The sequence below is a fragment of the Lagopus muta genome, chromosome 4 (genome assembly GCF_023343835.1).
Source record: "Lagopus muta isolate bLagMut1 chromosome 4, bLagMut1 primary, whole genome shotgun sequence".
NCBI lineage: Eukaryota > Metazoa > Chordata > Aves > Galliformes > Phasianidae > Lagopus > Lagopus muta.
The window spans coordinates 25,182,190-25,311,207 of record NC_064436.1 but is presented as its reverse complement, the minus strand read 5'-3'; the positions used below and the strand labels follow the sequence as shown (position 1 = coordinate 25,311,207).

At 43.8% G+C, this 129,018-nt stretch overlaps 4 protein-coding genes across 10 annotated transcripts; all 4 read right to left on the bottom strand.

The window, feature by feature from the left end:
* Nucleotides 1-32,995: 32,995 nt before the first annotated feature.
* AREG (amphiregulin) lies at nt 32,996-39,724 on the bottom strand. The gene is made up of 6 exons (XM_048941824.1): nt 39,623-39,724; nt 39,378-39,536; nt 37,055-37,238; nt 36,456-36,614; nt 34,723-34,825; nt 32,996-34,250 (listed from the first exon to the last, which is right to left on the bottom strand). Exons 1-5 carry the CDS (start codon nt 39,663-39,665, stop codon nt 34,738-34,740), a joined length of 633 nt encoding a protein of 210 aa, XP_048797781.1. The 5' UTR covers nt 39,666-39,724; the 3' UTR covers nt 32,996-34,250; nt 34,723-34,737.
* Nucleotides 39,725-49,806: 10,082 nt separating this feature from the next.
* EREG (epiregulin) lies at nt 49,807-58,025 on the bottom strand. Its single transcript, XM_048943032.1, has 5 exons — nt 57,791-58,025; nt 52,659-52,742; nt 52,093-52,216; nt 51,407-51,553; nt 49,807-50,208 (listed from the first exon to the last, which is right to left on the bottom strand). The coding sequence occupies exons 1-5, from the start codon at nt 57,834-57,836 to the stop codon at nt 50,148-50,150; spliced, it is 462 nt and encodes a 153-aa protein (XP_048798989.1). The 5' UTR covers nt 57,837-58,025; the 3' UTR covers nt 49,807-50,147.
* An 11,689-nt stretch (nt 58,026-69,714) lies between these two features.
* On the bottom strand, nt 69,715-82,181 carry EPGN (epithelial mitogen). Of its 6 annotated transcripts, none has more exons than XM_048941965.1 (6): nt 80,120-82,181; nt 79,526-79,615; nt 79,082-79,141; nt 74,457-74,577; nt 73,659-73,811; nt 69,715-73,367 (listed from the first exon to the last, which is right to left on the bottom strand). In XM_048941965.1, exons 1-6 carry the CDS (start codon nt 80,154-80,156, stop codon nt 73,313-73,315), a joined length of 516 nt encoding a protein of 171 aa, XP_048797922.1. In that variant the 5' UTR covers nt 80,157-82,181; the 3' UTR covers nt 69,715-73,312. The 6 variants fall into 6 exon arrangements, with proteins under 6 accessions (XP_048797922.1, XP_048797924.1, XP_048797925.1 ...); XM_048941967.1 differs by having other exon boundaries at nt 74,457-74,574; XM_048941968.1 differs by having other exon boundaries at nt 69,716-73,367; nt 80,556-82,181.
* A 1,148-nt stretch (nt 82,182-83,329) lies between these two features.
* MTHFD2L (methylenetetrahydrofolate dehydrogenase (NADP+ dependent) 2 like) lies at nt 83,330-107,223 on the bottom strand. Of its 2 annotated transcripts, XM_048941963.1 has the most exons (8): nt 106,892-107,080; nt 102,619-102,803; nt 101,546-101,668; nt 98,115-98,267; nt 97,255-97,362; nt 93,783-93,875; nt 90,448-90,573; nt 83,330-83,790 (listed from the first exon to the last, which is right to left on the bottom strand). In XM_048941963.1, the coding sequence occupies exons 1-8, from the start codon at nt 107,020-107,022 to the stop codon at nt 83,678-83,680; spliced, it is 1,032 nt and encodes a 343-aa protein (XP_048797920.1). In that variant the 5' UTR covers nt 107,023-107,080; the 3' UTR covers nt 83,330-83,677. The 2 variants fall into 2 exon arrangements, with proteins under 2 accessions (XP_048797920.1, XP_048797921.1); XM_048941964.1 differs by lacking the exon at nt 90,448-90,573 and having other exon boundaries at nt 106,892-107,223.
* Nucleotides 107,224-129,018: the final 21,795 nt, after the last annotated feature.

Sequence of the window (129,018 nt, the reverse complement as noted above, 5' to 3'; positions counted from 1 at the left end):
GCCTTACTTAAGTCCAGGTAGAACTGTATTTTTATAGCAAAGGGCTGCAGTGTGGGCTGTGTCCTGGAGATGCACTTACGACATTTATGGGATGTGACTAAAACACTGCACCTCAGAGATGATTTTGTGTGTGTGTGGATACATATATCCATGACTGCACCTTTAATCTGTCTCTAATTAACATTTATTGCTGTGGCTTCAGGTCAAAGAAAACACCTCCACGGTACTTCCATGCTAAGGAAATGTGCTCACAGTGCACAAGGGATTGCCAGGAACAAACCCAATGTTGCAGCAGGAGGCTGGAGCAGCAGCCACCAGGCAGAGGCTGGAGGAGAGCGACCAGGAGCAGTGCCATGAGTCTGCTCTGTATCCTGCAGCACTGCTGTGTGCCACTTCTCCACATGGGTGCCACGTGCTTCAGAGCTGACCCAGGTCTGAAGAGCATAATTAACTGAAACAAAGGGCTGTCATCAGATGAAGGTGCTCAGCTATACCCAAGGTTTTTCCCATGGCCCAGTATTGGGTTGAGGGCACATTTAGTGTAACTGTGCACCTGGTGTCATTACAGAAATATTAATCTTTGGAAAACATAATTGACACTTTGGAGCTGATGCACCGTGAAGGTGAAATTAAGGAGGGGAATAACACACTGGAAATGTTTGGGCAACTTCCTTCTGGCAGAGAACCGCATGTTTTGTGACCTAAAAGCAATGTTCCCAATAGCCCTGCATAGGGCTGTGGACCACTTACATTATTGATAGATACTTTGATGCTATTATCTTCTTTCACCTCCGTTGTGTGGGGACTTGTCCGGATGCTGGCACAGAATCTTATTTCCAGGCATGGGAGTTCTCAGATGCTGCTTCCATCCAGAAGGGATCTGCACCGTCATTGAGATGGACCTGGATGATCCATACTCACAGCAGTCACTTTGAGTGTCTGTAAAGCGAAGGGTCATCAGTGACCTACAGCATCTGTCAAGGTTGAGCAGGAGTAGAATGCCAAATGAGCCCTTTCCCTTTCCTTTTTCCACTAGCACAAAGGAGAGGAGTAGCATCGAGGTCAGACAGGACCAAGGTAACTTCTTACTCTGCTGGAACTGTACTGTGCAGTGGCCTTTTAGGAGCAGTCCCTGTGCTTGCATGTCCCGACAGCAGCACAGAACATCAACCATCCATCAGTAATTACAGCAACAGAGGGCTTGAGATCAAAGGATGTTTGGGAATGATGTGGCACAGCAAACGTATGGAAATCAGGTTTTATCTCTGAATCTGTCTGTAAAGCTGACTGCTCTCCGACTGTAACTTGCCCTGGGAAAGCAACTCTGCCTCATCGCCACTGGTTGTTGCTTCTAGGGTATGTTCCAGCCTCCACCTGTCAGTATTCTCCTATCGGAGAATATCATGGGTTTATCTTGCATTTTTTCATTAGTTAATCACTTTACCCATGGTGCCAAACTCAGCCACGTGCACTCTGTGCCATCACTCCATAGGTTTTCTGTGGCAGTGTCTCCTCTCTGTACATCCTGTCATGGAGAGCACCACTCATGGCCAAGGAGATCCCTCCAAGCCCTAACTTGCACTGATTCTCCTCCAGCTTATTGGTCTGGAGGGTTGCCCAGGGCGGTTGTGGATGCCCCATCCCTGGAGGCATTCAAGGCCAGGCTGGATGTGGCTCTGGGCAGCCTGGAATAGTGGTTGGTGACGCTGCCCATGGCTAGGGGGTTGAAACTAGATGATCATTCTGGTCCTTTTCAACCCAGGCCATTCTATGATTCTGTGATTCTTAGCAGCTTTGCAGCCTTGCTTTCAGTTCCACTTCATCCTTTCAGTTCTACTTCATCTGCACCATGGCAATAAAATACCTTTTTTGCCATTGGCCTTGATGAGATGATTGTTGCCCACTGAGCACAAGGAAAAGAACCCTCGGTGCTTGTTAGCCTTGAACACAATATAGACAAAACCCCACTGAAGGAGCTTCTTCAGTGTTGAATGCTGCCCATGGGATCACATCTTTCCAATGCAGAACAATGAAAGCATCCTGCAGTGAAACACAGGGTTATTGTTTATGAAACTTGTGCTGCTCCAGACCTTTAATTAAGTGCTGAAATATTTGCCTGACTTACAGCATATGAGCACTCACCTTCATGCCACAGCACCCACCAATGATCTCCTTACAGTGCCGAGAAGCATTAAGAAACACATTAAGAACGTTTGATCCTTTACTATCCTTGGTTCCTCACATGTCCATGTCCAAGTGCCTCATCACAAAGCACTCACCACTCCCTTGAAACTGTGCAGATCTTCTCTAATTGCCTCTTTCTTTCCCATAGTCTTGCTGGCAGCAATGTCTGAATGTTGCCAATACAATAACCATTCATTGGGATTTGTTTGCCTTTAAGCCATGTTGAGTTGGATCTGTCACATCTGGAACAATTTATAGAGCAGAGAGGGCTGAGGGTGAGCTCTAATCCTTCCTCATACTGTGCTGATCTTTGAGGCATTTTTGCTGTGAGCATTTCTTGTAGGTATAAGCCTGGTACAGGAGCAGCATGAAGAGCTTGGTTTGAGTTTCTGGTAATGGGGAATGTCAGATTTTACAGCTGTGTCCTGACTGCTACGTTCAGATTCATCACATTCTGTGGAAAAAAGAAAAAAGTTAATTCTATGCCCACCTAATGAAGAGTTTTTGAGTCCATAATAAGCACAGAGGGATGGATGTAAAATGTGTGCCAAATGCCAAACTTGTACCTAAAAGCAGTAGAACAGAAAGTCGAAAGTGTGCAGACACAGCAGGGATGCATTGCTGATGTTCTACTGTGGCCTTTCAGTAAGCAGAGCTGGGCCAGGACACCCAGCTATGCCATGTTCTCCTGTATGCTCATCTGCTTCGTGTGTCCATTAAGGCAGTAGAGCTCTTGCGTTGCAGTTTGTTTGCAGGCGTTTGCTCCAACAAGATCTTTAGTTTAGCCATTTCCTCACTAGATACTTTGGGCAGTTCTCCAAGAAAGTGGCTGCTCCAAATACAGAAAGGCACCAGGAGAGTTGAGCAATGTGCCCTATAGACCGGTGTGCCCTTTTATCACGAGGCTGTGCGTATGACTTCATCCAGGTACCGCATAGCATCCTGCTATATGTGTGGCACTTTGGACTGATGGTCCAGTCCAGTCCTGGAAAAGTACTGTGAGCAGAGCTGTGGTACAGACCATGGTCCAGGGTGGAGACTTTTCTCCCAGAGCAGATGCAGTTTGTTGTGTAATGATGCCTGTAAGGTTGTGCAACTCCCTCACATCCTGGGAGGACTTGCTTGATGGCCAGGGTCATTTCACTTTCTCACATCTACCAGAAATTCCAGGCCAGGGCTCTAACAAGCAGCAAGTGATCTGGGATCTCGTGGCTGCTGAACACCAAAATATCTCAGCAGGAGGCCACAGTCCTCCTCCTCAGAACAGTATTGGAACCATGGATTGCTCTAGAAGCATGAGATTGTGACCTGAAGCCCATACTTGCCCAACATAAGTCACAAGATCTTCTGAAAACATCAGCTCTAGCCCCCAGGTGACGTCCCTGCCCTGGACTTCAGGGAACACACTCAACATTCCTTCAGCAATGAGGCATGGGCACAAGGGGCACTGCATCCTCCTTGCGTGGGACCACTGAGGGCCACTGCATGCATTCAGTCACAGGTGGCTCCTCCAGGGAAACAGCTGTGTAGCTCCAGAACCACTTCATGGTGGTGATGGGCCAATGGTTGGACTTGATGATCTTAGTGGTCTTTTCCAACCTTAATGATTCTCTCTTTCTGTGATTCAGCAGAACTGACCTTGTTTGGATGATGTTGCTGGGTGAAATGAACACAGGAGAGCCTGGTGACTGTATCTTATAGGTACGATTCTGTATTTAAGCTATAAAACAGCATCTCACCTTCCCTGAACCCATCCTCACCTCTGCCCTACACTGATCCCCAACAAAATGGTACCTGCACCAGTGCCACCCAAGCCTACAATCTATAGTGACTCATTGTCATCTAATCTTATTTAAGCACTTATTGACCAGATAACTCTCCATTAGACTAATGAGTCATTCCTTTACGCCCACCAAATGCATAGCTGGGATGCTGCTGCTTTCTGCTATTTATAAATTAAGGGGAGAAGGAGAACAGCATCAATCCAGAAAATATTTCCTCTGCAGAAGCATCGGGGTTCTGTCATTCCCTACAGATGTCTGTGACCACCACAAGGAGCAGAGCCCTTGCCATCCCCTCCTCCTCTGCATCAATGGGAAATTCCCAGCTGAGCTCTGTGTGGCTGGTTGCTGTTTGTGGTGGCAGCTCCATGTTCCACATTCAGGAATTGGGGTTTCTGTGTGTTATATGGAAAAGCAGAGTCTCCAATGACTGCTGCAGAGTTGGTACCACAATGTGGTATGTTTCTGCAGACCAACAGAAAAATGCTTGGTGTAATGCAGCTATATGTGTGCAAAATCCATGCAAGCATCTCTGACATAGGAGATGGGGCACTCTTGGTTCTTGCTGGCTTGGAAATGCTTTGAGTGCTCCTCAGCATCCCAGAAGATGAGGATTTCTGACCGAGGCATGAATCTGTTTTTTCCTTCATACAATTTTCACTTCCTTAGGGCTGAGAGCAAAAACTTTAAGAAATCAGTTGTCAATACAAAAGTGTCTCTAAGATATAATTTGCTGAGAAAAAAAGAATGCAGTTTCTCACCTGAGACCCAGATGTTCTGCTTTTTATATGCTCGACGTGGTCTACAACGTGTGGCTGTAGCTGAACAATTCTGACCTCTTCCAGTCATGCTCTGTTGTCAGGGAGAAGCAAACGACCAGTACCCTGGTGACAGAAAGAAAAGTGATGGGAGAATTTCTGCTGACCTTCTCTGGTGCGTGCTGCTGATGGGTCCAGAGTGTTACACCAGAGCACAGTTTCACACTGACCATAACTTCACACAGAGCACTGTGCACAGCAGCTGCTTCCCACAGACGGGCAGCCCAAGGCTCCTGGGATTGGTGCAGCTCCTGGAGCTGCAGCCTCTGGGCTCGTTGGGATGATGCTGCATTGCTGTACTGCATGTGGGCCCTCAGGGGGTGCTGTTCTTTCTTTAGTAAGAAGCAAGATTCTAGTAAATCCAACCTCTAGATCATGTGAGACCCTGCAGCTGCTAAATCTCTGCTGCTATATACATTTGGTTTATCCACTGTGGTCTTCGGTGGACTCTGAAGTACTGAGCTATCTATAGAGATGGACTCCAAAGTGTCCTACGCTCCTGTATGGAGCAGATGGTTCTGCTTATATTTCCTGTTTCGGACAGTGGAGAAGGCATCTCCATAGAGATATTCATTTAAAAGGAGATTTCTGAACTAATTCAAATGAATCCAGCCCTGGGGATGCTGCTTGTTCTTCCTACTGGCTGTGAAGAATGGCAGGCAGAAGTACTGTGCTTTGAGTGTTTGTGCTTTGTGCTGTGCCACTGCATCTCTCTTCCCACAGCTTTGAGAGCTCCAGGCGCTGTCAGTGTGAATTTTTTGTGAACTGTTCACCTGGAAATGAGAGGAGGAGCCATTGCTCATGGGAGAAACCACCCCAGGTGCTGCAACGCCCACCCCACTGCTGGGCACAGTGCCTGCCCTTCTCTCTGCCCTCCAACAAGCTTGGACAAATACCAGACATATTTTCTCCTCCTATTGAGGGAGCACGCACAGCATCAATTAGGATAGGGCTTCCCCATGTGTCTGACACACTAATCCCCCTTTGAGAGCTGCACCAGCGGCTTTGCTTCCTGCACAGTACAGCTCCTCCAACACTTCCACTGCCTCCAAAACAAACAAGGAACCTACACAGCTGTGCCCAGTGATTGACATCGAAGAGAAGACACAAGAGACACAGCAGAGGAATGTGCTGCATGCAAACCTGGAAAAGTGAGTCCGTGACCAAATGCATAGGTCTTCAAACACCTTCAGTCCAACATCACAGCCAACTGCTCAGTCATCTGGAGTGTCACTGCCTTTGTCTCTATGGCAGCTGTGTGCTGTGGGAGGAAGAAGCCATACTTAAATGCAAAAATCACAGCTAATCCCCAAATCTTCATAGAATCAGAATCATTTGAGTTGGAAGGGACCCTTAAAGGCCACCCGGTCCAACTTCCCTGCAGTGAACAGGGACACCTATAGCGACATTAGGTGCTCAGAACTCCTCCAGCCTGACCTTGAATGTCTCCAGGGACAGGGCATTCACCACCTCTCTGGGCAGCCTGTGGCAGTGCCTCACCACTTGTGTTGTAAAAAAACTCTTCCCTGTGTCTAGTGTAAATCTCTTAGTTTGGAACCATTCCCCCTTTTCCTATCATAACAGATCCTACTAAAGAGTCTGTCCCCATTAAAATATTGAAATGTCACTCTCAGGTTTCCCCTGAGCCTTCTCTTTTCCAGGTTGGAACAGCCCCAGCTCTCTCGGCCTGTGCCCTTCTTCAGTGACTGCGACTGCAGACCCAAGCAGCTGCTGTTGCAAAGCTCAGATATTGCTATGCTCACCTGCTGCCCTTGGACATGCACACACCACAGTCTCCATGTGCTGATCTGAATAGCACTCAGATTGGCTGCGTGGATACCAGCACCCAATTTGCTGTGATGGGAGCGGGTAGAAATGGCAGTGATTTGCCAGAGGAGATTCAGGTTGGATGTTAAGAAATACTTCTCCGAGAGAGTGGTCAGGTGCAGGAATGGGCTGCCCAGGAAGGTGGTAGAGTCATTGTCCCTGGAAGTGTTCAAGAAACATTTAGATGTTGTGTTGAGGGTGGTGGTTTAGGGGGAAATATTGGTGATAGACAGATGGTTGGACTGGATGATCTTAGAGCTCTTTTCCAACCTTGGTGATTCTATGATTCTGTGATGCACACAGAAGGCCCCTATGTGTGCTTAATGCGAGTTGGATCCTTGAGCCAGGATCCCCATTACATGTGCAAGCTTAGATACACTCACAGCACTACAGTACCAAGGCAGGATGGCACACAAACCTGCCATGGTGGCTTTAGGAGAGTTGGGCAGTGCTGAGATGAAAGACTGCCACAGTAATGCACTTCTGACTACACAGGACCAAATTTGGGCTGCCTGATGCCCTTGGGCTCTGTTCATGCACTCATTGCTCACGAGAGTTGAAGGAGAAAATGGAATGCAACCCCCCTGACCTTCTAACTCTTGCAGAGGCAGAGCTGTGCAGAGACATCTGGATGTGCTCCTGCAGCTCAGCCATGGAAAGCAGTACTGCTCAGGCTTGCAAAGCAGTGTGAGAGTGTGTACGTGCAGTCTGCAGCCTTCTTCCTCATTCCCAGTTTCCTCCGGTGCAATGCTTTGCTATAGCTGACCTCTTCCTGCTCCATACCTGCAGATCACCCCTGCCCTGCTGCGAGACACTGATGCCAATCGGTGCCTTTGATCCATTCCCCTTTCAACTCACACTGCCATCTTCTCCCTTGTCTTCCTGCAGGCTCTGCTCCAAGCAGAGACCATACAGCTGCCACATCGCTCATTAGTGCTAATGGCCATTGCACAATGCCCAGCTGCAGTGTGGCTGTACAGTGTGCTAGGAGTATATCTCACCTGTATAGTGCAGGATTGCCAGCCAATGCGTTTAAATGAGGGGCATCCCTTGTTGCAGCTGAATTCATCATTCACGGAAGCCTTGAGAAGTCAAAGTAGGAAAAAGCCTTCGTGGTGTCTCTCTATTTACATCTGAGCTGTATCTGTATCCCCTCTTGCATGAGGCTTTGCTGCCCCACAGCCAACTGTTGCTGCACTGCAGTAAGGGTGGAGCTGGTGTGCAGCAGTTCACACTGTTGAGGGCACATCGCAGAATGTGTCCTGAATGCGGCTGAGTGAAACGAGTGCTGGGGCTGAGTGATGAAGGCACAGGGCTGTGGGAGTCTGATGAATGCTACCGTGACTTGGAAACAATGGAAAGTGTTAAATAAGCCCTAATTCCCCGCTGGCACATGGACACACTATAAATAAACATTGCAGGCACGCAAATAGCGCACAGCTCCCAGGAGCTGGATCACCCTGCTGAAATAGCAGAGGTGTCTGCTGCTCGACAATGGAGGGATTATGTAGGGCCAAATGATGCAATTCATTTAAATGCACACTGTACGGCAACATAATTGTTGGAAACCATAGTGTTTGCCCCTTCACAGCGATTCCCAGAAGTAATTCCTGCAAGGAGCACACACCCAAGGCAGTCAGAAGTTCTGGAATGGCATTCTTGTTGCTCAACACCTGGTTATGCAGATAGAGGAGAAAACAGAGTGACACCTCAGCCCATAGAGCAGATAAGGGTGTGAGAATCCACTCGCTGGCTAGCACATGAAAGCATGATGACCTCGCCCCACGTCGAGGATTGCTCAAGCCAAAAGAGATGGCAGTATTGATACACACATCTTCGTTTATAGTCAGAGGGTAACACTCTTTCCAGTGTATGCTGCTGCCCTCAGACCTTAAGCCTCGAATGGAGAGAAGGTGCAATGTCTGTTGAGCAAAGCACTTGCCAACTTGTTCACAGCTGCCTGCAGAGTGGGGTCACCAGAGTTCTGTCTTTCATTATTCCATCCAATGGAAGACTTTCAGATAAACCCACACGTAATTAGAAGAGGTTGAAGTAACAGGTTCTTAGTTTTCTTCAGACTGAGATTGGTGGCTCTGCTGTATTATTCTCCCACAGGGTGAGAGGGTGATCATCCCCGCATTATGTAGAAAGGAGATCCTCTGGGTCATAGAATCATTGCATGTATTCAGGGTCTTCCTAATAAAGTAAAGCTTGAATCAAACAGAATTTTGTGTGTGCCCTCAGTATTTTCCAGGAATGGTTCCTGGAGTTCTTATTTTGGTCCACAACTTGAAGAAATACCAGTGGGTTAGTTTATTGACCAGCAGATGTTGACATCTGTGGCTCAGGAGTTGGAAAGAGGACAAGGGAGATGGCACAGTGTTCCTTCCTCCTTGTCCTAGCCGAGGTACAGAGATCATCTTGAAAATGTGAGATGCGAAAAAATAGGTGGAGGATAGAACCTGGGACAGAAGCGACACCCAAACCCTTGCGCCAGCGAAACACAGGGAGGTGTTGGAGCTGATACCAACTCAAGAGTCCCCCAGGAAGATGCTTGCAACAGATGCTGATACATGTCCCAAAGCACTGAGGAGTCCCTGGGCTGTAGGCTGGCCTGCAGCTCCAGGTTTTCTACACTTCCCTAGCAATGAATCAAATCCTTCGTTCCCAATCCTGGCACAGGTTTTTCAAGTTACTTGAACGTGCTCTGAGGAAGAGACAGTAAAGGTGATGAATGAAGAAAGCAAAAGGGAAAACTGATTTTTCCCTTTCTGATCGTTTTTAGTCATTTTAAAAGCTGCACTTTAACTGACCAACAGAAAGTTATACAGGGGTCTCCTGTTGGTTATAATGTGAGGTTATAGCAGAACACTGCTGCATGTTTCCAAACTGTGGGAGATGGACTGGACCCCTAGTTATAATGAGGTTCTTGATGCCTGCTGGAAGAAAAGGATCTTTGGGTATCTGGACCTGGCTGTCTGATGTCTTCATTTCAAATGTATTAACAAGTTGAGTCAGTGGCCACATCAGATCATGTCCAGACTTTTCTATCACGGATTTGCTTCAAATCAAATCAATGGCACTATCTGGTAAGCAGATATTCTTTGTTGATGTGCACAGAAGTGTTCAGTGAGAGGGCACTTCAGTGTGCAAGCATGTGTGCATTGGTGGGCGTAAGCAGCACTGGGTTCATTCAGAATGTTACCTATCCATTAGCCAAGATAATGAGAGAGTAAAGGAATTATTTAAGACATCATGACAATATGGAGGAAGCTGTTCATTGCAAGCTGGCTGAAGTATGGACAGAAATCCCTGACTTACCCACTTGGAGACACTCTCAGTGTAGTGGATCCAACAAGCAGGTTCTCCCTTGGTGTTAGAAGTGGATGCCACTAGAGCACAGTCTGGGCAGCAGTGATTCAAGAAGTTTGTTTCAGGACAAACACTGCTCCTACTTCAAACAGCTGCAGATGGTTGCATGGTTATTCAGACCAAGCAGCCAGGGGCTGTTGACAGCCAGCTCCTGTTCAGGGCAAAAAAATCCCATCCATGGCTTTTTAATGCTTATTGGCTAGCTCTCACTCAAAAGGCAGAGCATGGCAGAAGTGCTCAAGGGTATTCATTTCATCAGAAAAATCTGTTTCAGTGAGAATATAGATTTTAAATAGTCCTTTGATTTTAAATTTAATAAAATGAATCAGTGGGAATGTGTGGGTTTACCCCCAAAATGCTGCTCTGCTTGTTAACTGGATGAAGGTACGAGGGAGGCTCCACCCTGGTATTGCTTTGGTTGTAGATGCTCTCTGTGCTCTCTGGAAACAGCAGAGGTTTCTAGAGCCATTAAATATTTCCGTGCGTGACTGAGGTGCACTTTCTTCTGCTTACCTGCACTGCTAACGCACTTTCCCCAGGAGATGGAATGTTTGCTGTACCAAAATAGCAACAGGATGAATGAAAGTTCAGGCAAGGCTATATATAGAAAGGGCACCGGGTTTCACCGTGCGTACATGAGCTGCCTCACACCCACTTCCTCATCTGCCATTAACCTGGGGAGCTGAATGAAATCACCTTTCTGCACTTCAGGAGAACAAATATCAGGACAATAAAGAGACCAAATTGCTACAGAAAGTCACTGAATTTCTGTATAGGGAGGATGGAGAGATGATTACAGATATATAGAATGCTGTGCCCCAAAACCGGGGCTGCCAAATGGTATAAACATCAGCAATGCTCACATGGGAATCTAAGGATGGAAGAATGAAAATGCCTCGGGCAGTTTTTCACCTTCCCCATTCCTCTTGAGCAGTCCCTCTGGTGCATGCTGTGGGGCAGAGCCGGCTGCAGCCAACCTCTGCTGCATGGTGCAACCGTCACCATAAAGGCTCATAAACCCTTTGACGACAACACACTTCCTGGTGTTTCCTCCAGACTGGCACCGTCCAGGAGATCTCTCGTGGAAGGATGTCAATAGTCAATAGCTGACATCAAGATAAAAAAGAAATAAAGCTGAAGAATGTGGCTGAGTCAGGCCAGATGAGATGAGGTGGAATTTACTACTTTTAGTCTTGCTTGTTGGAAATGGAAACCAGACAAAATCTCACTGAGAAGAAACTCCTGCCCAAAATGCAGGCTTATAAAAATGTAATGACGAGCCAAGGGGCTGGGTTTGTTATTGTCTCTGCATGTGGCCTGACATCTGCATATGCAATGGGATGTCCTTTTCTCTCTTTATTGAGGTTGTTTGAAGGCTGGCATGTGTAACACTTGGCCCTGTGGTAGTTTCGTGCTGTTTCCAGGTGCAAATGTGATAATGAGTAACAGAAGGCAGCACCACGACATGTCTCAATGCGTCTCGTCTGCCGATGGGAACCACACACCACTTGTGCATGGCTGTCTGAGCGAAGCTCCCTCTGATCCTTATCATCTCACTCCCAGCAATGGAAGTGGCTGTACGTAGAGAAATTTTGACTTGAATAATGTTGAGGAAACCAACTGGAAATGCTGACAAAACAGCTTCCTGCCTCCTCTCTGAGCCGTGAGCACGCTGGGTATTTTCTCAGCCTCCTTTCCATCTGTGTGCTTGGCGCTGGGGCTGGGTGGAGGTGTGCTGCTGCACCACTCCTTGTTACCTTGGGATTGCATGTGCCAGGTCAGAGGGTCACTGCTAGTCTCTTCTCTCCCTCCTCTATCCCAAAACATTGCCACAGGAAAACTGTCAGAGCGAGAAAAGAACTGTCACAGCATTTATAAAAGTGCTGCAATATGAAGCTGTTTATCCAGGGCTTGCACTGCTGTACACAGTGTGAGCAAGGAAATAATCTGTCTGGGAAGGTGCTGCTGTACATGAAAGCATCTGCCTGCAGCTAGATCCATCAAAGAGGAGATCTGCGGATTGATCTTCCCAGTAGGACATCTCCCATCTGCAGAGCATTCCAAAGTTCTTTGATTGGCCCCGCTGTTGAGCATGACTCCAGCAACATGATGAAACAGTGTATCACAAGGCACAGCTCCACCAGCACTGCCCCATAAGCAGTGCAGAATGTCCTGTGGTGAGGTGGTAGCAGAAGTAGAGCCCTGGTAACAGGGACAAGGGAGGAGCACATGGAATGCTATGAGCACAGGCAACGTGTGTGGTGACATTGAGCACTGGAAGCAGCATTTCCCACTTTAATGCTTCATGGAAGCCCACCTATCTGTCAGAGACAAAGGCCAGGAGTCAGCCTGTGCCTGCACAGCAAACACAAATATTGTGACTTATTGTGACTTCTGCCAGTGGAAATGTGAACTCTTATTTATCATTTCTACCTCTCCATTCTGGTTCTCTGCATGCATGGGCACCTTCCTGCACATTTTTCTTGCATTTGCAGTGATGTCGTGGACAACCTTTTTCTAACTTATGACCCACAATAAGCTGAGTTCCGCTGGCTCATAAAACAATGGAGATGGAAGTCGGTAAGGATGTAGGAATAAGGTTAGTTGAATGAACTCAGCAAGCAAAAGGACAGTGGTGACATGTTTGATTCAAGTTGGATATTAGGAAAAATTTCTTCTCAGAAGGAGTAGTGAGGCACTGACGCAGCCTGCCCAGGGAGGTGGTGGAGTCACCATCCCTGGAGGTGCTCAAGAAAAGAGTAGGCGTAGCGCTGAGGGACGTGGTTAGTGGGCACGGTGATGGGGTCCCATGGGGATGGGCTGGGGGTTGGACTGATCTTAGAGGTTTTTTCCAACCTTAATGATTCTGTGTGATTTCCACAGTGACCTGCCACGACTATGTCAGTAGTCAATGGATAGTAGAGGCTGTCACAGATATGGACACTGCAAAACACATTCCCTAGGGCTGAGTCTCTGAAGCTTGAACAGCCACATCAAGCAATTCGGAACACGGTATGCAGCATGTCAATTTGCTGGGGACTGGGCTTTGCCACAGGACATGCCAACACCATACTGGAGATCTGAAAACCCTTGGAGCAACCACACCAATTTGCATGTTCTCCTCCAGGAAAGGATTTTATTTGGTGGCTTGGGACATTTATTTAGCACCAGTATACTCAACCTTTCAGTAAGCTCAGTCATTATGCTGTCACAATATGGTCTCTTGTGTCATAGTGAAGATACACTTAGCCGTTCCCTGTGTCTTTAATTTATGGGAGGGAACACGTTGTTCCCCAAGAGCATTTCCTACTGATCCACTTCTCCTTATCACCCGGTTTCCTTACAGGTCTGATCTTGACTGCTAACCACACCCAGGTTCCCATTGACTTCAAGGAGCAGGATGCTGTGGGGGCAGCGTGGAAGTCACCCAATAGAGGTCTCAAAGAGGAAACTGCTGAATTCAGCAGCAGCAGCATTTACATAGATCCCAAAGATGCTAACAGGTTTGCTATGGCAAACACAGCATGCTGCACCAATAGTGCTACGACCAAAGGAAGAAGGACCATTCATTCATTCCAGAGGAGTCCTGGGCAGGCAGACAGTGCCCTGTCCATTGGCTGAAGGCTTGTACAGCCATAATGACAGCAGTCATAACCTTTCTTAAAGCAGCTCAATTGTTGGATTTCCCTGAAGGTGAATGCTGGGCTGGGTGCAGCGCTATTCAGGAAACAACCCACAGTACCACCAGCTGTGATGGCAGCACTCCTCAGCTCACAGTAATCCTTCCCTTCTACAGCTGCAACTCCTGCATGTATGCAAGAATCTCATCTCATCTTTTTTTTTTAATGAAAAAAAAAAAAAGGAAAAAGAAGCATTTTTACACCCCATAGTCTTGCAAAAGATATTACAAAATGGTTTGCTTCAAGGCCTCCAGTCTCTGGAGCCATCAATCTTTTTCATCTTTCTCGTGCATCATTTACGTGTGGAACTCATTGCCACTGCCCATATTGAAAGTCCAAAGTGTGAACTGCTCCAGAAATGACCTATAAAGATCCAAAGCACATGCACCCAGGGATCATAATGGTGTGAGTGTTATGTTACTGTCTTTAATTTCTTTTTTCTTTTTTCAAAGTGTATATCCCACAGGCAAAGTGTATGTTATCAGTGTTACTTCTGGTCTTGAGAAGATGTTGCTGCACTTATCCATAGCAGGAATAGGGGTTGGGGTGGAGAAAGACCTTCCAGGCCCACATCGCATGCAAGGACCACTGCGATGCATGTACTGATTTGATGGAGGGGCAAGCCTTCACCTGTGTATGCAGTACCAGGCTTCTGTGCCAGGAACTGCACATTTCTTTCCAGCAGAAATCCTAATGGTCCTGGCACCATTGTCCTCAAGAGCCCTGAGACAGAGCTCAGAATTCATTCTTTGATGCCAAGGTCCAGCCCTGTGCTCTGCTGGGGGACAGCGTGACTATGGTGAATGCTATGTGAGTACCCACAGAGAAACCACTTAGTGGGCTTCTGCATGGCTGTGAATTCTGATTCATCCTAAGGCACATGGAGGGTCCTGAAGAGTTCCTTTCCATCAGAGTCCCAAAGATAAATGTACTGAGGTGGTATAATGCACAAGGGAATGTAGAGAGGTGACTGTGAGACCAATAAAACTGAAAAATCCATCCCAGGCAATGGTTTTTGGACAGGCCAAGCACATAGAGGCTATTTCCTAACACCAATCCCCAGGTCTTGACTTCCTGCTCTCTATCAGGAAGGCTATCTAGACATTACTCTGTGACAAAATGATGTGCAGCAAATAATGACATAGGGTCATTCGGTGCAACTTATGCAATTCTGGCTTGCAGAACGTTTGCATGACAATGAAATCCTTTCAATGGATTGCAAGGCATTTTCAGGGGCAATAGAGAAAAACTGATCCTTGAGGTATGCCTGCGCTGCAAGTGCAGATCTCCACCAGCCTTGTCTCATTCCAGCTTCTAACATCGTTCATCCACAACTGTGCCTGGGTCAAAAGAGAACCTTCTCTCTATTCCACCCAGAGTAACAGGCTCCTGCTGTGGAGCTTGCTGCTTGCTGAGGCAGCAGAGCTGGTGTTGTTCTCACAGCTGGCTTGCCCTTCTGCATTCCTTTTGGCCCAAAAGCCTTTTGGCCCAATGCATTTTGCCTCTTTTGCTACAGTGGAGAGAAAGATGGTATCGCTGTGCCAAAGAGAAGAGTTGCAGGTGGGAGGGAGGAAGGGGGATCACGACCAGGAGGTCAGCAGCTCCATCACTCAGAGACAGCTCTGAGACAGGAATCACTGAAACCAGCAGAGCAAGCCTGGAAGCAGTGCTTTATCTCAGGCAGGTACCCAGACTGACCGGCTGCAGGTTGGAGCACTTTGCTCTCTGTCTATCTTCATTAATATAAAGAATTTGAGCTGGGGGTAAGAATTCTGATGTGTGTAGCCTGGGTTTGAGATATTGTCATAGGGGGTGACCCTAAGCATCACTCAGATCTCACAGAGCTGGCAAAACCAATGTGGAAGTATGGAGAAAAGGAAGAATAGGAGATGCAGAAGGCTTAATAATCTACTGACAAATGTATTCTCAGAGCGCATCTAATTTGCAGCACAAATTTAGGCCACAGGTGCTCTTCCAGTTGCTGGGAATGCTGAGAAGACTGAAGGCAGACCAGTATAACTGTCCTCACCCACTATGCTCACTGCCATGCTGCACAGACAGCCAGGTGGTGGAGTTCACCCAGAGCTGGTTGGATCACACGTTTCTTCAAATAGAGCCACTGTGAAGGAAGTGGGATACTTCCTGTATTTGGGTACCTTTGGAAGTAGCATGTCTGTACAGCACTCATTTGGCTGCCTTATGTGTATGCCTGATGACAGAGCCCCATTACACACACAGGCAACATTTTATTTCTGCCTCCTTTCCTATACAGGACAGGGCCTGCTCTAAGGATGAATCAGAGGACCATTGTCTAGAGCATCCCCTCTTCCACATCTGGGTTGGAGTACCCCTCTTGCACTGCAGCTTCCTCCCTCCTGCTGGTGAATGTTTCCAGGATCTGGCAGAGGGTATAAAGAAGACCCACACTGTAACCTGGCTTTTTTCCATCAGGAGAGCTCAAAGCTGGAGGTCCTTTCGCTGATCTGGAAACTGGGGCACAGAGAGGTGAAAGTCAACCAATGCACAATTGGCATCCAGTACATCAGGATGTCATGGTCATACTGCGGCCACAGCTTGCCAATGTCTCCTTCTCTCAGGGGCAACTGCAGGACTCCAGATGGTCTCTCTGGACAGAGATGGGGCTGAGCTTGAATCTGCTGCACAATCCCTTTGATCTCTGAGCCTCAGAAGGTTGGCTGCAGCCCTGCAGGTGCTCAGAAGAGCTGGAACCATCCCCAGTGTGGGTCACCACAGCAGCTGAGGGAGTGTTTTGTTTCACTGTAACTATGGTTGCAGCAGCCCATAAATGTGCACATTTCCGTTCTGGAGCACCCATGGAGTGATACAGATGTCCCTGGTGCCTCAGGGCTGGTACCATGCAGCACAGTTATTTGGTACAGCAGTGACACACCACTGCTGGGCATGCCAGGCTGTGTGTGCAAAGTGAGGAGTCACCCAAGGTTTATGAGAGGAAGGAGTGTTCTCACCTACTCAGGAAAGGAATTAGGTGAAAGGTGGAAGTTCCTCCATTTTCTCAGCACCAGCCCTACATCCTCAGTGCACAGAAACCTGGGGTTTGTGCTGGGGTGAACTGTGAAATTCAGAGTGAAGGATTCCATGATTTATCTCATTAATGATACATCCAGGCAATGGGCTCAATATGTATTTTTCAGCATCTGTAAAGGAGGACTCCTGTACCAGGAGTAAGAGTGTAAGTGCGTCCTTTGCCCACCAACGTTAGTGAGAGCACATGAGCCTTTGGAGCAGCTTCGATGTGGCAGTGCTCCTCTGCTCTCCTGGTTGACAGGAACCAGAGCTGCAGAGGTGACACTGACACAGTGGCAGATGGCAGAGCTTCCTGGCTGACCCTGGCTGGGAGGAGATCCTATCTCCTGACAAGTTTGTCTAGCCGGATAATGACGGTAATTAGCCAGGAGGCAAGGGGGCGGATCGGAGTGTTCTGCATGAGTAAGAGGGATGTTTTATGGCATGGAATTAGGAGGAGGATGGAAACTGTTAATATCCTCAAGAAAAGCGCTGGAATAGCACAGAGGACTGACCCTGGCAGGAGATCCCCCATTCCGTAAAGTGGACAGCTTGGAAAGAAAAGTAATGTTGTTCAGAATAAGCCCATACTAAGCCAGTACCAGCACTGAGCAGCAGCATGGTGACCCTTATCAGTACCTCTGCAGTTACAGAACTGCTCGGTGGAGCATGCCTCCCACTGCGCCAGTAGATCATCACCTATCCTTATCTCATGTCGTTTCCAGTCAAATATTTGCAAAGTGCTCAAATACCGGGCAGATAACAGCCCACAGACACGGAGAAAAGAGAATGTTTAATTCAAAAGGGCACGGCTTCTCTTCCTGCAGAAAAATGCCTTTCTTTATAAAGCAAAGGTGAGACATTCTTTGCAAACAGGTAGCCCTGGTGGCACAAGGCGATGCAGTTTTGTCTTCTTGGGGTGCTGCCAGACACCCTGAAATGATAGTGTGGAAAGGAGGAATGTGAGATTTCCCCTTTCATCATAATGGTTGCTTTGAAGCCTAATTATAGCCATTTGAACACCAACCCATTCTCCATGCTGCTGCTGATCACTGGGCTGAAATGTACAGCCAGACAGGGTAGTCCTCAGCTGGAACTGGTGTTGTGGCTCACGGATTACACAGGAGTTTGGAAAGGGCATGGAGCAGTGGAGGACTGGGCCCAACTTCCCCACTGTGCTGAGATGCACCATGGGTCATGTGGCAGTGTGGCCGCTGCATGGTGGTGCTTGGCATGCAGGCTCTTGTTCATCACTGGCAAAAATGCACAGCTGACGGTGGTGACTATGTTGAAAAATAGTGTTTCGTAGCTGAAAATTTGCTCTATCAAATAGTGTTATTGTGGTCTTTGTATCTGTTGTATTTTCCATGGAAATAAATGGAAAGCATTACTTTCGAGCAACCTATGTTTTCTCTATGAGCCCCAAGACTATTCCACTGTGACCTAAGCAAGCCAAAAGGTTGGACATTCATGCACATGGTCACACTGTAACATATCTGAAGGCATCATGGGTTTACTTCCTCAGGTTATTTGGATATAACACAGCACAGTATAGCAATGCTGCCTTGGGACGAGGTGGTGTCCTCTGAGGGCTGAAGCAGGAACAACAACCGCTGTCCCAACGTGTTCCCACTGCTGAGAACCAAAGCCCTTACTGAGATCGTGTCCTGTCCAGACACGTCTGATGTTTGTTCTTGCAGACATAACATGCAGGCAGGGATCCATCCTTTCTCAAGTGCATCTTTATTTCTCTTCTGCAATGGGAGAGGAGCACAAACTGAGACGTGCGCTTGCTGAAAGGTTGGGAACAGGAAGTGCTGATTAATTTGCACAGTCACTGGTTTTGATGAAAAGTAGGAAATGTGAATAACAGCCTTTTACTGCAATTTTGGCATTAAAAAATGCCTTCAGGGTAATGCCCGACTTCATGCTGCGTGGAATTAAGCCAATGGCGTTCAGTGGAAAGTACAAGACAAAGGCTTGGTTCTGGGAGTGCTTTACTTTGTTACATTCCCCATTCAAAACTAAGCTTTGAGAAACCACAGAAAGAGCAGCACCATCAATTTGCTACTAGTGGCTATTAATATTTTCACATCACTTTTACCTTTAAAAGGCATCTTCCCTCTTCCTGCCTGACAACTTCTCAGTGCTTAGGAAAAGCCCTTAATTAAAAAATTTTGAGGAATAAAATCAAGATTATCTTTCCAACCATAGTTTTCTTCTCTTCTGATTTCCTACTCTTATTTCGTAGAATCATATACTCATGGAATCTTTAAGGTTGGAAGAGACCTCTAAGATCATTCACTCCAACCTACCACCATTATTGCCCACATATGCCTTAGTGCCTCTACCTTTCCTTTTCTGCCCTTTCCCTGAACACTGCAGGGATGGTGACTCCATCACCTCCCTGAGCAGCCTATTCCAGTGCCTCACCACCCCTTCTGAGAAGAAATTTTTCCTAATAGGCACCCAGTTCTATTGGCCTTGTTTTCTGTCTTCTCTAATCTTCTACTTCTTCCGTGGAGGAATGTGTCTGGTTGTACCGAAACTCTGAAAGCGACACCTGACTTTTAGATTGCAGATGAGTGGCTGAACACAGAAGCACCTGAGCATAAGTGAATCTGCACTTTGCATAGTGCACTGCTCATGCCACCTGAAGTTCAGTCTTGGCTTTAACCCCTGTGGATTACAGACCCAACACCTATGTAATGACACTGAGCGATTGGGGCTGATGTATAGATGTGATGGTATGACCCCAAACATGCTACCCTAGCACTGAAAAGTAAGGACAAATTTCTCTTTGTTTTCACTTCAAACAACAAGTCTATGTTGTGTGTTTGAGAATCTGTGTGTTGCAGAAAGGGGAAAAAAGCTAGAGACCTGATAGCCCACTGTCATGGCAATGGCCATGCATGACCTCGGGGCTGTGAGATACTGAAGTGTTCCAAATGAGCTGTCCTTTGAGCAGTTGAATTAATAAATCCCAGTTCTGTGGGTCCCTCTACTCCATCCAAGGGATGGAACACCTACCCTATGAGGACAGGCTGAAAGAGCTGCAGTTCTTCAGCCTAGTGAAGAGAAGGCTCCAGGGAGATTAGGCCTTTCCTTATCTAATGGGGGGCTATAGGAAAAGAAGGGGACAGATTCTTTGGTAGGGTCTGTTGCGACAGGACAAGGGAAAAGGGTTTCAAGCTAAAAGAGGTGAAATTTAGATTAGATATAAGGAAGAAGTTATTTACAGCGGGGGTGGAGGGCACTGGCACAGGCTGCCCAGAGAGCCCCATCCTATGGAGGAATTCAAGGTCAGGCTGGTTGGGGCTCTGAGCACTCTTACGTAGCTGTAGGTATCCCTGTACACTGTAAAGGAGTTGGACTGGATGGCCTTTAAGGGTCCCTTCCAATTCAGGTGAATCTATGGTTCTATGATTCTATGATTCTGTCCTTAGTTCTCCCACCACCACAAAACCTCTACTGCTGTGTAAAACTGAGATGAAATTAGTCAATGTATTCAGCAGTTATGATGAGGAGACTGACAAAGGATGAGATGTAATGTACTTGTAGTAGGCTGAGCTTCTTTGGAATCTGAGTTGAGAATGACCCAGACAGCCTCTGCCCAGCCCAGCAATTATCACTTCCAGCAGTAAATAGAAACACAATATAAACAACTTGAGTTCATCTCCATGCAAATATTACATTGGTATTCCATGCATGGGTGTAATGAGTGTTATTGGGGATATACAGTTCTGAGATGGATTTTATTAACCATTCCTGTGAGTGATAAGGAATCTATCGATACCAGCGTTGTTAAATACAATAAAGATGTACAGAGTGGAAATAGTGGCACGGGTTTCAGAATCACAAGGGAGAGATCTTGCGTCATGCCTAAACGCATCTGAAGAAGCTTGCCCTCACAGTGATGCCACCTCCTGAATAGGACCATGCTTTGTGTGTCTTTTCTCATGGTGGTTGTTCTGAGAGCTTGGTTCTAAAGTCCCATGTACTAATATTCTGCCATTTTTACATGTATCTGTTCATTCTTAAGAACATATCACTATGGAATTGGTACAGAAAGAGAAGAGTAACTTCAAGAAAGGAGTAAGTGTGAGCAGATGGCCATCACTGCATGTCCATAATCATTATTCAAAAAAATTTCTAAGACTTTTGGTATGGTTTGGGACCTCAGGCCTGAGTTTCCATAGCTGATGTTGCTGAATGGTGCACTCCTGCTCTTAGCTCCGCAGCTGCAGAAAATATTCCCCTGAAGCATTCAGTTCACAGAAGGACCTCAGGCTTTTTTTCTGCAGGGCTCTACCACCAAGTCTGGCATTGCTGAGCACCTCCCTGCTGCTCACATCAGCAGATGCTTCTGCCTACACTTAAGTACAGGCAAATCTGGGGGCTATGAGGTTGGTTTAAGTGCTGTATTTCTGTATCACCTGTGGAAGCTTTGAATCTGATGGCTTACACAGAGGTATGCCAGAATAAAGGGGCTGCTTACATGAGCAGCGCTGTTCCTCTGTATGGTGCAGCATGGGAACATGATTTGGGTAGAATCATAGAATCATTAAGATTGAAAAAGACTAAACCTCCTCTGGTGCAACTCAAGGACATTTCCTCTCATCCTATGACTGATGTGGCCACATGGTGTGGTGCAGAGAGATAACAAGGAGGTAAGCAACTCTCATAAAGTGATGTGCTGGGGTGGGAAAACCTGCCTTAATGATTTGTGCTGAAGTATTTCAGGTTGGTATAACCAAGATGGGACAGTCCAAGTCGCATTCCCACATCCTTCCTGAGGTGTATGTATTTTGTTGGAAATTTCTGTTCAGTGAAAAAAGGGCAGCTATTGGACTTGGGGTGGGACAAGGAAAGTGCCATGATTTTTGGAGGAAGAAAGACCTACTAACCCCGCTGTTACATCTGCAGAGGCTCAGGAGGACCAGAACAGCCACACCAGTCTTCTTCAACTCAGGACATAGTTTGGGATCTCTGGAAGCCAATGTTGAATGTCAATGCCTGGGCTGCTCAAGGCATTGATGTCCAATTCCACAATTTTTTTCCCGTTCAAGGAGCCCAGCACCAGTGTTTCTGCTGGTCTTCTGTGTTAATGCACCTGGCCTGCTGAGCTGTCTGAAGGTACTAGCTGCAGGTTGTGTCTTGCTGGCATCATACTGTAGGAATGTGAGAGCTGATAAAAAAAAAAAAAATTAGAATGGAAAAATAGGATTTCTGCAGGCTGAATGGGAGAGAACTCACTCTCATCTTTGCTGTGCAAACAGTGTGGATCTGTGCCTTGCAGCATGTCCCCACTGCGTGGCCACCAAGAAGCTCCACAGCATGTTCAACCAGCTCTTCCACTGTGCCTCTAGGCTGCAGCACGCTGTCATTATATCATGCGTGCCTGAAACATCTCAGCAGAATTGGAAGCTTGGAACAAAAAGACATGTTGCTGACTTTGCTCCCACCAACAAGCAGCAGAACTGTGTGGTTCCTGGGTGGCTTTTCGAATGGGTGAGGAGAGTCAGACTGAGACCTCAGGAGCACCTGAATCTTCCTGCAGTACTTCTCCCTGAGTTCTCTTCTGGAGAACTGAGCTATCCCAAGAAAGTGTGCGCCTTGTTATTGTGCATACAAAGTCTTTCATTAATTGAGTTCAGCCTGTGCCACAGACGAGCTTTGTCTGCAGTATGTGTGTGGGAGAGCACATGCATGCACACTGAGGTACACTTGTATCATTGTTGAATTCTCTTCTGGGTAGACTTCAGATTCAGAAGGAAAAAGGAAAAAAAAAAGAAGCCTGGACAAATGCAGTTATAAACACAGCATATTCTCCCAAGATCCACACAGCCACCTTCATGGGAGAGCAGGAGTTTGTCTACAGGATGGGCCCTGTCATTTCTATCAGGAGATAATTTCTTGTGCTTTCCTCATTCCTTTCTCCTGAGTAATACCTTCTCCTGTAAATAGAGGAGAGAGGGAGGGAAAAGGAAACCAAGCAACTTCTTCACTGACTCACTAAACACGAATATCCCCAGAATATTTGTTTGGGCAAATAAAAAGGATTCACTGGACCAGGATCAAAGCCTATTGGTCCCCTGTTTGCAGGTCACCCAGCTCACCTGTAGCTAGCTGGCTTTGGCATCAGGAGGAAAATGGCCTATAGACCAGAGAAAGGCCAGGAGGCACAGCGTCAGCCCTGCCATATCTATATGAATCCAGCAGAAACTGAATGCTTTGGCATTTCCAAGTGGAAATCACTGGTGCTGAAAGTTCTGTTCTTCTCCTTTCTCCAGGTCAAAGTCAATGCCAAAGAAGAACTTATAGGATAAGATAAGACTAGAGGGAATGGCCTCAAGTTGTGCCAGGGGAGGTTGCATTTGGATATTAGGAAAAATTTATTCTCAGAAAACATGGTTGGGCACTGGAATGGGCTTGGGAGTTGGTGGAGTCATTATCTCTGAAGGTGTTCGAGAGCCTTGGAGATGTGGCACTGAGGGACATGACTTAGTGGGCAGTATTAATGGTGGATGTGTGTTTGGGCTTTATGATCTTAGAGGTCTTTTTCAACTTTAATGATTCCATGATTCTATGACTTCTATCAGCACCAGAGCAACACTGCACGGATGTGCATAGGGATTGTTTCTGGGCTGCCCATCTCTTGAGTGTCTTATCATCAAGCTAGTTCAGAGCTTTGCCAAGGTTCCCTCCATACCCAGACCCACAGTAGTTCTTTATCATCTCCTGCTGAAATCAAGAACCAACTGGTATCCTGCTGGTGTCCTTCCAGTAGGTCCTGCTCTTCATACCCACTCCATTCCTGGAGTGCATCCTAACAGAGAACCCTAGGGATCTGCATACAGACACAGTCATGGGTGAAGCAACAACAGAACAAAACAACGCAGCCCAGTGCAGTGCAAACCTGGGTAAACTCTCACATTAAAAACTGAGGCTGGAGATGAGTAGAGCTGTCAGACCTCACTGCTTCTCACAGCGGTGACACATTTCTGACTGTGCCAGAGGTGAGAGGATTGCATCACAACTGCTGAGAGTTTTCAGAAATCTTCAGCACGGCCTCCAGCTTTGGCCCTGTTGGGATCAGTGGGAAAATGCTGCAATGCAATGCTGCAACCTTAGGGTGTGCTCCAGGCTTCTGAAAACTGAGCAAGTATTTCAGTAGGACATCTGCTGTCATCTGTGAGACTTGTACCAAATGATGTTATTTTTGGAATAAATAAAAAACGTTTGGTTTGAAAAAGCTGAAATCAGATGTTTCTACATTTCTTTATTCCTGGGCCAATTTCACAGATCTCCATAGATCTCTTCATAGAGGTGTTCTGAGCAGAAGAGAGAAAAGTAGCCTGCTCCCTGTGATGCCTCAGTCAAGGATGAATAGCAAACACTTTACGAGCAATCCTGACTGCTGATCCTAGGACAGATTTCCTCCTGCACAACCCCCCATTTTGCAAACTCCTAATGAGGAACCTTCACCCTGAGAAGTGCCCCAGTCCAAGGACAGAGGTCAGCTGAAATGGAATGGCAATGACAACTCAGAGGCTATGCCAAAAGGGCAAGTTCCTGCTCACACCGACTCAAATTGTGATTCCTCACTGTCCAGCTAGAAGCTGATAAATTCCACATCAGACTTCACTTCCCACTGTCTAACTTACATCCCTCTATCTTCAGTGTCTGGATAGCTGTTCCTATAACAAATCCCATTCAAAGGTGTACAGATTTCAGACATTGTGATATGACAAAGGAGAGAGGTCCCACAAAGCGTGTGGGTTTCCCTAATTTTTTCTTGTTTTCTGCTGGGACCATACACCTCTGGGTCTCGGAGAGAGTAGGACCTGGTTTATTTATGTGGCTCTCGTCTGTGCACTAAGCTCTTTAAATAAGGCAGACTGCTCTGCCATGTGGGCGCACAGTGGGACCCCAGTGAAGAGAAGGATTTTGCTTTTCCTTTAGGCAGTTCTCCTTCCACTGGCTCTTTAATTTGCATTCATATTCCAAGCCAATCTGAACTAAAAATAGGATTCCTTACTCAGAATGGCAGTGGCATGGCTCACCTGCTGCTGCATTCCCATCTCACACTGCATCCTCACACCTCCGGCTAGAGGAGTGTGCTGCAGCAATCATTCACAACTATGTGCTCTGTGAGCAGGTTTTGAAGCTCTGCCACCCCTTGGAAGCTCCCACTACTTTTTCTTTCATGTGCTAATGCAGTTTGCTGTCTTATCTCCTCTCACATCCTTGGGGCACTCCTCATTGCAAGGCTGTACACCAGCAACCCAACTAAGTGGGAAAAACACACAGAGATTCAACTGTCCTCCCGCTTCACCCGTACACTTTGGGGCAACCTGCAGCTCTCAACTGAAGAGTGTGCTGTTTTCACTTGCATTCAGGAAGAAACAATTTGCTGCTGGAAGGTGCATCCTTTGGCTTCCACCAGCAGCCACTCCTCCTCAATGCCTCACAAAATGTACAGGTGTGGGAGGCAGACAGACCTCCCGCCAGCTCTAGTTCAATGAATCCTACATGAGGTCTTGTTTTCTTTTTCAGTGCTCTTTTGCATTTTTGCACACCACTTTCTAATGCAGCGATGTGTTTCCTCCTGCTGTCCATGTGTTGCAGCTGACTGTCATTTATTTGCTCTGATAAGGGGTTAAATATGCACAGGTACACTTGGGCGTGTGTTTGTGATGCAGGTGGCAGAGATACTTTAAAGGAAGAACCTTCCTTTGTTCCCTTAATGATTCATTCATTGGGAGTGTGGGAATTAACCTATATAAATTTTTGCTAGTAGGTAGATACACCTAGATCCTGAAATAGCGGATGGGTGAGAACCAGGTACAGAGACTGTGCATTGCCCTGGTAGCAGTGAAGGAAACAAACTCATGTGGCAGGCTGGGAAGCAATGACTGCTCAGTATTTCTCACGGTGTGGTCTCATTACCTTGTTTTCCGGTGACTCACCAAATATCCTAAAGGGCTGTGAGAGATCCTCTGAGAAAGATCTGGCTTTGCACGAGATCTTCAGGCCCTCGTCTGGGGGCTGAACTCTGGTAGCTGGAACTGCTCAAGGAGTAACTGAAAGAACTCAGGCTCAGCAGTGAGCATGGCAACTGTGCTTCGGCTGCACAGCACTGGGAGATGGGGTTGAGATTGCAGCAGAAGCCCAAATGAGAAAAGGATGGGCTAGCCCTGGTATACTCACTGGAAATCTGAGCATCTGAGGAGCTGGGCAGGCTGACAGAAACACAAGGCACTGGCTAAGAGTTGAGGCTCCTGGGGAATGCATTGCAACTGGCAGATCAGGAGGGCATGTGTAGGAGACAGAACACACACAGGACAGAAACTACAGCGAGGAAGAATCATAGAATCATTACATCTGGAAAAGATCTCTAAGATCACCAAATACAGCCCCAACCCATCCTCACCATGCCCACTAACCATGTCCCCGAGTGCTACATCCGCATGGCTCTTGAAGACCTCCAGGGACAGTGACTTCACCACCTCCTTGGGCAGCCTGTGCCACTGCATCACCACTTTCTGAGAAGAAATTGTTCCTAATATCTAACCTGAACCTCCCCTGGTTGAGGCTATTCCCACATATTCTATCACTGTTACTTGGGAGAAGAGGCTGATCCCCCCCACCTTCTCACAATCTCCTTTTGGGGAGTTTAAGAGAGCCATAAGGTCTCGCCAAGCTTCTTCTCAGGCTGAACAGCCCCGGCTCCCTCAGCCATTCCCCATAAGACTTGTGCTCCAGACTCATCACAGCTCTGTTGCCCTTCTCTGGACATGTTCCAGGACCTCGGTGTCTTTCTTGTAGTAAGAGGCTGAAGAAGTAATAGAATGCCAGGGATGAACCCTTCCTGGCAGACGGCTGCCAAGAAACAAATGCTTCCAGTGTCTCTGCTCCCATGGCCCTGTATTTGTGCTCAGCCGCCCCAACCACACCAACTAGGCCTCAGAGCTGCCATCGGCCACATGCAACCAAGCAGCGTACTTGTGGGCTGCAGGCGCCCTTTGGAACACATCAGGTCATGGCAGGAGGCGTGTGGGCACAGCAAGCCAATGCAAAGCATTCTCCTTCATCCTGCTTCACTCCAAGACACGTACGAGGTCACCGTCTGCTCAACAGTGTGCATGGATGATACCATCTGCTTAAGCAATGCTCTCCTCGCTGTGAAGCCAGCCCAGGTGCTTTGCATTGGAGACAGTTTTTCCAACAGTAATTAGCAGGGTGAAGGAGGAAGCAATTGTCAGGCATCTTTTTGCATGGGTCGTGGCATTGGCAGCAAGTAGCCCCATCCCTGCTTCCTCCTCCCCCAACAGCTGTGGGCTTCCCCACACCTCACTTTGGTGGCTGCTGCACAGGGCCACGTCACTAACAGGACCTAGGTTCAATCTGCTGCCTTCTCTCCTTCCCATCAGAGGAAGGATCTCCAAGGACCAGATTGGAGAGACTGCTCACTGTGATACTCCTCAGAACCAGGCCAGAGATACTTAGATCTGATGCACATGCATACAAAGAACTGGCATCTTCAGGGTTCCCTAAAGCTTCATGCTGAAACATATCTACAGTGATTTCCTCCCCACTGCTCCAGCTGTGATGGGAAGGCTCACAGCACAGAGATGAGTGTGATAACCTTGCAGCCAATCTGACACAGCCACTCTGAAGGAAGGGCTGCAGTGCCTCCTGTTGCGTTATCGGTGCCACCAGCACAAAGCAGCTGAGTTTAGCTCTCACGAAACAAGAGCCTAGCTTGTCTGTGTTTTGGCAGATGTTGGCCATGATAATTCTGCAGCTGTGATGGTGACAAGATAGCAACTGGAAGAACTATCATTAGTGTTCCACTGATATCTCCCTTTGTCCTGCTGCAGCCAGTGAAGGGCTGACCCCTCGCTGGGTCCCCAGGGAGCCGCTGTTCTATCTCAGGACCCATGGATCACCCAGTGCCATGCTTCTGATGCGGGAAGTGGCTTCCTGCAGGAGCTGTGCGGGAGGAGCTGTGGGAAGAGCAGCCAGAACTGGTCCCACCAGCCCTGGAGCATTCCTGCCCTGTGCTGATGCAACTTGATCCCATCTGGCAGAACAGCAGTGCTTTCCAAAGAGCTCCCTCCACCTGGAGCTGAACCTGGAGATGGCAGTTAAATGTGGGCCAAGGGACGGAAGGCCCTCACCCACTGATGGACACAGTGCTTGCTATCAAATTGGCTGCTCCCAGAACTTAGTTTTGCTTTATATTCACTATTCAATGCATGCAGCTTCTCTCCAGTGAGACCATGGGTGTTGAATCACAGTGTAGAACTGTACGCAACCACTTGGGACACATCCCACAGAAGTGAGAATTGTTGGAGAGTGTTGTGCAACACAGAAGTGAGACAGGAAAGCACTAAGCTATTTCAGTGGCAATGCTCAACCCACTCCCACTCAGGATTTAGTGCATGGCAGCTTTACACGACATGTTCTGCAACTGAGGATGGCCTTAAATGCGTCCTGAAGATGAAGCAGCTGAACTGTGAGCATTGCTTATGTGTGCTTCAATACCAGGCAAAGAGAGAATGCGATCAGATGGTGTGGATGGCTGAAAGCTCCTTCCATCACTCCCCACCACCCGTCCCTCTTGTGCTGTCTTTGTTAACAGACACACACCATCAAACCTTGTGCTATGTGCTCCTTAGTGTTGTAGTGACTTCTCATGTAAATTGTACCAGCCCACAGTAAAACCAGTTCAGTTGCAGTCTGCACTGCTGGGATGGACACAGAACAGAGAAGAAGAACCAAGATGCTAGTGATGGTTTTTTTCTTTAAAAACATGAAAACCGAAGACCCTGTGCAATGAAATACTGCAAGACATATCCCCAGCAAGCAGAATCACCTTTCTATCTGCAGAGACCTCTCCAAATGCCAAATTCCAAAGGCTACCTGTTTGCAAGTGCCGTCATCCAACTTGTACACACAACAGCACCTAATTAGAGGTTTGAAACTGAAGAGTAATTTTATCTGTGGATCTCATAACTCTCAAATCTCTCTTTGAAAAGCATGGTTATGTAGCTGATGGTAACACTGCTTTTCCATGAAGAATCTCATAAACAAAAAGACTGCAAACATGATTAAGAAACATAAGCAAGGAGCCATTGTTTAAAGCCAAAGGGACATTATCACATCTCATGGCAGGAGTATTTGTTGGAGAATCAAAATGCAAAATCCTGTACTTCTGGCCTGCTTTGCCTAGGTCTAGCACTCTGTTTCTCATCTCACCCCTTTCCAGCTGACATCCCAGGTGCTGCTGCTTTGTTCAGGCAATGTGTGAGTGCCTGCACAGGACATCCCAGCAGGATTAAACACACAGCTACTGTTCTTGAAAAGCTTTCATCACAAATGAGAGGGACTGGGCCCTGGGAGGACACTGTTGCCCTGAGCCCTGCTGTGGTTTTACTTCGTTCCGCTCCACCCAGGAGCTGTCTGCCTTTCATCCCCAACAATAATCATCTCTGGGCGTAAGACAGGAAAGTGCCTTTTGGCTGGGAGAGCAGCCAGATCCACAGCAGGCAGATCCTGCATGAAAGCAACACAGACAGATAGCAGCAGGAGCCACACTAACTCTGCGCCTATGGAAATCACATCTGAAAGTTGCATTTGCAACTCTTTCTTTGCATTTTCCATGTGTGCCTTTAATCATTTCAGAACATAAATCATGCTACTTAGAGATGCAAGGGCAGGGGATGCACAAGGAAGGGCAGTCTTGTGACTGAGATGTGGGAGAGCTGCCAGGTGCATTTCAGGTTCGCCCATCACCACTCTATCTTATCATCCCAGTGGTGAAACAGGGAGTGCAAGGCAGATCTGGCAACACTTTGTACAGTTTGGGATGGTTTAGAAGTGCTCAGACCATATGCCGATCAGAGCTGTGTAATTGGATAATCTAACAGAACACTTCAAATTGCATTAATTGCTTTAGACACCTCAAAAATCACAAATCTGCTGTTTGTAACACACTACCCTGCAGTACTGGAGTGATCCCTGTGGTGGATTATGAGGGGTCTGGAGCACAAGACTTAAGGGGAGCAGCTGAAAGAGCTTGGGTAGTTCAGTCTAAGAAGAGGTTCAGATGAGACCTTATAGCTCTCTACAACTCCTCAAAAGGAAGTTGGGGTGAAGTGAAGGTCAGCCTCTTCTCCCAGGTAACAATGATAGAATGAATGAGAAGGGCCTCAAGTTGTGCCAGGGAAGGCTCAAATTGGATATTAGGAACAATTTCTCCTCAGAAAGAACAGTGAGGCATCAGCACAGGCTGCTCAGAGAAGTGGTGCAGTCACCATTCCTGGAGGTGTTCAAGAACCACGGAGACGTGGCACTGGGGTACATGGTGGTGGGCAGTATTGGTGATAGGTGGACAGTTGGACTAGATGGCTTTGGAGTCTTTCCCAGTCATAATGCTTCTATGATCTCATTTCCTAAGCAGGAAGAACCTGATACCAAACACATCCTTGCTGAGCTCTTACAAACAGGAGGCTTGCCCATGAACCAATTGAATCTGTGAGTGACTGCACTCTGATATCCTGATAGAAACCAACCACCAGCTATGTAAGAAAAACTACACCAAGAGAAAGAAGCTGTACTTCAAGGTCTTCACCAAAGCATCCATAGGCAGGAACCCACCAGCAGATAGAGGTAATGACAGCATTACCTGGCTCTGCATGCCCAGAAAGAGGGCTCAACACTTACATTGATTACACAAACCCTGCTTTTTGGCATTAGCCCAGAGTACAGCAAGCCAACAAGAGCTGCTCCCTCTGACACTCACAGGCACAGCTGCCTCAGCTGAGCTACCTCCCCAGTCCTAGGCAAAGCCAGACCTGCAGTGAATGGGGATTACTCACTGGAGGAAGGTGTAACCAGCAGAGGAACGATAGGTATGCGGAGCTTTATTTGCAAAATGAGAAGGAATCACACTTTGCTTATTAAAGGATGTCTGACCCTTCTGTCACTGATTTATCTCATGTGAAGGGCCTCTACCAGGCACAGTGCCCTTACACCAAAAGCATGCTCAATTACTGCACTTGTCCGTAGGAGCTCAAAGCAGAGCAGAAGATGGAACTGCTGGAAGGAAGGCTACAGAGCTCATGAATAGGCAGGAAGCAGTTCAGCTCATAGACAGCTGCAAAGCATGAAAGAACTCCCCAAATGCTCACCAGGGAAAAAACAGTGTGAGGAACTACTCAGTTTCCTAAAAGATCACAGAGAACACAACACATAGGAGAGGAGAAGGTAGTGTGCAAGAATAGATGGCCCTCACTGTACCATAGTTCTAGGATGCTGAGCTAGGTACCAAAAATGCTTTGCAGAAGCAGCCACGTGCACAGGAAATTGTGCAAGAAACATCAGGTGGGCACTTCATGCCTCACAGGGGGCAGCTGCAAAAATGGGTGTTCAAGGCTAGGTTGGATAGGGCTCTAGGCAGCCTGACAGCTGGTTGGCACCCAGCCCACAGCAATGGGTCTGAACCACACCATCTTTAAGGCCCCCTCCAACCTAAGCCATTCAGTTATTTTACAACACGGTCATAGATGCTCTCCAGGCAGAATAACATCATCACTAGAAGGCCAAAAAAAAGTGCAGGGGCAAAACCTTCTGATAAAATGTGGGACCAACAACCCATGCTTACTGCAACAAAAGCAACTGCAAGGTGAGAGAAGCAGGTTAGGAGCCAAATGGCACCTATCCTGAAGAGCAGACCTGGTTGGGCAGAAGCATGGAACACAGAGACTCAACTTGAACAGCAGTAGTACATGGACAGCTCTGCTCCCATATAAGTGCCTCAACAGTGCTGGATGGGACTGACTCACAGCAAAAGGCTTCTCTCAGATGCAGCAGCCCAACTTTCAGAGAATCAGAGTGTAGCCTGAATCCTGAGAAAAGAACAGGAAATTCACAAGATGCACTGCAGTAGCTACACTGGTGTTAAGCTTTAGAGTTGGGGAGGGAAAAAGGAAAATACATCTTGTGACAGCAGTGATTTCACTTGTAAAGTAGCTTCGCTTATAAAGTAACAAACCTGGTATTTACACTAGAAAGAAAACAAAAGGTAGAAATGACTGAGGAAGAGCAGCCTCATGGCTTTCAGGTGAGAGGTGTAATCCATTCCCAGGCTCACGGTGCTATTGCTCAGCCACCACCGAGATTAGGCTTGTTTACAGAAAGCAAGAAGCTTGGCACGACTTATAGCAACAGATTTCCTTGCCAGAGCCCTAATACCAAATGTCTGTGCAAAAGCCGTTTGGAGAAGTGCTATTTACTTTGGTAATGAGGTGAGTTCCCTGGAATGTAGCATTGCAGTGTTCCCAGAAGATGTTGCAATCCACTTACCTGTGTCTCAGCTACGTACCATACCACACAGGCACTCAGAGCCTGAGAACTGCTCAGCTGAGCCAGGAGACAAAGGACTGAAGCTCAGATCTTCCTTACAGCAACGTACCTCACTCCCACAACAAGCACACAACCTGGGTCTCCACTGAAAATTTGCTTGGGGTTTGGTTTCTTTATAAAGTTTTCCAAGCTGCCACAAGCTAAGACATAGAAATTAACTCCAATAAGGGACCCCTTATGGGAGACAGACCCCACAAGAAGGTCCTCATAAATCACAAAACCCATAAGTGTTATGAACTTGTCCTGTAGTACCTCTTTTTGGGCAGCACTGACCTCAGACCCCAGCTCTCTCCTGGTAGCACCTAACAGGAATACCAGCATGCAGTTGGACTAATGATTACCTGCAGGAAAAAGAGAAATTAAAGGTAGACTTTAGAGGCCAAGGCTCCCTTGCCTCTCCGAGTCATGGGCCTGGGGCTACTCCACTCTTTCTCATTTAGGATGGAATCCCAAGCCACTGCTCCAATCCTTTGACCACACAGATGAAAGACTCTCCTACTTAAAATCCCAGCTCTCCACTTATTTGCTGAAACTTCCATTTGAAATTTTGCTCCCAATAAGGTAGTTCACCAAACCCCTCCCTGGAGTCCAGTACCTGGAGGATTCCTTTGTTGTTGAATTAAATGGACTTCCTACTGAAACAAGTACTGGCATCTGCAGATTTTGTTTACAAACAACTTGCATTCCTATGAGAGCACTGAGCTCTACTTTGCACAGTGCTGTAGTTCTTCATAACCCTGTTTCATGCTCTTAGAAGTGTTGAAACTCACACTTAGAGGAGAAACCAAGCTCTAATTAGAAGTGTTTACATGTACTCCTGAGAGCAAGAACAAACTCTTACCATGGTTAGATTATGTAAAAAGTTTAATTATAAAATAAATAAGTTTGTTATGGAAGCATTAAATATTAAATACAATAATAAATATTTACACATTTACAGATATGTCTTGACAATTAATGGTGTTGCTCTGCTACCAGAAGAATTCTGCTCTGTTTATACAGAACACATTCGCTCTTCAAAGAAGAAACTGAACTCAACTACTACAGCGTGCACAAAATTTCACGGACATCAAGAAACTGAGGATAGCTAGGTCAGAAAGGTTTGAGGTAAGTCACGTTCTTCACATCGTAATGAAGAGCATAGGAGACCACTGCATGCTGAGTAACAATGCTTGAATTTAGTTCTTCAAAAAAAAAAACAAAAAACAAAAAAACAAAAAACTGGTTTTTGGTCAAGTTCTCATATTGCCAGATCTGATTAAACTGCTCAAAACAGCACTAACCATCTGGATTACAGAAGCACTGTGTTTCAGCCAATGGATAGATGCTGCAACATCACTGTCCAGACTTATCAGCTTGTTTGATCACATGTATTCCTTCAGTGACAGAGCTTCAGATCTCACATCTGTTGTCTCAGCATCTTGAGATGAGTCTTAACTCTGCATCACACACACACACACAAATTGATAGCTCCACTCACACAGTCCTATTGGGTTCAGAGGGAATACCTTCCACATGTACAGTAACAGAACCCAGGTGTGGTTGACAGACCTGTCACCAACACCCTGCAAGTCAGAATTAGAGATGAAGAGATGAAATTCTTTGAAGCAGATACCGGCAGGGAGCACAGCAACAGCAGAATTTGGTTTTGTCCACTGAGGTCCAGTGAGATGAGCTCTTCCCTTTTCTACCTTTGAGGAGAGGTATCTCCTCCCCTCCATCTTGCTCTCCTGGGAGCCACAGCTTCTGCCCCTCGGAGCTAGAGCTGCCAAAGGAGACTTGCTAGCAGAAGAAAGTCCATCCACATACGAGCAGAGTCTGGAGGTCCAGCACCAATAGAGAAAGCTCAGGAGTAGTCTCCAGCAGGTCTTGATAGCAGCCCTCTACCTTTATAGTGGCAGCTCCTTCCACATTGTTGTACCAAGTTGTAGCAGTTAACTGTCCTCCCCAGCAAGTGATTCAGCAGCAAATGGCACATTGGGCATCTCCCTGCAGCAGCCTGTCTTGATGAATCAGGGCTTAGTGGCAACAGCTCCAGCCCAGTGTCCAGGTAGATGTGTCAGGTAGCCAGAGGTCCCCTGCAGCTTGGTAGAGGCCACAGAGTTGTTCTGTAGAGGGAAGACCAGGCACATTAACTATCACTCAAAACATGAGCACTCCACACTAGAACCAGAGCAAGCCTACATCCAAGGCAGGCAGCTTTGCCTTTGTCTACAGTCTGTTAGCACCAGGAACTCCCTAATGCCTTGAGGAGATGTGGAAATGCTCATTCTTGCCTAGATTAGTTTTTATTCCCCAAAAGGGAATTTCAAATAGAGCTTTCCGTTAGAGGAATGGATTACTTCCCCTTTGGTTTTTAGCTGTCTTTAAAAGTGCTGTTGAATTCACATGCATAAAATCCAGTGGTTTTAGAAAACCAGTGAGCTGGGCCATACACATGTAATCTACATGTTTCAAGGCACATTGAGCGCTAAACAAAACATGAAAGGTAATGCTAGCTTTGCTAAACATGCATGCAACTCCTGCATAGGCAGCTCCAGCTTGGAAAAACTAAGACAAGTTGAAAGTTGGCTCACATACCTGCTTTCTCCTCATTTACACACCAACATGGCCATTTCTGTTCTCTTGTCGAAGTTTTTTCCTTTCTTCTTTCTCTTCATACTGAGGACACTTTTTCCTGACCCTGTGGAATTGGAGGGCATAAGATATCATTTTAAAGCCTGGCATCCATCCATCCCATGCTCTGTAGCTATGCTCTTTGGATCCTCAAGCAGCTCCTAGGCACCAGAAAGCACTGAGCACATCAATGTGAGTGTTTAACTATTTAGCTATGAGATGTTATCAAGCTATTGGATACATCAAGGAGCCTTGGGTTAAGCAAGGAGCTTTGCCACACATATCTGGGGCCTCCTGATGCAAGCACCATCAGGTAGCAAGAGGCTGGGAGCATGCAGAGCACAGGGGGCCAGATTTTCTGGAGGCTATAGCAAACAGCTGCAATGTGCAGAGCCCCGGGAACTTCAAAGAATTCAAGTGCATGTGTCCCATGAATACATCAAAAGCCAGCTGCTAACAGCACTTCTCATTGTTAGGTCTTCACTAGTGTTCCCAATAGACCACCCAGCTTCTCTAGAGGAAGGTACAGTAACATCCATCTCACTGTTTAAGCCTGTGAGGGTTTAGATCGTGAAGAGCTAGAACAACCGTCCTACTGCATGGCTTGCTTCAGAAGCAAGCAATGCTCATTCTCACTACAGAACTGGTTCTTTCTCATAGCAGAGTGGAACAAAAGTGTTCCTCCCAGCGTGCCTCAAGTTTAGATCTAAATATGAAACAGCAAAACAAATGCACACCTTGTTTCCTGAAATGCATGGAAGAGTACAGCATGTACCAAATTATGTTGGTGTACTTTGAGATCTAAAATTAGACTGCACTTCTGAGTTCCACCTGCACTACCCAAGCCCTGCTGCAGTGCCAGACCTGGAGGACTGCTTCTGCATTCAGAAACACCAGAGCCAGGTTCCCAGTGCAACTACTTGAACTCAACACAAGTCCTGGAGAACCAACTGACAAGATGCAGAGGCACAGGCGATCAGAAGCTGCTGGATACTGCTTGTCAGCAGGTAGAAGATTGATGGAATGCTTGAAGCATGCACTCAGTATTTTTTTTTTTCCACTTGATTCACAGCAGGACCTCAGGTTATCTACCACACTACAGCTGTTAATCACAGAACAATTGCTTCCTTTCTTAGCAGCAAGCAGTACAGCACTTCAAACTGACAGCACTTACTCTCCCATTTGATACCCCTGCAGTGCTAGTATTTAAATCCAGCAGCCTCCATTAATTAATGGTCAGCTGGAGCACTCATTCCTCCCAGCTGTGCAGCCAGCTGTTGGATCACAGCTACACACTGAGCAGCTATACTGCAGGCAGGCCTCTTCTACACAAGGATTGGGAAATGCACTGCTGCATCAGCATGAATGCTCCTCCTCCACCTCCTGCTGATGCTCTGCAGCACTAAGTGCTTTGGTTGTAGTGGGAGCAGGAAGACTTGTTTTAGAACTCCACATTCATAGGTTGGCCATAGGAAAAAAAAAAAAAAAAAGGGGGGGAGGGGAAATGAACAGTCAGTAGCTTAGAGACTTCTCAGACCTTCTGCTCTTAAGACACATGCAAGCCAGAATAAGAACTTGTGCTTCTGGAGATCTTCCACACACAGGTAATTCAGATAAGCCATGCATATTTTGCAACTACTGGTCACAAGTCCTGCTCACACTTGAGCCAGACGTACACTAAAGAGCATAATACTTACTGCACTATCACAATGATAAGTACAGCAACAAAGCTGATGCTGGAGAGCAGGACAGCTACCACAACCAACACAGTCTTTGAGTAGTCTGCCACATCATTCTTCCTTTGAGTCTTCATGAACTGTTCACCACAGCGCTCACCAAAATAATCCTGATAACACCTGCAACAAACATCAATACAAGTTCTTATCAGCTCCCATGCTGTCTGGAGCCAAGGATGCCCACACATAGTCAAGGCTGACTTTGACATCCTTAGAGTTGCACATGAATCTCAAGATGCTCACTTGGAGCATGCTCATAGAACAGTCACTGCTCTAGCAGAAGATTTGTCAGTATTTCAACAAGTTGAGATTAGTTTGGGCGTGATATCCCAGCAGGACACACCTTTCCATTCTTTAGGTTCAAGTTTATGACCAACCGATGAGTTCAGTGGCTTGTTATGCATCTCAGATTCCATCAGCACTTAATTTACATGGCAGAAAGATTCTCAGTCAAAATACTGTAGATGTATCTAGGCCAAGCTGACACCAATTTTTCCCTCTAAGCCCTTCTATGCCACCAGCACATGCAAACCACACCTCACTCACTGCACAGAACTTACTTGCAGGTTGCCATCTGAAGATGCTGTAAGTACACGCATTCACCATGGATGCAGAAGTTTTTGTACTCCATTTCACAAGGAGTCCCTTTCTTTTTGTTCTTCCCTTTATTCTTTCTCCTCCTTGGTTTGCCAGCATTCTTCTCGTTCCCCCTCTTCACTGGCTTGGGTTTAACCACAGGCTCCACTGGAAACAACAAAGTCACTCAGTCTAGCATTGCAGAAAAGCTAGATGCTGTGAAATGCTATTACAGGGTTTGGGAATTATTGCAGGAGAACCACTGAGCAGGAAGCATGGGATGCAAGTCAACAAAAGCTGAGTGCTTTATATCCAGCACAGAGACAGCAGGCTTCAAGGCTCATGGAGTTCAACTCTGCCACCACACGCTGAGCAACACAGAGTGGTGTGAGAAGATGAGCTGTGAAGGCCACCAGAGATGGAGATAGAGTGAAACCGTATAGGTTCAAGCAAGGACCTGTGCTGAATATTATGAGGTTGCACTGAGCCAAACCATCCCTTCGTTTTATATCGACTCAGACACAAAACTAACCAACTCCATTGCTCTAAACTCTCTATTTGCATCAGTGATGAAAGGCATTGTGAACTGCTAGATAGTCCCAGGCGCTTGTAGAGGCACGACAGCCTGCTATCCCACTTATCAGACTTGTTTCTCCCAAATAACCTGCAGTGCTATCCTCAGCAGAAGAGATGCTTCATTTCCAGTTCTCCTACTTTGAGAGAGATGCCAAGCGCACCAAAGGGTGAAAGCAGGATCATCCACAAGAGACAGGTTATTTGTTCTGCCACTTGCTGTTGCCCCTCATTATCTCAATTAAATCTCCAGAAGAGTGTGGTTTAAAGGCTGGTGGTGACTTAGTAGTCTGTGGCTTTAAGGAAGGGCAATAGTCTTCCTTGCACTGGGAAAACAAGGCAGAGGAGTACCAACACCAGAGGAGTACAGTACTCCTCACCAACAGAGGAGTACAAGCTACATGCAACAAAGCTCTGCAGCATTCTTACGGAGCAGTTCAGTCCAACTCTGGCTCTCCAAACAAGTCATCTCTTTACCACTAGCCATAAGAGAAGTTCTCCCAGAGGGATGCCACACTATTTGAGAACGGCAGTCAACCAGGTAAGTTTCAACAGGTCTCAAAATAGCAGACAGCTGCAGCAGTCTTCCCAGCTGCTTATTTCTCCATTGTGCTACAGAGATAAGTATAATGGTTTCTAACTACTTCATAGCCCTATGTGTCTGGTGACAAGCAGAGATCCTGCAGAAAGAAACAAGGTGTAGCTCACTATTGTCTAGACAGAAAGCATTTTAAGTTCTAGAGCAACAAGCTTGGCTTGAAGTCACTTAAAAGCAGAATTGCCTTTAGCAACCAGAAGTCTGATTCAAATGGTATAAGCTATATTAATATGCAAAACCAGGAGCACTGCCCCTGCAGCAAGGTTTCCTATCCCTACGATTGTGAATTCACAGCAGAGTCCTCTCTCCTGTCCTGTTCGACCTGATGCTGAGGTTCACACTTGGATAATTGAGGCTGTTCCCATTCCCCTCTTCAAGGCTGAGGTTGTCAGTTTGATCTATGCCCTGTATGTAAGCTGCAAAGCCAAGAAAGCCATCCACAGTTGAATCATGACTTGAAGGATGTACAGATAAACCTTTTGGCAAGTAGAAGAGCTGGTCTACAAACCAACCACCTCGGTAGCAAGTCTGGTTTCTGTGCAGTTATACAACACCAGTCACCGCACCAGTAGTTCTGCTGGCCAAACTGCTCTCTAATCTGATATTCCTGCTCCCCATGGAGGCTTCACACTCCCAGAAAACTGGAGTGAGCATCCATTATTCCAAGTCAGCATATGGAGTAGAGTCCCTCTGGTCTTATCCACATCTCAGGGTGTTCCCTCCAACAGTGGAGCCCACCCTGGAGGGTAGCAGCACCCATCTACAGAGTTCTGTAGAGGAGCAAATCCCTTGGAGGCTGAGGCTCAAGAAGTACCTCCATGGCTCACTTTACAGCCACATGACCAACCCAACGATCCTACCCCTGCCATATCACTGCTTGGGGGACTGTTCAGGTGTCCTCGTGGTTCACAGGCAGCTTTACAACACATGCACACAATTTAGCATGGCCTAAAGGGCGCTTAATGAGCTCATTTAAACGCCAACTTCGGGGCCGAGCAACACGCTGAGCTCTTGCTGCTGCTTCCAGCCACGCTGTCCCCTCATCACAGCCCGGCTGGCAGGATTAGCGCAGAGCAGCGGCACGCTCAGCCCACCCGCAACCCTCACGCACCTCCACGCCCCTTCCCGACGCTCACCTCTGACCAGGTCCCCCACCAGGTACTGGTGCGCGAGCGGTGCCTCCTCGTACTCCTCCTCCTCGTAGTCGGAGCCCGGCGCGGGCTCAGGCTCCTTTGGGCTGCCGCGCCGCTCAGGCTCGGTGCCGTTGGGCTCAGATGCAGCAGCGGTTCGGCAGGCTGCGGGGACACAGACAGCGCGGTGAGCGCTCCGCAAACACATCGACATCCCCCCTTCCTCCTCCTCCCCGCCCTCAGCCACGCACCTGCGAGCACGGCCAGCGCGGCCAGCAGCGCCGCGGCGCGCATTGGGGCGACGGAGACGCGGAGAGGACGCGGGCGGAGCAGATACCCGGCGGTGCGCAGCGCTCCATAGGGGCCGCCCGCCGCCGCCAACCGCTTTATAGGCGGCGGGGCCGCGTCACGGGGCGGAGCGGGCAGGTGAGGGCGGGGCGGGGCGCAGGTGAGGGTGGGTAAGCAGAGATGATGGAGTGTGTCTTTCCAAAGGCAGAGATATGGGCCTGGGGTTTTCTCTGCCCACAGTTGGGGTTTGCTCTGTGGATACGGCCAAATAACAGTCCGTGTACTGAGACTTTTCCCCACGATGTGCTCCCAGGATGGGGGGATGCAGCCTCCCCAGTCAGTCTTCTGATTTCCCATCCTTTGATCAGAAGGAGATTGACCAGAAAAAGACACTTTAACAGGGTCTGTTGTGATAGGATAAGGGAAACGGTTCCGAACTAAAAGAGGGGAGATTTAGATTGGGCATAAGGAAGAAGCTTTTTATGATAAGGGTGGTGAGGCACTGGCACAGGCTGCCCAGAGAGGTGATGGAAGCCCTGTCCATGGAGATGTTCAAGGTCAGGCTGGAGATGCTCTGAGCACCTGATGTAGTTGTAGGCGTCCCTGTTCATTGAAGGGAATTTAGCTAGGTGGCCTTTAAGGGTCCCTTCCAACTGAAATGATTCTGGATATATATGGATATATGCTGGATATATGAATTTCACATAATTTCTTCCAGATCAACATGAGAAGCACTGAAGGTTTCAGCCCAGCACTGTGCTTGATATGCTGCTAAGCAATGGAAAATAGCGCCCAAAGGGGAGGAAAGGTTGAGTGACCCAAGTGCAAGTGGCCGTTAGCTGCAGTGTTTGGAGAGCAAACACAGCACATCCCGTGCCTGACTCATTCCTCTCTCCTCCAATCTCCAACCAATAGCTCTGCTCTGCTGGCTGGCAGTGGCAAGGAGTTTGGCTCAGCATGCTCTGAATTTCTCCAGCATTTTCTCTACTTCCTCTTACAGCCTACACACTGCAGCCCCTCCTTAGAGAGGACACTCTGTGGAGGTCACCTCTTCTGGGGACATGCAAGGTCCCTCAGAGCCCCAGTGCTTTGCCGTACATTGCCCACACCATTTCCATTGACTGTAGAGGGAGCCAAAGGAATAGGAAGATTTTGGAAACTGCATTGGGTTTTGCCCCCGGCTGAGCTGCTGGAGGACTACCCCAGGGGTGTGGAAGGAGAAGAAGCCATGAAGGAATGTAGGACTCTCCCCACGGACCATCCTGCTGTGGTGGTGCAAGGCTTGCCTTCAGAAAGATGCTCCTTCCCTGTGGGTGCAGAGTGCCACCTACTGAGCCACCACTTGAGATGATCCAAGTGAAACTACGTGCCCAGGGTGTGAAGTTATGCATGTTCAGCCTTCAAACAGGTAGAATACATAGATGACATTTCCCCTGACCTGACCCCGCTATAGGGGGAGCCACCTTGCTCCCACCCTGCTCTGCCCCTGTCCCTCAGCACCATGCAGCAGCCCTTGAGGTGTGGGCAGGACTTGCCCAGTGACACCAATCCTGATGGCTCAGCCCCTATGGGGCATCACGTCCTCCAGAAGTGTCCATGTGCCAACTGCAATCTCATTATTCACTTTCTTTACTTTTGATAAATCCCCAGAGAAATGCGTGAAGGGAAAGGAAGTTGCTGCAATTGCTGCCCATTAATTTTCTCTACTGACATCAAATGTTTGTTCTGTAGGGGCGGGCGCAGCTGAGCTCGGTGTTTGAGCATGAGTTATCCTTTCCCATGCATCCAGGTGAGAACAGGTGGAAGGGGGATGACTCAAGCAGTGTCTGTCTGGGCAGCTCATGACTTTCTCTCTACTTCTGATCTGCAGATGCCATATCTTCTGCTATCAGAAGCCACCTCACAGGCTGGGAGAGGGCTTTGAAGTGTGGTGTGCGTGACTCCAGTTCCTGCTGATGCAAGCCAGGAGTGCCATAATAAAGGGGACGTGGAAGCCCAGCCTACATGCTGGGGAGGAGGGAAGGGGAAGGGCCCGGATGCTGCATCTCTGGAAATCAGCGCAGATCATGCTCCTCTTTGCAACACGCAGGCATTCAGATTCCTGCTCTGAAAATCTTCAACAGCAATGTTGCTCCTGAGATGGCGACAGTTCCACAGTGCACCCTTCTTTTCTCAGACACCTATGCTGGAGCAGGGCTTGAATGGGTAAAACCAGTTCAGAAAGGGAATAATGTTATAACTCAGGTGAGACAGAAGTTCTGCCCAGTGCTGGGAGGATGTTTGGAAGCTGCCTGCTGTGAGCACTGCTGTGAGCACCAGCTCTGACTGCTCCATTTTTCATCAAGCATGCACCCAGCATGTCTCATCTGACCCAACACATCCTCCAGTGCTTGCCCACTCGTTTGTGTGCAGTAACTCAGCAAATCCTTTGGGCAGATTCTGACCCCAGTGGTCATTGTAAGGTACTGAAGCAGCGAGCTGGGTGAAGCAGCGTGTAATTACACCAGGACAGCTAGCCATCCTATCGGGGGAGCACTAGGACTCGCTGTCAATTCCTCCATCTCCTCGGGTGATCCACTCACTGGAATCTTCCCTAGCAATCTCAGGCTGTGTCCAGCCCACATCCTCCAGGAGGCAGCTCTCCATGATACCACAGCACAACGCCACTTCCTGACCATGATGCTCCAGGGGTGACACAACAAGGGGTAAAGGTATTAGACAGGAAACCCTAAAGAAACTGGGACCTCAGTATTGTCATCAGTGTGAGCTGATGCACCAATGTCTCTCTGGCCCTTCACTTTGCACATCAGTGTTTCACCTGCATCCTGCACACAGTTTGATAGGACATGAGGTAATGGCTTCAGGTTGTGCCAGGAGAGGTTCAGGTTGCATACTAGGAAACATTTATCCTCAGAAAGAGTGGTGATGCAGTGGCACAAGCTGCCCAGGGAGGTAGTGCAGTCATTGTTCTTGGAGGTGTTCAAGAACAATGGAGATGTGACACTGAGGGACGTGGTAGGCAATATTGCTGGTAGGTGGACAGCTGGACTGTTTGATCTTAGAGATCTTTTCCAACCTTAGTGATTCTATGATTCTATGATTTGATATTACATATTGAGAACACCGTGTCACCAGTAAATGAGCATCCAATCTCAGCTCGGACAATGTGTGTAACTACGTGTGCACTGAGGCTGTTGAAGACTTAATGTCTATTGTTGGGAAAACATAGGCTTTTTCTTTCTCCGGTGTCTTACAGATTGAGTTGGAAAAGACCAGAGCACAAAACATCAGATTTTAAGAGCCCCACCACAAACATGCAAACAAACAAACAAAACCCCAAAGTCCTGTAACACTGCATTTTTAAATGTAAAATACAGTTGCCTCTAATACTTGCAATATTAGTTACATATCTTCTGGTTTCTTTATCCCGTGCAACTTTTGCACAATAACCCTTTTTTGCACACTGTGACAAAGTGACTTTCTGTCAGCAAAAGCCCTTAGGTGGTTGTTAATTATCTCATGTTGAGTGCAGCCCCGCCTTTGTAAGGAGTACTGTGTGGCACAATCAGAACCAAACACAGCTGCTGGTTTTCACAGCAGAGGGGCAATCTCTCGTAGCCGCAGTACAAGGCAAAGTTCCTTGGAGTGGCCTTGCACAGATAGACCAGCCATCACTTGGAATAGGTGTCAGGCTGCCCCTGAAGGACCTTGACTGTGGAAATGAATCCCAGATGGAGCACACTGGTGCCAAAGGAAGCTGCAAGGGATGGATTGGATAACTGAGTCTCTTAATGGGGTGAATACCACATCACATTTCTCACTTCAGTGACTTGAGCATAAAGTCACCACGGGGATGTGTTATCAGCCCCTTTGAAAGCACACAGCATGTGAGTGAATGACACAGTGCTAAGCATTTTGGGAGACTCCCACCTCACATGAGGACTGGGAGTGTGTGACCAAAACAGCTGATGTTTTCCTTCCATGTCATGGGTTATTTCCATTATGGAAGTGAAGTACATGTGAGAATCATTTGGGAATTCTCTCTTGGAGGTGCAGCAGAACTTTCAGCTTTTTACTTGAATCACCTGAATTACCAGGATGGGGTTGGCATCGGTAGCGTCATGCCACAGCTGAGTGTTTCCCACTGCCCTCCCACTGGTGCATCAGTGGTGAATTTTCTTTACCTACATGAAGTCATTTTGTGTGAAAAAACAATGAATCACAAAGAGAAGCCCAAAGCAATTAGAAATTCCTTTCCTCTCACCTTTGCCAAAGCAGGATTTTTTCCCCAGAACAAAGTCTGGGCAAGCCTCCTTACGCACAGCAATGATTACGTAGGTTGCTCTGGATTTTGGTTTTTTTGTTTTGTTTTGGTTTGGTTTGGTTTGGGTTTGTTTTTTTTTTGGTTTTTTTTGGTTTTTTTTTTTTTTTTTTTTTTTTTTTTCCACAGACCATGAGTAAGCAAAGAAGCTCAGGAGAACACTCTACTTTATGAGCAGTTTGTTACGCTTCCTTGGAAATCCCATTGTGCTGGCAGTGCCTGAATTGGCTGCAGCTCCCATGCCCCGTGATGCTGGCTGCCTCCAGCCACACACATCCATCAGTCAGCAGTGCTTCTCATGTCCCCTCTTCCTTCGCATTTCCATCTGTCCCCAGCAGGCTGGAGCATGGAGCCAGTGCCTTCCCAGCAGAGGACTGCTGAGACACCTCGTGAGTAAGGCCTTGTTTGCATAAAGATGGCACAATCACACATGAAGGTGGCTTCCAAAGCACAGTCTCATTTCCTTCTGCTTTTGCTTAGGAAAAGTCCATATTCTTGAAACTTCTTGTACTTGTTGGCACTGATGTGCTACAGAGGTGTCCTCTAATGTAAGAGCTTTGGTGAAAGGTTTTCCCCCCACCCTGAATAGTGTCTTCTGACAACTTCTTTCAAGATGTATCTGTTTCAATGGTAGTGAAGAGTCTCTTCCATTCTTAACACCAAAAAGTTATTTCCATGCTCGCTAAAGTTGCCTGGAATTAACATATTTCTATAGAAAAAGAGGGAATTTAATAAAATTGGTCTAAATTTAAAATATTTTAGAATTTAAATATTTAGACTCACTGAGCAATAGAATCACAGAATCACTAGTGTTGGAGGAGATCCTTAAAGGTCACTTAGTCCAACTCCCCTGCAATGAGCAGAGACACCTACAGCTACAACAGGTGCTCAGAGCCGCACCCAGCTTGGCCTTGAATGTCTCCAGGGATGGTATTTCCATCACCTCTCTGGACAACCCATTCCAGTGCCTCAACATCCGTACTGAAAAATACATCTTCCTTGCATCTAATCCGAACCCACCCTCTTTTAGTTTGAAACAGGTTCCCTTGTCCTATGAGGATTTAACAATCCTCATTTAACAATCCTATTAGGAATTAACAATAGACTCTGCAGAGCACTACAGCCAGAAAGACATTTCCGCTCAAATCAGTGGAATGCTGGAAAATAAAATTAAAAACACTTAAAAGAATGGGCTGAACTTGAAAACATGCACAGGGCTTTGTATGGAAACTCAGGAATAGCCAGATGGTTTCCATTAGAGAGTCGTGTTTCAGTAAACAGACCCACATGAGTGCCAAGTGCTGCAGGGGTTATGTATCGCACACTGTGTGCCATGGTAAGCAAACACATTAAGAGTGTTGGAGGGAATTGAATGGACTTGAATACAGGCACTCCGGGGTCTTATAGGACTGCAGTCACAGCGACTTGCACTGAATGTTAAAAACGCCTCCATGGATGCTATCTGCACATAAGCTCCACCCCATTCCTGCTGCTAAATGGGAGGTCCACATTTTCCTAACATGTCCCCACAGATGCCGACCTGGAGTGCTGTGCCATCAGCCACGCTGGGTGATTGCTCTCACCCCCTGGTCCAGGCTAGATCTGCATGGGAGGCATCGCTGCATCAATGCAGAGAGGAGACTCAATGCTGTCACTATTCAAGTACCACCGATGGGCCAAGCAACTCCTGTCTGAGCTCATTGCCAAAGCCTGGAAGGACACAATGACTCCCACATTCTCAGACTGTGAGCTCAAGTGGTTCGTTTTGAAGTGGATGAATTTGCAGGAAGGGTGTCTGTGGGGTGTCTAAAATCTATCATTCCATTTGGTATCGCTGTTAGGCTCTGCTGAGGATGAGCTGAGTTTCAGGACACCTGCAACCTTGAGGAACAAGACTTCTGTGGCTGCAGAGATCTGCTGCCAGGCCCAGGCTTGGGAAGATGAGACTTATCTGGGAGAGAGATGTCAATAACCTGATCCCTTGGCTGCTCCAGGGACAGAGCACATGGGGGACAGGGAGGCCATTGGAGATGCATGTCGGATCAGGATGGACTGCAGCCACATATCTGTGCCTATGGGATAGTCTGACTTCCCAACTTCAATTTCCATTTTGTGTTACACTGAAATTTCAGAATTATTTTTTCCATGTGGAGTTGGCAACACTACAAATTTTGACATAATGCTAGAACTGATTTTCTTGGTGCACACAAAAGTATCCTTTATTCGGTGAGCTCAGAATGTTCTCTGCTGTTTTCTACACTCCTTTCCTACAAGAGATTTCTGCATGTTGCTCCTTTCTGCCATCTGGCTCCTGATGAAAGGATGAGCACACAGCACGATGCTCCACATCAAGAGATGAGGATCTGCAGTGAGATGGCAGTCTGCGATGTGACCACTAGGTGGGAACAGAACCAGCGGCAGAAGATTCATGGGTCGTAGCTGTACAGAAATACTGATTAAGGAAAACTTCTTTCTGTCCGATTTGAGATCACTAGAACCTTTCTAGCCTTCCAGCTGCTGAGGGTCTGAAATACCCTTGTTTGCAGGGTTCTCTTCCCATTCCAAAACATGTTACGAGGGAGAATGCTCTTGGAGCTGGTGCAGGAAGGGTTTGTGAGCATCTCTCTCAGCACTGCCTGGAAAATGATGGCTTGCATTCCCTCTGCCCAGATTTCTCTACTGGTGTAAATTGGTCAGATCTTCCAGCATTTGACCTTGCTCACAAAAGTGCTCTTGTCTTCCTGGCAATCTTCCTACAAGGGCTGAAACTTGCTGCCTCTTCCACCACTGTTTTAAAGATGCTTGCTGTTGGTATTGATGGGCTGGCTGGATTGGGAAGGCCAAAGATGCATCAATTTTGAGAGGCACTGAGTCCTCCCATTTGCTGTTCACTTTATTATGGTGTTCTTTTGACAATAAGATATCTCACCGACTTTTCTAGCCTTTATTTAAACCCTATCATTGCCTGATTTTCTGATAACTTGTTATAACTCTTTGGACTGGTTTTCACTGTCTCCTTCTCAGAAGCAAGTTGTTAGTATACTCGCTTCTTGTTTCATGCATCCCAATGGAGATCCATCTACCATTAGCTAGCTTATCTGCTAAAATAAGCCCTGTTTCCCTGTCCTCTGCTGCCTAAATGACAGTAGTTCTGGAAGAAGCAGTTAAACTGGCTTTTCTTCCTCATTCATATGTGGCTTATACAACTACCTCAATTTTCCGTTATAATAAAGAGCATTGATCATCAGCCTGAAAAACCAGAACAAAAAAAGCCACCATCATAGGACCACTAGCAAATATCTACAGACAAACAGTGGCTCCATGTTGAAGCTGCTGCTGGATCATTATTGCATCCTAAATTCTTGCTGCTTTTCATACCAACATCTTGATTCCCTCTGCTATCTGAATCTGAAGGATCAGACCAGCAGCCACCAGGGTGAGGCAAAGAGATTTCTCAATATTTTTTGGCCAATTGTTTTAATCTCCCAGTTTGCTGGGAAAGCTTTTAATCACACTGGATGGAATTATGTAATGGGATTGTTAGAGTAATGTAGGTTTGGCACCAGCTTTATTAAAAGAATAATGACTATTTTTGCAAGGCCAAACTTACACACTTTCCTTCCTTCCTTCCTTCCTCCCTTCCTCCCTTCCTCCCTTCCTCCCTTCCTCCCTTCCTCCCTTCCTCCCACGCATCCATCCATCCATCTCTCCATCCATCCATCCATCCATCCATCTATCCATCCATCTATCCATCCATCCATCCATCCATCCATCCATCCATCCATCCATCCATCCATCCATCCATCCATCCATCCATCCATCCATCCCTCCCTCTCTCCTTTCCTTCCTCCCTCCTTCCCTCCCTCCTTCCCTCCCTCCCTCCCTCCTTCCTTCCAACCATCTCTCCCTCCCTCCCTCCATTCATCCACCCACCCATCCTTCCATCCATCCTTTCTTCATCACAAACAAAGATGATTGCAGCTGACCCAGCCCAGATGTGCAATGAGTGCGTGACCTGTAAGCCTTTCCAGCCCATTTCAGCTCCCCTCCTCCCTGTGCCCCAAATCTGCCCTTCTCACGAGCAGTACTGAGGTGAGGCACTCTGTGCAATCAGACTTGCCTCTGTGCAGCTGACAACCAGCCCTCCAAACATCCTCCGGCGCTGTGACGTAAGCCAGGATCACCAGTGAGTCTTCCTCTGGCTCTCGGCACACTGGTGGCATCGTTGGCTGACACACTGCAAGGAAACCCGCTGGGGGGACACATGACTCACAGAGACTTCAGACTGCCGAAGCACCGCCAGTGACATTACCATGCAGTACGCAAGGCAGGAGAGCCTCCGGCCAGAGAGAGCTCGGCCTCCCGAGTTGCATGCCTGCACCGGAGAGATGGAGGTGGTGCCAGCAGAAACCATGGGAGGAATGAGGGAGGTTCACTCTCAGAGAGAAATTACACGGGTGTGTCAGAGGACCAGCCACGCGGTTGCGGGGCTGGTAGCCACAGTCCGGCTGGCACGCTGTGAGCTGGCAACCCGGTATGCAACCTTGAGCTCACCGCTTGCTCAATCGTATGCAGGAGGGAAGAAAATACAGGATTTGAAGGGCTGCTATGGGCTGGGATTGAGATGAGCAACAGGTAGGTGGGGAAAGCCCAAGCCAAACTAAGGCAGTCAGCTCAAAGTTAGATGTAAAAAAATAGTTCCCACCAGGGAAGCCTGTGCAAGCATGGGGCTGTGGCTGCCATCAGTTGTCACCCGCAGAACAGGTTCCTCTGTGACATTACAAGAAAAGGAGAGAGGAAGTGAAAAGCTGAGGAGCATATAATGAGGGCCTGTGACACATCACCCAATTAGCAGGGATTGACCTGCAGTGCTCTTCTAACTGGGTACCGGGGAGATTTGTACTGCCTCAACGCAGAGGCTCCAGGAGTTGGTGGTACCTCTGCTAGAGGGACCATGAGTGCTGGAAGGTGAACAAAGCACACACAAGAAGTGCCTCGGTGCTAGGCACAGCCCTGGAGGCCATCAGGGCTCTCCTGCTATGCACTGCCAAAGAGATCCGCTATGAGTAATGTCGGACTGTGCTCAGATTGCATCTTTGTGTTGGTTAGCAGACCTCTTTCCTCCTTACTGCTGCATGCACTGTCCACTGAGGCACCTGGGGAGGAGAAGCACAACAAAAGCAGGCAGAACCTGGGCAGAGCTGTTCCACTGCAGCCTGGTTCTGCCCAACCACACCTTTGCTTTGGTGCTTGTCAGTGGGAAGGTAACAGAGAAAGTAAGGCAAGGTCAGGAAGTGAGTACTGAGCTGAGAAGCAGCAGAGCTGTCATTTCAGTGACTCATCTTTTCCGAAGGAAAGGGCTGGCCACGTGTCAGGGCACTGGGAAAACCCATCCCACCTCACCTCCCAACTTCCTTGGGTCCTTGGACCACTTGAACAAGAGCTCAAAGCCTTGACACAACTGCCCTTCTGTTGGTTTGTTGAGTGTAAAAGAGCTCATGTGTCCCTTTGATGACAGTCAAGGATAGGCTGACACAGAAATAGGATGGTACAAGACAGGCCTAAGTCCTGCTGCCTTCAAGTTCACATAGAACTGTTTTTTGTGATGTCGTTCAGTAACAAGGACAGGCACCTTTTCCATTTGCTTGACATCAAGAGAATTTAAGACAGGACAGCATTTCAGTTGATGGAAAAAAAGGCAACTCTGTGATCTGCTGAGCATCAGCTCTCCCTACAGGTATGGCACCTTCTGCAGTAGCATTCTTGCTTTACAACATCTCAACCAAGCTTAGCTTCACTTTGATCAAAAACACACAGACATTCTGACATTGTTGAGAACTTTTATTTACAGGTGCAAAATTGTTCTGAGCATATTCACAAGAATAAATATAAAATTACTCTTCAGAGTAAGACGACAACTTTTTACAAAAATATATCTCTTTCGCACAGAACCACTGACGTGGGGTTCTCAAGAAATATTATTTAATAAAAAAATAAAACACTGCAAACAAAATACTTGACCTATACTGATTGGATCACCAAACAATTGAAATTTGTAAAAGGATATAAATATTGTAAATATCGTTAATAAAAATAACATTTAAATACATGGGGAGCCATAAAGTCCGTCCGGATGAACAGAATGCTGCTGGAAGTCACATTTTCTTCTACAGGGCACCAACCTCCTTGTACTCACTAGTGTTGGTGTGTCTCTTCTTGTTTCGGTACCTGAAAACAGAGAGAAGTGTCATTTCTGGAAAGCCAGTCATCCCAAGGGGCTTTTTAAGGAACAAATAGAGGGAAGGAGGAAGACAGAGAACTCAACATGACCTCTTTGTGTTTGTTCCAACTCTAGCAGCTGGGCTCTGCTTGTGCTTATGACTGGGTCTGAGATAACTTGCATGCAGAGCCTCATGTCTAAGCTTAGCCCTGAGGATTTCACACCTGCATTGAAATCTTGCTGCTGGTAGCAGGCTGTGAAATCCTGCTGCAGCTTTGACTGCAATGGGGCTGAGTGCTCCAACCAATGATGTCATCTTCTCTGAGATGAGATGTGCCATGGAGACTTCAGGCAAGGAGGATGAATTTAGGCAGCTACCACCTACCTATCAGATCCGTGAGGCTCAGATCTCCCTCTAGAGCCGTTCTGCCTACTTGGCTCTCTGTCTGCACCTTGCAATTAGTTATTAGCACAAAGAACAATTCTTGATGCCCTTGTGTCTGTTGGTGGAACAATTGCTGTCCCATGTGCTCCACAGCTGGCAAAACAATGCTTGCCATATGGCACAGTCACCACAGCACAGCAGATAGCATTAGCTATGGTAGGACAAGAGGGAATGGCTTCAAGTTGAACCAGGGGAGGTTCAGGATGGATATTAAGAATAATCTCTTAGAGAAAGTGGTGAGGCATTGGAACGGGGCTGCCCAGGGAGGTGGTGGTGTCACCATCCCTGGAAGTGTTTAATGGAAGGATAGATGTAGTACTTAGGGACTTGATTTAGTAGGCAGTACTGATGGTAGGTGGATGGTTGGGCTGTATGATCTTAGAGTACTTTTCCAACCTTAAAGATTCCACGATTCTATCCAGTTGATCTACAGATCCCGATGACCAAGGAAATGGCATTACCAAGAGAAGAAACTAGTGCTTTCCCACTCCCTGCCTGCTCTTTCATCTACTCCAACACATTCTCTTTGACAAGAGAACCAACCTGCTCAGTGATCCAACAGGGTCAGAGAGCATCTGCAGGTACTTGTGCCTGACCTAGCCTTCCATTTAGGTTATACAGTCAATACATGTTTTTTTTTTGCATCATGCCAGCAGGTTTCCTCATACTCACTTGATTGCATGGAGATAGTTTAAGTACCTCTGTCCAACTGGACATCTTACTATATGCACACTGCTGAACCACGATGGAAATGCTCTTACCTCTTGCAGATGTAATAGCCTGCGATAGAGATGGCGATGAGGAAAAGCAGAACAAGGATGACTGTCAGTGCCACATACTCCGTGCTGAGGGGCTGTCGGACGAGTTCTGAATGCACACATCTGACACCGGAGAAGCCTACATCACACCTGAGGATAAGAGAGACATAATTGGAGAAATTGCCACACGGTTACATTTCAGCACTCTGCAAAGCATGCTATACTGCTGGCTGTTTCCTTAGAGAGAAGCAAGTCCAACTTCTACAGTCAAACCCCTTGTGGGTCTTGGAATTCAAATCAATCAAGTAAGTGAGGAATACCCTTAAAGTGTCCAGAGGGTCTTTTTCAGAAGAGACCTCACTGCCTTGCCTGCAATCTGGACCTCTTGCTATTGTACATGAAAATGAACGATGAGAGTAACATCACAATGAGTGTGCTGTGCCTATGGTAGGTTGGTGACTAACCTCACTTGTCTTAGACTTTCACTTGGGTTTCACTGCAGCCAGCTCATATGCTTCATACTTGCTTAAATCCAGCCGAGGTCTGTTACAGATACACTGCTTCTCTTTATGTTCTTGTGAGTATTTAAACACTTTGCTGGGTCGGTGGTCCCCTAAGCGTCACCAAGATCAGTTAATCCAAAAGACCACATCAGGGAGGCTGCAGGGTACACTGTGCTCGGTCCTTACCTGCAATAGTGCTCATCCAGATCCACTATGTACACACACTGTCCATGGAAGCAGTAGTCTTTCATTTCAGGTTTGCATCTGGTTATCCCAACTTGAGCCACACGAGGACTGTTCTCTGTCTGGACTGCAGAGAGATTTAGTTAGCATCTCATCAGTTTCATTTTCCCTTTCCCAAACAATGCGCAAGCATTACATGTCCAACAAGCCTGGCTATTAACAGAGCTGCAATGCAGTGGGCACTGCAGCAGGTGAGCCTTTTGGATAGAGTTGGACTTACACTGACTCTTCCCTTACAAATCCCACATCACGTATTTCTGCTTTCACAGCAGTTCTCATCGTAAGACACAGATACTATGCTGAAAAGTGATACTAAATAGAACACAGCCTTAAGAAGGTTCATGTTCAACATTAGCAAACTCTCTGTGGGATGATGGGAATGTGGTTCAGCAGTAACCTATGGGTAGAGTTGAAGTGTTTTCCAGAGGCAACTCTGTGAGGCCACCAGCTTGAGGAAGATGGCAATCAAAGACTTGCTATTTGCAAAGAGAGCTGTGGAGTACACTTACCTAATGCTGTTGTGCAGTTTTCCATTTCACCAGGTGCACATAATGGGATCACTGTTGTGCCCATGACCGCTTGCAATAGGTAACCTATGAGAGAATGAAGTCAGAATAAGGTTGCTGTTGAGTACGGTTATGCATTGGCATGACAAACCGGTATTCATCGCAGGAAGTGATCAACATGGAGAACTCCTGGGGTCATGGCTGTCCCTGGACAGAGAACTTCCCAGGACCCAGCAGTCAGCATGGCAGTGCTGCAGCATGCTGTGAGGGTCTGTACTCAGCCAGGCTCAGTGCCCATCACATTCTGTCCAAAGGAAGATCAAAACAAAGCTGCTCTTCTGCAGGAGACAGCTCCCTCAGGCTTGCTGCACTCTGCCTGAAATGCTGACCAGTTCCTGCACTCACTCCTCTCCACTATTCAAATCAAAGCCCACTTGAAAAGAGCTAACATGAGACACCAAACTTTCTCTGCTCACTGGATTCAAGAGATGTCAACCCACTCACAGGTCATGGGCCAGTGTCACTCATCTGGGGAGGGCCTTGGGAGGAAATGAGGACACTGCTGCCCTTCCTCCACCACCCACACTACAGCAAGAAGAGGATGAGAGGCAACGGCCTGAGGTTCAGGCTGGATGTTAGGAAACATTTCTTCTCAAGAAGAGCGGTGAGGCAATGGAATGGGCTGCCCAGGGAGTTGGTGGAGTCACTGCCCCTGAAGGTGCTCAAGAACCTGAGATGTCGCACTGAGGAACGTGGTTAGTGGGCATAGTGGGGATGGGCTGCAGCTGTACTTGGTGATCTTAAAGGTCTTTTCCAATCGTTACAGTTCTGTGATTCTAAGAACTGCAGTTCAGCAGGCCTGGTGTGGGTACCCACCACACGGGAAGGGACTGCAGCATGCAGGCAGAGGAATCCGGCTGCATTTCCCTGGGGAGCAGGGGCCCTCCTTCCCTTCTCCCACAGATGCAGCCAATCATGTGTTTTGACATCTTTCGGGGTGTCCTGTGATGCTGCACAGGACAAGCATTCCAGTACTTGAATGAACATTTCCAAGAAGGATCTAAAGGCTCCACAACTAGCCTACAAGAAGCAATGAAGGCTCATCCCAGCTGAGCATGAATCCACTTTGGGATGATCCCTGCTGTGGTCACAATCTAACCTGTTCAGCTACCAGCCCCACACCACGGCAACCTGCAGTTGGTGTCTTTGGGCTTTTTGCCTCCATTAACTCATCAGCTCCTGCATGGCTAATAGATGGAATGTGCCTTCATAGTTTCTTGATCACTCCAACTCCAGTTGTTAGAAATCTTCATTACCCCTCGTTGCTAAATGTACAGCAACTCAGGAATTCTACGCAGCTCATCCATTTCTGGTGATCAGCAGGACATCCCTTAAGATGCTATTCAGTCAGATGCTAGAAAGGCAGAACATCTGCCTCAGATGGACAGAGCTTTTTTTTTTTTTTTTTTTTTTTTGTCCTAAATACATTTCCTGCACAGCCAGGTTACTACAGGGCTTTAGAGAAAGGACACAGACTGGGTGCACCCCACCAGAGCCACAGGAACAGAGTAGTGACATGAGGGACCATAGAAGAGCGTGCCAGAGACCTGAACAGAGCTCCTGTTGCATGACTCAGCAGGAGCTACCTCGCACTCTGACAAGGCAGGACCTGAAAGTTTACTTTCAGGGTGGGATTTTTATTATTATTATTATTTTAATTTTTATTTAATTTTTACAGCACTTTGTGCTCAGTACAGATTTCATGAGGAGCAGCTGCTGGCTGGGTAGATGAGTTTTAGGCCAGCAGAAGGTCTCTGTTCAGCCTACACACTTCTGCTTTGGCTTGCATGCTTCCTCCACCTAAGTGTGATCTGAGCAGTTCCTTTTTAGTCCAAAGCTCTCTGTTGGACAGATAACAGAACACAGCTGAGAAACCCCAACCAAGGCTGACTAGAAGTACAACTGAGAGGCAAGTCAGCCCTTCTCTGTGCTCGGAGCACCAATGGAGACAAAATACTAGACACTGTAATTGACAGACACACAAAGCAGAGCAAAGCCTGCCCCATCCCAGCAGCCAATAACCTTCACCTGACTGCAGGCACAGACCAGAGCACAGGTGTGGTATTTGCTGACACCCAGCAGTATTTTCGGCATTTGGGCAAAGTCCTTCCTGCTCTGCACCATTACATTTTGCCCTTTCCCCCATACACATATTTTTCCTCTGACATCAGTGGGAGGGGGAATCCTGCTGGAGGATTAGGGATCCACATGCTGCAGCAGCAGAGAAAAACCTTTCCCAGAATAGTTATCAAGTGATGTATATCAAACGTAGGACCTGGGAGAGGTATTTATATTTTTATTCCTTTGCTGTTCACTAAGTAAATACTGCACAGGGTACAAGATAACAGAAATGAGGTTGTCAGTATTTATTAATGCCTCTCAGGAATGCCAGTGTTATGCCGCCAGCACGCAATGCCTGGTAAGGTCCTGTGGATATCACTCTACGATTAACTCTGTTTCTGGAATGGGGATATTGCTGCAGTTTGCTGGGCTCTTCATGAAGGATGAACAAGAGACAGAACAGCTCCTCAGATTCCTGCAGCCTTTGCCAGAGGTGATGTGCTATGGTAATTATCAGATCAGCCACTATGGCTTCCAGCTGCAGGATGAGGGACATACAGGACATATGGAACCAAGAACTAGTCTCTCTGCAAGATTCACACCACTTTAATGGGGAATTGTTAGGTTTCTTAGAGGTGCTAGGTCCCCATCATCACTTGATTTGGTTTCACTCATCCCTGAGATCACTGGCCATTTACTGATTCACTTATAGAAAGCTCCTTAATGCTATTTAACATTTGGCACCTCGGTGCTCCCCCCATATGTTTGTCACTTGGGTTTCACTATCAAAGAAGTGCCAAACACAGTGGTACCCAGGTGACATCTCCCCGGTGGGCCTCAGTCCATTTAACTTGGGGGATGGATCCAGCTGGATCCCCACTATCTGGTTTCATACACTCAGAGCCCACCTGACTACCTAAGGCCTTCTTTGTGCAGAGGGAGCAGGGAACACAGGTCAGCCTGTCCCACAGGCTCTGTGCACACCACTACTACTACCATCCAAATTCAGTGCATCACCTTCTGTCTCCTTCCGCAGTGAACCACTCTGCCCTACCACACACCTCTTCAGGCCATGTAGACCAAGCAAGCCCTATTGGCAGTAAAGGCCAGGTGGGGTGCCTATGCTCCAGGCGGGGATCACAGAACCATAGGGTTGACCATGAAAGCCTTGCTAATGGCTTGCCCTACTTCAGCAAGTGGCTGTGCAACTCTGCCCTCACACCAGCACCTCTGGAGTTTGGGTTATCCATGTACGCTAAACACATGCCCTGGGAAATGGGATGCAGTCATTTGAGACAATTTTAACCACTGCAGAGAGAGCACGCCTCCCCATCCTCATGCTTGGGATATAACACCTTGCTTCTGCTTAGCGCACCAGGTGGGATGTACCTGTGCAGGCTGTTTGGCCATGCCCAGCAAACACATGCCTAACACTCCTCCTCTTCCTGGGATGAGACATGCCAGCGACACAGGCTACTCTTCCCATTCTGTAAAGGAGATGTTGTCAGCCCTCTATGCCCCCAGCTCTGTACTCTGTGTACATGGTGGTAAGGAGAGAGACTCAAATAAATTTCCCCCCCCCCCCCCCCCCCCCCAGGGCAATGAGCTGAAGCATCTGTACATGTTTCTGGGAAGCAGTGTCTACACTTCATCATGTTGTGTATTGCATCCATGACTTCAGAACTGCAGACTCAGAAACACAGATGCCCTAAAGCAGCCCTGCAGACAGCGGCCTGCATGAGATGACCATCACTCCAGCAGTGCCCACATGATCCCCTTGAACTCTGGGCCAGGACTTACCCTTAAGAAGAGATTATTCAGATAATTACTTATTATGTGCACTGGTCATTTCTGCACTACTTCCACCCCCCTGCAGACCTGCACACCAATGACTGCATTCACACACCACCCTTCCTTTCAGCACGGGACAGAGGGCTCTACACTGCATGGGAAGGAGAAATCCATTACTGCTTCCAGCCAGACACACCACCTGATGGTGTCTTCTGTATGTTTAGGTTCAGAGACCTCTGCAGTCAGCTCAGACACGACACAGGAAACCACAAAGTTCCCCTGAGCCAGTGACAGCCTGGATACAGAGCTGATGATGGCCACTGGAGTTAAGTCCTGCCTTGGGGCAGTGAAGCTCTGGAGCTTGGCACTACAGCAGCCATCAGCTGCTGTAGAGACAGATTTCCCAGCTGCACTATGGATTTCTGCTTGAACTGCTGACCTGGGATAGAAAGGCAGCAAAGTGCTCCCAGCACTTGCTATGAGGCCACCTCATTGTGACTAATCTGTCCCCTACCATTAGATTCTGTGCCTGCCCCGGAAATACATCAATCTGTCCACAAATCCATGAAGACATACCAGTTCCTTCCAGTGTCAGCTGTGTGCAAAGCACAGCTGAGTCACAGGCTAAAAGACGTTTAACCTGCTGTCAGTGCAGCAGCTGAGCCACGAGCCCTATGGAAAACCTGGTCAAGGGGAAAGACAGAAACTCCTGCTGCAATTGGTCTTAGGGTTGGCCTTGGGACTGACTGCCCCATTGCCTCAGAGCCTGAGCCCAGCACTGCAGGCATGAGAATGCACTCTGTGATGAGGACAGAGTGAGTGCTGCAGGTCTCAGCCCTGCCTCAAGTCTTGCTGCACACAGTGTGCATCGCCCCAAAGGGTCACTGCCTCACAGCCCCAGTGGAGCTGTAGGATAGTGATCAGCTGTGTGCTCCGGGACTCTGGGTGCTATAAAGATGCGCTGTTTGGTGCCAGCCGTCAGGAGCACATGCAACGCGAGAGATGCTCACTCCGGATAAGCCGGGGAGAAGTGGAAACGCCAACGGGCTGCTCTGCGGTAAGCAGAGGCCCCTCTATTTGGCTTCAGCACTGAACTCACCCAGAGCAGTAGGACAGGATGAGAGGACAGAGCAGCTCCTGCTACCGGGGAGGGAAAAGGGAAAGAGCGCACACCTTCCCCCATCACATCGCACCCCTGCACATCCAACATGCCAGGCACTCACCGAGAAAGAGCAGCAGGCTGCGGGTCCGCGGGCCGCCGGCGTCCATCGCTATCGGGTTGCTGATAGAGAGGAAGAAGAGGAGGAGAAGGAGGAAGACAACGACGGAGCTGCGGAGCGCTGTGAGGCGGCCGCGCCGTCCCGGTCTTTATGTGCGGCGGAGAGGCGGGGCGGTGCGGTGATGAAACCCGGCCGGGCTCGGAACAGGTGCCCGTCCCCGCCGCTTCCTCCCGCAGCGCATTCCGCCTCCTCCCGCCCCCCCGTGCCCAGAGGCAATGCCCCGAGGTGTACGGGGGCACCCTCGGCCCGGACTCCGCCTCCCGGTGCACGTGCTGCCATTATCTTTCTTTCAGCAAACATTGCTGCGTGGCACTCCTGGCTGTAAAAAGGGCTGCCAAGCGGGCCCGGGGACTCGTGGCCACGGTTGAGCGCAGCATTGTTGGGGTTGGGTGTAATGGCAAGGGGTTAGGCCAGTGCAAATGGGTGCAGAACTACTAGGATGGGGCCTGGGGACGCAGCATAGCCCAGCGCTGCCAAACGTTGACCAACAACGTGGGGCAGGCAGCCACAAACTTGCTGCCCTCCCCAGTCTCCTACCTGCTGGCATTTCCCATCACCCCTCAGCCCACGCGTGCCTTGAGCCTGGGCACTAGGTGCAGAAACGGTCCATTAGGTTCCAACACAGTCCGCAGGAATGTGGCACCTCACCTCCACCTGCTGGGATGGCTGAAGGGCAGAGTGCCCCTCCAGCGTTTGGCAGCGTGGGCAGCTGCTGTACCAACCGACCAGCACTTGGCTGGGTTTAGTCCTTCCTGCATTCTGCTGAAGGCCGTTGCTGCACTCCATTGCTAGGTGAAGCATGACCTCGTTGCCCACGCCGTCAGAGTTGGGGGATACGCCACCTCACATCTCTCTATACGCGTTTGTGACAGATTGAATGGCTTTTGCCTGAACTGCTCAGCAGTGGGAGCTGTTTCTTTTCCTTTTAAAGCAACACCATTACCTTCTTCATCAAAAATGGTAAGGTTATATCCTATTTATTACGGAACTGATAAGCCTACCTCATAGTGCAAGGAATGTGACTGTTGATATCGAGGTGCAGTTAAATAGTTGATAACTCCCATATTCATAGTTTCTCTACTACACAAGTGTTATTAATACAACAGAGTTCACTACAGAGGATACTGGAGAACATGACAAAGCATGTCTCCATGCTCAGGTTCCAGTTCTAAGTAATAAACACATGAATTTGGGGAGTTTGGGAACAGATCTGGTGCTTACAAGTCACTCTTTTGCTTTTTTTGGGAACGCTTTCTTAGATCCACAGAAGCGTGGAGATGCTGAAAGTAAAAAGCTCAGTGTGTTACTACTGCGTTACGTCAGCATAGCCTGTTAACTATGCAAACATAACAGTTGGCAAGATTGGGCACCAAAATAGCTGCATGCAACCGAAGTTCACTTCGTGAGGAAGTAGAACATAATGTAACCTGAATCTTTTCCCAAGTTCATTTTTGTCCCTGCAGCACTATGGCCCCAATATGATCACTTCATTGCATTAAGGTGAGCAGGTGGTAGCTTTTCTGATGCCACATGACTGCTTTTGTTGCTTCTTTAATTGGGGCTGATCCCTTTTATTAAGGACTTTATTGTCTGCTCTTTTGGGGCTCACAGTGAGTAAAGGAAGTAATTGCAATCATAGGAAAACGTTTCTGCGTGTGGGCATTTTCCAGGATGCCTTAAAAGTAACATCATTGCAGAACTTCCACTTTATAATTAATTTCACCCTTAAATTCCTGTGTGATTTATCCTCTGAAAAGAGAGCATTTAATTATAGTTCTGTACCGGTATCCAGATACCAGGTAACACTGACACCATTGAAGCCATTCATTGGAATTTCCTCTTTCAGATTTGAATCTGTGGGCAAGAAGTACCACATACAGATCTTTGCTTCACCTTTCTGTAATTTTCTCTGTCTTGTGGTGTATATTTCCACATCAGCCATCTCCACTTTCACGTTTCACCATCCTCTTCCACTACGTGGAGGTGCCTGTTCGGATACTGCCTGTACACACTCTAAGAGTTAATGTTCCAGTTGCTACTCTTCACACTGGGTAGCACCTTCCTGCACCAATGGATCCAATGTAAGGCAGATTCATTACATCCCATGAATCCAAGGGGAAAAGCAGAAGTTTGATGTACATTTTCCTTTGCTTGAGACTGCATTTCTTCATGGCGATTGGCTGTAGAAGAATACAGGTGCATTCCTAATAGTGAACTGTCACTTTATGTATGTGTTCTTGCATAACCAAATCCATACATGACAGATGACTCCTACTTTCTGTAAAACCCACATCCAGTTTTACACACTGCCATTGTAGCTACTGATCTGCATTGCTTTTTGTTTGTTGAGAATACCACCTATTTCCAAAAGCAACATATTTTTGTTAGAAAGTGTTTTTGAAAAGAGAAGAAAATCACAACCTTGCCTTGAAGCACTGGATAACTTTACACGAGAAATAAAAAGGTGAAAACCATGACCACAGATACTGTAAGAAGGGATATACCTAATTGGGATCCATACTTGAGATAGACTGCAGGAAATGGAGTAAGGAAAAAGCCTTGAGCCAGACTTACTCTATAGAAAGGTCAGACTCAAATCTACTACGTCTGTGATGAATCATTTAGGGCCAGTGTACTTAAACAACCACGCTCTCCTATAAATGATGAGAGTTCAAAACACTAACCCAAGGCTGAAAGTGGCTCTTCCTGGAAATGTGGGGTGAGGTCAAAGCTCCTGTTTAAAATAAGAATCACCTCAAATTCAGCAGGTTCTTGGGCAACTTCTTGGGCCAGCATTAAGCAGAAATTGAAATAAAAACAGAAACAATGAACAAAAGAACTCTAAGTCCCATCTATCTTGATGCATCTCAGAAGATGGAAAGGTAAGGGCAAAGGCAGGTTTTCATTCTGCTGGCATATAGGAAATTTCCATTCCTCTGAGCAGCTCCTGAGTGTCCCAACACATGCCGCCGGCAGGAAGAGCTCCTTAGTGCTCATCTGCTGTTTTCCCTTTCCTAATGATAGCTCTCTGCAAAGTGGTTCCTTCACCTCCAAGGAGGTGGCAGCTTCTTTCATTTACAGGATCTTTTCATGGCTTCTGTCTTGATGTGCTGCTAAGCAAACCTGTATTTGTACCCATGTGAAGGATGCACTGAACCAGGTTCCATCCATGAATTTAGTCAGTTTGGATTCTTTGCACCTAATTATTTGTTAAGACTGTGAGCAGGACCAAGGTGGAAGTGGAGTGATTTCCCCTCAGTGGGTGGCAAGAACTAAGCTACAAGCCATTCTGCCTTCCCCCTCTTTACCTGGTCTCACAACTGATACTTTCGTGCGTGCATACAGCAAAGGCTTAGAGAAGCATGATGCCACATTTTTGAATTGCCTTCCTCGTGATCTAAATGCATTTTATTGTTAGCAAACAGCAAGCATACCAAGACATGACAGTGTGTTGCTGGCAGCCAAGCTCGTGGCACTTCTGCTCAATGGCTCTGAGCACAGCAAGCCTCTGGGGACAGAGAAATGGCAGAGAGAGCCACTGCTGCGAGGTGGTGTGACTCAGCTGCACTCACTGCCTCCCGTTGGCTTTCTCCACAGCACTTAGCCCCAGCTGTGGGCTCTGCACCACTGCCCTTCTCTCCTCTCCTGCATCCTTGCTGTGGACAGCCTAGGGAAGGCGGAGGGCAAGGAAGATGCTCTGAGTGCAACCATCAGAGGGAAGGAGACAGCTTGCTGTGGCCTCCGCATTTTGTCTGTGACTCAGTGGTGAGTGCCACTCGCACGCTTGGCCATGTGCACAGAGATGGGCACTCTCAGCATGAGGTGTGGTGCTGGGGATGATGAAGTAAACAGCAATTCACTGGAACTAGATCAGCCAGCACACATTCCCAACGCAGAACCTAGGAAAGAGGCACAGGTCCGCGGTGTATTTGTTTGGCCCAGTGATGGCTGCTAGGCACGAGAGCAGATGCACTTAGTGGAATTCCCCCATCCACTGGCATTATGGGACACTCCTATTACTGTTCTTATAATTACTGTTAATCATTACTATTACTGCAGTGACCAAAAAGAAAGCAGTCGGGATCAGGCCATCATTGGAGCAGTGTTGTCATGGAGGGATGATGAGACAGCCCGCCCCAGGGAACCCATAAATGTGGTGCCCAATTCATCACCACAGTCACATTGCAAAGTAGGACACTGTAGTGCCCAATGAAGCTCCCCTACAACCTGAGCAAAAACAAATCACAGCATTCCCTTGGGCTGAGCTAGAGCAGCCTTGTTTGTGTCTGCTTGGAGCCAGGATGCTGGCATCACGCTCTGTGCAAGTGTGGCTGGAGGGTGAGGAGCTGGCCAGGATCATCTTGGGATCTAAGCACTCAACAGGATGTTTCCCTTCTGTATTTTCACTCTGCTAGTGCAACCTGCAATAGAACCCCATATTCTTTGGTCTTTGTGAATTTCACATCACCGGCTCCAAGAGCCAGCGGTGAGTCACATGCTATGTGGAAAAGTCCAGAGTTTGGGTGGGAATGACCAAGAGTAACCGAAATCATCTTTCAGTCACCTTCCCCTCCCATCCACAGTCTGAACACATCCCTGAAGATGATCTCTAGGTGATGGACAGAAGGAAGGGATGAGAAAGCTGGGTCATGGGTTGGGTACCAATGGGGAGCTGCAGGGAGAAGCTGCTGGCCTCTGTACAGCTGAGAAGGGTGGAGCCCTTCATCCCACACAGGGCCTCTTTGCTCCAACACTGATTTCCTTCCACCTCATTCCATTCCAGTGTGAGCTGAAGCTAAGGATGAAATCCTGGGTGAGGAAGAATGCACTCTGGGAAACACTGGACAAAGCTACAGAACACAGTTTTCTGAATCCAGTTCAATTCCTCAGCAACAATGGTCCCTCTGAAAGATATTCAGAGAAAGCAGGCATCACACAAAGAACATTTTGTCTTTTATTTTTAATTTCTTTTAATTTTTGTAAGATTCCAAATAGAGGCTGTGCACTGGATGCTCGGGATTTTCAGCCACCAACTTTCAGCATGCCTACAGCTGCGGTCACCCCTTCATACATAACACATGTTCCAGCTCCACACCCAGATTAATCCACCCTGCCCAACCAGGTGTACAGGCAGCCTGACATCAATCACAGCACAGAGCATTAAGCTAGCACCAGAGATGGCCTGTGCTCAGGTGGAACATGCCAGGCAGCAGAGCTCATGCAGAAAACAACCCAACTTTTTGCTCCATCCACACCTCCCAGCCCTCCCTGCTTTGTTCTCGTAACATTCCCCTGCGTGGACCAAGGAGAGCAATTTCCAGGAAGGACTACTGCATGCAAAGCTAATTGCCTGTCTTTCCAAATCAACTCCTTCAAAGGGCACGTGGGTTAGCTACATCAGAAAAGAGGTCTCTGCGCAATTCTCTCTCTCCTCTCTCATAGAGCACTCTTACACAATGCACTGCACACGGTGGCATGCATCTGATTACACTGGAGCAACTCTGATGACCGTGTGCAGTAACCATGTGACATGCCAGCATCGCTGACTGCATTGCAAATGTGGGAATTGTCCTTTACGTAGATCTAAATAAGGTTGGAGCCTCCAGGCAATGGCCTTCGATTGTTTACAGTTTTCATAAACAGGATGCTAAGAATTTGTAAATATCCATTGGAAATCCATCAGCTGTGGATTTCCAAGTTCACGATAGACCAGTTTAGTATATGCTCATCTGCAATGTCTTTCTCTTACTAAAACTTCAGTGTTAACATTGCATGACCATTTCTGACCACAAGGACATGTTAGAGTACGTCCAGAGGAGGACCACTAAAACGACCTCAGGGATGGAACATGGAACGCCTTTCCTACGAGAACAGGCAGAGAGAGCTGGGGCTGTTCAGCCTGGAGATGAGAAGGCTCTGGGGAGACTTGAGAGCAGCATTTCAGTATGTAATGACAGATAATAGGAAAGAAGGGGACAGACTCTTTAGCAGGGTCTGCTGTGAGACGACACAGGGAAATTGTTTCAAACTAAAAGAGATTGAGATTGGATGTAAGGAAGAAGTTTTTTTACAGTGAGGGTGGAGAGGCACTGGCACATGTTGCCCAGAGGGGTAATGGATGCCCCATCTCTGGAGACATTCAGGGTTAGGCTGGACGGGATCTGAGCACCCCATCTACTTGTAGGTGTCCTGTTCATTGCAGGGGAGTTGACTGGATGACCCTGGAAGGGTCCCTTCCAACTGAAACGATTCTATGATTCTAATTGCATGCACCAGTGATTGTACTTCCTAGCTTCCACACACTGATTCTGGAGTTGGTACATCTTCAGATTGTTTCCTGGAGAACAAGTAATCAAAGAAATAAAGCACTATTTTTGTCATCATTTTCCATGTTCAGCGATAGCAAGGGAATTACACAGCTCTAAATTCCCATTGCTATGCCTTACCCAGAGGGTTTGTTTGTTGCATTACCTTTTGTTCTTCACAGAAACTTCCCTTCAGCTAAACAGAGAAGGGGACATGTGAGTGTCCAGACTAGCACATACATGTGGAAAAAGTCTCTCTCTCTAAAATTTTCTTGGGACTTCCTTGAGTGTTGCAGAAGAGGACATTTTGGTGGTCAATGAGTAAGGATCTGCCTGTAAACTGCCATTTCTAGCACAAGCATGAACAGCCCACTGCTGGGTTTGCATTGATACAGAGCAGTCTGACAGCACATCCCCAGCTCCAACACTAGTGCCTTAAGGAACTGTAGCTCCAGACAACAGCTGTGATCGGTTAAGGTCAGGTAACAGCAAAGCATTCAAGAAGTAATAATTGATCTAACATTCAATGTTACTCGAGCACATGAGCAAGTCCTAAGAATATCACAGAATACTATGATACAGTATATTATTGTGAAGCCCTGATGACACTTGTTCTGTGTATTGCACTATGAACTCAGCTACACTTCAGATAGCTTTGCAGATAAATCAGGAGGAAACTAACTTACACCCACTGTGAGTGTATCTCTAGCTAAGAAATGATTTAATTCAATGCCCTTGAAGAGATATGAGAAGTATTTAAAGCATTAAAATTGCTCACCTTTTCCTTACCTGGCAAATTGATAAACAGAAACAGTACTACTCAATAGTGCCTAAAAGTCTGACGTAAGCCTTCAAAAGCAAAGGAGACTGGGAGTTGGAGGCAACCATGGTGGGAGTATGCACAGTCCCAGTAACAACAAAACATTCCAAATCGGCAGCCACCAGGTGCTAACATAACACAGTGCATTTGATGAAAACTGCAGAGGGGCAAAGCATTCCTAAAACCATTTGGTTTAAATCACTAATACCTGAAACTGCCCCTTGGCTGTCTGGGGGTGGGAGAGCTAAAGGAGGCAGGCAGCAAAGCAAAGGCAGATGGTGTGGTGTATGTGGGGGTTCAATTTGTAGCCACCACTCTGTCACTTGGATACACTCACTGCCAGCTGGGAGATTTCATGGTGCTCTCAGAGAAGAACCAAGCTTTGCTTTCTTCCTATGCCTGCCTCCTCCCCCTTAGCACATGCAGGTAAGCCTGCAGTTCATGCCTTGAACCTTGAACCCTGGCAGCCTGTTGCCTTACAAGAAGTGGGAGAGCTGGGAGGTCTACATGAGGTAGACCTGTGTTGAAGCTACTACCCAAATCTTCATGAGATGTGAAAACCCTTGTCTGGATCTTCATATATATATATATATATATATATATATATATATATATATATATATAATATGGAATTGTAGTTCTGCCTTATTTGTGTGACAGTATCATTTTGCATAAGGCTATAATCCTCTGCGGAGTTTAATTTGTGGGGTCAAGATTTTGTGTAGGGCATGAAAAAGCTCCATGTGTCATTGACTTCTGCTCTGGCTGAAAACAGAGGATCTACCTCTGCATGTAGCAGTCAGCAGTCATTAATTAGGAGGCATTTGGAGCTCTGTGCTGCATCCTTTGCTACAGCTGTTACACAGGTGCAGAACTTTGCACACCGGTCTGACCCATTGCTGGCAGCCAAGGGCAGGAACCAGAACAAAGCATGTATGAGGTTCTCAGGACCATGGTTTCCGTAGAGGTGTTCCATACATAATTCTTTTGAGGATAATGCTACGCTCTCTGCAGAGCTTTTTTCACATCTGTGTGATACCAAGCTCTATATGAACAGATATTTTTGCAAGAAACTAAAGACAAACTTGCTATTCAGTATTATCAGAATCCTTGGGATGTTAGTCAGCACCTTAGCTTTGAACCAGCACAGGCTATATATGGGCATTAAAATTGGAATTGCTCTATCTTACATATGGATAGAACATTAGACTTCTTGAATATTGGACTGTATGTTTCCATGTCAATTTGTAGGAATAGGAGAGGCGGAAACAGCACACACACAGCAGATGCTCCTGGATTCTCCAGCGTTATAGCCACCACTCGCCTGTTCCAAAGCCTAGTGAAGCTGGTAGGAAAACGAGCAGCATTTTGGCAGGCTCTTTCCAAACTATCCTCATATTTAGAAAAATACTTCCGTCCTTTACCTGGGGTTTCTAACCTTCCAAGAATATGGAGAACACACTTCCACCTCTGAATTACTGCACCTCTTATCATGCTCCTCCTACGTCCCATGGTGCTTCATAATTAAAAAAAAGGAAAAAGAAAAACATACACCTTAAGAATCCCATAGCACTCAAAAGACAGAAATGACTGAACACCCAAGGATGCAGACAATGCAGGTAGCCCAGGACCACATCCATTTAAGTCAGTGGAGGTTTGCTGCAGCAGAGCTGGGAGTCAGGCTAGAGCTACCAGGGGAATCCCAGATGCCCACCTTAAGATAATTTCTCTTAAGAGACTTCCAATGGAGACATTCAATTTCTACACTTCACAGACACTTAATAGTTCAAAAAGCAACCAAACTAACCCTAAATGGTGCCTGAATAACTCTTTCAGGACTTTCCATGCTGTAGTTTGAAAATGGCACCTGAATTACAAGAGTGCACCTGAGCAGTTTATAGCTGTTTCCCACACTGGTGTATCTTTCCTCTGCCTCAGTGAACTGAGAGGTCAACCCAGCACAAACTGCCCTGGGTAACACCCAGGGCCACACAGCCCAGTCCAGCTACCCCTAGACTCTGTATGTTTTTGCTGAGCTCATGGGCACTTCTGTGCCCATTCCAGAGCACATGCATATATGTGCGCAAGGTCATCTCCCCAGCCTGCGTCACTGCCCATTCTTATTTGGAACAATCAGGAAGAAACTCCTGGTGTTTCTTGGCTCCTGCACATATTTTTCATGCACAGGGGAGCACCCAGCCCATATAGAACATTTTTTGCTGCTGTAATCTTGATGGAAAAAGCAGTTGGTGATGGAGGAAGGCATTCAGATGGCTGAGAAGTGCCTGAGGGAAGAGAACATTCAAACATATTTGCACATGAGAAATCACGAACGTGCCACCAAAAAAGTCAGAAGAAGCATTAACAAGGCAAGGGGAAAGGGCAGGAGAATTTCCAGTCCTACAGCTCCTTGGGAGTCTGCTGCGTTGTAACATACAGTCCAGTTTCTCCTGATTTGTTTTACAGGATCAGTTGGGAAGTTACAAATCTCACAGGTCCATTAAGCTCAGTGCCTTTTGCCAGGCTCAGCTCACATTTAACATCATATTCATGCTTATCTTGAAGTTCACAGTTTTGCCCCTTGCCATGAGAAATGTGCAAGAGAAATTGATAGAAATTCCTACCTGGAGATTTCCACAGCCACCACTCCACCTATCACAGCCATCACTGGTCTTGCTTCTGTGTATAGACCCGGATCTGAATTGAAGTTAGGCAAAAGGATTGAATGCCATGGCACAGCTACCAGGCACTCAGCTGGGAACTGTGCCTGCAGTTATTTTCCTTACCGGAAGAAAAAAACAGCATTAAAGCAGGCTGGATATTCTTCTAGATCTGTGTTATTCAGCATAAGGGCATGCAGATCAACACCAACACTGCATCAGGTGCTGTGCCAGAACTGCAGCGACTGCACCCGACAAACCAACATGTGAGATGCTGAGGATTTCCAAAAAGACCCGATGCAGATAAGGTCACGTGGCACCTTCTTCATGTTTTGCTCGCTGAACATCATCCTTCAGACAAACATTCCTTCAGCCTTCTCAGGTTGGATGTTAGGAAACATTTCCTCTCTGAAAGAGTGGTGAGGCTGCCCAGAAAGATGGTGGAGTCACTGTCCCTGGGGGAGTGTTCAAGATCCACAGAGACGTGGCTCTGAGTGACATGGTCAATGGCTATAGAGAGGATAGGTTGCTGGTTGTATCTGGTGATCGTAGAGGTCTTTTCCAACTTGAATGATACTGTAGTTTTATGATTTCATGACACGAGCACGTGATGCCATAGTCTCGAAGAGGGGAAAAAGGCACAAGAACTGTTAGCCAAAAACAGCATGATCTGGCTGTTTGCAGATTAGCAAACCAGGGATGCCCTGAACACACCAGGTCCTCCCTGTTATGCAAAGACACCACAGCAACCTGCTCAGCCTATGGGTTGGCACATAGCCTTCCAAATTGAGATTAGTATTTATTGGACAGCTTCCTGGAGCAGTGCTCATTCACATCTGCCACTGAGCTCTGTCAAACAGCTGGCAGAAGTCAATGACATGTGGTTCACCATGGGATTTTTCATAACAATGAGACACAAACAAACTTAGCGTTATGTACAGAGATGATGTCAAACAAATTAGCTTTGCCTGAGTTAGTCAGATGCTCTCGCAAAGCATGGTGCTGTCTGCTCATGTCACAGCCTTGGCTATGCTGTTTCTCAGAAGGAGCTACAGAGAGGCATCTGCACAGCAGCACTGAGCAGAGCAGAAAATCCCAGAGCTCTGAGTCAATTGCAGAGGTGGCCTTATTGTCACAGTGGGGTAAAAAAAAAAATAATGGAAAACTCCCAAAAGATGGAACTCCAGAGCTGAACTGTATAGTGAGCATTTAAAACTGCTTTTGCCCTGGTTTGTGAAATTCTCTGGCAAATTTTTGATTTCCTTTCTTCCTTAAATTGAAATGTTAATTTGTCTGAATCAATCCAGACAGAAATCTTTTGGGACTGGCTACACAACAGCCTCAGGGTGGCTGAGGGAACTGCTGCTCCTGTGCAGATGTAACAGCCAGACACAGACCATAACCAACATTTACAAATGAGCTGCAAGGAAAACTCCATGACAAGGGGTATTACACTCACATTTTTTTCTGTGTTCCTGCCTACATTTTGACTTCCTTTTCTATGAGAGCATTTATCCAACTAAATAAGGAAGACAAAAGATCTAGATTTTTGGCTATGGAAAAGTGACCAAAAGTGCTAACAGATTTCCATCCTTTCACTAGTGAGAAACCCAGCAGATGGCAGCCCTGCCCCAGGGGGGCTTCTTTTGGTCTCTTTCAGGTCCTACGCCTCTGCTGTTTCCCTTACAACCACCTGGGTCCAGGCTGAGTGGCCTGAGGGCCTAGGATCTACATATGTGCTTTGCCTTATGGCACTTAAGTCTAATGACTTTGCTTTCCCAGGATTGTTTCCTTCCTCTTGTTCCATCTGACTTCCTCCAGAAGAGGTGTTCTTCTCTCACTGTGGTTATCCAACCTCACCTTTCTTGCAAGGGTCCACCTGCCTACATGGCCACGAGCACATGAACTGAGTGAAACATAGCTCTCCACTCAGGAGTCTGGGCCAGAGCTCCAGTGGGTGGGTGCTCCTTCTCTCTGCACAGCCATTCCAAAACAGGCTAGGAAGAACAGTTCTCCAAGCAACACCACAATCAGTATCTTCCTCTTCTGCTCAAACCAGAGGCATCAGCAGTTCTGTGACATGTCCTTCTGCTCACCAAAATCTGCTACTCACAGAGCCTTCTCGCTCCCCTGCAATTCAGCGAGAGTAGGAGCAGCCAGAGTCTTGTCATAGTACAAGATTTTATTGTTGTCATGATAATTAACAACTACATACAACGAGCTTTTAATGAGTACCTGCACTCTTTTTTTCTCCCTGTTTGTTTGTTAACTGGGTCATAAAGGAGTTCTGAATGATTTCCTGGATTTACAGTACAATGGAGACCTCTACAGGTGCTTTCCTCCTCAGAGCCAGGCTAACGTGACGTGTACACACATCACTGCAGGTGCCATCGGTGCTCCACTGCTTAGAGTACTTACAGAGTTGTGCAAGCAGCACTTCCAGTCTCTCTGTTGTCAGGTCCACACATTCAATCACAGCTTAGGGCCACCCAAGGCTTTGAGATGCTAGCGATAACCTGCACATTCCATCTGTGCATTTCTTGTTTGTCAAGCTGACCTTCCTCAAGACAGCCATGAAGTTGTTCTGCTCTGAGCCAGGAGTTCCCAAGGAACAGGACCATTGGAGACCCTATACACAATGGGCTCAGTCTGCAGACAGCATTCTTAGGACACAATCCAGTGTTATATGGCTCAGACTTGACACTAGGTGGCCTTATGCCATACACATCAGCACTCTTCAGGTGAGTTATTTTAATATGCACAAGAAGCAGCTGTTCTGCAATAACAAATATTATTTTGCAAGGATAGACATTTTTCCCACAGGTTTTTACCCCATTCTTTTAAGGGGACCTTGCTGGGGTCAGAAAACTGCAGGGTATGTAGATGTTTCAGATGGAAATGAGTGTTAGCTACTGGACAGGTACCTGAGCCCCATCATTAGTAGCAACAAACATGCCGAGATGATGAGAGCAGGCACCTGTGCAGCAGGGACAGGACTTGATGGCCTGAGGACAGACAGGCTGGAGTGATGCACTGCCAGAAAACGCAGTGTGGTTCCAGCAGCCAGGATCAGATCATAGGTGCTGTTGCCCTTTGTGAAGGCAGTCTCAGTCTTTAGTGTCTGTCTGTCAGTTCTACTGAGCTGCTGCCCCCAGCAAGCCTGACACAAGACTGCCCAGGAGCCAAATATCACAGGGTCTCCTCCTAAAGAGGAGAGCGTTCTTGGCATGTGCAGCTTCCAACTGTGTGCCATTACAGGAGTCTGATAAACAAGGCAGAAAAGATGGTCCCACTCCTCTGCCAGGCCAGTTCTGCAGGAAATTCCACACAGTAAGCAGCAGCAGGCAATACCAGCCAGGCAGCATCTGTCACTGATGGAGGCAGGGCTCAGCACAGCCAGCTCCACAAAGCTATCTGAGACAGCATGGATTTCCTCAGCGTGGTCACTGCATTGAGCCACATTCAATGGTGAGTCGTTCCTGCAGCGATGCCTCAGACCCAATTGGCCAGATGAAAACCTCAGAACTGCAGCAATGACTCTTCTTCCACATAGGCTACAGACTGTGAACACTGTGCAGACTGACAGAAAGCATCATCTGGGTGGGTGCCCCCCGGAGCAGGCAAGATGCTGGCAGCCTGCTCCCAGGTCCAGCTTAAGCACATATAGCACCGAAGTGGGGAGTAACCCACTTCTGGAAGCCTCAGCACCATTTAGAATAAAAAATATAAAGCAAATATATCCTTTCCCTTCCTTCTCCCCACCTTTGTCTCTCTGTTTTCCTCTCCCTGCACTTACATCAAGTCTCATTTGGCATAGCAGGGGCCCATCTGGCATTCTGCTCTCGAGCTTTTCTTCCATTAGTTTAAAACCCCAACCAGCTTTTACAGACTGCCCTTACAGAGCTGACTAAGTCCACAAAGCAACCAGAAGAAAACACTGCACAGTGTTTAACTTTCTCCCTAATTGAAGTACACACCTTCCTTTCCAGTTGGCTTAAATATTTATCAAAACATAGAAGTAGCAGCTATGCCTTTCTTTAGGTACAGAGCATCTCACTGCAACGAGTAAATTTCTTTCAAGAAGCACTACTGTATAGTCAAATACATCAATGAGAGAATTCACAAATGGTTAAAACACATACACAAAAACCCATCGCTCTGTGACAGCAGGAGAGACATTCAGGAGAAGAAGATGAACCTGCATGACAACGTTTTGCAGCTTTTCCTCTTTTGGACTGACCAGCAATTACAACTTTCTCAGAGGAAGATATCTCACTTGTGCTTTCCTGATGATATGCAATTTTTAATAGGCATTTCAGTTCAGGATTCAGCTACTGACCAGGAACCCCCATGTGAAAAGCCACCAACTTTAGACCAGCCAAGTGCTTAAGCACATTTACCCTTGCAAAAGCCAGTTTTTCATATACATTTCAGCACTACCACTGTAGTCTCATAAATACACAGTTGTTTTTTGTTGTTGTTGTTGTTTTTTGTTTTAATAAAAGGATCATATTCATCATTTGGTAAAAACAAACTCATGGAACAAAGAAATTAAACTTCCCAGCAATTCACCTAAATTAGGTGAATTGCAAAACAAAGATTGCCAAGGTACCTAACTGTCTTTCCCTTGTAGATGACTAAACATGGAAGAAGTGTCTACAATTTGCAACAGCTGAAATGAAAAAAGTATCTGGGAGCCATCTCCAGTCCCATAAGCATTGGCAGGTAACTCCAAATGTCAGTGAGAAATCACAGTTAGTGTCACCAACATTGGAACCAATTTTCTTCCCTTCTCCATGAACAAAATCTTCTCTTCTTGCCTTTGCACTTCTTTGTAGGAAAGATGAAGCAAAACAAGCATCTGATAATAAATAACCTGTCTGGCTGGAGTGGAACAAAATCCTCATGCTCATTTCTTTCCTTCTTATTAGAGTGATCACATCATGCATGTAATATGAGAAAGGAGTAAAGCTGTTCTGCTTCCTTGGCAAAGCTCTAGCAAATTTCATAACATAATTCCAGCTTCTGTAGCAACCAGAGTCTTGCTCTGAAATCAGAGTACAACAAGGCAAGGTTTGCTTTAAGTTTCAGGAATGTAATGAGCCACCCTATGATCTTTGGGAGGAGTTGTGTTCTTTGTCGTGAGTGCACTCAATAATCCGTTGGCAGAAAGATGTCCAGTTCCTTTTGAAAGGCAGTCAACACTGCAACAGCAGAATCCAGACAGCTTCTCATCAGCATGTGATGTTCAGAATACAGTTTCATTGTGAAACAGGTGGTCTTTCTCCTCCAGAGCAGAAAGGGGAAGGAACAAAAAAAAGACAGAAAAGAGCAGAGCAGAATACTCCAGTAGGGCTTGAAATGACTGAAAATAGGTGAAAGAAATCAATCCTTCCCTCATCAAATCTGAAGCACAGGAGAGCATTGAGAAGGCTGCATGTATTCTCCGCTGTTTTGACCCGCTCATCTAGCAATCTTGTCTAAAAACATTAAGTCTTTCTTCAGAAGCAAATGGAGCCCATCAGTTCTGCAGGAGCTCCATTCATGCCCTCACTCTGTCATTCTCTTTATTTCATCCCATCAGCGAGGCTTGGACATTGCTAGACTGCATGGAGTGGCCCTCGAAACAGAACTGCCTCTTGTTTACAGACACACTGGTAAGCATTTTGATGCCAGGGCTTCACAGTGCTGTCTCTCCCATGCAGACTTTGTAGGGAGATTTCAATTTCCTGCATCTAAAATAGAAGACATCGTAACATTTTAATTAGACAAATTTGAAACCATAGTAGCCTGAACAGAACTCAATTTAATTGCTTAACTCACTGAAGTAGCCCCAATGAAAGCCACTTTTAGTAACATTGTAATGTGCTATATAACTGGCAGAGCAGACAGCAGAAGTATTGAGCATCAGTGCCTTTAAGATCACACAGCAGTGACAAGAACATACTCCCAATGCTCTTGTACAACTCCGCTGTCCTCCCCACCATAAATCAGATCAATTCAACAAGGTTACATATTTCCCATACCTCTTCCTTACGTAGCAGTAGATGATTGCAAGTATCCCACTTGTGAGTATTCCTATGCCAATCCCCACAGCAATGTAGCGCTCATAAGAATTATGCGCGTAGGAATTCAGTGTTAAATGCTCACACCTCTCTCCATTGTAACCTGCAAGGCATCTGCAAAATAAAGATACACCATGTGAAAACTATTGAGAACTTCTGCTCTCTATTTCAGAAATACATGCTGGTTTTAAGTAGCTTTAAACTATGTTGAATGAGTCTGAACTAGGAAGGGTTGGATGTGGTGCTTGGTCAGAGCCTCTTCCTCAAGACTACCAGTTGTCCCAGTCCATCTGGTTTAAAGCTAGCTCCAGTACTGCAGTCACAGCACCAAATACCATCTAAACATACCCTCATAGCAGAGGGTGTGGACGAAGAGTTGTGTGCCCTGCTGATCCTCAGCTGCTGTGATCTCCAAAGTTGTTCAGTACTTTAGAGATACTCAAGCACACCATGGTTCTGACTGGTATGGAAATAGCTGTGAAGTGATGGAGCTTCAGCTGACATCTTCAAATATCCTGGCCTCTTCACAATTCTGATGTGAGATACCATCAAGTCAACACCTCTCTCTCCCCTTTCCTTGGTATCACATTAGCACTCCAGACTTTGCCAAACTTGAAGCCTGAAAAAACTTCACTGGCACATGTAAGTTTTGCTTTGCTGAAAATTAGTCAAATTCCAATAATAACTTGTGGCAGACAAAGAAACAATGCCACTGTTGGCAGTTCTCTAAGAAAGATACTTTAAAGCAATGCTGTTTACTTGCATATGGGTTTCCTCAGTTCGCTGTGGAAAGCACAGAGCCCATTTATGCAATAACTGTGGTGTTCTTCCAGACAGGCCTGCATGAGCTTCAGGAGCCTTGGTTGCTCTGCATAGTCTGCTGTGAACACAGAAAAAGGCCATGTTACATCTAGAAAAAGTACAAAAATGAAAGCATTTGAAAGTATTTTCACAACTCAAGATGAACAGACATCTCCTGCAGAAACAAACAATATATGTTTGCTGTGATGTGTCTCTCAAGATGGTTCGCACAATGCTGATCAGAACAAACTTCTGCAACATATCAATTTGGCTTTGAGGAAGAACAAATTGCTAATAAGTTACTTCTTAATGAGGAGTGTGTATAAAAATGATATGGAAGACTCACCCTGGCTAACACTAGTATTACCCAATGTGCAATCCATCAGAAAAAACATCCCAAAACATCAGGGGTTAAGGATACAACAACAGCATATGATTATTCTCAGCATATTTCCCTGCTAGAATTCAAACAATGAATTATTTTTTTCTTCCAATCCCTAGACAAATCATTGCATTCCTGTCCCTCAGTGCTGCAGCTACAATTTCATGATGAGTGGTTCTCCGTGGTTCTATGTTAGCGGAGTGTCCAGTTACGGTTTTAAGTAATCAGCACTCCCCATGTGGCCTTTCTATGTGAGAGTAAGCCAGGGCCACAACTGTTCAGTGTTTAAACTTGAGGGCTTTAGTATTTCAGGGCACTGTCTTAGAGACGACTGATGGCGATTTCCTAACTGAGCATATGCCAACACCAGGCTTCTGCGATGACCACAAACAAAATAATATCATGCAGGAAGGTGACAAGGTCTGCTCAGTGATGAAGCAATGGGGCAGCAGCAGAAACCCTCCTTCTGACTAAGTGCTGAATCAAGCTTCAGAGATGGTACACTGAAGAACAGACTGTCAGACATGTATGCCTCCAGCCCTTCTGTGGTCAACTCGAGATGTCAAGACACATTTTTCAGGAGCAGTAAGACCAATTCCCCCATTTCCTTAACAAACTCTAGTCTGAGTCATTCCTTAGCCACAATCCATATGTGTACTCAGCTTGGTGACTTTCTGTCCTTGGCGCAGCTGCACCCCGAACATGGCAAGTGATGGTGAACAGCTGCTCTGTGCTATGACCTGCTGAGGCACTTCACAACTTCATCCATGAAGTTGGTTTGGATATCAAAGAGGTTTGATACTATCATTACTGATCCAATTGAACACCAGTGCTTTGAAAATAGTGTCCTCCAAAATCTGAGAGAGAAATCTGACTTGGAGAGACTTATAGAGGAAAAAAAAATTTCTTGGAAAAGCACAGATGGACTAGCTCCTTGTTTCCAGGGAAAGCTGTGGAAGTGGTAGAAATCAACCTATTTTGAAAATAAAGTTGTTGTTGGCTGAGAAAAAGATTAAAAGAAAAACCAAAAAGATGAACTTGTGAATTTTTACACTAGGGATAAAGCAGACCTACAGCTAGAAACAGTGCTAGAAGGTATCCACCAGATACACATTTTTGGCTGTTACAAAATAACACACGTGCTGATGGAGGAGCCAAAGGTTATGCCCTATTCTCTGTATTACACCCAGTAACAGTAATGAAGTAACAACGCTACAACTGCTAGCCTGTCCCCATCTACTAGAACCAGCATGCTGTCCCTGCTCAGAAAGCCTCATGCAGGGCAGACACACTCACAACCCTGGATCACGCTCTCTGTGAGGGAACCACCAGCAGTGATGACACATGAGCTCCAATACAGAGCTCTGGAACTCATTTGGTTGGCATGGGAGCACTGCAGACACACTCTAGAGATGCCAGTCAAGACACTGGGCTCACTGGCCAAGAGCACAATCAGGAGAGGACCAGGCCTTGCAAAGGTAGATTTAAGGAAGACAAGGCTGATCTCATGAGAAGAGATTCATGATGCTACTCAGTCCACAGGACAGTATGATGAGTATGATGCTAATTGCTGGGGAAAGTACGAGATAAAACCCAAGGCAAGAACGTCTGCAAAGAGCAGCATGCTGAGATCCAGGACGCAGGAGAACTGCAAGGGCTGATTTTCACGACGTTGCAAGTGAGAGCTTCAGGGAACAAGCCATTCACACTCATTCATGGCTCTCCTCAGCTTCCAGCACAACAGGGCCAAACCACACAGTATGAAGCAGTTCAACCTGACCCTCAAGTAAAACCTTTCACTGCCCATCCCTGCTGCTCTTCCACCAGGCTCTGAGAAGACATTTAATGCATAGTCATAGTATTGCCCTTAGGTCTCTGCCATAAAGAAAAAGAAATGGAAAAGGTGCAAATACAAGTGTCAGATATGTGGAATGTGCAGTTGCCTCTGCTCAGACTTCAGCCCAATATCTCTCCTGGTTTACACCACTTCTGCCAGGAGATGGCAGCCTCCCATCCACCCACTGCTTGGGAAAGCTGCATTTTCCTGTGGGCAGGAAAACCTCTCTTCCCTGTGGACCGTGGTGGTTAATATTGTCTTAGAAACAAAGGTCAGCCCAGAACAGAAACGTGACTAGAAAGTGCTGGAGACAAACACTTTGTTACACAGACCACAGCCTCCATAGTTGTCAGTAGAAAGAGCTTTGTCCAGTTTTGGTTGCAAGATCTGATCTTATGTGTACATGAACAAATCCTAAGTGTTAATTATTCTGACATTGCAAAAGTACAAATGATGACCTTCAAAAGAATGACGAGTCTCAAAAACAAAGATTTTCTAACCCATCCCAGAGCATGATGCTAACTCCTATCATATTATCCACCTCGATACTAAGCAAGCTGTTGAACAAACACATGTGCCTTTCAAGTCCCGTGAGGAAAGACAGACAAGCATGCTGTGTAAGCACCTGACAGCTGCCTGCAATTGAGTCACTCAAACAGATCCACCTGGCAAGATATGACACGAAGTTAAAACCTGCAGGTACCTGAAAGCCGAGGCGCGTCAACACAGACCAAGTGGCAACAAGAAGAGCGAGCCACCAAGGCCACTACAGCTCAGCCTTCAATATGATGCTCAGAGAAGAATGAGAGCATCAGAAGGGGAAGAAAGGAGTCAGATCCAGGGTCGGAACCTTCCCTACAGTCACATAGAGGAAGGCTACAAAGACCTCCCACAGCTAAAGCTGTGCCTGAAATTCTCCATTCCTGCTTAGCCAGCTCCCGGCCAAGAATCCTCTCCAACCATCATTTTCCCCTGTGAGTGATCCACCTTGAACCTCGAGTACTCTGTTCTGTTTTGGGCTTCTTACTACAAGAAGGACATCGAAGCCCTGGAGCACATTCAAAAAAGGGCAACAGAGTCATGCAGAGTCTGGTGCACAAGTCTTATGGGGAGTAGCTAAGTGAACTGTGATTGTTCTGTCTAAAAGAGGAGGCTCAGGGAATACCTTATGGCTCTCTACAGCTGCCTCAAAGGAGGTTGTGGTGAGGCGGGGATTGGCCTCTTCTCCTGGATAACTAGTGATAGGACAAAAGGAAATAGCCTCAAGCTGCACCACGGGAGATTCAGGTTGAATGTTAAAAAAAAGTTTGTTCTCCAGAAGAGTGCAGAAGTGCTGCAATGGGCTGCTCAGGGAGGTGGTTGAGGTACTATCACAGGGAGTCTTCACTTCAAGGAAAGGGTAGATGTTGTACTGAGAGACACAGTTTAGCGGGAACTAATGGGGATAGCTAGATGGTTGGATTGGATGGTCTCAGAGGCCCTTACCAACCTTGGTGATTCTATGACCATGGAACCTAACATTTCCTAGCCCCGGCACAGCTACACAGGACCACCTGAGGTGTAAAATAAGGAAGCAGGACATGATCTTGTAGGAGGGATGCAAATGGATTTGTTCTTCCTTGAGCACAAATGAACCTCCCACAGAAAACTGCCAGCTCCTCCAGTGAGTTCTACCCAGGCATTCAATTTCTTTGGTGATCCTTCTGGCATTTCTTTCTCATCTTCTTGCCAGATGTTTCCAAGGGAAACATTCTCTAACTAGAAGCATGGGTACCTGGTTGATTTGCACAACTGCAACTAGCAGAAATACACATGGAACAATTGTAGACATGGTTGCGCTCCTGTAAACAAAAATCTCTTATTTGTTAAAATCTGACCCATAATTCCTGCTTTCTAGAAATACTACTGGGTACTTCTGGAGTAACAACGCATATTACTAGTTCATTAAATTCCTGCGTGCTCTGAAATAACCAAATCACAGACAAATCATTAAGCCAGCATGCAAGTGTTGTACTGCTAAGTCAAACTATTGCTGTCAAAAATCAACAGCAACTTGATTTCTGTATATATATGTGTGTGTATGTTTACACTACACAAAATAATAGTGTAACATTTATAGCATACAGATGAATGCATACATATTTGTAAAACTGTACCACTGTGAGAAACTAGATACAAGAAGAGAACAGAGCACAGCAGCTTGACTTGTTACAAGAAAAATAAACAGCATGTGGATCTGCTAAGAAAACTTGCAAGACAGATGACCTAAAATTAGCACAAGATGATTCGCATGCAATATGTTCTTTTAAAAGTACAAAGACATTAATAAGTATCACAGTTCAAATCCTTTCCTCCTTTACTGACCTGCCAAAACCTCAGGTCCAGATTGCATGGCTCTCCCCAAAGCAGTGACATCATTAGCACCTGAAGTAACATCAAGAATGCAGCTGGCAGGTTAAACACAGCGCTCTGGGCTCAAATGTTGGCAGGTAAATAGCTTGAGTTCACATTTCAGTCAGAATAGAAAGAGAAAAGAGAGCTAACACTCTGAGAAGGGCTGCAGAAGCCGTGATAGCCAAGAGCAAAACTGCAACAAAGAAAAACTCCTGAGTAACAGCAATAAACGTAGCATCACTTTACATTGGTTTGCTGCATTCTCACTTGAGCACATAAAGATTCAGACTGAAGGCAGACAGAAACCAGGCATTACTGAAAAACAACCATCAAAATTCCAGGCAATCTATCCCAAACAGCCTCAAAATATCTCCTTTTACTCAGTGATTAATAAACAGAACAAAGCACAAATACCTTCAGTGTTGTTTTTCGTCCAGCTATTCCACATTTCTGTGCTGAGGGATGAAACAGTGAGAGCCGCCTCCTCACTCAGTGCCCCCATTGCTGTGTAATGCAAACAGATACTGACTGAAACAGAAAACTCAGCATGGCTATTCAAGGTTCATTTCACCCAGATAACATTTACTCATTTCGTGCACTTCTGATGCAGTGCAAAAATACAGTTTAGGAAATTCTTGCCTCAAACCTCCTTTTGTTACAGAGCTACTATTATGATTGAAGGGAAAACAAATCTGCAGAATTCCTAAATGCACATCCACTCTGTTCTCCATTCTGTTACCTATGTAACTTATGGCACAGATACCTGCAACGTACTACAAACAATGTTGCACCTATTTAACAAAGAAATTTCTCTAGGCCAGGTCTTGGTTCCATTCCATCCTTCCAAACCTTGCCCAGTTTCAAAAAGTAGTGAAACAAATCTGCTTCACATTGCCATGGTTCCCACCCCTACTTATATATACTATATATAGCTTATTTCAGAAAGACTAAACTCTTCCTTAGGATAGCCCAGTATACCACGACATGGAAAAGCCCCTCCAAACCCACCTTTCAGCAAAATGTAGATGAGCATTCCAAATGCCATGGCAAGCAGCTGCTTTAACACCTTTGCAACCCTCCTTCGCCGGTGCTCGTTGGCTCCACTTATCTGTGCTGCTGTGTTTTCTCTTGCACTTATACGCCACGAAGCGTCATTTGCTGCTCTCACCAATCAAAAAAAGGTGCGTCTGGCAGCAAGCTCAGCCCTTAGGGCAACCACACATTTATTTAGGAAACTGCTATTATCTAGCACTGGGATCGGGTTTTCTCTTGAAACCCCAGTTTCCTATTACCCGTGGGCATTGTTGTGCATGCAGAGATGTAGTTTTAGAGAGACCTGGCATCTGACAGAGCAGATCAATGATATATGGCAAAACCAGAAGGTTGCAAAACAAACAATATCGTGAAAAATGAGATCTTTGGTCCCTCGGTGATAAAGCCTTACACTACTTCCAGGGGGGTGGTCAGCATTCAGCCTGTTGCTTCAGGTACCAGGAGCCAGGGTCCAGTCCTTGCTGTGCTCTAGTTCCTCCTGCACTTCAGCTCCTCCTCATCCAGAAAAGGAACGGTGAGAACAGCCGTGCTGAGACTGAGAAGTGATCAGACAGAGATAACGGTGATATTCCCCATCAGTGACTGCCAGCAAAAGGCTTTGATCGCAGCTGGAGCTGTGCAAGGGTGGCCACCTGGAGAGCCGTGCAGATACACAGTGAGAGAGATCATGCTTTTTACATTAAGAACCTGTAGGTCTTTAATACCTGATATACACATTTCTTAATGCCACTCTCCACAGCCCTAAAAGCTGTCAATTCCTTTGTCACAGGCAGCTCAGAACAAGCAGGACTGCTCCCTCTGCAATGTTGTTACATAGCACTGAGGCAGATCACCAGAAAGGTCCAGTTCAGTAATGGAAAAGCAGATCAACAGCCTCAAAACTCTTCACTCTCATCCCAAGAGAGCTGCTATCTTCACTTCAAGTTTCAGTTTCCCCACTGTGAGCTTCAGAAAATAAAAAACTTTTCACAACTTAATCTTTTCTTTAGCCAAAACCTAATGACAGATGCTCTAGCAACTCCGGTCAGCTTGAGTTCTCCCTCTGCACCAAGCTCTTTGGTGATGTATGGGATTCAGTGTAACCACTTCATAAGCTCAGGGAAAAAACACAAGCTGGTTATGCACACTTTAATTATGTGTTCTGATGCTCATGGGCTGCATTCCAGGAGGCTTTTCCCTTCCTTCTGTATCCTGAATGGCTGCATGCCTGCACATTGATCGAGTGCAGCCTGCGCACTCCCCACTTGCCAGGACTGGTGTTTGTGCTACCTGCAGATCCTTTGCTATCAGTTCCAAGCAGGGAGCTTCCTTTCAACATACTTCTACACAATGGGAGTTTAATCCAGTGTGAATGTGAGCAGTGGCTCTGTCGTTGGGCAATGCAGTGGGTGCGGCAAGAAGAGGGCAGCAGATGAGGCTACGGCTGTCCCCACCTGGCCTGATCCAGGCACACGAGCACTTTGCAGGCTGGAAATAAGAATCATAACCCTTCTGCAGATTGCAATGGAGAACAGATGCATTTGGCAGCTCTGAAAACAACTTGCCACTAAGCGAAACCTTGGTCCTGCTGGCTTTATGTCATAGTAACTCACTCGTGGGAGGTGAAAAGAGAAAAAGCTGAGGATGCACTATAAGCTGCTGGGAGGATATGACAGAGGCAGACTCATTCCAGTGACATAAGCAAAGTGCCTCGAGTTGTTATTCCACCAAAAATGCAGACTCTATTTTTAGCTAAAGCAAAGTAAATGAACACGGATTTGGAAAAGCAATGTAAACAGGTGAATTAAAGGTAATGAATGAACACGCAAAAGGCTCCTGTTGTTCCACTCTTTAGATAGAAAGGAAAAAAAAATCCAACCCAAACTGTATCAAAGTATCTCACAGAAAGGTTAGCAGAACAGGCAAATTTTATTCCATCTGAGCCAGTGATGGGTTAAATTATCTGAGCATTACCTGCACATGCACCTGGATACCCCTAACATTCTCATAACCCCTCATTTTGAACAGATACACGGGTGTCTGCACCATTGGTTCCATACACTTAGTAATGGATCTGTCAAATGATTCTGCAAAAAAAATGCATTTATGCAAAACTCTCAGAGCATCAGAAGAAACAAGCAGCACAGCAGCAATTCTCCATCTGTTTCTTTTTTTTTTTTTTTATTTTGGTATGCACTTTTTTTTTTTTAATAAACAGAAGTTGTATTTAGCCACACCTTTTTGTATTCTTACTTTTTTGAGTAGTCTTGAATCTACTGGCAATCACTAAAGACTCTTGATTAAAATAAAGTTACCCCAACCAAGATAAAAATATGGAGATAGCAGCCCAAAGCGACTCCCACTGGCTTCAATGGGAACCAGGGTAGGCTCTTCAAGTCAATACAGCATATGCATATTAAAAGTGGCATCCTAGCAGTAACATGACTCTGACTCTTACACTGCATGAGACTATTCTGAATTCACCTTTGGAACACCTTAGGGTACAGAAACACACTGATAATCATTCCTCTCCCATTTATATGATTTCTATTTCGTTTTACAGCAAGCATCTTATCTCACACAGTCCTCTCTAAGAAGCAAAATATTGTCAACAAATACTCACAGGGCTCAGCCTTATACCAGGAATTAAGAACCCTTCATGTTGCTTCAGAAAATAAGAGAATAAACAAATGGCTTAAATTCCAATACAAGCATTTCTACCATGGGTAAACTTTTGATTTTCTCTTCCTCTTCCCTTCCATCTTATACAAAAAGTACGTACATAGCAGCTTTAACGGCATTCTATCCGACTGAAGTCCAATCCAACCACATCATCTACCCAAAACCTTTTTGTGGCATTATGCATGAAAATACCGTCAACCAAATTCAGACACGGAAAGAAAACAATTCTGGCCTCACAACTGCGAGTACTTCATGCAAACCTCTTGCATACATTTCAGAGGAGAGTTTAGCCAATATTGAAGTACACAGGACAGCTTTAAATGTGTACTGAGCATTTGTATTCACTGCCAGAACTATTGTCTAGTAGCTGAAACAAATTCAAGCCTTTTGTTTCTTTCAGACTCCAGATCACTGTTATCTAAATGTTTTCCAACTTCAAATTACACCCAGAACATTCCACATTTTCCATAAATATCCACTATGTTGAAACCTACTTTTCATACAAATTGAGCATATCTAATGCTTAAATAATCTCATCAATAGCATGCCATTTCAAAATATACAAGCATAATTCAAGCTCTGGAATTCAAGTTCAGTTTTTCACTTCCACACACACAGCTGACCAACAACATGGTACCAACAAAGTCTGCACCATTCAATTCAGTGATGCTCACAGTAAGTCAGCAGGAGGTAACATAAAGTATTGTAACATTTTGTAAACCATCAAGTTCAATATAGTTTACATGAAAAAATAAATACAATGTAGAAATAAATATCTTTCTAGTAAAAAATAAAGGTTTTGTATAACAATAAATAGAACTTGCATTCTTCTTCTGAGACAGCCCACTTCCTCTAGTAAATGAGCTTCTTAGCAACTATCAGCGTGTTCTTCAGAAGCATTGCAACAGTCATAGGTCCCACCCCTCCTGGCACTGGAGTGATGAAGCCAGCCTTCTTCTTCACTTCTAAGAGAAAAGAGAGAAAGGAATTGACTAAGAATGTTTCCAGAAAATTTTTTCTCATTCATTTTTCCAGAAAAGTCCAACTGTCAACAAGCTTAAAGGACTGTGATTTGGACAATACTGAAGAATATGTGAAAAGTTACAGCAGAAGTCCTCAAATTCACGGTAGTTCCAGGATGAGTTTGAGGGACACGGTTTAGTGGACATGGTGGTGATGCACTGACAGTTGGACTAGATGGTCTTAGTAATCTTCTCCAATCTTAATGATTCTATGACAGGATACAATCAGGACCAGAGTTGCAAGGTAGTCCTCTTGGTTGGTTTGTTTTCTGCTTCTCAACATGGGCAAAGAACAAAACAGAGCTGAGTCTGTAGAAAAACAAATTCCCATTGCAACAACAGCCATAAATGCTCTGCTCCTTTAGAGAAGGTATGGTTTTGTTGTTGTTTAACAAACAAACAAACCCAAAGCAAACCAAACCACAAAACAGCCTTATTATGGTGCCTACATCAAACTTGGACTGGGAGGCACTGGTCTTACTGAAGTGCCAAAGAAAGAATTTTGACAACTGAATTAGCGGCAACTACCTGGGCTATGTGGCTGTCCAAAGTTAGCATGTACCTTGCTAAGAGATAGATACACCTTTTTTCTTATTTTTTAAAGCATTTAGTTAGCAATGCACTTTAGTTAACAGTGGCATACTACTGATTGCTGTAGAGATTTTCACAAGTGCCACCATGAGCGTGCATCACACCACCCCTGCTCCCCCCCCCCCCCCCCCAAGTGTCTGAAGTAAGGCACGGAAAGTAACTGCAAGCATGTCATATAGACACACTCTATGGTGAGCATTACTATTTGAAAAGCAGCTGAGAAGAGCTGTTAATTACACCAGGGAGGGCTTTGATTACTCTACTAGCTGTACCACCAGATACACTGTTAAAATACTTGGAAAGCTTAACAAATTGCAACGTGCAATGCTTTTTGTTGTTACTTTGTTTTTGTTGTACATGCAAGTTGTAAGAAATAAAGGTCCCATACAACAGTTATTCTTAATATTCTCACACACTCTTACTAATTATTCTGAACTACCTGCTCTTTGAGATTGGTGTTTATGGTTAGCAGCTACTGAAAATCCCTAACTCAATGTCATAATTATTGAAATGTACCCACATCTGAAGTGAACACCATCATAATTGCCATACAAATTGTTTCAGCCATTTAAAATTGAAATAAGTCTATTTCCATGGCAATGTTATATGCTTCTCTTTGTGGTGTTATTTGGAATACTCTTATCTTAGTTACCAAATGCTGCAGTTCACAGCTGCACATAAGCCTTCCAATGCACATCGTGCACAACATCATTGCCTCTCGTGTTAGGAGCTGTAATGAAGAGCACAGGCACAGAGTGCTGCTCTCACAGGTTGCAGAAGATTTTCTCTCCCCATACTCTATCATTACGGAAATCACTGTGGCTCAACGTGGCAGAAACCACAGTTTATATCTTGCATACAACCACCTGGATACCTTATTCACAAAAGCTGATCCAGATATATACACAAAGGCTGCTCCAGAAGTAATGCCTCCTGTTTTATTGTGTTGGCCCACAACATAAGAGGTGGATGTCAGTTGTACGGCAGTAGAGGTTGAACCTTCCCACAACTATTCCACATGCAGTTTCTTGTTCATCACTGAACAAAATGCATATCTAACAGTGGTAACTATGTCAAAAAACACAGTGCTTTGTAGCTAAGAATTTGCTCTGTGAAACAGTGTTATTGTACTCCTTGTACCTGTTACAGTTTCCATGGAAATAAACAGGAGGCATTACTTTTGGAGCAACCTGTGTAAACAAGTGACAGTTGCCTATGTTTAGGAACTACCATCTGATACATCTCCACCTAGAAGAGTAAATACAGGTCAGATGAATACAATTCTCTAAGATGAACATTAGTGAGCAAAGGGGTAAAAATAACATCAAAAATGCGAACAGACTCTCCTTCTCTTATGAAGAGTAGAAAGCCAAAGCAGTCCTAAGGCAGCACTTTGGTGTGACCCACCTCACGTCAGTAAATCGGGTGCTGCACCTTTGCTTCCTTCAGGAGGTCTCGTTTCTGCTTCCCAGCAACGGTAAAGCTCTAACCTAGCTTCTGGAGACCAGCAATTTGTAAAATGTTGGTACACAAATGAGATGTCTATGGGGAAGGAGCTGCTATTTTGCAGCTTCTTTAGAATCTTCAAATCTTCCTTTGATTCTTCAGAATGAAATGAAATGTAGATTATTTCCTTGACAAACAGGCTCTGCTGCTTTGGAAGCAGCCCTTCATTCCTCTGTTCCTTTAAAGCAGGAACATCAGACACGGAATAGGGTTCATCACACAAACCCAGGGCAAGTCTCAACCTGAAGGTGGCTCTGAGTCTGGCGCATCTGCATTGAGTGATGCAGAATAATTCCTGCCTAAGCATTGTTTGCACATGGCTTTATTAGTCCCTGTACAGCTTCTCCAGGATCACTGCATCCGTGCAGCAGTGCATAAGTGTGAATCACGTGCTCAGCAATCATAGTAGATATCCCATGATCTGCTTGCTTTACACAGTCTGGAATTTTCCTCACTGTGCACTGTGGAATAGTAACCTGAAAACAATGATTCCATTTCTCAAAATTCCTTCTGTTTGATATTATCCCCCTAATGCTCCCCAGCAGAAAATTAAGCAGCACAGCTACTTTCAGATGCAGCTAATTAGCACAGACAAGTGGGTGAGATATTGCAACAGCCTTGGGATAAAGAGCAGTAGCAGCAGAAATTAAAGGTCTCAGTGAACATTTCCTTAGACCCCTGCATGAGATGTGGCCTCCTCTGTGAGAAAGAACCTTGACTTCTCCAACCCAAAGCAGAGTGACACTAGGCAGTGGTGCTCCATGGCCTCCTGGCAGCCACCACCCAGAGCTAGCAGTTGCATTTAGCTAACATTCTGTCCACAGCACTCTTTAGAAGCTCAAGTAATCATCCATTGCAGCCGGGATCCTAGTGAACTATGAAAATAGCCTCCAAGCCACCATTTAAGAAGTAAGTAATGATAGAAAGCCTTTGGAATTTGCAAAATAAAAGTCTTGCCTTAGCAAAGCATACCAACAGGCAGATCTTCCCCTGAGTTCTACCAGGCAACAACACAGAGACAGTATTACAGTTTGGACTTCTATTACTTAGACAAAGAATGTCACCTCTTCAAAATGAACTAAAAAAAAAAAAAAGGCAGTAGTGAAAATAGTTGGAATACCCATGTTCTGTTTTCAGGACTGCTGTTTGGATAAGCAGCATCAAGAGATAGTTTGGAAAGGATACAGAAGTTTGAGAAGAAAAAAAAAAAAGAAAGCTCACAGCCTGGAAGGTAGTTCATTGAATGTGGAACAGCAGAAAACAACTGTCAGAATGAACTGTTTCCACAACACCTGCACTTCTACATCCTACCAACTCTAGGTAAGACACAATGCCAACACTTAGGTAAAAAATTTGGCTTTGAAGATGATCATGGTACATTTTTTCACTACCTGAACAAGTTTCAAGGCACTAGTCAGCTCACCCAATGGATTGGTAGGAATAAGTGCTGTAGTTAATCAGAACAGGATACATTTCCCTGGTTCTTACTAAACTTATGTGCCTTTTGGTACACTTGTTCCATCTAGAAGTGAGCCTGGTCCATTCTGCATACTTCAGCTTCATGAACCTCTCCAGCTCATTTCCAGCTATCAGTAGCCAACTTCATTTCTAACAATATATGTCATGAACACCCAACACCACGAAGATTCGTGTGTTCCATGAACAGCATGCCACAATTCAGTAACAGTGCCACCTTCTCACAGGCTGTGAAGATTGCAGTGACAACTGAAGTGCAAAGCTCCTCCCTTGTTTTAGTACAGCCCTTCAAGACCACGTTGCCAGAAGCCTTAAGAAGGCAAACCTCAGCCAGCTGCTCCCAGCAGCATCCAGGGGTGATGCCAGAGTGTTTGGCCAGCAAACCACAGAAAATGTTTGGGAGTTCTTGGTGCACAGCTGCGGAAGCAGCTCTGTGCTCCTAGAACATGGGCAGATGCACCACTACCACTAGGTAGATAGGGTGGGAGCTGAACGAGGATAGCAGTTCTGTGTATTGGAACATGGGCAGGTCCACCACTGTCACTGGGCAGGTCAGGCAGGAGCAGCACAGTAGTGAGCACCTCTGTATCAACGATCAGCTCCAGCAGTGCTGCGCCACCACCCTGTTTTACAGTGACTCCTGGAAACAGTGCTCCGCCCATAAGAGCTGTTCCAGTTGCATGCTCTCTTCAAGCTACATAGTCAACCTCCAAATGCACAGTGTTTTCCTGTCTTGCTCCTCTGAATATCTTATAATCTCACATAACAGCACTCTGGGCACCTTTAACCACTTACAGCCAAATGGGACGTGGCTCACACTGATGCCCACTATAGAATACAGATCTCAGAGCTTTAAAACTCATCTTGAATAGCTATTCAATACTCTTGGCCTGTGCTAAGAATATTTTCCACCAGGTATTTCTTACTTTGAGTTTATGAATCAACAGTATTAAAAAGATATGTATTTGAAATGTCATCTTGATGTAAGAGATGAAAAAGTTCTGTTTCAAGCCCACTCCCTAGAGATCAGAGGATAGCATCCAAGTATTGCTAGGATATGACAACCAAATCACAACAGTTCTCACCCACCTATTGAAGCTTATTTGCACTCCCAGAGGTTCTCAGCCAAATGACCTTGTTAGGTCTGCCATTCCTATCCATTTCTTACAACAAAGGTTTGACATAGGATTGCCCAGTTCAGTCTCTCACACATCCCCTTGCTTCCACTCCAAATATTTCCCTACTTCAGGAAGGAGATGATGAAAGAACATACACTAGTGGGCTACTTTACATTACACAGCTGACGTATGGCATGCCAGCTTACATATTGCAAAAAACATTTTGACATAGGCTTAAGCATAAATTCAGTCAAGTGATCAAAAGGAGGATAAGGATAAAACAATTTGGTACATAAATAGCCTAGCTTGTTCCATTTCCTAACTGGCAAATAGAAGATTTGACACAAGTGATATGGTTTGCATTTTTTTTTTTTTTTCCAACTCTGTACACAGGGACAGTTTTTTTGTTGTTAGAGATTTAGTGAAACTTTCACCGATACCAATAAACCAACAACAACTTCCCTTTGGCAACGCACAGCAAAATGCTACTTGGAGTTGCAGTGGCATAATCGAGGTTGAAGATCCTCCCTCCTTTTTGGATCTTCCCTCCCCCCAGGTAAAATCCTGAGAGCAACCCACAGCAGACATGACAAGACACATACGGTGCATCGCTGAAACTCTGAGTCATGGCACGGCCACTGAATCAAGCCCAGCATTGCATTCAGAAGGTTATGCATTTAAAGAAAACAAACAGAAAGGAGACATTGTCAAGTTTCTGAAAGTCATATTCAAACATGCTAAAACAATCAGAAACAAACAAACAAAAAAAAGAAATTCCTGGAACTCCTCTCTATACTTCATTTTAGTTCATTTCTGAATATGGAAAATCTTTTACTTCTGATGGCACAGGGAAGATAACCACACAAAAATTGCCCTGTAAAATGTATTTCTACTGGAACTATTCTACAAATGCAGCTATATATTTCTAAATGCATGCTCAAAGCATCACTGAGCTCATGCAGGTCATTCCAGAGACTTCAGCAGACAGATATAAAGTTCATTGAAAAAAAAAACCAGGCAGGAATGAAACAAGTGATATAATTTCAAATACATCTACTGGGCTAGAAACATTCTGAATACAATTAAGCTCTGAGACATTGTGCCAGCCAAGATGTTAATAACTATTAAAAAAAGCAACAAAAATGGTGGCTGATTTTCATACTTATCAAAATAAGGAACTGTTGAGAACCATTAATAATGTGGGTGAACGCTGTCTAAGCTTCCCACACAGAGCTCTGCCAATAAGCTTTAATTTTCAGCTGCAACAATCCTGCTATTCCAGTCTGGAGCTCCTCCAGAGCAGAGAGATTTAATCCAATTACACTATGAACTCGCTCTGCAACACATTCAACATGAAAAGATCAATATGTAACATCATATGTTATCTCAGTCGGGCTTGCCTGGACCAAGATTTTCAAGAGCTTGAGATGAACCCACCTTAATCCTCAGCCTAAAGGATACTTCTGAAGCAGAAGTGAGTATTTTCAAATACAAATTTGAAGAGGAAGACTGAAAGCAGGCTTGAAAACTTGTGGCATAACAGTATTTGCTACGATCAGTGAGAAACATACATTATGAAAAGGCAAAAACTGTGGATTGCTTCTGTGTGCACACACGTGCAAATACTTTTGGGAGGCTTTAGAGATTCTCAGAGTATGAAAGAAGCCTGGAGACAAGCATCTCTAGAACTGTTGCCACCATACTGCCATAAAAGCTCATCGGTAACTCTCAAAGTTTGCTCATAGAAGTAGTACTGCCTTTCCTAAAGAACATATAATTTCTTAAGAGCAGGCATACAAACAAATTGCTTGTTGAGAACAAGCATTTCTGTCAGTGCTGAGACATAGGCTATTCAAAGCATTTATTATCAATGAATCCACCTGGTTCACATAAGGAGTGTTTCACTGACCTTCAAAGTCCACATCCCCAACTAATTTGGTCTTTCCAGTTAGAGGATCATGGATATGATTGATGCCTACATCTATCACAGCTGCACCTTCTTTGACCATATCAGTTGTAATCAACTTCGGGATACCTGCAATCATCAAGATATTTTATTAACATGGCCAAATAATCTTAGGCCATCAGTTCCAAATTATTAAGTTTGCATGCACCCCCATGCCTCCCTCCCGTGCTGAAAAATAATAATATATATTTCACTTAATTATTAAGCATAGTGAGAGAATCTGATCTATGCCACCAGCTTATTTTTCATTCCTGTAATATATGAATGAGATAGATAACAGGAAAAAAGTATCCAACTCATATCTACCCACAGTGTCAGCCCACTCTGCAAGAGAGAAGCAAAGACTTCCAAGAACAAAATCTTAAAGTTAATTCCTGGACAGATTCAAAAAAACGAAGCAACTCCTCAATTGTTATGGCAAATAAGTATCTGAGTGCAAAGTCACTACATGCTATCAGAGAGTAGGTAATATAAAGCCATCAGCTAACATCTGCATGTTATACAATTATATCTTAAATGCAACATCTGCAATCTTCTTTGTGCACCTGCTTTAAAAGGCTTCCTAAATTTATTTTCTTCTATGCAGCCTCCCGCTCTGAAAGACAGGAGATTTGAACTTGGAAACAAATTCAATTTTTGCCTTGCTTCTTGGGCAAGCAGCAAGCTCTATGTTATCTGAGGAACGTCTGCCTCAGTAACAGAGCATCTCCAAAGGGGGATTCTGAGCTCACCCTGCTGCCCTCCCCCTGAGGGAGACTTCTCTGAGGTGGGGAAAAAAAAAAAGAAAACAAAAAAAAAAAAAAAACAACAAAAAAAAACACATTAAAAAAAATAAAGAAAAGGAAAAGAAAGCAAACCTGTATGTTTTGAGACCAGCGTTACTGGAGGCAAGCACTAGCATATGAGTGCTATGACTCCACTTGAAGTGCTGGACCTTGGCCAGCTTGTCATTTGAATCCAGGCAATAGAAGAGCTTTTCTTTGCTCTCCATTTCTCACTCCCCCATAGCACACAGCCTTGAAACTCTGATTTTAATGTTGAGCAAACCAAGACCTTTTTTTTTTTTTTCCTATTCTGATGATAAGATCTGGATACATCTCCTTCATCACACTCTTGTGCAATCAATTGCAGGCTGACTGCTAACTGGATAATGCCTCCGTCTGATGGGGTTAACGATCTGTGCACGATAGGAATGGGAGCATATTAACGGAAGTTGCACAGTTACACCCTTTGTAAAATGGCTTGATAATAGGCCAAATACTTAAGAGCAACAAATAAACTAACCCCCAAAGCAAATGAACAGATCCATTTACTTAAGCCTGCTTTGCATACCAAGTAGGGAGAGATAAGCATTGGAGTAGCAATTCCTAAAATGCAGCGATTGAACAATGTGGGAATTTTTTTCCTTTCTAGCTTTGTAGAAAACAGCGAAGCATGCTTTAAACAAACAAGCAAACAAGTCCCATAAGATCCCAGTTTAGGTATAAGGACTGTAAAACAGTAAAGTACTAGAAAGCAAACCAGCCACAGGCTGAATCAAGCAGTCCAGGAATTCAGCAGTGGATGGGGCAAGAAGGAAACTTTAGCCAAAAAAGCAAAAGCTGTGTGGTACAGAGCTTAGGCAGCTCTGGCTGGAAGCAGAGAACGAGAAGGAACGAACTACATCAATAGCTACAAAGAAGAAAAGCTGCACAGCCAATTCTCTAGGGTAGAGATAAACAAGAGACAACTTCTGAAGATGGGCATTCTCAAAGCCTAGAGTAAAAATGTGAACATCTGATTTGACTTATTTGACAGCCATGGATGAAAGTGAATAAGAAATTCCTCACAGATAGATAATAGGAATCTTCCTACTATACACACAGTACACATAGTTTATGTAGCAAGGTTTTGGTAGTAAGAGGCTTTTCCAGTGTATTTTCTCTCTCACTTCCTTTGAGAAGAGACAGAGTGGCAGTGGGCAGGGCTGCATGCTGTTTGAAAAAAGCCCAGAGCTGGACTGTGTATCACTTCAAGTCTATCTCACATTGCGTAATAACTGTTGTATCATGCTCCTCTTACAAAAGACACAGGGAGAATGAATGAATGAGAAGAATGAATGCAGCTAAATTGCTACTGAAGTGTTTAACTACAAGCCTAACTGATGACAAACTGTTCAGCATGTAAAAAACCTTGAACTATATTAAATCAGCAGCATGAATGTTGATATTACTGCTTTATTCCTAAATAATGCACGTTATTTTTCATTCACAATGAACCCACAGTTGGCTAATCACATGTGGGAGAACTGAGCCACTTCTTGTTCCTGACCTGGCACAAGAAAGAGATGACAGTGCAGTGAAGCCCTGAAGGAATGGACATCTTGCTTCAACAGGAAGCAAGGAGCTTCAGACATGTGCCTAGCTGTCTTCCTCTGGAAAATAACTTCCCAAGATTACATTTCAAGGATGGTGAGGAGGGAGAGAAGGAGCACAAGAGTAAATATGCTCATATTTCCCCCCCATTTATGATCCTCCTAAACCATACAAGAGAAGGAAGATATCTCAAGTTGCACGGGATACAGAATTTTATCAAAGACTGGTTTGTTTTTAAGTTTAATTTTACTAATATCTACTGATGGAAATAAAAGTAAAACCAAAGATTGCTCAGAAGTAGCACTGCTTATTTCTCTGTCCTAGAAAATCCAAACAAAGTATTTCACAGGTCTTTCAGAGCCCCTCCTTTTGCCATTTGTCATTTTCTTCCTTTTTACATGATAATTATAAACAAACAAAAAAACCCAGCCATGAATAACACATATGTTACCAAAATTACTATTTAATTTGCTATGTTTGCCCTTAATTCAACCAGCAAGAGAAAGATACCATTGTCTTTTATGAATGGCACCTCCAGCTGATTTAAAGAAAACTTCCTGCCAAAAATTAGATGACTCATGATTTTTGCACAGTACAGAGAATGTCTTAATTTACATAATTACACCTGTATAAACTACACACCAACTGGTTCCCAATCTGGAGTTCACTCTGGAGTCTCCCTAAGGGAAAGGTGTCACACGTGATGAGAAACAGTTTATGAGTCTACAAATATGAAGGACAGGAACGAAGTGCCAGATCACCTGTCCATCTTACAAGAAATCCTGCATACCATGACACCCTTGGCAAGCATGAGCACCATTTATTCGGTAAAAATACATGAAATAGCAAGTAGTGCCACCAATTGACTCCAAGCTTTTCTTTTTGGGTTTTAAACATTGTTTTTGGTTGTATTCACCACATTACCTGCAGCTACTATGACAATGTCAGCAAGTTGAGTATGGATCTTGAGCTGTTCCTTTGGTGTGTGCCTATGCGCAATGGTCACTGTAGCATCTCCTGAAGCATAAAGATTGACAATTAATAGATAGAAAGGGCCTATATAGCAATTACTTTCAAGTACAACTGACTCATTTTGGTACATGAAGGACAGTAAAGAAAACCATCAAGTCTGCCTAGTGATGCATCACTTGTTTAAGCATCGGCAGAATGCTCACAACATTTGCATTTTACATATATGAAAAAGCACTTACTCTTAAAAATTGACACAGGATTAATTAATGCATACGCTTCGGACTGACATTATTTCTTACTGATATTCCCCCTTACAAGAATGAGCATGGCTGATAATCTGACCAACAAGAGAAAAATACAACCAAGGCTCTCCTTGGCCTGAACTATGAGGTTAGTAGCTACGACAACAATGAGACTCTAGGGCCAAGAGCCTTCATAGAATCACAGAATGATTTTGGGTTGAAAGTGACCCCTTAAGACCATCTAGCTCCAATCTCCCCTGCTACAGGCAGGGATACCTCCTCTAGACCAGATTGCTCAAAGCCCCATTCAGCCTGCCCTTAAATGCTTCCAGGGAGGGGGCATCCACAAACTCACCGGGCAACCTGTTTCAATGTCTCACCACCCTCACAGTAAAGAATTTCTTCCTTACATCTAGTGTAAATCTACTCTCTTCCAGTTTAAAACTATTTCCCCTCATCTTATCGCTACCTGCCCTTATAAAAAAATCCCTCCCCAGCTTTCCTGTAGGCCTTCTTCAGGTACTGGAAGGCTGCTATAAGGTCCCCCCAGAGCCTTCTCCAGGCTGAAAAGCCCCAGCTCTCTCAACCTGTACTCCTAGGGGAGGTGTTCCAGCCCTCTGATCATATTTGTAGTCCTCCTCTGGACCTGCTCCAACAGCTCCATGTCCCTCTTGTGTTAGGGGTCCCAGAACAGGATGCAGTACTCCAGATGGGCTCTCACAAGAGCAGAGGGCAGAATCACCTCCCTCAACCTGCTGGTCACATTTCTCTTGATGCAACCCAGGATATGGTTGGCCTTCTGGGAAGAGCACAATGCTGGCTCATGTTGAATATCTAATCAATCAACTCTTCCATCTAAACAACGATTGCACACGAGGGTCAGACAGCCAAAGCTTTTTGTCAACCGGAACATCAACAGATTTCATAGAAAAGAAATGTTTTTGAACTCACATGCGTAACACAATCAACATCAGCATCAATATTTACACAATCTGTACAATTTCAGTCGGATATTTTCCCCACACACTCAAAATATTTTAAGTAATCATTTTACTTAGGTCAAATGCAACAACAGGAAAAGACTAAAAAGGTACTGGGATTTTGTAGATGCCTGACCAGCTCTTCTATCTCCTGATAAAGCAAAAACTGCTGAACCTGTACTTTACACCAGAGTAGGAAGTGTTTGAAGTTATCACAAGTGTAAGACCACATCCTTTCGGGTAAACTCAAAAGCTCTGGGGCCTGCTCCTGCATGCACCCACATTGCTTGGCACAAAGCTACAAATAAACCCTGCCAGCAAGACATGAAAAGCCTTGTTCAGATCAATAGAGATGCTGAGAAAAGACCACTACACACAAAACAAAATGTCATCGGATTAGTGACTAAAATAACATATAGAGTCCAGCAGCAAGAGTGGTAGTCTCTCTGAGACTGCTCAAAAAATGCAAAGATAAAAGCTATTGAAAGAGATTGTTCCCAGATTTTGATGCCATTCTCCATCAACTATTTGTTCTACTCAGTGTTCTTGTGTTCATCTCCACCTTCCATCCACCATGAACTCATAAGCCACTTTATTAACCATTAAAGATTTTTGCCATCTCAGACATTAACACCACAGATGCTTCCTCTGGAATGTGTCTAACTGTCTAATCTGTGCCTCTTATCTCATTAACTCTCTTCCCCAAGAATCTCATCTTCAATCTGTCTGCGCTCTGAATTCACTGCTCTTTTCCCTTATCTCTCATCGCTCCTCTCCTTCAGTTATCACCAGTCCCTTTTCAGCCTCTGCAATCATGGAGAGGCAGATGAAGACATTTGCAGTTAATGTCAACAGAGAAGTGCATATGTGCATAAACTATTTCTACTATTTCTATAAACATAAGGGGAATTCCTAGGAGTTAGAAGTCTTTCACCGATTTTCTATAACTTCCCCAAGTCCATCGAGAGTTTGGAATAAACAACTGCCTTCAAACTACCTCTGCACTTTCTTAGGGTAAAAACATCCCAAGCAGTACATAACGCCTGCATGCCTACTTTCCTTCTTTCTCCCCTCCACCCTTTCTGCAATATCACCTATTGATATCTAAAGTAACTAATAATAAAAAAATAAAACAACAAAACTCAAGGGGAACAGGACAAAGGAATGGAATAAGGATAGAATAAAAAGGAGAAAGATATCCTGCCTCACACTGCAACCCCTACTACCAAAACCATACATTATGAAGTTCTTTTGATCTCTTAAACTCTATTCAAGGGCTCTGAGAGTAAACAATGATCCAAAGCTATGTATATTCATAGCTTCTAAGCAGTAAAATCAGTACTATTTTCCTCTCCAGAGCTTAAGGAGTCTGTGGTCAGCTCCTGAAGCCAAAGAATTGCTCTCATCACTATTAAGGAGAGGTGGGGAGAGAAAAAAAAAAAAAAAAAAAAAAGATTGTCCCTACCTTCAAAATAGCAGTTTACCTCAGAAAGAGTGAGTTTTCCATTTAGGTGTGATCATGCCAGAACAAAGAATAAGTAACTTAACTTTGATAATGCTACTTCTGATAGAAAAAAAAGAGGATATTAGCAAATAAGTCCTAGCACCATATTGCTATGTTAAGTCACTAGTTTATAAAATAAGAAGTGTCTTGATCTGTCTATGGATAATACACTGTTTTGTAAGGAACCCTTCCCTATCTAATCACATATTGCCACCTGCAGGACACTGCAGTTGCAACATAAAAAAAACATCACAGATGAAGACAGACTGCAGCTTTTCATTTTTGCTTATCTTCAAAAAACTGAAAACCTATCCAAAAGGAATTAAAGGAACCTTTAAAGATAATCTAGTTCCAACCTCCTTGCCATATGCAGGGATTCCTTCCACTGAATGAGGTTGTGCAAGGTCCCAATCACAGAATCAATCAGGCTGGAAAACATCTTCAAATTTAAACAGAACTTGTTTCAAAAGGAGGATAAAATGATGACATAACATCAGAAAAAGCCCAGCCCAGAAACTGACCTTTTCTGCTGAGAAACCATCAGCAAATGCATTAGCAATTAATCTCCTTGCTCCGGGTGTTAATGTCATACAAGAGAAAGGCTTTCCCTTTATCCAAATGCTCTGGTGAGCTTTATTTTAACTAGTTCATTAATTGTTAAAATGGAAACATTACAACACCTGACAACACAAACTTACCTCCAGGCCTTTCATGCTCTCCATCAGTATGCAGAAGCATTGAAATGGGCATTCCAACATTCTTAGATCTTCCAGCTACAACAATATTTTTCCCAAATGTTTGTATTCCTTATGAGAAACCAAAACAGAACACAACATTTTATTCTGCTATTTTGAAATACTAAACCCCTTCTTCTCAATGCCAAAATAATAGCAATTATTTGCTATTGTGGACTGCTGACATCAGTGTGACTTGGAAACCCACAAGGCTGAATTTAAAGTATGAACCCACAAAATAACACTCAGCTTTCACAGCAGAGAAACAAAACTGGCAAGTAATTGAGTTTTTCTGAATCATCCTTTGTAGGCTAAAAAATTTTCTTTCCTGACCACAAAGTGAAATGAAAGCTCTCTTGTCCATTGGTAGGAGCATACTGTACTCAGAAAATAGCACCTATTTAATTCATCTTTTCCACTTCTAGTAACCAACTGAATATTCCCATTTCTGTTCTGCACTTTCCCCCCTTACCCTACAGGGATTTATACATTGCAGTCTTATTTGAAAGCTACACAGGAAGTACAGAACAACTCCTTAAAATTCTATGCAACACTAAACAGTAGAAAATAAGTTACTATTCAAAATGCTCAAAGTCTTTGACATGAACTATAATCTACATGTAATATTTATAACACTGGCAAAATATCCCATCCTCCTTGGCATTTCCTTATTATTTAGACTAATCCTCTAAATACTGGCTCTTCCTTAAGAGCAGTACCTTGAAGACAGCCCACATCTTTTAACCCACACCTGACTCTATCCTTCATTCCTTCTATGTTTAATAAAAAGAAAAAAAATAATTAAATACAGATGAATTTCCTACCTGTCCGCTTTATGATTTCCCAGACAGCAGCAGCAGTGGCAGGTATTACAGATGGCTGATCGAGACACAGACGTCCAATGTTGATAATGTGAAATCCATCCACATCCTTTTCAGGCGCGATAGCGTTACAAACTGTCCGCTCATCTATATGGTCTGGGAAACATTGCTTTCCAATTACACTTCTTTCAACTGTCAAAGGTCATCACTCCTATCTGAATCATTATACAGACAAACACACGAGTTCCATCTAGCTAGAGTAACAGTCTCCCCTCAAAGACAGAATTTGCAACCCCAACCATCAAAGTCTACTGAAAATTAAATGACTCCATCGGTAATATTGCTAATGCTATAGATTCGGTCCAAATTATAGGCTGACACTAAGTTGTGAATGATGACAATAACTATAAAAGTAGAAGCTTAAGCAAGATAGCTCTTGTATGTTCTGCCAGAGTTATCATCACATGGCTCAAAAATGATTTAAAAAAAAATCATAGGAAAATTTTTCTTTTAGTGCATATTTCCCATAGCAAACAGGATCTATGTCCTAAATTTTAATCAAATGTAAGGAAATCATGAACTGATTTTTTTTCTTCCAGTTTTGCTTTCAGTTTCCACTTTACAACAAAAGTGGCTTTAAGAATTTGTTAATCATTGGGATCCAGTTATGTCCTACTTCAGAAAATTGAGAACACAAATAATTGCTTGAAACTGCTGAGCTCACAACATAAAATATGGCTTAAATGGTGATACCTGATTATGAAAAAGATATGCATTAGCAAGTGTCATCTCTGAAAAGTTACAAAATCAAGTTCAAAGCCTGCACAGATTTGGACACTCCAGGGGAAGGACACTGTAAACCATGTCCCCATATGACCTATATACCACCGTTATCTGCCTGTGACATTGTGGGCCGACACAATAAAATAGGAGGCATGAGTTCTGCAGCAGCTCTCGTTAACCAAACTTGCACGATGACACTGGACATCACTTGCCTAGCTACTCCAACATGCTCTCCTATTTACACAACAAGCACGTGCTCTCCAGTCTAGACATACTAGAAATGAAGTCCAGTTCTCAAAAGAGAAGATTGATGAAAATAAAAACAGGGAACAAAAAAAGATTCTGAGAAGCATAGGCAGGGAGCAAAGAATAAACTGTTCCAAAGCACAAAGGGACATGATGTTTATCCTAATTTATTCCACAATTCTTTGCTGCTTACAACTAAGAAAATGTCAACTTTTTCACATTCTATCTCAAATCAACATCAAACATGTCTTCCTATCTTCCAGGCAATTTAAAAGATAGAGCAAAGTCTCCACGAAGCCATTACCACATCAGAAGTACAGTGCTCCAGAGGGGCACAGAAAGGAAGTTTTCCTCAGGCAAAGATGGTAATCCTCAAAGTTAAGTTGCTGCAGCTCACAGGACTGAAAGAACAAAGCTATCCTCTGCTTCTATTTTTATTCCAGTGTTGATCAAAAGCCACACCTCTGTGTGGCTTATTGTGAAAAATAAATAAATATCAACACTCCACACAACAACCCCCCTATTGTGGGATTAGCAGACACTGCTGATTAGGTTTTCACAACTTCTGGGCTTTGCATCCTTCTGTTACAGGATAAGTCAAAAGGATTTTGGAAAATTAAGTACATCAGTTTTCTGCCCATCTCTCACTCAAGTTGCATGGAGGGGACACAGTGTTGCCGCAGAAATAATAATTCAGTAATCAAAGTTATATCCAACATCTATTGTAGAAATAATTTCCTGAAGATTTTCAGTTCATGATGGTTTGGATATTTACCTTTACTAGATAAGTATACAAACAATGTAACACTGAAAACATTATACTATTCATCAAATGCCTCTAAGGTTTAAGTAAGGTAGACAGCAGCCAGCCCTAAAACAAGTTTCACAGGCTGAATAGACTATTTATTCCTAATGTGGTTATGGTAACAGACATACCACAGTTTGTAGGGAAGTCACCACTTACCTGAGAATTTAAAACATTCAAACATATCAGCAACAGATATCTAAATTGACATAACTAGAATTATGTTCTGATCCTTCCTTGTGAAACGTTCAACAAGCGTAAAAATGACAAGTTGCAAGGCTCAAGTCCCTTACTAAACTATTAAAGCAGACCGCTCAGGAGGGGATTGCAATGACTTTATATTATGTCACCAAAAAAAAGAAGTACTCCTGTAAGTGGTACCCAACCATTTGATGGAGTATCAGTGCAAATAAGATGTATACGATACCTCCCATTCCCAGAGGACACAGCAGTGGATTGGGAATCCAGATGAACTATGAACTATAGTCTGTGAACTATGCAACACACAGAGAGGAAGATTTTTATCCCCAGGTGCTTAACCTTTTGTATAAGTTCTTAATATCGAGGACAAGTCATTAAATCACCTGTTTGCCCTAATCTGTTATTGCAGGGATAGATGTTTCCCAGACCAGCCCACCCTTTAGTTGTTCCCGACTTTGAGCCCAGGATTTCCTCCTCCTTCCTTGTGTTCTACTTCCACCTAGTGGCTAACTCACTGCAGCAGATGGCAAACTTGTCCACAATCATCAGTTTTCTCATGTAATACAAATGACAGAACTTAATAATGAACACTAGTTGTTATTACAAACATGAACAAAGCACATGCTTCAGTTCCTCCATGAACTCAAAAAAAAAAAAAGACAGTTCCTGCCCTTCAGGGCCCAGAAGCTCCTGCCCAGTGCCCACATACCTAAATATGTGATAAAAGACAAGATTTGGAAATAAAGAAGAGGGGGAAATTCAACACATCACCCAGTCTATTACAATGATTCTCTTAGCTTTGGCAAATCCCTAAGAGAAAGCATACACTGGTTTAATGAAGTTAGAGACTGATATGAAGAGCTACAAATTTTAGCACTAAGTACCATATTGCCACCTGCTGCTGCCGACTGATTCATAAGAGTGAGATTATTGTACAGAACCAGAGTGGGGAAATAAACGACAGGAGCATGCTAGAGGCTTTTAAGTCTTTAGCACAATGCTTATCTCAAATATTGGTGAAAGCACACAACAGGCAAATGAACATTTAGGGCACAAGCAAGAACCACTCTGAGAAAGACTGTCCCACTATCTGCTAAGCAGCATATCTTGGCACAATGCAGGGGAGGAAGACATGGCAAAGGTTTTGGTATTCAAGACAAAATACTGCAGTGTGGTAGGAAAAAATAAAATAAAATCGGAGAAGTTAACTTGACAAAGTTGAGAGAAGACTTGCTATTTATACAATAACAGAAAAAGACATCTCTTCATCAAGCCCCTCATTATCTATTTGCTCTCTTTCTGGAGCCTCTGATGTCACTATGATGCACTTGCAACAGCAAAAGTTGTCAAACATTTTCCTCTTACATGGATCATATGTAGGGAGTGAGATAACACCCACCTGGGAGAGGCAGCTGAACTAATACACCACTAACTGTTGAGTCCTTGTTGAGTTTTAATGTCATATCCAACAGTTCTTCCTGAGAAATATATTTAGGCTTCAGTATGACCTCACTAGAAATTCCTGACAGAAAAAGAAAGACACTTATTTGTATCAGGAAACTTAGGGAGAGCTTACTCACGTTGTATAAAAATCCGTTAATGTTCAACAACTGTCTCGAATAAGACTCTCTGGTCTTTAATGCTATATTTCCAGTTATCAAGAGCAATCTCACAACAAAGTTAGTAGTTTGACACAGCAGCTTCAAAATTAAAACAAAGACAAAATATTTGGAGATCAATGCATATAATAATTTGTCTATAATGATTTGTCTATAACCACGCTCTTGAGAATTATGAGTAAAACCAAATGGACCTAGCTTTGCTAATAATGCTGGCACCATCTAATGGCTCTTCTACTTCTACAGAACCAAACTTACAACAGATTTTTCAAGTCACAGGAGAAGATTGCAGTTCCACCAAAAACAACAAAATGCTTTCTGCTTAAGCTGTGATGCTCTTCCATTCTGAGGTGATTGAGTCATATTCCAGGTAATCAGTCCCTCAGCTTTACTATTGGATTTATATCTGAAACTCTGCCATTGACATACACGGTTATGAAACTTTGTTTTTGGATGAGATTGCCTGGCTTTACTGCAGACCTACAGCATCCAACAAGCCAGAAATTCCATGAGATGCACCACATACATATGAAGGTAAATATGATGTTATGAAAAAAAGTTATTCCCCAGCACTCACGTTTCATTTGCAGTTTCGAAAAGTAACAGTGCAAACTACCTCCCAATAACATTTTAAGGTGCACCGTTAAATTTATGCCTACCATGCACATGACATAAGAATTACTTTATATATCACTGCAACTTTTTCACCTTAGCTAAATCAGAGAAGGTGAGGAAGAAAAAGGTGTGACATGAGATGAAGATCCAAAGGGGGTTCTCTTCCCCATTTTTAGAATATTTTAAAGAACAGTGTCCTGTGCTCACCAAAGGAACGCTTATATTACCTAGTACATACCTACAGCTGCAGCTGCTTTTACCTTATTTCTGACATAGATATGACTAGCTGGGTTGTCTCCTACTAATATGACAGTGAGATGAGGTCTCTTGTTCCCACAGGATATCCACGATTCCACATCCCTTTGAACTTCCTTCAAGACTTGTTTAGCGAGCTTTGTCCCTGAGATAATGGCTGCTTCATCACTAAAAAGACAAAAGTACACACAAGTCACATCTGGACAGTCCATAACCATGGCACTTATGAGCACACCATCCACTGCATTAAATACTTGCATATGCTTTGATGCATTAGTTTGATAGTAATTCCAATACTACTTGAAAAATACTCATGCAGCTTCCTGCACGAAAGACAGAGGGAAGCTGAAGAAAGAGTCTTGTGCCTCGAGCTTGCCTCAGCACCTGCCACCCACCCCCTTTTCCTCTCTTTCATTGCTGTCATCAAGACCCCAAGCACAGATGTGGAAAGCCCCATGCACCCCATCAGTCTGCAATAACCGAGAAGCCTCCAGCATGCACTGCTTTCAGATGCTATGATCTGCCACTGCTGTATCACGTAATCCAGCCATTAAACACAGACTTTGTTGGACTGGGAGACAGAAGCAGGAAGGTATGCAGGAAAGAGATTGGGGCAGGAAGAAATCCTCAAAAGTACCCAAATCCCAAACTGTGGCTTCATTTATGCAAGCCTTCTACATCTGACTGACAGATGAAATCCAGGCTACGCTTGTATTAATTACCACAGAGCAATTCTATGAAAACTTTGCTGCACAGGAAAAAAACGAAGTATTCAAAACCACACAGTTCTGGACCAGAACTAAGAGTACCCAACTCCTGCATTTTTCCTACTGCTCACTCTCTTCAAATAACATAACTTTGGAGCAATAAAATGACAATCATACAACACAATAAATGAACACATTGTTGAATTCAATTTTACTCCAGCTTTAGATATACATCCAAGGTTATCTTCGGCATTATTTAACTTGATTTTTTTGTTTTTAAATCAATACATGTGTTTTTATTCTTTTCCTAATGGTCTACTCTTTCTCATTTTCCACTTCTCTCCTTGCTGTTAGTCAGGTTTAGGCCATGTATAGCATTGGCACAAGACATTTGTTTCCATGTACTTCTTTGCCAAATAAGTAGTTAGTGCTTAACAATGTAGCAATGGCATAAATGTTTAAGGATAGAAAGAGCTAACAACCTTCTGGTGCCAAAAAAAGGTTCTCAATTCACACACAAAAGCCAATAATACTATTTTTGCTCTAAATGCATGGCCAAAGTACTCACTCTCCTCAACTTTGGGCAACTGATTTCAAGTGTATGCCTCTCTCTTAAAGGTATAACCACATACTCATTTAGTAGGTCTCAAAGATCAATCCAAAGCAAATGAAGAGAACTACAGTACTAAAAAAAAAACAAAAAACACACAAACGAGCCAAAAAAACAAAAACAACCCACAACCATGCATGCACACAAATAGAAAACACTCTCTTGCATCCTACAAGCAAGGATATAATGCACATTCTCTATCAGAGCCAGGAGCCTGTCAGCAGGCTCTCCCATGCTTGGATCTTTCTGAAGATAGCATAGAGCAACTTCTACAAGCCTAAGTGACATGAAGTTACAAAGGAGAAAAACTTTAATGGAAACTCATACAGGGGTACCCCAGATACCAGGGACCAAGTCAGTGCCACGCATTAGTTCACACATGCAGAAATGAGCAAGCAACATTCCATCTTTGCATTAAGGTGTGCAACAGTCCAACTGTCTGTGAGCTATTCCTTTTTGATGTTACAATAGAGACACTCAGAAGACACAGAACGAGGTACTAACTTAAAGAATAACTTTATTTTTTTGTATTCCTAACTTTAAGGTGCTTTGGAGTGAGATGCTAATGAGCAGGCACATTCACAGCAAACAGCCAGGAGAGCAACTCCCAGTCTCAGAGAGTATCATAGTGAAAATAAAGTACAAAGAAAAGGAATACTTGGCTGAAATACCAAGCTAGCACTTTGGAGACTGACCACGAACCATGGAGCAAGTGAGACAAATCTTTGGAAAATGGAGCACCTCAGGGAGATACAGATAAGAAGTTCATCAAGTAATGCATTCTTCTCTCCTCAAAGGAAGGGAAGAGCCAACCTCAGTGCAAAGCCATTCACGGACACCCTCTTTTCTTTTTTTTTAAGCAGAGCACAGTAGTTCTACAAAGCTTCAGCAAGCCAGTGCTCCATTTGTCATGAGTCACGGGCGATTAGAAGTGCTCCACATACCCACCAGCTTGGCCTTCTATTGGTAAATGGCACAACTATACCCAACTTGTCAATACGGCTACCTCGAGAACCATTACATGTAGCACATGCGACCTTTTCATCAGCCTTCCCTGAGTACCACCTCAGTGGTCAAGCACCCAGGAGTTTGGCCTCATCTCAGCATCTAAACCTTTACAAATCTGATGGCAACAAATGAACAAACAAGCATACAATAAATATTACAGTACTTAGAATACAAAGATTATGTTCTTGTACACAGATACGCGCTACCAATCTGCTGTTTATTTGGTTAAATGCAACAGCAAAGACCACCTCGCCTTTACCATTAACCATACATATTCCAGTTACACAAACCCAGATCTCTACCAGCACTTAAACAGTCAAATGAGGACCACTGAGAGATGCCCTAAATTTATTGTCAATACAACTGATCTATCTCGTCTGATTATCATGACAGCAAGCCAACATACTATTCTTAGGAAAGATTTCAACAAGCAATTAATTCTGGCAATTAAATTTATCTTTACATATTGCGCTCAATTACTTTGATATCTGTTACTTGAACTTTGCCTGTCACATCAAACAAGGTAAGAACCTGTGCTGGCATTTTGCCTCTGTTTTCTAGGAAGGCAGCAGTATTTATTATTTCTCATCATTACTATTAATTTCTAGCAGGTTTAGAATTTTGTCTAGAGTTCTAAGACAAACAGAAACTCAGAGTATGTGGAAATGTGCACTATGTTTTGTCTAACAGAAATGTGTTTTCAGCTCCTAATAAAAATCACTCTGGGAAAAAAAAAGTAGTACAATCATTTGGAAGGTAGCTTGCAAAAGCAATAAAACTTCTTGGTCAGATTAAGAATTGAATGACTTACCACCTTTACAAGCCTGATCAGTATTTGGTTTCTCTCCTGTCTATGTCATATTCTTTGGGGAAAACAAGCCTGTGCTTTTAGAACACGCAGAACAAAGTTTTGAGCTCTATATTGCCTTTACTATAAGAAAGTATGAGACCACAGTGCAACAACTTGCAATTAACAACCTGCCACATAATTGCTCACATCTGTATATGTGTAGGAGCACAGCTAAACAAGAAAAAAGGCAATTCCTCAACACATGGCAAGAACATCAGGTCAGACATTTGAAAAAATTTTACTCTTTGAAAGAGCAGTGGTGGATTGGCACCAGCTGCCCAGGAAGGTGGCGGGGTCACAGTCCCTGGGGGCATTCAAAAACCGTGGAGATGTGATGCTGAGGGATATGGTTAGCAGTCATGGTGGGGACAGCCTGATAGTTGGACTTAGAGATCTTTTCCAATCATAATGGTTCTGTGATTCTGTGCCAACGCTTCTCAGGCTTAAAATCTCATTTAGCTCCTTGAACAGAGACAGGACTCCAGAACTACAGCAAATAGTAAGGCATCAGGTGCAGAGGAAGATTGCAGTGCAGCAAGTCAGTCCAGGCACTGTAATCAACATATCCCCACTGAAAACAACCCCGCGTAGCCTCTGAGCGGTGGGACAGCAGCCAGCACCGTCACTGTGCCCTCCACCCCACTGCATCCATGGGTCACGTTCTGCATCCTCCTCGGTTGTGCTGCTGACGACGCGCGGGGCATCACACAGCGGTAAGCTACTAACTTAGACCTGCGTCTACACGGCAAGCCTGAAAGCAGGAGCTGTCACAACAGGATCTTCTCCAGCCTGCTCACACTTTGTTTCCCAATGGAAGCAACCCTAACGCTGACCCGATGCGAGCACCTGCCGGTATCCGCGCTGGAAAACAGCAGCTCCCAGCAGGCGAGCACAGCAACAGCGCGCGTTCATCTAGAAATACCGACACTGTGCCTAAAGAAGAGCCCCATCTGCCCCGGGGAGGGCCCGGCCCGCCCGGGAACACGAGCACCGGCAGGGCAGGGCCGGGCCTCCCCTCCCTTCAGACAGCGCGAGGAGGAGGAGCAGGGAGGACGAGGAGGAGGAAGGCGGCGTGCCGTACCTGGCGGCGCTCCGGGGGACGCTGCCGGCGTGGCGGGACGCGAGGCGAGGGAGGGCGGCCCGCCATCGGCACAGCGGAGCCAGGCCCGGCCGCAGCGCGGAGCACGGGGAGAAGAACGCGGCCGCGGCCATTGCGCTGCGGCGAGCGGAAGCGCCGCCGCCCGGAGGGGCCGGGGAGGGCGGTGCCGGTCGCTGTGACGGGCAGCGGGGCTGGGCGGCGCACTCGCTGCAAGACGGGCATTGAAGCGGTGGAGCGTGTCCAGAGATGGGCGACGGAGCTGTGAGCGGTCTGAGGCATAAGTGCCGCGGGGAGCGTGTGAAAGATCCGGAGACTTAGCCCTGAGAGAACGTTACTTCATCACTAAAAAGACAGAAGTACACACGATAGTCACGTCTGGGAAGCCCATAACCATGGCATTTCCTTCCAGTACTGTTTGAAAAATAGTCACGCAGCACAAACCCGGCAGGGGAAGTAGGTATTCCCCCTCCCAGACCTGCAGAGCAGTCAAGGCTCTCCAGCACATACAAGAGCATCCTGCCCTCCACTCTCTGCCTTCTCAACACGCGTCACCAGCCTGCTTTGACATCTATCACATGTAGCCTGTCTGGCTGCACATCTGTCAGATCTTTGTAACTGACGTGAGAACATTCTGACACACTTGAGGTTTTCTGTCTCAAGGAAGTTTTCTACTCTCATTCTTTCCAGAAATCTCCCTCTGCCCCTCAGCCGGTGTACAAACACCAAATTAAATCCATGATAGGTATAACATGACTACAACCAGCATACAGCCCTAAAGGGAAATGCCTTATTTGTTTTTGCTCTTAAAAATGTGCTTCTAATGCCTTCAAATACCTGAATAGAGACTGCAGGCTTCCTTTTGTTCCCTAAAACAGCCTTGCAAGCACATCTTTTTGTAGGACTAACTTAATGTACAATGGGAAGCTAATTTTAGCTCGAATTGAGCCAGTATTTAACAGGCTTGCAGCCAGTTCTAGACTGTTTACACATAGAAAATGTTCTTTTTCCTGCTGTTCTTTTAAGAATGGGTATAATAAACTCCACAAACTTAAGAAATACTCAGGGTCCCTACGATTGAAGGTAGAGCACTGGATGCCTTTTCTTAACATGTACCTCATCAGGCATTCACAAGTGTCTCCGTGATGATTATTTCCTGTATAAACAGACCATACTCAGTCTTCTATCAAGGTTCAGGCCTTGAATACAATCTGTGCAGTTCCTGAAAGGATGACTGCTTTTACCCTTAAAGGACGTGTGGTTAAGTTTGCTGAAATAAAAATGTGAATTCAGATGTGATACTAAATAACTTTGCTCTATGCTACTATGTAAGCAAATAACAGGAACTGTTACTTATCAAATATACTGTATTTTGTGATCAATGAATTTATAACTGGATGTTTTTCTGCAAACAGCTTCTGCCGTTGGGGTGTTTAAATTCCACAACTAATTTCCAATTAGACATTCCAATGCTAACCATTAAATAAGGTTCTACCCCTTTCCTGCTCACAAGTGAATTTAATTAGAGAAGCTGCAATAATTCAACTTCTGTGCACACTTTGTTTTCACTAGAAGGTGAACTCAAGATTTATGTAAAACATTGTTGGTGAGTTTCATATTAAAGTGTCCAATGATAAAGATTTGGGACTTTATGAAAAGCACTTAGGAATGCATTTGAAACAGAAGAGTGGCGGCAGCACACTGAGAGATACTAGTCTGACAGTTTTCCCAGAATTATGATAAGTATACACATGCTTTTATTTGTTAGATTCCATTTTTCAGACCTTGCGCATGAGTACTGATTGCCTGCCTCGCTGTACTTGTTCGTATTGCAGGACATTTGGTATTAAATTTATGTGATTGGTTTGCAAGAGTAGAACTCCCAGCATCCAAATGCTCAAACTCTGTTTTATGTGCATTTTCTCCCTTAATGCATTATCTTCAGAATTAATGTATTATCTTCAGAACAACGGTACACAGCTTAAATACATTTGTTAAGCTTATAATTAACAAAGCTCTGAAAATAAAAGGCAATAGTGAGGTATGTTATTGTATGGCAAAAATAGACTAATTTAAACTGAATGTAATTTTAAGCCATGCTACTATCAATTTCTCTGAATGGAACTCATGAGAGAACAGAAAGATATGGAAGATAAACACTCTAAACTCTCGTAACTCCAATGGTCAGAAGGGCATACTATTTTTTTTTTTTTTTTTTTTTTTTTGCATATACATTAGAAAATAGATTTCAGAAAAATAAAGACCTGAAAATATGCAGGTGCTTTCAGAAACGTTCATCATAGCACATGAGTTGTACTGTTTCAAAGCTCTATAACCATAAAAAGCACTCTCCAGTCTCTTTCCTGAATGTTTTTTTTCCAAAATATTTTGCCTAAAGAAACAAAATATGCTTTACAGTTCACAAACAATAGAGAAACATGAGAGAACAATAGACCAAGACCCTACCTAAATTCAGAAACGAACTGCTTAAAAATTCCATTTTATATAATCAGTAAATATTAGGATGCTATAACTATGAAATACACAAGAGAGCTTAGCAAAGCAGATTATGATAACAAATAGAGAATAAACAGAAAGCTTACCCCTAACCTGGGCTCGCTTACAAAACTCCAGCAGAGCAGAATCCCAAAAGAGATCCTTCCCCCCTGGCCGTCAGCTCTTAAATGGGTCTAGGAGAGGTGCAGCAAGGTTCCACCCCTTCCGGCAGCACAGCTGAATTGCCTTCACCTGTGCTCCTCTGGCTGACTCATTGCTCACCTCAGGTGATCAATCAGAGGTTCAGGCCGTGACTCAGCAGTTCCCATACACATTTTTAAAAATGCCAACAAATTACTTTATAAATTAGTTTTGAAAATTATAAATTCCTCCAAGGCTGTCATTCCATACCCTGTTAAATCCTCTGGTTTCTTTCAGGTAGTCAGGTCGGTCAGCAAAGGTGCCTCTGCCCATTCACAATACCATAATCTGATTTATTGTCATTGTTTAACTTCATTTAGACAATTATTTAGAGAAGTTTGACAGCAATGTGGAACTGCCTTAGGACATGAACAGTAGATCTCATTGAAACTAGATGTTCTTTGAATATATACAGACAATCTACCCAGCAGCTTAAGAGCAGCACTCATAACTACTACATCTCAAGACACTGTTTGGTGCCAGCAAAACTTTTGTTGTTGGCAGATACTGGCTCTTGCCAAATGAAGTAAAAGTTACTGTATTTTCCTGCAGGAGGAAAGAATGTTTAAAACTTGCAGTAGTTTATTCAAAGAGTAAAACCTTGAAGGTATTTAAGGAAAAGTCCAGCAGTGCCCCTAGGTGCTTGGAGAGAGATAGAAATGTTCTTTATAGTTTTTTTGCATTGTGTGTATACACATAGTGCTCTGAGGTGTATTCTCTTAGTGTGGACATTTACTTCTAAAAGTAACATCACGAGGAAAGATGAGATAGGAGGAAACAATCACGGGATGAAGAGCTTGCCATCTTCAGATTTATACGTCATACTTTATTGCTATTTTTAAAACATCACAAATATTTGTTTAAAAATTTAGATAGTTTTATAAGGTCCCAAAAGCTTTAAAAACAGAACTAAGCAAGCAAAGATTGTAGTAAAAAGTGTAGAGAGGGATGTAGGGGGGAACAGTTAGGTCATGGCCTGAGCTGTTGATTGAGCATCTGGTGGAGGGTTGGCCCAAGAAGCACAGGTGCAAACAATTTACCTATGCTTCCCACATGACCAGAATAAGCGAACCCAGGGTATGCCTCTCCCCCCTCTCCTTTACTTATTTAAAGGTTAGCCTCTGACAGGAGAATGTCTTCTGGAAGAAGGTTACTTCTTGAGGTGGTGTGCTTTACAGGCAGAGATCCTTATCACCAACTGGGTGAGTAGCCTTTTTCTTTCTCTATGTATGTATGGTAACTGTTGAGTCACAGCCTGAGCCATTGATTGAGCACCTGGGGAAAAGAACCGTTAGCCCTGGGAGCACAGGTGAAGGCAATTTAGCTGTATGACCAGAAAGGGTGGAGCCTGGCTGCACCTCTCTTAGACTCTCATTTAAGGGCTGACCTCTCCTCTGGGAGAGTCTTTTTCTGGAGGTCCCTTTTTTGTGGAGTTTTCCCTGTGAGCTTAGATCTTCAGTAAGGGGTGAGCAGACCTTCTTTCCTTCCCTCTCTATTGTGCTAGTTTCTCTGTTGCTATGCCTCTTGTGCCCCTTTTTCGTTGTGTTGATCTTTCTGATTGTTACAATGTGACTATTGCTGTTCCTTGATACTGTTAAAGAACTTACTGGAAGCAGTTTTGCTCTTCACAGCGCAAACAAGGGCTTTCATGGAAGTGCTAGTAGGGTATGTATTTAGCTTTTTCTTCTGTTATGCCTGTAACAGAATTCTTAATACCTTGCTGCAAGCATTTATCTAATGTCTGTGTATGTGTAGCACTCCATTTTAAATGGCCTTAAGATTTGATGCTTAAAAGGAAAAGTAGTGGTCTCTAATTTTTCTCACAAACTAATCATGCTCAGAAAATAAGGAATGAATAAATATGAAGCCACTATTCAATTACAGAGACAAGCAGGAAAAGCAGAAGATAAATTAAGATTTTTCACTTATTCTTTTGGGTCTTCAATTTACTAAAGTAACCCTTTAAAAAATCCTTTAGTGAAATGCACTAGCTTTTCATGTTGAAGCTTTTTAACTAGCAATGTCTATAGCATCAGACTAGGTATTTTCCAATTCTTTTTTTGTCTGTATAGTATTTTGAGTATGTTTTAAAAGTATTTGTCTAAGCATAGGTAGCATTTCTTTTGAAGGACATTTTTGAGAATGTTTTCTGTTATTTATACTTTTTCAAGAGCAGGAGAGAAAAAAAAAACAGAAACTAACTTTAGGATTGAAATCATTGCTGTTCATGAACTGGTGTTAACAAAAAAAATGATGTTGGGGATTATCTCTTTAGTAAATTCTGGTTCAACTTCTCAACAGCTGTTCATGCTCTTCTCCATCAGTAATCTGATTAAATCTCTTATATGGTTCATAGATTCTCAAACGTTTAACTTAAACTAGATGCCTTCATATATTTATTTATTATCGTTACTTTCACCCCATGAACAAGTTAAGTAAGAATATGGTAACAGAATCAGATTAACTCATGAAAGAAGAATGAGTTTGATAAAAGCTAAAGACAGAATTGAAATATAGCAAAGAGCTTTAGGTCTAAAGGAATTTCTTATTTTCCTTATGGACAGTGAAACAGGTGTTTTTTCCTGGCTAGAAGAAAGCAGCCTATCAGGGCTGCAGCAGAGGTTTTTATGTGATTCCTTGTCTGAAAGCTGAAAAGAGCTTTAGAACCAGGAGAAGGACTGACCAGAATTAATTATTTTCCTCTTAAGGGCGAGAAGTAGTAGGAAGTAGAAGGAAAGAAAAAAAATGGCCCCCTGAAAGATTAGATGGCTTGGTAGATGTCAGAGTGGGTGGTTGTGGAGTATTTCTCTAGGGTATTTTGTAGCATTGAGAAGACTCAGAAGATTGAGCTTGCAAAGGTGCTGCTTTCTACAAAGTATGTCAGTATGTAAATTTCTGAGCAGCTCTGCAGGGTGGGGTCTGTAGGGGTCACAGAAAGTGAGCCAGCTCTGTGTGCTTGTGGCAGGGCCAGTGAACTGCATTTAGTGTTGCATTGGAGGGGAAATAGCCATCAGGTCAAGGGAAATAATTATTTCTCTTTGCCTGGGGGTGCAGAATTTTATCTGGACCATATCTGTGTAGTTCTGGATTTCTTACTGTATGAAGATATTGACTAATTAGAGAGACCAGCTGAGCTCTACCAGTACCTTCTCAGGGGGCTGAAGTACACAATGACCTTGGCTGAGAGCAGGACTTACTTAGCAGAAGAGAAGGCAAGACTTTATATGCAGCATCAATTGCTGTTTTCACTTAAGGAGAGGAACTTATCAAGGAAGCAGTGGCTCCTTAGAGAGCTGTACAGAAAAAGGGAGAGGGACAGCTCTGTGCTCAGCAAGGGAAATTTTGACTGTATTAAGGAAAAAATAATGAACAAGAGCAAGAGCGTAAATGAGTTGTCCAGGATATATGTGAAACATCATCAGGAATACTCTTCAAGGATGGAAGATGCTGGGGAACAGCTCTCACTTGCAATTTGGCCTTACTTGGAGCAGGTTGGATGAGCTGAATGCCAGAGGTCTCTTCCAGTCTGTGTGTTTCTATGCATTTGAGATCCACATTACTTGTCAGCTACATTTCTCTGGCTATTTTTGAGTTCTGTGCAAGATTCTTCATGTAACTTAACTGAATTTCAAATTCTGTTTTGCATATGCTTTAGCTCCAATCTTTTTCACCTTCTGATACTGAAATACCTATTTTTAAGAGGTGCTGGCAGAGGAGTAACGATATAGGGTTGCTGATTTGATTGCTTTGGCAGTAGGAGATGGGCTTCTGTGCAATAAACTTTCTCATGATTTGTGGAGAAAATGTTCTTTGGCAGCAAAGTTATTTGGCAGTGTATAAGATGGTGTAAAGTTGTTTGATAAGAGTACTGGTAAGCTTAAACCTTGCTTTTTGAATATATTTCCTCAATAGCTGGTAATATTGCAATACAAGGAATTATATATTTCTTTTGCCTTTGGGTGTTTTGAATGTTTTTTTTACTGTTTCAACCTCTGCTTTAAGTTCGCTCATGCAGACTTCACAAATGATTAGAATTTTGTATAGTAGATGTAGTCTGGCCCATCTCAGGCTAAGGAAAGAGCAGTTAAAAAAAGCAGCTAACTGTGCCTGTTCTCCTCTCTCCAATAGTATGATTGTAAGTTTAGTCACCATTTTACACAGCTTCTCTTCTCCTTGGACTTAAAGGGTGATGCTGTAAAATGTTTTGTACACCAGAGTACTAGGAAAATATTGTTTGCTACTGTTAAGTAGAATTGGGCATGGAAGAAATGAAGAACTGCATAAAATGAATGGAAGTCTTATTTTGTAACTTTCTTTTGTTTGAAGGGTGTAAGATCTTTTACTGTCTGGAGGCTGACTGACTAGGAAAGAAAATTACATCAACAATATATGACAGACTATAGGAAGAGAAACAAACCACTGGGGGGATGGGGGAGTGAAGGGGGGGGGAGGTTCCACATAAATAAGGAGATTACCTGTGTGACAATCTGGGGAAGAGAAATATCTTGAGAATCCTTAATCTGTAGAAGCATGCTAGTTCAGCTACTTTACCCTCACAGGTACAGAGGAAGTTAACTTCTGATAAGTCACTTTCAGTTTATGTTCCTGTTTGGGAGCATTAAAAGGAAAATAGCTTGCTTCCCTCTGGAACTTGAATTTTTTCCTTTTTAACTCAGAGTTCGTATCTCAGATAATTCAACGTTGCTTCTCTTCAGAAGGTAGGGATCTGATTCTGTGAACTGTCTGTTTGCAGAACTGTCTCTTGGGTGTGGAGAACCAAAAGATTTCAAATTCTCCTCTTAATACCTTGTCAACATTCTCCATTTGAAGCAAGTAATGAAGTCAGTGATTTTCAGTAACTGATGTAATATGCTCCCTATAGTTAACACAGCTGAGTGGGTGGGCAGCCTACTTCTGACTAAAAGCAAAGGCTGGTATTAACAAAACAAATAATTTGGGGGAAAAAGCACTTGTTCTTTGCGTGCAGTCACATATGAATCATTAACTTTATATCACCTGTACATTCCAATTGTTTGTTTTTCAAGTAAATATTCATCAGCTTGAGAGAAAAACAGCTACACAAGGATTTCCTTGGCTCTAGCTACATATTTCGATTTCTTACTTGGTCAACAAACTTTCTTGGTAAGATTTATGGGAGACCATGGTGGTTTTTTTCATTAGTTGTACTTTAAATCCCTACTGATGCTATGTCATCAGTTTCATTATTTTTGTTTCTTATCAATCTAGCCACTCACTAGTGTACACTAATTTCCCTTTTAGACTTTTAAAAGAAGAAAAATGGAACTTATATACCTGTTTCTGTATTAGACCATTTAAGGTACACATGTATAGCTATCAGCAGCAGCTCTAAAAATCAAGCATATAAAATCAAACATTCCAGAATACAATCTGCTTGGTTTTTTTTTTCAGAATTTATGAATGTACTTTGTGTACTACTCTGTTTAGACTGTATACATGTGGAGTATATTCCCTGCTCATTTCAGTGAGACAGACTTGCTCGGGCCACAGTGATCTGGACTGTATGCTTTTCCTTTATAAATGTCAGTTGGTTTTGTGAATTGAGAGTATACCCATAGCATAACTTATGTTGGAAATAAGTTATGTTCTATGGATATACACAGCATTACAACTCTTGTGGTGTTTGATTGTCTTCTGTAGTTCTATTTATAAGTATAGGAAGCAGTTTATGATGCAGCAGTGCTCTCGGAGGGAAGCTGGCATTATAGCAGAATCTGAATAAGGCAAGAAATAGAGCAGCATTCCTATAAGTGCATCTGTCAAGCCATGAGATGCAGGATAAAATGAAGAAGTGACAGGTTGCACAGAAAGAAATAGCATAATATGAAATGAGTTAGTGATGCCAGCAATTCTTAGTAGTTGAGAAGATAAGGGCTGCGAAGGTGAGGTGGCACTACATGGTTTATGTGCAAGAGGCAGGCAAAGTGATATTTTTTAAAATGTATATTTTAAGCTGCTAAGGTGAGTTTGTGTGTTCAATTTCTATGTTGCCCAGAATGAGCACTGTAATTAGAAAATCTGTGTTGCTGGGCTTAAGTAGTTTTTCATGGCTTACTGTCTCTTGTGGTCCAGCTCAAATAGGATGACGTGCTGTTCAGAAATATTTATTGAGAATCAAGAGTCTTGCTTTTCTTATGCCAGTTGTACGCTGGCAGGGTCTATTAATTTCAATTAGTAACTCCTGACTTTCATTAGTAGAAGTTTGTAAGTATTTATAATAAAATTAAACTTAATTTTAAGAGAAGATATTTGTTTTGTCTCAGTATGTTTATTTTCAGCCTAGTCATAAGATACTACTAGGGTTTCAAAAGCAAATCATGCCATGCAAAGTACCTGAATTATTCATATTTGAATTGAGCTGTGGTATTTTCTTCATGAAAATCACTGAGAATGGAAGGAGTATACAATTACAAAAAAGCAAATTTTATAGATGATATTAGCATGATCCTAGTTTTGAAGACTCCTAAAAATAAAACAAATAAAAAATGTATGAAATAAATAGATACTGGATATTATGTTAAAACAATGTTATTTTATCACCCATATTTTCAAGCTTATTGAACATTTCTATCTGCTGTATTTTTAATCTAATTGAGCAATTGCAGTCCTAGCTATTCACTTACAGTGGTGAATTCTTATTTTGGAGCTCAGTGTTTCTTTTGGAAGGATGCCTCAATGTTTAATGGTGGAACTTGAAGAAAAAGTTATTTAGTAGGAGTAGTGAATACTATATAATGCATTACAGGTTAGAAGGAATCTAAAAACAATGAATAACGCTGTCAAAGTTGAAATAAATACACTTCAACAAATATTGTAACTATTAAATGATCATCTTAGAGCACAGCAGTACAAATACTCAATATGTTGGTTGTCAGGTCAACTTACAGTAGTCACTGCTCACTGCAAGGATAATAGCTTATTAAGAGGCAAAGAAAATAATATATATGCATTTGTTGGAGTATGACTGATACAACCCTAATTGTACTACAGCATTCCTGTGCTCGTGACAGCTTTGCTGTAAGGGACTCAGGGCCATAAATGTATTTACCAGCTGCTGTGTAGAACAAAAATCTATTGCAAGAAATTTCTTGCTATAGGAATGCAGAAGAGGTGTTGACCATTGAATCAAACAATGGGTTTTCAGGATCATTGTAATCAGGGCAGGCAAAATACCTTTTTGATGTTGAATACGCCTGTTAAAGCACTTCGCCTGAATCTCATCAGTAGTTGGCAAACTTGAGTGCTTTAGCAATGTTCTCATTATTGCTGTGTCTATAAAATGGCATAATATGTTATATTTTTCTGTATTCTCAGTGCAAACTAAGAATATATTGTAATTCTAACCTGTTAGAAGGATAAGCAATGTGCAAGACAAATCTTTGTGCTTTTATACAGCACATCCTATACTGGAAACTTCAGTTTCTGTGCTAATTCAAATCACTGCGCTTGAAAAGAATGTGCTTAATCTGTGAGCTACATATGTACCTTTATTTTAAGACTTTGGGTGTGCAGAAGCAGTCATGTTCTTTACTGTGTTTTTCTAGTAATAGATATATGTGAATGTTGTCTGTTAACTGTTAACACAGTTATTATTCACGGTGGAGAGCTCAGTGTATTAAATGAGCACTTTATAGAATATTCTTTTAACTTCATACATGTTATTTATCAGTTTTAAATGGCTCCTTGCTCTTATATTATGAAATAAAATAGATTTACCTCAACTTTCAACCTGCATTCATTCCTTTTCAGAAATCATGAGCAATAGCTCATGAACTTAATCTTCTGAAAGATTTTGGAGAAATGCCTTTAAATTACATGCAAGTATATGCCTTCTTGTCTTCCCTACAGCTTATCATGCTTTAGGAGCATGTGTTGATTTATGCATGACCTTGCTGTATGTCAGTATGCTCCCTGATAGTTCCTCTTTTTGAATATACAATCATCTCCAGTTCTATGGTGTTGTATCTAATAGTCTTTCTGAAGAATCATGTTAATAAGGCTTTTGTTTCTCTTGAATGCGATTTCATATTGAACATACCTAGTGTCTTAAGACAAGTTCATCACAGCTATGCAGTGCCTGCATTACTGTGTTAATAGCATTCCTAAAATTATTACAAATAATTATCCTTGAACTACTGAATGGTATCTCTTATTATGTATTCTTTTGCTATTCCTGCAACTAAATTACTTTGGCAAGGTAATCCATATGTGTGACTGACATGACAGATACTAGCAGTTATCTGTATATAAGTGTGCCTGAATTCTATAGGCAGGAATTCTACTTTGCAAGACTTCCTTTGTAGCACAACACGTACCAGTGGAAAAGGATTAGTATTAACACAGGAACCCTGACTTTACCACTAAAGACGTAACTGCTGTGAAATAACTGAAAAGCTTTTACTAAATCTCAAATTAAGATCTTTCTGTTAAAGGAAAGTAGTGATATAGCTATAGAAATTATCAGTACCATAAACATAGATAAAAACTAGACTGAAAACCCACTACAGACAGGCTGTGGCAGATGTTATTTTTGGAGCCTGAGTATTTCTGTATGGCTTGTGAATTTCTCTCATGTATTACTATCAGAGAGAAGAGGAAACGGCTTAACTTCAAGGCAGTGCCTTAGTCCTTTACGTCTTTACATCTTTTTCCACCAGAGGGTGGTGACGCACTGGAACAGGCTGCCCAAGGAGGTTGTGGATGTCCCGTTCCTGGAGACATTCAAGGCCAGGCTGGAGGCAGCTCTGGGCAGCCTTGTCTTGTGGTTGGTGACTCTGTACATAGCGGGGGGGAGGGGGTTGAAATTGGATGATCATTGTGGTCCTTTTCAACCCAGGTCGTCTTATGATCTAACTCAAAGCACCTGTCTCTCTTCAGAAATAAAAGCTATTCATCTGTCATTCTCCAGCTTGAAACTGGATGTTCCCAGGTACTGTTTTCCAGGTATTATAACATCAGTTGCCACAAAACAGTTGGTTCACTATTGAACTATCACTGTTAAATTGAGTTGTAGGGAAGAACTAAAATAACTAATTGAAGTTAGTACAAGGTATTTCTTTAATGGTTAAGGTTAATATAACATACACTGTCAAGAGATTGATATTAAAGATGATAATAAGGAGATTGTCATGATCACAGTCCTTAAGTCCATAGATGTTCGATCTTCAACAGACCATTGTGATTCAACCTGAATTCAAATGATGCATTGAATTACTCAGTTGGTTTCCAAATTGTGTAGAGCTGCATTAAGACAGACAATCCATAAGCCAAAAGGGCAACAGAAATACATATGTGAGCAGCTACCCCATCTCCATATCTCTGGTGAGGGATAATTATCAGCTGAGAAGTGGTTATCTCCATCTGAGCTCTAACAATGTTGACAGATTCATATTTCAGAAAGTATTCTGAGAAAGCAGGATTATAGTGTATAGGTCCTGATTTTTAAATAAGAATAAGAAAACTGTTCCAATTTGTTTTCTACAGAGCAGTAAATGCAGGGCAGCTAGACTCAAAATTAGTTCAGAGCAGGAAAAATGGAGGTCAAATACTTGTCTGTAATAAGTAGAACCCTAGCTTAACTCCCTTGACTTTATTAGATTTACAGTAGGGATGAACTTGACTCACTTTCCCTGGCTGAAACTAGCCTCCAGTTGTTGATGTTATGAAGTTAATTGTTTGGCACATCAGTCCATGTCAACAAAGCTTTCAGAGTGCTCAATGGGATTTCAAGTGTCAAGCTGTGAGGTTTTTAAAAAATGGTGAGTTTACATTCAGGTAAAACAGTGCCCTTCAGCTGTAATAATGAATCACTTCTTTGTTTACAGATGGGTATTCATCATGAGACATAGCGTGTGTAGACACTTTTGAAGAGGGAAAAGAATGAGGACAGTAAATGATCTTTGCAACTAAAGCTGGATACGCAGCAAAATGGGAAGAGGGAGAGCATGTCAAATTATCTTTTCAGAAAGGAATTATGAATGTAAACACACACTGCTGTTGCCTGACCCATATTTAAATAGGAACAAAAGATACAGTTCAATATTAATATGTCCTTCAGTAAAGACAAATCAGCACAATATGAGGTTTCATTATCTATCTGAATTGCTTGGTATACAGTTTTAGACTTAGAAGAAAATACTTTATTTTATAGTGAAAGGCTACATTGTCTAATATGCAGCAGCTGCCAATGGTCTACTTCCCTCTGGCAGCCAAGGAGGATTCATCTATATTTGCTGTTCTTCCCTGTACTTCTACAATTTCTTGGAGAGATTAATGTTATTTATTAGACCCGACTGATGAAATTACTCATGATATGATCACACAGTTAATTTAGTGAAATTGATTAGTCTCACAAAGGTAGTAAAAATACAGCTGCACAGGCTTAAGCAACCCAAAAATGTGCACAGAATTATCAGAACTTACACTGTAGTTGCCACCAAATTACTAATACTAGTCATATGATATTTATCAGTTGTATGCTCACCTGTCTTGCAGTAATACCTGTCTCATGTCTTACAAGTCTATATTTGGAATCTAATTTCTTAGTGTGTCATCTCCAGAGTGGTCAGTATTGTGTAGAGAATTATTTTCCATTGTTGCTCTCCTAACATATTAGTTGTCCAGGAAAACCTCAGAAGTAGAAGTGAGTTTTTCAAATGAGCAGTTTAGAGCCGACGTTCTGTAGCGGGAACATGTAAACGTGAAGAGTTCCACAAAGCTACTTAATAGCATAATCCAAAGACACATACCTCAGTGAACTGCTGACATAAAGATCTGGATGTGACACTTTTTAATTCTAAAGTTCTAAAATTTCAAACAGTCCATTCCTCAAGAGAGGAATATGCTTTAAAAAATGCAAGTGTAGAAAATCTGTAATCAGATCATCCAGTCTGGGTACAATCTCTCTTGGGGTAAATAAATTCTAAGACTCCCAAGTAGCCTTTTCTAGGATATTCTGTGTCTGAAAGTCCTGAGAGTAGTCTTGGAGGATCTCTTCACAGGTTTAGTCTGTTAGTATCTCAATAGCATAGATTGATAATAAAACAATGCCCTGGTCAAAGTGCTGTAAACTTCAGGTGTAGAGGCAGTATTTCTCCTAGGTAGCCAGTGATTTGGAGTTAAGGAATGTTTCTGCTTTCCTCAGAGTATGAGAAAGGAATCTGTGAAGTCAATTGTTTAGACAATGATACTATTCTTAATTCGTAAGGAAATTGTGCTGTTTTTAAGGATTACAATTTAAGAAAGCAAGGAAGAGCATGTTGCCAAATTCAATGCAGGGATTTTCTTGGGGAAAAAAAACACCCACAAAAGAGCAGAACTGAAAGTCTGTTATCTCAACAAAATATTTTTTAAAGTTACAACTCAAGTGGAAACTATTTATGTGGTAGCACACCCAATTGAAAAAAAAAAAAAATCAAATCAAAATTTACTGGTGATTATTAAGAAATGCATGGAAAGTGTGGCAGATATAATTTGTCCTCATTTAAAAAAAAAAATTGTAAAATCAGCTTTTCTCTCCAAACTGTAATTGAATTGAAGAAACAAGAATACCTATGGGAAGACATTTGTAGAATAATTCTGCTAGATTGAATGTTAGGCTAGGTAGTAGATGAAAGTACTGTTGCTACTGTTATTCAACTTGCCATTTTTATTAGTGGTATTGATAATGAATGTAACGTAGCTGTAGGAATGACTTCTTTGCTGCCATTGAAAGACCCAACTAAATCTCTTCATTTGTATGAAGCAGCAAAAAATGCACTGAAGTAATTTTCTTTATCCTTTCTCAGAATATCTGATATGCTTCTGATGATGCTCCAGCAATATTGGTTTTGAAAAAAAAGAGGGACTTCTAAAATGAATCAAAGATGGTGCAATTACTGGTGGCAACTCGAATTTGATGAAATAATTACATCTTATATCAAGAAAATTTAGGCACAAAAGCTTTTAAAGTGGGTAATGTTATGCAAATCATTGTCAAAGCTGTGAGTTTCATGAAATCCAGGGAGCTGGCATCATCAATTCCGTGAGTCTATTAGAAGTATGGAAGCTGATTATGGGGACGTAATTTTCTCCTCTAAAGTAAGGTGGCTAAGTTAGCATAAAATACAGAAAATATTTGACCATTTAAGAAACAGAACCAAAGGTAATGGAATCAAAAGGAAAATTTGTGCTAAAGTTTTTGGTAAAATTGACCTCTCATTTAAATGAGTTAAACATCCATCTTTAAGGCAAATGATCAACTTAACTGTATCACTTCGTACCATAGCAGTATTCAAGATGCTTCTTAATATACAGGAAGCTCAAGTTATGGCAAATAATTTTGTGCCTTTTGATATACTGGCTAAACACACTCCTGTGAACAACAAAAGAAGCACGCAGCCTTGTTTTCTGCTTTGAATTTCAGAAGAGATTTCAGAATTCATAATCATTCATAATTCAGGATGCCTCATTCATGTCATTGATTTCAGCAGTATGTATGTTTGCAAACAACTGTTTTCAAAGGTAAAGTACAGAAATGGAGCAATATCATCAAAAATCTGACAAACACCTTGAGAATGCTCTAAGAATTGCAGGCACTTCAACTGAACCAGATATTAATGCATTCGATTCACAAAAATAATATCCTACTTCTATGGTTTTGTTACATTTTCTTCGAGTTTTAATAAGAAATACATTTTTAGAAAATGTGGCTCAGGCAAGCCAGAAGGTTGAACATCCATGCTTTAGATAGAGAGACAAGGAAGTCAGCCAAGAATGATAAAAATTTTACTGCTGCACTCAGATTTCCTCAGGTGTTTCTTAGTACTTTGGTTTATCTGATATAGAAGAATAGCTGTTTGTGTGTCAAAACCTTGTTTTGAGTCATCTGAAATTTTGGCCTTTTACCTTCTGTGGATCTTTACTATCAACTTATTTAGAATTGGTATGCTTACGCTCCTACATGGTAATTATCTCTATAATTCTAATGAAAAAATCAATTTATTACAGAAGAATTTTCCACGTATTTTGCTTATTTTCTTATGTGTGTCATTTACTTGCACAGTGATACTTCTAATAGCTAAGACTAACATATTTGTAATACAGAATACTGAGAAGTAGTACATCCAGAGTTACATAGAGGGAGCTCTTGCTTTATTTTTCCATGACAGAAGATCAAAATATTTCTGGGTAATGAATCATTTTGAGTCATGATGAAAATCATTTGTTAGAGGGTAAAGGATCAGATGAGAAAGTCAGCTATTGTATAATAGTTCACTTAAAATGCCAATGCTTTCAGCTGCCATTTGTTTTTTATGTACGCATTAAAAGAAGAAACTGTGTGGCACTGAATTTTCATGATACCTCAGTACTCAAAGAAGAAATTTCTTACTCCACTTTGTATAAAATAAGAACAATAACGCTGTGAAATTAACTGTGAAAGAGTTAGTACTTGTCATGAGCCCCGTGTAGCTTGGCTCCCTTCTTTATCTTGAATTTGTAACCCTGGGTTTCGTTCCCATCATTGTTAACCTGTTATGTAATCTGTAGATGCAGTTAAGAACCTTTCATCTGTTCAGTGTGCTTGCTGTGTTTCAATTTGCCTTTTCCTGGAGTTGTTTGCTTTTCATAGAATGTTTGAAGTCTAGCTGCTAAACAAACGCTAGAAAGAATGAGGTTTCCTTCCTTGTTACCTATATGGAAACTCAATTTCGTTTTTATCACAGATAATGTGAAAGCATTTTCTTCAGTAGGAATCAGAAAGAACATGCTTTGTAGGCCCTTTGGGTAGCAGATTGAGTTCTGTGTGAGGAAAAATATGAACCCACACCTTAGCCTGCATATAACTAATAAAACAAGTACTCTAATTGGTGTAGTTTTTATGAACCTCTTTCATAACTACTTTTCTATCTATCACTGTATTCATCTTACAGTTGTTTACAGTCTGCAAGTAGCAGTTACATGTACAGTTTTGTTTTTTTTTTTTTTTTAGAAAATGTTTCACATCAAATACAGCATATTTATGAAACAATGTGGAACATCTATAAGCTTTGACATCCTTTACAGTTCAGTGCGCTGTGTTTTTGTGTTTAATAAGATAAAATAGTTGTATGAACTGTCTGGCTGTCAATCCCAAAGGGCTGAATAGGCTGGCTGCTCAGGCAGGATGTTATGCTATGTTATAATAGATGTGTTGTGAGGTACCAGGGGGTAGTATTGCCTCATGTCACCATTCCCCCGAGTTATTCCATTAAATCTGTAAAGAATGAAAGATTAAATAGATATCTAGAAAAAAACTAAGCAAAGTGAATAGAACTTGCATGGTTTATAGAGATGGAAGACTATTTGTGATGTCTTTCTTTCAAGATGCTTTAGAGAACAAAATTTTTGTTACATTGAGCAGATTAACTCTCCTGGAATGTGGAGTCACTATATCTGTTTATATAAGTTTACAGTAAACATGCTTGCAATTAGGTGTTTACTGTAATAGCAACAATCTGAAGCTTTAATGAGTCCTGCACCTGTGTCTAGAATCAGTGTTCTTGTAAGAAAAATGCTGTTCACTGGCAGCCATAGCTGAAGAGTCCTCTTATGTTATTTGTATTAGAGTGTCTTCATCTTCTGGGAGCGGGAGGTCAATACTACTAAACCACCAAATTGCAGAATGTCTCAGGTTGGAGCAAGAGACAGAATCTCCTTGTTCAGTTCATTGTTTGGCTTTTTGGGGGGAATGCAGTATGTTGTGCCATGAGATGAAGAATTTCTTTCCATGTTTCTTTGCAAATAGTGTGTTCTGTTCCCCAGTAGTATTAAGCTTTGTAGAGTCCAGGCTTGTACAAATTTTTGAATGCTCTTGAATTTGCTAATTTGTATGAAAAATGAAAATATATGATGAATGCAATTGTCATTTGCTTCCATCTTATAAGTTGGTGTGTCTGTCATTCATTAAAAAAATAAAATCCAAAAGAAGTGGGCTCGTGCCTATGAAAGATACTATAAAAATTTGTTATATACCCAATGCCCCAACACTTTCTTATTCAAAACTGAACAATGACTGGAGCCTATCCAAATGCAGACAAATACGAAATGTTGCCAGTATACTGCCAGTATAAAACCAGTCTCTCTTGCTAGTGTTCAGTGTCCCTAAGGGAGTAGTGACCTGTACACTTCCATCCCTAATAGCTACTTTCCCAGGAACAGAAGGGAAGAGAATGTTTGTACAATCAACTTTGGTGAGTTCAATTGCTTTTTCTTCATATTTTGTTGTGGTCTAGTGGCAGCCAAGGACCCCCAAGAAAGGACTGTCTTACTAAATGAGGTTTCATGAGCAAAAGCAGAGGAATCAGAGGAAGTTTTAACTCTCTACTCATCTATTATGATACATTGTTTTCTAGTCTTTTTTTATAAAGTCCAGTAAAAATTGTCTCATTATTCCTTCAATTTTGCTGTAGCCTAAAACTCTTCAACTTATTTGGAATATCACAGCACAGTTCAGTTTGAATTTGGTCATTTTGAGCACTAAAATATGAGAGGCCTTACAACAACTGCCCAAGAGCCAAGATTCTATATGGGAGACGAAAGGAGTCTAGGAAGTCTTAAATTAGAATTTTCCCCATCTCAGGCAATGTCTACAGGATGAAACCACCCCCATAGTTCTTAACAGAGGAGGATGTTTCTGATAGCAATCATCTGATTCAGACAAATTCTTAAATAAGGATAAGCAACATAACTCATTAGCTAAGCAGTCTTCCCCTTTGACACAAGTTCCACATTCTATCCAGAGTTTATGACCATGGGAAAGGAAGTAAGAATGTTCCCAGATCTTTATGGGCTAGACAGGCAGAATCTGAGCTATTCCAGAGGAGCCTTATCTTCCTCTTCCATGTCGCAGTTCTGTCCTTAAGTTCATGAAGACAGAGAGCTATTCACAGCATGTCTAGAAAGACTCAAGAGCTGAAGAAAGATCCTATGCACTGTGAGAACACTACTAGATGAGTAGGGCCTCTTTCATTGTAAGCTAGAGTATTGCAAGAGCATTTTTATCTTTAATTAGTTCAATTGAACTGCATTCATTGATAGTAGCAAACTGTAAGAGTCTGTGTTAGCAGAACAAGATCTTGCTGGTGTTTAAGTTTTTTCATTTTTGATTAACTGCCATTTAATTCAGATTGCAACCTCAGGAGTATTCCTCCCTATTTTGTGCATATGTGATGCTGAGGGTCTTAGTGATAGGCACAAAGGTTTTTGTAGTGGGGTCTGTAGCTGATGGTGTGCATTACCTTTAAAAAGGGAAGTTAATTCAAGAGTGTGCAGCAGGTGCTGATTAGGAAGTGAGGATAACGACAACAATTTGACATCATGCTTTTTGTTTAGTAGTAAATTTTTGTGAGGATTTGCTCAAGTTCCCTATTGTTTGCTCTTTCTTCTGATGGGATTAGCAATGACTGGAGTATGATAAATAGGTGCAAATATTGTGCTCTGGTTACTAATGTTATTGGATAATTCCTGAATATCGAAGTATCTATTAACTTCTCTGCACCCTATGTTTTGATTTTTCTCTAAAGCTAACTAAAATTTTGAGAACAAGAAGAGTAACAAGAAGAGAAGCAGTAGTGGCTCTCTTGACAGTGGTTGTTTGTTCCCGTAAGTGTCTCCTATAGAATTTGATGACAAGTAAGCTAAAGTTTTCAGCTGAGATTCCTCTGAACAAAATGAGAAACTTTGATTTGATGCAAGGCATGTTAAGCAGGAAGACTCATGTGAATGGTGTACTGCAGGTCTAAAATAAAACCTTAATGCAGATCTGTGAAGAATACCCTGGTGGTACAGAGACAAGGGGAAATCCAGAGGGTATCAGATCAAGTAGTGATCTCAAAGGATTGTGTGCTAAGTAATGTTGCAGACCATGGTTTTCTTCCTTTTGGTAATAGGAAGACTGGCTGCATTCCTGCTGTTTATCTCCACAAATGTGGTCATAGCAGGTAAAGTGAAGCTTGGAAGTAAGTTACTGTTGTAGTTGTGTGCTTGACACGACCTCAAAATGCTTGATAGTTGTGGACTCTGCTTTTTATTATTGTCTGATATCACTTACTACATTGATCATACAGAAATTAGGGGTTTAGTCTAAGAGAATAAGCAGAGTGGTACTTGGTGAGTATATTTAATTGCGATTTTCTTAAATTCAGACATTGCAATTATTTCTGTGGCTGGGATTTTTGTATGAGAATCATTCCTGATGTTTACAATTATGAAGAAGCCGCCCTGTTAAGTGCTGTACAAAAATAACTGAGCGATATGGCTCTGAAAAATAAAATACCAGAATAGCGGAAAAGAAAGAGCGGAAATATCTTACCCTATTTCAGCTGCGGAGCAAGGGTGTGAGTGTGTTTCATCAGTGTAGAGGCAGTTGACTTCATGTTGCTTTTCTTCCAAATAGAATTATTTGTTCCCATCTCTGCTGCAATGAGATGGTGCTGGTATCTTGATAGATGATTTAACTTTGGTGTATACCTTTCATGTATATGTTTTCGACTTCATTTTTTGCAAAGTAGCTTCCTTGTTTTCAAATATACTCTATCATTGTGATGATTTTCTGACCCTTTTGCTCTGAGAACTACAAAGATAGCTGTCTCTGGTCTGATTCTGTAAAATACTGAGTCCCATTATCTTTAGTAACTCACATTAACTCATTTGAAGGATCAGATGTAGTCTAACTGCAAAGTACATGATCTAAATTAAAGACTGTAATACAACAGTTAAATTGCATGTCACTCAGTCAATGAGGTGGCAGTTTGGGAAGTATTCATCAGTTTACAATTTCAAGTCTTTATGGATTATAAATTTTGTTGTCCACTCTGCAATACTGTAATTTCATAATCTGCTTTGAGGCCATCCTATCCTTCTCATAATATAATATTTTCAATCTTTATTAATAAAGGAGAAAGTGCATCCAAAAATATTTATCTTGGAAGTTGATAAATATGGACTGCAAGTATTGGAAGGTAATGCCAAGTCATTATGATAAGAAGTGGAGAGTAGAGAACTATTGAGAAGATGTTTACACAAATACTCATCGGGAACACCTGGACACATCAGCTGTATTAGTGAAGTTACTTGTTGAGCATGACCCAGTGTCCCTTCAGTTTAATTGCACTGATTCCTAAATGTCTTGAAAAACCAACAGCTGAGCAACATGCAGCTGGGGGAAGGGTTTCAAATGCAGATGTTTTCCCCTTTTTAACAGTGATTTAGAAAGTTGTTATTTGAGAGATCATTATGATAAACAGAAATTTTTCCTCATGTAAACTGTGGGGACAGTCTGCCTGCACTCTGCTTTCTCATGAGAGTTCAGTGAAAATAAGAACATGCAGATCTTTGCTCTAAAGAACATATACAAGTCAAAAACTCGCCTGTTACTGACCGTAACATCTTCATGCCTGAGTGTTCATAGCTGAATGAATTCACCAGTGTACTAGTGACTCTAGCTGAAAAGCAACTCTATTCCTTTGTCATGTCAGAATATTTCTTCAGAATTTTGTTTGAAAATACTTGCCTTTTTCAAATACTTTCTTTTTCAAGTGCTTCCTGCAAACTTTGTAATTCTCCCTCAAAATGAAAAAAATATTGGTTAAATATTTCAAATATTTCCACTAACTTTGTATACGAGATTCAGGGATAATAACTTTGAAAACACTTCATGGTCTGATCTGAATCAATTGCAAATGTATTTGTTTGATACAAGTTGATACTGAAGACATTATACCACCTAAGCTGGGCAGTATTTTGCTACTTTTTCATGATATATTCAACCAGTATGAGCAATTCGAGTTCACTGGGATTAGCTTTCTCTTCTGTATGGAAAAATATGTAAATATGATAAAAATACATTAATCACTTAATATTTTTAGCGGAAGAAAGAGTTCAGTTGCCATGAGGAAAAAATATTAATCTTCTATCTGTCAGCATTTCTTTGTTTTGAGACTACTTTTTTTAGTGTGTAAATACTATGTGTATTGTACAGATATCCGGTACTGAAGTGGAGCTGAGTACAGTTCACAAGACTTTTACTCTATTCTTTTGCTGAATATAGAAAAAGTCAAAACACTAGTGGAAAAATTAACCTGGCTTTTAAATAAAACTCAGTGCTAAATATCTGTAATCAACATAGGAAAATCTGCTAGAGAATTTCAAGCATCTTGCTTTTGCTTGATGTACAGTTTTCAATCCAAACTACCGTAGTTTGTAATCTACTTCACACGACTGCATTTGGCAAGGAATTACAACACCAGTTGAAATCAGAGCTTGTGCAACATTCAGGGGGGAAGTCTGAGCATAATTTTTCTTTAACATCCTATGTAAGAATATGCTCTGTATGAGACTTTTTTTTTTTTTTTTTTTAC

Coding starts and splice junctions, on each gene's coding strand:
- AREG (XM_048941824.1), bottom strand. CDS start 39,665: ATGCGCGCCGCGGCGCTGCTGGCCGCGCTGGCCGTGCTCGCAG. Junction 39,537..39,622: donor CGCGCTGGCCGTGCTCGCAG/GTGCGTGGCTGA, acceptor GTGTCCCCGCAG/CCTGCCGAACCGCTGCTGCA. Junction 37,239..39,377: donor GGTGGGGGACCTGGTCAGAG/GTGAGCGTCGGG, acceptor TGTTGTTTCCAG/TGGAGCCTGTGGTTAAACCC.
- EPGN (XM_048941965.1), bottom strand. CDS start 80,156: ATGGCATTTGGAATGCTCATCTACATTTTGCTGAAAG. Junction 79,616..80,119: donor CATCTACATTTTGCTGAAAG/GTGGGTTTGGAG, acceptor TGCATTACACAG/CAATGGGGGCACTGAGTGAG. Junction 73,368..73,658: donor TACTGCTACGTAAGGAAGAG/GTATGGGAAATA, acceptor CTTCTATTTTAG/ATGCAGGAAATTGAAATCTC.
- EREG (XM_048943032.1), bottom strand. CDS start 57,836: ATGGACGCCGGCGGCCCGCGGACCCGCAGCCTGCTGCTCTTTCTCG. Junction 52,217..52,658: donor AAACTGCACAACAGCATTAG/GTAAGTGTACTC, acceptor ATCTCTCTGCAG/TCCAGACAGAGAACAGTCCT. Junction 51,554..52,092: donor CTGGATGAGCACTATTGCAG/GTAAGGACCGAG, acceptor TCTTATCCTCAG/GTGTGATGTAGGCTTCTCCG.
- MTHFD2L (XM_048941963.1), bottom strand. CDS start 107,022: ATGGCCGCGGCCGCGTTCTTCTCCCCGTGCTCCGCGCTGCGGCCGGGC. Junction 101,669..102,618: donor AAAAGCAGCTGCAGCTGTAG/GTATGTACTAGG, acceptor TTTTTCTGTCAG/GAATTTCTAGTGAGGTCATA. Junction 93,876..97,254: donor AGAGCATGAAAGGCCTGGAG/GTAAGTTTGTGT, acceptor TTTATGCTTCAG/GAGATGCTACAGTGACCATT.